General features: G+C 46.7%; 2 protein-coding genes across 10 annotated transcripts; one reads left to right on the top strand and one right to left on the bottom strand.

Moving 5' to 3' along the window:
* The first annotated feature begins 29,659 nt into the window (after nucleotides 1–29,659).
* On the top strand, nucleotides 29,660–83,827 carry TDRP (testis development related protein). 5 transcript variants are annotated; one of them, XR_013825510.1, is made up of 5 exons: nucleotides 29,660–30,000; nucleotides 75,764–75,859; nucleotides 78,128–78,231; nucleotides 79,941–82,928; nucleotides 83,420–83,827. XR_013825510.1 is itself a non-coding variant. In XM_079909224.1 (5 exons), the coding sequence occupies exons 1-4, from the start codon at nucleotides 29,869–29,871 to the stop codon at nucleotides 80,284–80,286; spliced, it is 678 nt and encodes a 225-aa protein (XP_079765350.1). In that variant the 5' UTR covers nucleotides 29,660–29,868; the 3' UTR covers nucleotides 80,287–80,317; nucleotides 80,488–83,827. The 5 variants fall into 5 exon arrangements, 4 of the variants coding, with proteins under 4 accessions (XP_079765350.1, XP_079765349.1, XP_079765351.1 ...); XM_079909224.1 differs by having other exon boundaries at nucleotides 79,941–80,317; nucleotides 80,488–83,827; XM_079909223.1 differs by having other exon boundaries at nucleotides 79,941–83,827.
* Nucleotides 83,828–83,867: 40 nt separating this feature from the next.
* Nucleotides 83,868–143,240, bottom strand: FBXO25 (F-box protein 25). 5 transcript variants are annotated; one of them, XM_079909044.1, is made up of 11 exons: nucleotides 143,141–143,240; nucleotides 136,713–136,853; nucleotides 119,366–119,469; nucleotides 118,389–118,438; nucleotides 115,715–115,807; nucleotides 102,191–102,284; nucleotides 100,759–100,943; nucleotides 99,517–99,699; nucleotides 98,141–98,284; nucleotides 94,723–94,749; nucleotides 83,868–94,127 (listed from the first exon to the last, which is right to left on the bottom strand). In XM_079909044.1, exons 2-11 carry the CDS (start codon nucleotides 136,844–136,846, stop codon nucleotides 94,038–94,040), a joined length of 1,104 nt encoding a protein of 367 aa, XP_079765170.1. In that variant the 5' UTR covers nucleotides 136,847–136,853; nucleotides 143,141–143,240; the 3' UTR covers nucleotides 83,868–94,037. The 5 variants fall into 5 exon arrangements, with proteins under 5 accessions (XP_079765170.1, XP_079765171.1, XP_079765172.1 ...); XM_079909045.1 differs by having other exon boundaries at nucleotides 99,517–99,696; XM_079909046.1 differs by lacking the exon at nucleotides 94,723–94,749.
* Nucleotides 143,241–143,665: the final 425 nt, after the last annotated feature.

Raw genomic sequence — 143,665 nt, 5'->3', positions numbered from 1 at the left:
GTGATGGCTTTCTCTAGTTGCGGCAAGCAGGGGCCACTCTTCATCGCGGTGCGCGGGCCTCTCACTGTCGCGTCCTCTTGTTGCGGAGCCCAGGCTCCAGACACGCAGGCTCAGTAGTTGGGGCGCACGGGCTTAGTTGCTGCGCGGCATGTGGGATCTTCCCAGACCAGGGCTCGAACCCGTGTCCCCTGCATTGGCAGGCAGACTCTCAACCATTGCGCCACCAGGGAAGCCCCAGCCCTATAACTATTAAGGAAATTGAATTCATAATTTTAAAGCTCCCCTAAAAGAAGTCTCCAGGCCAGATGGTTTCACTGGAGAATTCTACCAAATATTTATAAAAAAATTAACACAGATCCTACAAAATCTCTTTCCGAAAATAGAAGAGGGAATACTTCCTAATTCATTTTATGAAGCTAGTATTACCCTGATGCAAAAATCAGACAGACAGTACACAGAAAGAAAACTACAGGCCAACATCCCTCATGAATATAGATGAAAAATTCTTAACAAAATATTAGCAAATAGAAGTCAGCAGTATATTAAAAGAATTATAAACTAATGACCAAGTAAGGTTCATTTCAAGATAAACATACAAAAATCAATTGTAGGGAATTCCCTGGCGGTCTGGTGGTTAGAACTCAGCGCTTCCGCTGCTGAGGGCCTGGGTTCGATCCCTGGTCAGGGAACTAAGATCCCACAAGCCGCACGGTGCAGGAAAAAAAAAAAAATCAATTGTATTCCTGTATACTAGCAATGAACACCAAAATTAAAATACAATACCATTTATAATCATTTAAAAATTGTGTGTAAATGTAACACATCATCTATAGGACTTGTATGCTGAAAACTACACAACACTGATAAAAGAAATCAAAGAAGATCTAAATAAACAGAGATGTTATTAATGGATTGGAAGACTGAACATAGTTAAGATGTCAGTTCTCCCCAAATTGATATACAGTTTTAACAAAATTTCTATCAAAATCCCAACAAGATTTTTTTGAGATATAGACAAGATTATTCTCAAATTTATATGGAAAGGCAAACTAGAATAGCTAAGACAATTTTGAAAAGAAAAGAGAATAAAGTGAGAGGAATCATTCTATCCAGTCTCAAGAACTTATTTGGTAACTACAGTAATCAGGACTGTGTGATATTTGCTGAGGGACAGACCCATGGATCAAGGGACCAGGACAGAGAACCCAGAAATAAACCCACACAAATACACCCAGTTGATTTTTGACAAGGATGCAAAGATGGCCTTTTCAACAAAAGCTACTGGAACAACTGGACATGTACAGGCAAGAAAATGAACTTCAACCCAAGTGTCCCACCTCATTCAACAATTAACTCAAAGTGGATCATGGACTAAAATGTAAAACATGAAACTATAAAAATTTTGGGAAAAAATACAGGACAAAATCTTTGGGATCTAGGGTTAGGCAAAGAGTTCTTACACTTGACACCAAAAGTATAGAGGAAACAATTTACAAATTGGATTTCATCAACATTTTAAAACTTTTGCTCTGTGAAAGCTCTTCCTAAGAAGATGGAAAAACAAGTTGCAGAATGAGAGAAAATATTCCCAAACCATAGATCCAACAGAAGACTGATACCTAGAATATATAAAAATGCTCAAAGTTCAACAGAAAAAAAAAAAAGTCCAATTCGAAAATGAGCAAAAGATCTGAAGAGACATTTCGCCACAGAGGATCTGCAGATGTCAAGTCAGCCTGTGGGAAGATGTTCACCCTCGTTAGCCAGGAGGGAAATGCAAGGTGGAACCAGAGTGAGAAAGCGCTGCACACCCATCAGAGGAGCTAAGTGAGCAGCGACAGCCCTGCACACGTGGGCCTGGGGCCCTGGCTCACACTCATGCTGGCGGGGGTGTGACATGCTGCAGCCACTGTGGAATCATCCTGGCAGGTCCTTTAAAAACTAAACTTGTGATTACCCTAGATGCAGCGGCCACGGTCCAGGGCACTCATCCCAGAGAAATGGAGGCTGGCAACTTCACAGAGCCTGCACACAGCAGTTTATAGCAGCTTCACTCACAGGGGCCGGGCACTGGGGACAACCCAGGAGCCCCTCAGTGGCTGAAGGGCTAACCAGAGTGTGCCACATCCTTCCACGGATTCCACGGGATTCCACGCACAGCAGAGGGGACGGACGTGGTACCCACGACAACCTGGCGCGTCTCCAGGGAGTCCTGCTGTTGGAAAGCGTTAGCCCAAAGGTTAGAGACGCAGGACTCCACTACGTCATGTTCTTGAGGTGACGAAACTGTGGAAATGGACGCCGGGGCGGGGGTGAGGGCAGCGCGGAGGTCTGCCCCTCCCGGGGTGGCCGCTCCAGGTCCATCGTGGATGGAGGCCCACGTCTGGGTGGACGGTGGGCTGTGGTTTCACGATGCTCCTGCTGGAAGAAGCCTCCCTGCATTCTTATGACCACCTGTGAATGTACTATTACCTCCAAAATCAAAAATTTAATTAAAAAGATAAATTGCTAAATTCCTGTCTACGTAGCCTTCGCTCATCTAATTTTGAAAGGTATTAGATACAATGAAAATATTACATATACTTCCTCTAAAGCACGTTAAGTGTTTCTTTAATCTGGAGGTTCTAAAGTGCTCTCAAGAGTCATCTCTGGAACATCCGCCGTGGTTGCACCAGAAAAAAAAGAACTCCTTTGAGTTTCGTGGAGCCTCAGCTGTGTGTAGGAGGTCCTGTTCCCATTTCCACAGAAGCCAGGAGAGACTGGTTTGTTTTTTCTGTGGTGTCATTTTTGCTGCCGTGAATCGTAATGCATTGAAGTCTCATTAAACCCATGATGCGTGGTGGCCTAGAATTTGGTGGAAGGCAGGTCCATCTCAGAAGGGGCGTGACTGTCGCAAGTTCCTGGGGGGCTGTCACAGGAAAGAGGGGTGCCTTCCTCGAGCCTCAGAGGGCAGAGCTGGCCTGGGGGTGGCTGTCTTCTTCCCCAAACAAGGAAATTTCCTGAGGCCAGAGCAGCAGGAAGGAGGTCAGCTCACAGGACGTTTGCGATGGGCCAGCCCTGGGGCTGGAAGCTGGGGGCTCTCTGCAGCCCTGACCTCCCTCCATCCTCTGACTTGCACTGAGCCGTCGGGTCTGGAGGCTGGGCTGCGTGCCCACTGCCCACCTGGAGCTGTCACCAGAGCCGTGAAGGGGACAAGGCCCCGGCCCCCCAGCCCCACTGACATCTGAGTCGAGTTTCTCAGCTTCAGGACCCCGGTTTCCCAGTCCTCCCGCTGGGCCCTGGGTTCAAGGAATCCTGACTCCGGGGCCTGGGTGATACCTCAGGGCGGCGGGGACACTGCTCCCCTGATCCTAAGGGACACTTGTCAGAAACCACTGGTCTGTGTGCAGCCTTGAGAGGATGGGGGCGGGAGAGAGATAGGGAGACAGAGAGAGAGACAGAGGCAGAGAGACAGAGACAGACAGAGACAGAGGCAGAGAACAGTCAGCAAAAGCACTCCGGTCTCTCGTGTCCATCTGTCTCCCGTCTCCTCTCCCTCCTGCCCTCCCTGAAAGCCTCCTCTAGGATGCCCGTGACTATCTCTGAATCACTAATCATGGGTTTGACTCTGTGTGGAGCTTCCCCTCAGCAAATATTGCAGTTGCTGCCCTAGAAAAACAGGATGAACGAAGGTGCAGGGACCCCTCCGGGGCTGGGGTTCATTCCCGGGGCACAGCTGGCTGGCCAGGCCCCTTCCCAGCCCTGTGCTGCGTGTCTGAGGCCTGGACGCCTGCGTGTGCTGCTCTGGCGGGGGGACAGGACAGCAGGGGAGAGGGGAGACAGCCGGCTTAGGCCCGAGGTGGCGTCCACGTGGTTGCCCTGGAAGGAGTTCTGGGAGCTGGACGGTGTCTGCGGTCAGTGTGGGAAGGCCCAGGGCGTCTGATGATACTGGAGGGTTAGGGGCCATCAGAAGCCCCACTGGGGCCAGACTTGGGAAACGCGGGGTCCCTGTGAGGGACAACTTGGTGCCGGTTGATGCAGGCAGACCCTCCTCTCTGCCCACCCCCTTGCTCCTCCCCTGGCCCCCACCCCCACCCCTGGAACTCCCTGAGTCCCCTCCCCTCCCCATGTCCCCATGGGCTCCCTGAGTCCCCTCCCCCTCCTTTTGTCCCCAGGGGCTCCCTGAGTCCTCTCCCCTCCCCCTGTCCCCAGGGGCTCCCTGAGTCCCCTCCCCTCCCCCTGTCCCCAGGGGCTCCCTGAGTCCCCTCCCCCTCCCCATGTCCCCAGGGGCTCCCTGAGTCCCCTCCCCCTCTTGTCCCCAGGGCCTCCCTGAGTCCTCTCCCCTCCCCCTGTCCCCAGGGGCTCCCTGAGTCCCCTCCCCTCCCCCTGTCCCCAGGGCCTCCATGAGTCTGTCCATCCCCTCTGAGGCTTTGCGGGTCTTGTGCTGTGTGGTGACCTGTGTTCTGGGAAGAGTCTGGATCGGCAGAGGAGAATTCGGTGTGGGGACCCACCGTGACCACAGTTTGCTGGGGGCCCAGAATTAATCTCTTTATTTATTTATTTATTTATTTTTGGCTGCATTGGGTCTTTGTTTCTGCGCGGGCTTTCTCTAGTTGTGGCGAGCAGGGGCTGCTCTTCATTGCGGTGCGCGGGCTTCTCATCGTGGTGGCTTCTCTTGTTGCGGAGCATGGGCTCTAGGCACACGGGCTTCTGTAGTTGTGGCTCGTGGGCTCTAGAGCGCAGGCTCAGTAGTTGTGGCCCGCGGGCTTAGTTGCTCCACGGCATGTGGGATCTTCCCGGACCAGGGCTCGAAACTGTGTCCCCTGCATTGGCAGGCAGATTCTTTTCCACTGTGCCACCAGGGAAGTCCCAGAATTAATCTTTTAGATGCCCTGAGATTCAGTCTGTTGACCCACAAGGTGGACAAATGCCCATCAAGTCATCATGTGAAGATAATATTTATGACAGTACTTTGTGAACTGTGAAAAGTACAAGCTTTAAAAAATTAATATTTAAAACCTTTTTACCCGATCCTCGTGAGTCTGTAGCGTCAACACACTTTTCTAAAGCTCTTGTGTATTTGGCATCTTTTATCACGTCTGTGTTTCCACAAGTTTCTCTGCACCACTAATATGGATGCAGGAAGTACCAGGGTGAAGAGTGAGCTCCTGGGAATAACGGATTTCATGCCCTGTCCACCCGACGTCGGACGACACCCTGGCACACTTTGTGCTGGGTTTTCTGGCCGACGCTGGTTGGATGAGATGGAGGTGGTGAGCAAGCTCCCCCCTGGCAGGTCCTGAGCTGGAAGAGACACAGTAATGCTCATCTCATGAGCTGCTGCTTCACCTGAGCACCAGCTTCTCACTCTGAGCACAGAGGCTTCACTCTGGTCCTGGAGCACGGTGCTCAGAGCAGGACACAAACCACCCCTCAGCCCCCACAGCCCCTCTCTCCGCCTGATCGCACCTGTGCCCCCACTTCTTCCCCTCATCCCCGCCCCCTCCCCATTTCCCTGGATGAGCAATGGGGCCTCATTCCCTCTGCTCCCCACCCTCCTGGGGCAGCAGTCACCAGCTCAGGTTATGCCAGGTTGGGCGTTCCGTGTCCACCTGGCCGTGGTCGTGGCCGTGGTCGTGGTCCTGCAGGGCTGCATCTGCTGAGCCACAGAGAGCACCGTGGTCGCCTTCATGTGCATTCTGTTGCCCTTTGGAGCTCGTAACTGTTGCATTTTTGTTATTATTTGCTCAGATTTCTATGAAGCCACCACCACGTTAGCCACACGCTTTCTGACTTGCTGTCAAGTCGAAAGCATCGGGTGACCCAGCGGTTCTGGCCCGCCCCCCCCCACACCCGGTCTCCGCTGCGTGGCTGTCACCACCCGGTTCCACCCTTCCTTCCTTCCTTCCTTCCTTCGTCTCCTCCTTCCCTGGTGGGTATCCTGGTGTCCCAGCGCCATCTGATTACTACTCTTCTTTCCACATCAGATGTTCTGGCTCCCTAACGAAAATCCAGGTAGACAATTTTAGAGTCTGTAGATAATTTTATCTCCTCCTGCCTAATTTTTATACTGTGTTTTCTTTCTTTTATATCCAATTGCATGGACTGGTACCTCCCGTATAATGTTATACAATGGTGCTAGTACTGGGTATGTTTGCTTTTTCTTGATTTCAGTGGAAGTACTCTCCTATGAAGCATGAGAATGTATTTTATACTTGATATATTTCTTAATGGTAAGGAAACATTCATCTATTTCATTTTATTCGGGTTTTTTGTGTTTGTTTGTTTTTTGTTTTTTTGTGATACACAGGCCTCTCACCGTTGTGGCGTCTCCCATTGCGGAGCACAGGCTCTGGACGCGCAGGCTCAGCGGCCATGGCTCACGGGCCCAGCCGCTCCGTGGCATGTGGGATCTTCCCAGACCGGGGCACGAACCCGTGTCCCCTGCATCGGCAGGTAGACTCTCAACCACTGTGCCACCAGGGAAGCCCTATTCGATGTTATTTTAAAGAATGTTTTTAGAAATACTTTTTTAACAATTCTGAAGATGACCATAGAATTTCTTCTTCGGATTACTAATACAATGGATTATATGAATAGATAACTGTTATAGACCCATCGTAGCATTCCTTGATCACCTTGCGTTATTACTAATGTGCTATTAACTTTGTTTCTATATTTCATTTACATTTTTATATTGATGTTTATAGGTGGGTTGTTGAAAACCTGTATTTTCATTTGGTGCAGTCTTTAGGTTTTAATCACTAATGTTATATGCACTTTGTAGAAAACGTTGGAAGTTTACTTCCCTTCCCAGCGCTCTGGAAGCGATTTCAAGCTGTTGGAGACGGGTCTGTTCTGCCACAGCAACAGAGCCATAAAAAGACAGCTCGTCACCTGATTCCAGGATGAAAGTTCTCTATACATGTAAACTATAATCTGGGGGGAAATTTGACTGATAAGCCAAGGCTGCACCAGGTGGGAATTTATGACTTTTTGATTCCCCGAAAAGATTGAAGTAAAAATGAAAATTCTTCGTGTCCAAACGGGAGTCAAGGTTAACGATACATGGGAAACACAACTTATGACCCACAGTCATTACAAATGTGGTTCATTCTCATCCCCCTGTGGTCCCTGCGTCCACCTGTGGCAGCTGCTTCTGTTCGGGCCACCGGCCAGTGGTGCCTGTGGACTTGACAGGCTTCAAGGACCACAAGCAAGTTGTGTGTGAGCTGGGGCACACCTAGCGTGTATGGTTTACCCATCAGGTCAGTGGGTAACGTTGTGTGGACTCAGGCACCTGAGTCCATGGGCTGCGTACAGGGGTGTGTCGCCCAAGGAGGGGTTCGGGCTCCTGTGTCCTGAGATCCGGGAGGAGTGTGGTCATGGCTTGAAGCAGACACCAAGGCTGTTTGGCTGTCTGTGGGGACTGGGTCAGCCTGCAGGAGGCCGACGCACATGCACGGTCTGCCATCAGGCCTGGGAAACGCCAGCAGTGCAGGGGCGGGAACCCCTGCTCAGACACCGCCGGAGGGTGGGGTTCCCTCGGGCTCCAGGCTGTGTATTTTCTACCCTCATTTGTTCGTCTAGTCTCCGGAGCAGAGGGCTGCGCACAGCGTTTCTGCCGCTGTCCCGGCTTCTCCCTCCCATGTTTCTGGATTCGTCCCCTTCACTCGAGGCCCCTGTCCATCTCCACTCATCATGGCCCTGCCTGCTGTGGGCTTGAAATCCGCCCTCAAATGTGTGTGTGGAGTGTGAGCTCCCAGGGGTGGGGATTTCCATCTGCCCCGTCGCTGGCGTTCTGAACACACTGTGCACCCCAGGAAATGTTTGCCGAGTGGCTCTGGGGCGCTCCGTGTATGTGTTAATTTCATGGATGGCCGGAATGGTTGACACCGTTCTTCTTTGACTCCTTTTTTGTCTCCACGTTTTAAACATCTGTCCATGTGCTGTGTGAACACCTGGGTTCCCTCCAGCGCGTCCGACCTGCAGGTGATATGTGTCCTTGGACGCGTCCCCTCTTGCACCTGGGCCGGCTGCCCTTGCGTTACCGCTGATGGCTGTGCCAGAACTTCCTCCGCCCCTACTGTTGTCACCAGCATCCGACGGGGTCCAACTTTCCAAGCTTTTCAGAACCGATGGGTGTAGCATGGTGTCTGGTTGCTAGTGAGTGCTGTGTTTCTCTTACCTCCCGGGACTTAGAGGAATTCTGCCCACGGAGCATCCGTGTTCCCTCTTCTGTGCACCCGGTAGCAGTTTCCTGTGGCCGCCACGACAAGTTCCCACAGACACAGCACTCTTATTCCGCTGCAGGTCTGAGGGTGGAGCCTAAAAATGGGTTTCCCCTGGGGGTTCCGGGGAGAATCGGCTTCTCTGGCTTTTCCAGCTTCTAGAGGCGCCCACACTCCTGGACGGTGGCCCCGAGCCTCTCTGCCTGTTCTGTCCTCACGGCTCCTTTCTGACGTCCACCCCCTGTTAGAAGGACCCTCATGATTACACTGGACCCACCCAGACGATCCAGGGTGAATAACACCTGCAGCGTCCCTCTCATGTGACGACATAGTCGTAGATTCTGGGCATTGGGACCTGAACTCCTTTGAGTGGGGAGCTGTGCTCATTACGCCCACCACAATTGCCATTCCAAAGCACTTGCAAATTTTTCTGTTGAGTTTTTTGTCTTTTTCTGGATGATTTGCGGGAGCTCCTTGTATATTTTAATATAATATTATCCTGGTTGTGTGGCGTACGCATGGCATGAGTCTAGGGTAAACTTCACTGAATATAAGTTGCTGAGGTTGACAGAAGTTCTGTCTTTCTTTCGACTTTATGGGTGGTGTTTTGGGATTCTTGTTTAAAAGGCTTTCCCCACCTGTAAAGATCCTTCCTATGACTGTCCTACTTTCACTTTTCCCGTTTGAGAATTAGTCTGTCTGCAGCCTACCTTTGCATCAAGGTTGTAATGAGGCAGTAGTGCTACTCTTACCCATGCAGTCATTTTCTCCTCACACAGACTAAATGACCCACTATTCCCCACTTGCTTTGTGATGTCTCCTGGATCGTCTATCTGGGTCACTGTTTAAACTCTCCTTGTTCCATTCGTCTGTGAAAATGTTCCTGTGTCAGTACGATACTGAATTTTAAAAAAAGAGTTTCATCATTGAAAATTTAAAACAATTACTAGAGAAGAGGGCAGTACAAATACCCCCATAGTCCCTGCCCAGCTTCCACAATGATGGGTCCTTGCTACTTGTATTGTGACTTATCTTCCCTCCTTTGTCCCCTTTTAATAGAAATCACATTTACTAACAGGCATTTCTGCTTTCATATTAGTTTAGAATAAATTGTTGAGGTCAACAGAAAATCCAGCCAGAAGAGGAAAATTCATAGCTTCAGACACTTGTAATAATAAAAAAGAATGACTGAGGATAGATTAATTAAGCATGTGACTCAAAAAGCTGGGGAAAGAACAAAAAGTAATCTGAAGGGATGCAGAGGGAAGGAATTACTACAGATAAAAGCAGAGTTTAGGGCTTCCCTGGTGGCGCAGTGGTTGAGAGTCCACCCGCTGATGCAGGGGACACGGGTTCGTGCCCTGGTCCAGGAAGATCCCACATGCCGCGGAGCGGCTAGGCCCGTGAGCCATGACCACTGAGCCTGCGCCTCCGGAGCCTGTGCTCCGCAACGGGAGAGGCCACAACAGTGAGAGGCCCACGTACCACCAAAAAAAAAAAAGCAGAGTTTAATGAGAGGGAAAGGGGGTGACAAACATTCTTTGGAAAACAGAGTAGATAAATCATTAGATGGCCTCATCCAGGCAACGTGGGGAGGCACAAATACACAAATGGCAAAGGCTGCGGTGAGAGTGACAACAGGAACACGAAATGTAAAGCATCCTAACGGGTCAGGTGCTCCGTGCGGCTCAGATCTGCTTGGAACCCGCGTGGCTGCTCAGACACAGAGGCAGGGACTGGGCTTCCATTCCTGGTGAGGCCTCTTCCTGGCCCGAGGACGGCGCCTGACCTCCGCCTCTTCTTACAAGAGCACTGATCCCACCTCGGGCGCCCCCCTCCTCACTCCCACCCGGGGGTGCACTTGGGGGACATTATGTCCAGAGCACCAGGGTTCCTGCGCCCGCCATCTCCTCTCTGGGGCCCTGTCTGCGGAGGGGACGTGAGGGGCCAGCACTGCAGCCGGCAGCCCACTTGGCGACCCCAGAGCTAGGGGACCCGTGAGGGTTTCTGAGCTGCCCGCGGCCTCGGGGCAGGATGCTCCCGCACTGTGTGCAGCGAACGCCCCGTCGGGACACGCGGCACTTCTGTGATCATCTCTGGGCCAGGGGCTACAGCCCGTCCATCTCCCTGCTGACCCCGTTTTGTGGGAAAACGTCTGAGCTTGGGCCGTCTGCCCACCAGGCTGGGTGCCGAGGCCCTGCAGGGGCGGGGGCTGCGGCCCCTCAGCGTCTGTCACGGCCGGAGCCTCGCGGGGCTGGGTCCCTGCCGAGGTCGCATGCGGATAAATGCGCTGGCCTGAGGGAGGGCCCGTGTTCCAGCACTGAGGTCTGCACCACACAGCTTTCCCTCGAGAGGAGCGACAGGGAGGGGTGGAACGTTAGTAACCACAAGCCAGACAGTCGGGTTCATCAGCTTTCGGGCTGCATGCCACTGTCTTAGCTGCCTGGGGGACACAGGTCCCAGCGGTGCCTGGAGAAGCCTCCTTCTGTGCCTGGACAAAGAAACGCCGTCTGAGGAGCCCAGCAGGGACAGAGCATGGCGACAGCCACCTCCCTGTGCCCCGGGTCACCGTCTGTCCATCCGTGGGGTGTCCAGGATGGGCTCTGGGCTGGCTGGGCATTTTAGGTGACATTTGCTGCAGATTATTTTCTACAAACAAGTAAAAGGCTGTCTCTGGCTGGTCCTCAGGGGGAAGCAGGGACTGAATCAGGGCAGCGGTCTTTGACGATCCAGTCCTGGCTGCTTGGTCGACTGTCGTGGGCCTGGTGTTGGGCTTCCTGGACTGTTTGCTGGAGACGCAGCCTGACCTCAGCAGGGCCCTGGGCAGGTGAGTGCAGAGGGTGGGCTGGGCCCTGGGCAGGTGAGTGCAGAGGGCGGGCTGGGCCCTGGGCAGGTGAGTGCAGAGGGCGGGCTGGGCCCTGGGCAGGTGAGTGCAGAGGGCGGGCTGGTCTCAGGGCAGGTGAGTGCAGAGGGCAGGCTGGGCCCTGGGCAGGTGAGTGCAGAGGATGGGCTGGGCCCTGGGCAGGTGAGTGCAGAGGGCGGGCTGGGCCCTGGGCAGGTGACCACAGGTGAGGGGCTGGGTCCTGGGCAGGTGACCACAGGTGAGGGGCTGGGCCCTGGGCAGGTGAGTGCAGAGGGCGGGCTGGTTCCATGGGCTGGTTGCGGCAGGCTATGGGTCAGGGTTCCACTTTTTGCACCTGGTCTGGCCGTGTCCATGCGCACGGTCAGTCTCTCGTTCTGAAGTGACGAGGGCTCCCTGTCTCAGGCTTGGCTGGAGCACAGACCCCGGACCCACCCTCGGAGCCCAGCTTCGTTTCCGAGCGCCCTTCCTGGGTGATGCACGGGGCTTAGCCCTGCCCAGGAGTGACTGCTGGCCTTTCTGGCTGTTTTGTTCTCCTCTGAGTGACCACTTTATCCGAGGGCTTGGCGCCACCCGGCCAGCACTCCGACGTGGTCTTCATGGGGGGGGGGGGGGTGCTTCAAACCTGCAAAAGGAGGGGCGTGTGAGGAGAGGCCCTCTGGTTTCTCCCGCGAGGTTGGCCCCCATCCTCTAACCAGGGGGAACGGGCCTGAGAAGACGCCAGTGCCTTGGAGCTAAAACGCGGAAAGAGAGCAACAGTGTCCTTCCTTGAGAACACCCGCCTCCAGGCTTTGTGATAGGAGAGCAACACCCCTGCTCTTTGGGGCAAAGAGAGTCCGAAGGCTCCGCCCTACAGGGACTGCGTGGTCCTCTTCTCAGAAATGTCGGACGCTGGGTACTTACTGATGGGAATTTGTACCGAGTCCATCCTGGGGAAATGTTCAAGCCCAACGCTGGAGCGGAAGATGTTCCAGGGAAGCTTGCTGTCACCTCGTGGCAGCGCGTGGCCTGTGACAGCTGCACAGCTGGGGGGTGTGCGGGGGTATCAGGGCCCCAGGCGAGGCCCTGACGTTTCAGCCTTTGACTTCAGAGAGCTGAACGCTGGCTGTATTCCCACGTAACTACTGCACTTGGAGGAAAGTAAGAGCAAGTGGGTTTGCAGTTTACAGCTGTTATTCTAAACATTCCCTTTGTGAGTAAAAAGTCCACCCATAGGTTTGTAAAACAACGGCCGTCCTGTTACAGGGCAAACAGCCCTGCTTCCTGTAACCTGAAGGGAAAACACGCCAGGAATTCTCCTTGAGGAGCCGCCGGCGGGAAGGGCCGGGTGGGACCAGAGGGGACTCAGGGTCCCGAGCGCCTCCGCAGCGGAATGTCGCTCAGGAGTTGATGTTCTGTGTCCTCTGCCCAGAGAAACGTCTCATTCGTTTTGGTTGTAAAGCAGCCATTTGAAAACTTTTAAAAAGCACTGATGTTTCACACTAAGTCAGCAATTCAGATAATTGTTTAAAACTCTTCAAAATGATGCCCATAGATTTTACACTCACTCTGGGGATACAGAAATGTTTTCCAAGGCTCAGAGCTCACCGTGCTGTGGAGGCAGTTCACACAAGGCAACAAAAGGTCAGAGCAGCAGCAGGGGAGGCGGACGGGGCCTGGCCCGGAGGAGGGGCGCACAGGCCCTACCGGGGGCCATCCCCAACGGGTGGACAGTCCATGCAGGAGCCCGAGGGGGGGGACAGGCAGGGCAGGGCCGCAGCCGCTCTGCCCAGTGTTCCCCCAGAGTACAAGAGGCGTGGGTCCTCCAAGACCCCTCAGAGGCACGTCCTAGGGAAAAGCTGTCCAAGACACAAAATAAAGGGAAGCTTGTATGCTGCCATTACAGGGACCTTTTCACCTGCGGGCACTCACCCCTAAGAGACTCTGCCATTTCTTCAAGCTGTCACGTGTCACCGGGAGAGACGCGTGAAAGCATCGAATGACAGCAAACCTGTGACAACGCTTGAAATCTCCTGCCCTCAGAGGAGGGCAGGCAGCAGTTGGCGAGGTGATTTTGGCCCATCTATGCACAAAAGACCCCCTTCCTCATGTTTTGCTACATAATGTATAAAATATTGATTATTGCCACAGACTATCTTTTTTAAAGGAAAAGATAGCAGGTGTGTTTGTATTTGTGTGTTTAGGATTTGCAGTCTAATTAACCCTAAAATGGGTCTGTGAGTTCACACAATTAAAACAGCACACAGCAAAACCACGTGAAGCGAGCAGAGCATCAGATTCCACCCCGGGGCACCTGCCACTGCGCACGATGGTCTCCTTCTGAATTAGGTGCGGCTCTCCCCTTGGAAGCTGGGCAGGGACACCGAACGGCCGGCTTCTGGAACTGGGGCAAAGCACCTTAATTTCTGACGAAAATTATTAAAACCAAGTGTGTTTAGCTGTTTAACTCATTTACGTGAGAGGAACTGAAAGAAGGAGTTCTCAGGAAAAGGTAGAAACTTTCCACATTCACGGGATGCGCCAGGAGCTGCAGGAAGGAAGACGCCTCAGGAGCCTCCGTGTGTGACCATGACGGAGTCTGGGGCTGGAAACGGTTCATGCTGCTCCCAAGCTGGCAACGTTGGAAGCCAAGTAGAAAAACAGAGGAATTCCGAGCATTTAGAGACAAACCGGTAACTGGGGAGAGCGACAGGGACCCCAGGTGCTGGCTCTCCTGTGTCCGGGTGGGTCCTGGGTCTTCCTTCCTCAGGGAATTGGGACGATTCCATCTGGGGAAGGGGCCAGGTGGCAAGTTTCCAGTTGAAGGAAATGCAGTTATTACTAAACTCTTTGATGCCTAGAACCCCCGTCAAAATGCTCTAGAGGAAGGAGACAGAAGGAGAAGGAGAAGGAGAAGAGGAGGGAGAAGACGGTTCACTCTCTGCACACAGAGAATCTTTGCCTGGGAACAGCAACATTCCGAGAGTCCTTGTACTGAGAACCAGAGGACGGGGGTCCTCTCAGACCGTCTGTTTCCTCATCTGAGGGCAACTGGGTTCTCCTTACAGGGCTCCATCAGCTCCTACTTCCTGAATGAACACTCCTCTCAGCCCAGGCTGGGTCGCGGGGTCTGTGAAAAACAGCTGAACTCTAGCAACTTGTCTAAAGACAAGAGAGATTTAGGGAAAATTCAGATACGGCTCAGTAGGCTCAGTAACCTATTCTCTGAAGGAAAAGGGTACTTTTACAGGACAGACAGCAAAGATGAATATGTTAAAGCTTGATAGTTCGTTGCCCACGTGGTATCCCTGCGAAGACTGATTTATTTTCAAATAGGAACGTCTTCTGCATCACCCCCAGATGTTTCTCTTTTACCTCAGTAGGTAACTTTTACCTCCAAAAGGTCAAATGTTGTTTCTACTTCCTGTCCTCACGTAAAAATCAAGAACCCTTTCTAACACGTTTCTAATTATACTCCAGGCTCATCTTCCTCTAATCACGTTCAGTGTACAATTGTGACAAAAGTGACATTTTTTTCCCTTTTTCTTGGGCCAAGGATGCTGCCACAGAAAAATAATTCCTGCCTATTTTGAAGTCTGTGGCACCAATCTGAAATAATGGCTAATCACTGAGCTCATCATTTGGAACCGCTGGGTAATCCACCCAGCAGTGTGGGAGCAGGGCTACAGCTGCCCCGAGGAAGGTCCTGCAGGATGACCCAGGAAAATGGGGGCAGAAATGAGAGAGAGGGGAGAGGGAGACAGACAGAGCACAGGAGCTACTGGCTCTGATTAGAAATTGCTTTAAAATTACATATAAACGGTGACAGCCAAGTGGTCTGCCTGTTCCGTGATGTACTCTCTGAGTCAATTGACTCATTTTCTCCCAGGACATTGATAAGACTTTCTCAAGGCTTTTTTTAAATCTAGGAAATATTAAGTACCTCTTAATGCTCTTTGGAGAACAGAACCCTTTCTACCAACTTATGTCTCTATGATAGGAAGGGAAAAGTTATGTTCTCATCTTACCCACTAGAGCTGCCTATAGGTAAAGAAATCTCAGAATCTTGTCCCACTGGGGGGATGAGTATGAATATTATTTTGAAAGAAATTGTACCCAAGTTAGACCCCGTGAATATGGGATTTAAAAGTGGGAATTCGTGTGGTCCCTACTGAAACATGAAGCATGCAGGTCTGCAGCGCCATCAATTCAAAAGCCAGTTTTTAAGGGTTCTTAACACATATGATCGTCCCCCGGATCCTCGGAGAAGTGTTCCAGGACCCCCAGTGGATGCCTGAGACCGCAGAGAGTACCGGACCCTACATACACGATGTGTTTCCTGTCCACACACCGCGTGACAGAGTTGTAATTTATAAGCTAGGCACAGTGTGCCGAGTTCCCAGCATCACTCCTCCTGAGCTTTGGGGTCATTACTAAGTAAAGTAAGGGTCGCTTGAAAACACGCTGTGAACCTCGGCAGTTGATCTGATAACCAGGACGGCTACTAAGTGACTGACAAGCAGGAGGTGCTGGTCGAAGGGGTGATTCATGCCCCGGGCAGGACGGAGCAAGATTTCATCACGATGCTCAGACGGTGCACTATTTAAAATTTATGAAGTGCTTTTTACTTCTAGAATTTTCCATTTAATATTTTCAGATCACAGTTGACCACAGGTAATTGAAATTGTGGAAAGAGAAAGTGTGGATGGGTGAGGGCTACCGTATTTCAACGAACGACGGCCAGAACACAAGAAGTAGAGCCTGGCCCACACCTGCAGCAGGCAGCCCAGGGCCCAGCCCGTCCTCTGCAGTCTCGGCCCAGGGCCCAGCCTGCGGAGGTCACACTTGTAGGGGGTCCTGCAGCCAGTCCAGGAAGCCCAACAACAACCCGGTGACAGTCGACCAAGCGGCCAGGACTAGATCGTCACTGACCGCTGCCCTGAGTCTGTCCCCGCTTCCCCCGAGGACCAGCCAGAGACACCAGTCCTGAGGAAGCCCTTCTAGTTGGGCGCACTGCACCTGCCCCACCTCAGCCTCCGTGAGGGCCCCCAAATACCCTCCCTTCTCCCCCTGGACAGCTGCCCCACGGCCCTGCCTGCCTTTCAGCCTCTCCCAAAGGCTCCTGACCAAGGCCAGCCCCCCTCCCCAGCAGGCTCTGTGTGAACGGCCTCTGCCCACTCTCATCTGGGTGGTTTTCATTTATTTCCACAAGATTGATTGGATTTTCTTGGTGTCCTGACATCTGCAGTCCTTAGGCACTGGTGTAGATCTGTTTGTTTTCCCTTCTCAAAGTATCGTATATTCTTGGTATCAGTAATCTGTAACATCTACGGATGAACTGATCTGACCAGCATATACTACGTGCAGCTTTGAGGAAAGCCCCTTAATCTGTCAACCCATGGAAACACTGTCTAGCTTGTAGCATTTCCATTATTTGAGGTGCAATTTCAAATCCTGCAGCAACATGCCATCAGATTACTCTGTGGGAAAGGATGGAAGGGGTACAATTCTGCCGTTGCGTTCTCCTTAACCTCCTCCCCATGTGCTGCGTTTCAGATGGGACGTATTTTTCTCTGCTCCTAGACCCCACTCATCTTCACCGAAGACGTTCATTCCCTTTGCAGAATGAATACACGTCTTTAGGACCTGTCTTCCCTAAAGCCCTTCTTATCAGCAAAATTACTGTGTATCTGTGTCAGCCATGCCTTTCTCCTGCAAGGGAACTCCACAGGTGGCACACCCGTGAATGCCACTTCCTTGATGAGTTCCAGACCCTGGATTTTCCAGGAGAATCTCATTATTAATGAACAAGGATCCTTCAGAAAGACTTAGGCAAGTGACAGGCAGAATTGCTTTGTGGGTTGATTCATTTAAATTTATTCAATCAACCAATAGTGATTAAGTACCTATTCTGTGCGAGGCTCTGAACGCACATGAGTAGGACGGCGCGCGCTGCCCCCAGGGGTTCTCGGTCCAGCTGGGCACACGGTCACGAGGCCGCAGCCGTGGTGAGAGGTGTAATCAGGCTTTCCCAGCACAGATAAGCACTTACCTCTCTGGACATTTTATTTCTCGTGGCTCATGTACCGTATTTCATTCTTATGAAGACAGTGGAAACACTGCGCAAAGCTCACTCACTCCTATTTCTCACATCTCAGCATCTGGTACTTATGCCCAATACGTGTTTGTTGAATGAGTGAATGAAGGAATGAATGAAGGCTAGCTTGAGGAGTCCAACCGTGCCTCCAAGTCCCTCTCTGTCCCTGCGGGGCCAGGACTCAGGCCCAACAGTGGAGGCCGAGCAGACGTGGAGACTGACGACCCACCGCTTGGCGCCCCGGACGCCCCTGCGCCAGCATGTCCGCGAGATGTTATGTTTATGCCGAAGCTACCAGGGCCGACTGGCGCCTTCAGTGGAGCTACTCCCGGTCCACGGGTAACCCGACCCCGCAGAATCCTATCTGGAGATTTTTATTGTGTTTAGAGATTTGGCTGGGAACATTCCCGCAGAGATAGACAGATTCACATTCTTGAGAATTTTTAATGTCATTGGAAAATTCTTACTACATGACATTTAACGAAAAAGGATGGATGAAGAATTTGAATTGAGGGTATAATTTTTTTAAAAGGCAGAGAAAAGATTGAACGGAAAAATGCTTGCACACTTAAACAGAAATTCGAAATGGGGCTTCCCCAAATGCAGTGAATGTTTTGTGTGTGTGTCGGTTTCCTATCGCCTCTGTGACAAATTACCACAGTGTCTTACAAGGACACGGTTATCTTACCGTCTGGAGTCAGGGGTCTGGAGTGGGTCTCCCTGGCCTAAAATCAAGGCGTTCGCAGGGCTGTGTTCCTTCAGGAGGCCAGGGTGGGGTCTGTTCCTGCCTTTCCCAGCTTCCAGAGCTGCTGCCCTGCCCGGCCCCAGCCCCTCTGTCTTCAGCCTGTGCTGCCCTCTCTCTGGTTTAAGGCCCCTTGTGATCACGCTGGGCCCACCCACATTATCCAGAATAATCGTCTCATTTTAAGGTCAGCTGTTAACAAGTGCAATTTCGGGAACTTCCCTGGTGGTCCAGTGGTAAAGAATCTGCCTTACAATGCAGGGGACGCGGGTTCGATCCCTTGTCAGGGAACGTACCGCGGGGCAACTAAGCCCCACGCCATAACTACTGAGCCTGTGTGCCGTGCCGCCAACTACAGAGCCCACGTGCTCTGGAACCTGTGCGCCACAACTACAGAGCCCACGCACCCTGGAGCCTGTGCACCACAACTAGAGAGAAGTCCAAGCGCTGCAATGAAAGATCCTGCATGCCTCAGCGAAGATCCTGTGTGCCACAACTAAGAAGGAACGCAGCCAAAAGTAAATAAATTAAATAATAAATACATCTTAAAAAACAAACAAACAAAAAAAACCCCGCAATTTCAACTGCAACCTGAATTCTCCTTTGACCTAACATATCCGTAGGTTCTGGGGATCAGAATGTGGACATCTTTGTGGGCCATCGTTCTGCTGACACATGGCGACTGTTGGGACTCAATATTAGTTTTACTTTACTTTGGTTTTTCCCAGTGTTGTTTAGATTCTTCTTTTTTTTAATGAACTTATATAATTTTTAGAATAAAGATATTTGTTTTACTTTTCTTATAATTTTTGGAAAAAAATCTTTGTATGAACTGGATTTAAATGTCTGCATCACGTTTCAGTGTACAGATGTCCATTTGAGGATTTTATAAATGGTATTCAGGTAGGAAGTGTTGCTGTGCGGGGTGTGTATGTGTGTGTGGGGTGTGTGTGTGTGGTGTGTCTGTATGTGTATTTGGTGTGTATAGTGTGTGGTGTGTGTGTGGTGTGTGTGGTGTGTGTGGTGTGTGTGTATGTGTGTGGTGTATGTGTAGTGTATAGTGTGTGGTGTGTGTAGTATGGTGTGTGTGTGGTGTGTGTGTGTGTGGTGTGTGTGTGTATTTGATGTGTATAGTGTGTGGTGTGTGTAGTGTGTGTGTGTGTGTATGTGTAGTGTATAGTGTGTGGTGTGTGTAGTATGGTGTGTGTGTGGTGTGTGTGTGTGTGGTGTGTATGTGTATTTGATGTGTATAGTGTGTGGTGTGTGTAGTATGGTGTGTGTGGTGTGTGGTGTGTGGTGTGTATGTGTGTGTGGTGTGTGTGGTGTGTGTGTATGTGTGTGTGTATGTGTGTGTGGTGTGTGTATGTGTAGTGTATAGTGTGTGGTGTGTGTAGTATGGTGTGTGTGTGGTGTGTGTGTGGTGTGTATGTGTATTTGATGTGTATAGTGTGTGGTGTGTGTAGTGTGTGTGTGTGTATGTGTAGTGTATAGTGTGTGGTGTGTGTAGTATGGTGTGTGTGGTGTGTGGTGTGTGTGTGGTGTGTGTATGTGTGTGTGTGTGGTGTGTGTGTATGTGTGTGTGGTGTGTGTGTGTATGTGTAGTGTATAGTGTGTGGTGTGTGTAGTGTGTGTGTGTGGTGTGTGTGGTGTGTGTATGTGTGTGTGGTGTGTGTAGTGTATAGTGTGTGGTGTGTGTAGTATGGTGTGTGTGTGTGTGTGTGTGTGGTGTGTGTGTGTGTGTGTGTGGTGTGTGTGTGTGTGTGGTGTGTCTGTATGTGTATTCACGTGTGTAGTTCAGCCTTGTCCCTGCAGTGAAGTTCTGGAGAAGGACGTTGACGTCACTACTCAGCTCTGCACTGGCACACGAAGCAGCACAGTGGGTCACGGCCCCTTAGGGGCACCTTGTCACTTCCACACCTGCTGTTGTTACGAGGGGGAGAGGGGGTCTCGCTAAGTCCCAACTCTCAACTTTCTCATCAAGACACTGAACTGGGTGCCGTGCACCCCACAAACGTTTGGCCTCTGCCTTGGGTGGGCCCCAGGCTATGGCGCCCATCCTGGAGGGGGTCCCCGCTGGGGTTGTGACGTGGACTACATTTAGGGGCTGGGGGTGAGCACGAGCTCGCTCCCCCAGTTGTCTGGCCTCTGGACCGTCCTCAGCCTCTTCAGGCTGCCCTTCGGCCCTCGGTGAGCACGGGGCTGGGCCGCCATGTGACACGCCCTGCTTTCCGCTCACGTGCTGGTCTCTGTGGTCCCTGGGTCTCCACGAAGGGTTCAGAACACGCTCCCCCCCACCACCCCAAACACACCGCGTTGGCATCTTGATTGCTCTGGGCCAAGGCAGCTGAGAAGCAGCAGTCTGGCCTCTCTACCTGAAAGCAGGGCATGAACCTCCCCGTGAGGAAGGAGCCCCACCCTGCACCAGGGAGAGCAGAACATTCTTAGCACTGGAGAAGGGGTTCGATGCAGAAAGGGGTCTGGGCAAGCCCAGTAACATGACCCTGATCTCCTGTTGAGGCCTGTATGTTTCCTAGTCTCTGTGCCACAGTTTACCTCGTCAGAGCGCCAGGACTTATCATGTCTTTGTTTAAGAAGTGTACGAGCTCTGGATCCTGACTGCTTCTTCAGTCTTCATTTTCCTTATGAAGACTCCTCTGTGTACACAAAAATATTAAATAAAATCTGTATGTGCTTTTCTCCTGCTAATCTGTCTTATGTTGGTTTAATTCTCAGGCCCCATCACAGAGCCTAAGAGGGGGAGGGAAGTTTTTCCTCCCTACAAGACCTTGAAACCTAATGTGTGCAATGGAAGCTGTGATTGGCTTAGTTAGGGTGGGTTATCCGCCGGTCCACTGAGTAAAATCTGCCATGAGCAGGGGCCTGCGGTGACAGGGACACCCCGTCATCAGCAGTGGAGGTGGATGGAGCGTTCTCGGGGAAGGGGCTGACCCGGAGAGGCCTCCTTGAGGGTGTCTGCCTGGCCTTTGCTGGGAACCCATATACACCAGGCCCTAGGGGGCAGCTGAGTAGAAGCTGGGCCGATCCACTGTGGGTCCGTGAAAGCCTGTGATTCTGCACAGCTGGCGGCCACTGAAGGTCAGCGTGCTGGGCTCTCCCCTGCGGCGCTGGAGCCTGTGCATGTGCGTGTGTGTGTGTGTATAGGTGTGTTGTGTCATGTGTATATGTGTGTGGTGTGTGTGTGTATGTGGGGGTGAGGGGTATGTTGGGTGTGTGTGTGTATATGTGTGTGATGTGTGTGTGGTGTGTATGAATGTGTGGTGTATGCAGTGTGTATTTGTGGTATGTGTATGGTGTCTGTATGTGGTGTGTGTGTTCAATCCAGTGTGTATATGTGGTACATGTGTTGTGTAGGGTGTGTATGTGGTGTGTGTGTGTGTGGTGTGTGTCTGTATGTGTATTTCGTGTGTATAGTGTGTGGTGTGTGTAGTGTAGTGTGTGTGTGGTGTGTATGTGTGGTGTGTGTATGTGTATGTGGTGTGTATAGTGTGTGGTGTGTGTAGTATGGTGTGTGTGGTGTGTGTGTATGTGTGGTGTGTGTATGTGTGTGTGTGGTGTGCAGGGTGTGTATTGTGTGTGTATGTCTATTTGGTGTGTATAGTGTGTGGTGTGTGTAGTGTGGTGTGTGTGTGGTGTGTGTGGTGTGTGTATGTGTGTGTGTGGTGTATGTGTATGTGGTTTGTGTAGTGTGTGGTGTATGTGTGTGTGGTTTGTGTAGTGTGTGGTGTATGTAGTGTGTGGTGTGTGTGTGGTGTGCGTGTGTGTGTGGTATGTGTAGTGTGTGTAGTGTGGTGTGTGTGTGTATGTGGTGTGTATAGTGTGTGGTGTGCGTGGTGTGTGTGGTGTGTGTGTGGTTTGTGTGTGGTTTGTGTAGTGTGTGGTGTGTGTATGTGTCTGTGCGTGGTGTGTGTGGGGTGTGTGTGCTGTGTGGGGTGTGTGTGTGTGTGGTTGTGTAGTGTGTGGTGTGTGTGTAGTGTGTGTAGTGTGGTGTGTGTGGGGTGTGTGTGTGTGGTTTGTGTAATGTGTGGTGTGTTTAGTGTGTAGTGTGTGTGTGGTGTATGTATGTGTGCGTGGTGTGCATGTGTGGTGTGTACAGTGTGTGGTGTGTGTAGTGTGTGTAGTGTGTGTGTGTGGGGTGTGTGTATGTGGTGTGTATAGTGTGTGTGGTGTGTGTAGTGTGTGTGGTGTGTGTGTGTGGTGTATGCAGTGTGTGGCGCATGTGCTGAATGCAGGGCGGGGGTGGGAGGTGTATATGGACACGGGCAGACGGCTCCCCCCTCCCCCGCTCCCCCCCGCTCCCCGCCCCCCGTAAGTGCAGAGGCCGCGCATCCCGGGGTGCGGGGCACCCTGCAGGACCAAGACCCACCAAATCCCTGTACACACCCCCCACAGCGCCTCCCACACATGACCCGGATGGACAGGCTCGCCCAGGGCCTGCCCCATGCGCAGACCCCAGAGTTGGAACGAAAGTCAAATGGGGAAGCCACGGGGCTCCCCTCCCTCTGGCGGACCCCCCCATCTCCACGCTCCTGGGAAGGAGGGGCCGCCCGCAGAGAAGGCAGGCGGCGCCGCTGTGAGGCTCCTGGCTGCGGGGAGGGTCGGATGCCGAGCGGGTTCTGGCTGGGCTGGGACAAGGGGGCACCTCCGGCGCGCCGCCCGGCCCCATTTAGTCCGACCTGGCTGTCGGGTTGCCCAGCAGATCCACTGGGCTCGGGTCCCCTGACCCTCCAACTCTCGGGCAAACACCACAGGAGGGGAGGAGCGGGGGAGAAGTCACAGAGCTCGCAGCTGTAGGGGCCTGCGTCCCGGAGGGTGGGGGGCCTCAGGTCTGCTGAGCGGCCTGTGATCACGGCTTACAGGTTTTAAAAATGCACGTTTATTACTATTACATTTCTTAAGCATGTAAAATAACTATTTAAATACAGTACAACCTTTTAACATGATTATAATTTTAAAAAGAAATACACAAACTTGTATACAGAAAAGAGATAAGCTACAAGGATTTACTGTAGAGCACAGGGAATTATACCCAATGTCTTGTAATAACCTCTAGTGGAACATAATCTGCAGAAAACCGAATCACTATGATGTACACCTGCCTGAAACTAACAGTGTTGTAAATCTGCTACACTTCAATAAAAAACAAACAAAAAAAGGGAATAAATATTATGCTTGTTTATTAAGACGTTGGGAATGATTCAGACGCGACAGCAGATACAAAAGTGCTTTAAAAATAAAGGTGCTGGGGGTGGGCAGCAAGTGTATTCATTGTTCCTCTCAGTATTTTATCGTATTACTTACCCTATTATTTCCTTGGAGAAAACGGGTTTAATTAAAAGGCACAGGCCTTTGGTTTGGTGACGAAGAGGATGTCTAGTAACTGGTGACCACCAGCCCTCAGAAACTGAGCGTCCTGGATGGAGATGGCTGAGGGGGACTCCGGTGGGAGGGTTTTGATTCTTCTGTGCTTTCATCGTTTCAGAGTGTGAGGGGGACGAAGGCTGAGTCCTGATCCCTGGACGGCCACAGCACCTCTAAGAAAGGTATCGGGACAGTCGCTAAAGATGGTCCGGCTTTGCTCCAGCGGGGCTCTCCCTGGGGCGCTGCAGCTGGGCCTGGGCGGGCGGGGCTTCCAGCCCAGGAGCGGGGCGGGGTCATGATGGAAAACATCCGGGGGGGATTCTCTCTGGAGGCAGGCTACGAGGTCAGGCTCCCCTGGGTGGTCAGCACGAGCTCCGGCTAAGCCGACCCATCAGGGGTCTTGCTGAGACTGGGCGACGCAGGCCAGGTGGACCGATGCTGACGGTCAGACACTGGAGGTCGAGCCTGGTGGGGCTGAGTTTGGGCCCGGAGGGTTTGTGCGCCTCACAGAGGGCTTGTTGTGGAAGGGGGAAGGGAGCTCGGACCCAGGTCACGGAAGCAGGTGCACACACCGCGTTTATCCAGAGATGCGGTCTGGCTGTGGTCAGAAGCCATGCTGGTCCGGCTCTACAAGTGGAAGAGGAATCCCACTCAGGTTAAAGACCTGGAACACCGAGGCTCAGAGAGGGCAAGGAACTCCTGCAAAGCTTCACAGTGAACGCACATTGCGTCTTTACGCTGAAGACGAGTCCTACCATCCTCACCTCATTGTGAAGCCTTCCCATCACTAGCTGACCAGAGAATAATAGCTCAAGATGCTAAAATGACTTTCCAGAGTCACAGAGTTAGTAAGTCAAAGAGCTGAATTATTTATATTCCCCAAGGAACCTTTTTGTTTGTTTGTTTTTTGTGGTACGCGGGCCTCTCACTGCTGTGGCCTCTCCCGTTGCGGAGCACAGGCTCCGGACGCGCAGGCTCAACGGCCATGGCTCACGGGCCCAGCCGTTCCGCGGCATGTGGGATCCTCCCGGACCGGGGCACAAACCCATGTCCCCTGCATCGGCAGGCGGACTCTCAACCACTACGCCACCAGGGAAGCCCCCCAAGGAACCTTTTAATTAGAAAAATATAGAAAAGTACAAAAACAGAAAACAAAGTTCCCATAAACAGACATGTGATTGTTAGTAACATGCTGTATATTATGTTTAATTGCAGGAATGTGAGCTTTTATGTTTTCACCATCATTATGTATACATTTGGATATAGTCACTGAGGTTATCATAGGGTTTTAACATGCAAAATAAGATAAATTAGAACAAATCAATCATTTAAGTTTGTTGTAAATTCCCTATCAGTTGCAATGTGTAGATTGTTTATATTTTATAGAGTAGCAAATTTCTTAAAAATTCAAAACAGCAAATACTTTTTGATCACCATGCTTACATACTAGATACATAATATATATGACCTATACATAATTTGTTGTCTATATGTGTCAAAATTCATATATATAACTACATAAACCAAAGTGGAATTTTCTTACTCTGATTCTCAAGCTTACTTCCCACAGGTATCCAGTACTGAAGTTTGGTATAAATCCTTTCAGCCTCTATTTTTTTTTTTTAAGTAGAGCTAAAATTGTAATCCAGGTCAATGTGCTCCAAATTCTGTGTTCTTTCCATTAAGTGAGATAATGTGTGTAAAGTACCAGCAAATGCCTAGTGTGTCGTAAGCACTCAGTAAGCTGTAGTTTTGTTTCACTTCTATCAACACCGCTGAATGGAATTAGTGATCAAATCAGTGAATTCTTGGTGCAAGTTTTGTTCTCAGTACCACCACACTGGGTATAGGATGTACTTGAGAAGGTGTGAAGGGTACAGCATGTCATTTTAATAATACCTACAGGTAAGGGAGTCCAGACAGAAGCCTGGTCGGGAGGATACTAGGTAACCTGGTAACAGAGCAGGGCGTGAAGGCTGACCTTCAAGGCCACAGTGATCTTACCCTTTAATCCTCCAGGTGTCGTCAATGACAGTTCCCTCGCTTTTGATAAAAACGCATTGCAGGCATATGGCAGTTTCCACGTGGGCCTTCAATGTGGCGAATGGAACTGCAAGCAGATAGGTTGGGGGTCCCCAGAGAGAGAGAACTAGGAATGGCTTTCTTGACAGAACCCATTTTGTGATCTAAGCCTGGCCACAGTGCTTGCCCTTGAACGGGTCTCAGTCATTAATCTTAAGGGAACAAAGGAATGCAGGAACAGAGAAGAGGCAGTCAAAAGTAGTACAGTGATGGGCTTCCCTGGTGGCGCAGTGGTTGAGAGTCCGCCTGCCGATGCAGGGGACACGGGTTCATGCCCTGGTCCGGGAAGATCCCACATGCCGCGGAGCGGCTGGGCCTGTGAGCCATGGCCGCTGAGCCTGCGCGTCCAGAGCCTGTGCTCCGCAACGGGAGAGGCCACGACAGTGAGAGGCCCGCGTACCGCAAAAACAATAAAAAATAAAAAAGTAGTGCAGTGATAAGCAGAGTCCTAGCTCCTCTTCGAGGGATAGGCCTAATAATACATCCTTGAGCTCTGAGGGAACTAAGGCCCCCTCCCCAGTGGAGGTTGGAACAATGAAGGTGACCCTCCTGACTTCAATCAACTAGAGCTTGGACTCTGTCGACCTTTGCCCCAATTCTGTGCTGAGTTCTCCTCTGCTCAAGCCCCTCATGAATATGCGTGTACCCTAGCTTAAAACTTCCTCAAGAGGCGAGCCCAGTTTTTGGGTAACAAAACCACCAGCCTGTGGAGGCTCGAACTCCGTCGGATATGCCTGGCTTCATGGCCCACGTAACTGGAATAACAGGACTTCAAATCCAGCTGCCTTTGCTGCTCAGATCCGCCTCTGCACCATCCCCTCCCGGGGTGTGGACCCATCTCTGGAGGCCATCTCTGGAGTAAAATCTCACTAAGTTGAGCCTTCAAACAGGGATGGCACACTTGATCTTTGTTAACAGAGTTCCTACACCAGTGAATTTTCAGGACTCTATTAGCCAATAAGAGCAATTCAGGCTAAAATTAGTGTCTTCCTCCAAGGAGAGCTCAGTAAATGAAATGTTCTGTAACCATGTCTTTCTAGATCTAGAAATGGATTCTTATGTGTAAGCGTTGTATTTTTAAAAAATTAATTAATTTTTGGCTGCGTTAGGTCTTTGTTGCTGCGTGCGGGCTTTCTCTAGTTGCAGCGAGCAGGGCTTACTCTTCATTGAGGTGCACGGGCTTCTCATTGCAGTGGCTTCTCTTATTGCGGGGCACGGGCTCTACGCACGCGGGCTTTGGTAGTTGTGGCATGTGGGCTCAGTAGTTGTGGCGCACGGGCTTAGTTGCTCCATAGCATGTGGGATCTTCGCGGACCAGGGCTTGAACCCGTGTCCCCTGCGTTGGCAGGTGGATTCTCAACCACTGCGCCACCAGGGAAGCCCCGTAAGTGTTGTATTTTTGTGACACTGAATAGTGTCAAGCACACCTCTTACAGAACTTTAACAATAGCATGACTTAATTTTATAAAACTCATAAATGAGTAAATGAATGACTAGGGCCAAATTCCTAGAACTCCCGAGAAGTGCTCAGAATTCCAGGATGCCTGAAGCTCAGTCACCAGCCCCCTCCTGCTTGCCTCAGGCGCTGTGCTTTGGGTTGCAGGTCCTCCCTCCTGAGCTCTCCTAGAAATAATGCAAAACGTTGTTTAAACATACTGGAATTTAGCTTTTTAATTTAGTTAGCCTGGCCTTCTTATTCCAGATCGGACTGGATTTGCAGGAGGTTACAGATTAATTTATAAAGAAAAATTTCAAAGCAGAGAAATGCGGATATGCCAGACAAAGGAAGCCAGTGGTCCGGCCCAGGCCCCGTGCTCTCTTGGTGAGAATAAAGGCATCCGTGTTATTTGTTGAAGTGTTCTGAGTTAGTGTTCTGTTTTGTTTGTAGTGACCTTGAAGGGGCTGTGTTTAGATCCTGGCTTTGTTTTGTAACCTCTACTTTATTGTTTCTGATTTTTATCAATGTTTGTGCTTGCAGTATGTTTATTTTGACAGAACCCTGTGGGCCCCAGGTACAAATTCATCTTGTGTAGGTAGCACATCTTAGAACCATCACCATGTCTACGTTCAGTATTTCCATCCTGAAGTCTTTCCAGTCCAGAAGACCAAGCTTATTTGACCTGGTTTGAAAAGGTGTATAGATATATATAATTTTATCATTCTTATATATTCCCATGAAGAAGGAGTTCTTTAATTTCTACGGGGTAGATTATACTTCAGTGGGTGTTCTGGGGTTTCACATCAGTTTGTAATATTTGTGCCTGGTGGGCCCGGAGATATTTGTGTGCCTGTGTGTTTATCTCCTGACCCTTGTGACTCACTGAGAAGGGAAGGTGGGGACCACTGGGCTCTTGCCACGGCCTTGCTTTCCAGGTAGCTGGTTGGTATGTAAAATTCGGCTTTCCCCCTCCATGCCCTAACCACTAACCCTGACAGGGCCCCTGTGCCCTGGGTCTGTTCTCGGGGCTCCTGCAGGCCTCTTCCAAAGACAGACTCAGAGCCTCTTTTCATTTTAAAAATTTTGCTGCTAATCATTTCTGGAAAAACCCAACAGGTACAGTTGATTTCTTTTTTTCTTTCAGAGTAGTAAAGATACAAAGCTTAAGAAAATGTTTATAGAAGCCTGGAGTTCTGGATTCTTTTTATAAAATGTACTTTTAAATCCCGCAAGTAATACACGTTTGGTGTGAAAACATAAGCAATACTGACGTATACCGAGTAAAAAGTTTCTCTATGGATGGTAATTTGCTGGGCAGAGCGTTTGCACATTAAAATTGTGATAGATGCTAACAAATGGATGCCTTCCAAAAGCGTTGTACTGTTTACACGCCACCAGCAGCTTATTTCCCTGCACAGCTACCAGTTTCCCTAGGTGCTTCCCAACACTGGGTACAGCTTTGCAAATGTTTACCACTTTGATAGGCAGGAAAAGGGCATTTCATGTTTATTTGCATTTCCCTCATTACAATGGAGTTGAATATCTTTTTATATTTTATTGTTTGGCTCTTTTGTGAGATATGAAATCAAAGTCATCTTGTACTTGGGAATGTGTGAGGTACTTCTGCTTCTGAGTTTTGGTGAGAGGCCAGAGGACACTTCGGGCCGGTCCTCTTCTGCCCCAGGCTGCGGTTCGGGCGGGGGCCCTGCCACGTTCGCCGTGACTGTGGCTGTAACCTATCTTACCTAGAAAAAGTAACAATTTTCGGCTGTCATAATTAGCTGTCAAAGTCCCTTCAACTGCCTGTGAACTACACCAGGTGTGCCACATCTTACTTGCTCGTCAACGTCAGGCTCCCCGAATGCGAGGGACCAGCGAGCACCACGGCGGGTTCCAAGGCGGCCTGGCCAGCTCAGCTGCCCACTTTTCCCTCGGACCCTGGGCTCCTAACGTGGAGACGTTGGAAGCTCGCGTCCCTCCCCCTGCCTATGGCTGAACACGGTCCCTGCACCCGCCCCGGCCGAGCCCACCTCCTGCTGCCCATCCCGGGGCTCGGCCGCACCCTCCCCCCGGCAGGTCCACGTGCCCAGCGCCTCCGCCCTCGGGGTTCCCGGCCACCATTCGCGCAGTTTCCCACCCGAACGGCTGGGCTGCAGCGCAGCCCCGAGACCACCAGGCGCGGGGGCGGAGCGCCCTGGCGGGAACTGGAACCGCTTCCAGTCCCGCCCACCGCGCCCTCGAGCCACGGACCCAGGGGTGTGCGCATGCGCACTATGCCCGCTCCGCGTCCGGCGGCTGTCGCCATGGTGACCGGAGCCCCGGCCGCCCCGCCCCCAGCGCCGCTGCCCCGCAGACCTGGCCGCGCCCCCCCGCAGGGTGAGGGGTTAGGGGGTCAGCTCGGGTTGGGGGTGGATCCCGGGCTGAGGGGTGAGGAGGTCCGCCCGGGTTGCGGGGGCCGCGGACTGAGAGGTGAGCGGGGGCGGTCCCAGATGAGTGGGGGCCAGGTTAAGGGGGCCCGGGTGAGAGGTGATCCCTGGTGGAGGGTGAGGGGGTCGGCCGGGGGGTTCGGGGATCATCCCGAGGTGTTGAGGGGCCCGTGGTGGGGGGTGAGGTGTGAGGGGGTCAGCTTGGGGTGGGGACCCGAGGTAAGGACCTCGTGGAGTGATGTGGGGGGCGGGGACCTCGCTGAGAGGAGGAGGAGGAGCCTCGTTGGAGGTGTGGGAGGGTCGGTCGGGGTCAGGGCCTGGCCGGAGGGGCGGTGACTTGGGGTGGGGGGACCGCGAGCAGGGGAAATGGGGGCCTGGGGGGTGTGGCCCGCCTGGAGGTGGGCCCGGTCCCGGGCGTACGGTGGGTCTCGCTGGGTGCGGGGACCGGGTCCGGTCCGGGAGGGGCCGGGGCGGGGTGGGGGTGGGGAGGGCCCGGTCCTGGAGGTGGGCCCGCCCCACAGCCCGGCCCCGCCCGGCCCCACTGGCCGCGTCCGGTCCTGCAGGAGCCGCAGCCGGTGCGTCCGCGCTGCGGGCCGGCCGAGGAGGGGCGCGCACGGACGCACGGACGCACGGACGCCGGCGCCCGCCCGGGAGCATGTGGAAGCTGGGCCGGAGCCGGGTGCTCCTGGACGAGCCCCCCGAGGAGGAGGATGGCCTGCGGGCGGGGCCGCCGCCCTCCGTCGCCCCCGCCGCCGCCGCTGCCGCCGCCGCCGCTGCCGCCGCGCAGGTGAGGGGGCGCGGGTCGGGGAGGGCGCGGGTCGGGGAGGGCGCAGGTGAGGCCTGCGCTGCGCCGTTGGAGAGGCGCACAGGTGGGGTGCGCAGGTGAGGCCCGCGCCGCGCGGCCCGTTAGGATCCCGCGTGGCTCGTGGTGACCCCCCACGTTAGGAGTGACTGAACCCCATGCCCCGCCACCCTCTTCGCGCGTGTTCGGGACCGCGGGCGCAGTCCCCGGAGGTGGTAGGGCAGAGGGCGCGCACCCAGGAACCTCGGGCCGTGGCCTTGCTGCGGACGGGGACCGCGCCACGCCGGGGCGGACTCACGGGCAAGGCCTGGACCGGTGGGGGCCAAAGCAGCGCGCTAAGTGTGCTAAATACTTGTTTGTTTAAGCAACAGACCTTCACCTATGTTTAAACCTTTGGTTGGAGGAAGAAGGCAGATGTCCTTTATACAGAAAGACACTGGCCTTACAAGTTCAGAGATGTGCCTGGAATGTTTAGAATTTTTTAATTAAAAAGGATCCCAGGTGGATCCTGTCTGCGCTACAAATGCTTGCCTCCACCTCATCCCCAACGCAGCGTTCCTTTCCACGTGCAGTGAAATTCAGCTCTTTATTTTATTTTTAAAATGACGGTGGTCATACAGTTTCTTGTTTGTTAAATGTTTGGAAACTCTCCTGTTGCTGGTGGCCTGTAACGGAAGTTAATGGGGATCGGTATCTTTCTTCTCAGGACTTGTAAATAGTTCACCAGATTGTTTCTTTCCCAGTTGGTTCTAAATAACTTCCCTTGGAACTGAAGTTGTCTCGTCTTGATAAGACATTTTTTTTATAGGAGTTAAATGCCCTTGATTAAGCATTTAAATACGGTCCCTATCTGAAGTGTCTTTCAGAAATCAAGTTTTGGTGGTATTAGTGCTCGCCTTACTCTTTATTTTTTAAATCTCAAAATGTTATGGTTACTTCATTTTTATAAATTTATTTATAAATTATTTATTTTTAGCTGCGTTGGGTCTTCATTGCTGCACGCGGGCTTTCTCTAGTTGTGGCGAGCGGGGGCTATTCTTCGTTGCGGTGCGTGGGCTTCTCATCGCGGTGGCTTCTCTTGTTGCGGAGCACGGGCTCCAGGCACGCGAGCTCAGTAGTTGTGGCTCACGGGCTCTAGGGCGCAGGCTCAGTAGTTGTGGCGCACGGGCTTAGCTGCTCCGTAGCATGTGGGATCTTCCTGGACCAGGGCTGCAACCCGTGTCCCTTGCATTGGCAGGTGGATTCTTAACCACTGTGCCATCAGGGAAGCCCTTTATGGTTACTTTAAACAGCAGCTCTCTTAAATATAATGTTGAGAATTTATATGCAGTTTAAGTGTGGTTATAGAGTTATTTAATTTTGTAAATAACTATTATTGGTCAAAGATAAGAAATATTTGTTGTTTCTGAACGAACTATTAAAATTTTTAAATTGATTCTTCCTATGTTCTGCTTGTATTTCTCCTAGTGAATCCTAAAACACGTTTTTTCCTCTTAAATTAAATTACTTACAGGGAAAAGTTGGAAGGATAGGAGATTGAACACCCACATATATACTTCCTAGACTCAACCATTAGTGATACATTTATTAAAACTTTTTTCCCGATCTTCAAGTTTACAGAATTACAATCTATACCTTTTTTTCTCACTGTGTATTTGTGTGTGTGTTTTAATAGTCTTTATTTTTAGGTACCCAGCAATTGAGTGGAAAATGCAGAGTTCCCATATACCCCCTGTCCCCATACAGACACAGCCTCCCCCTGATACTAGCAAAATCCCATTTGTTACAACCGGTGAACCTCTGTGGACACATCATTATCGCCCAGAGTCCACAATTTACATTAGGGTTCCCTCTTGGTGTTGTTCGTTCTGTGGGTCTGAACAAATGTGTAATGACATGAACTCACCATTATAGTGCCATACAGAGGAGGTTCACTGCCCGAAAAACCCTGTGTGCTCTGCCTGTTCACCCCTTCCTACAGCCCCACAGCCACTGATCTTTTTAGTCTCCGTAGTTTTGTCTTCTCCAGAATGTCAGAGTTGAATCATAAAATATGCAGCTTTTATAGATTGGTTTCTCTTACTCACTGAGCAGTATATTTAAGCGTCCTCCCTGTCTTTTCACGGCTTGGTAATTCATTTCTCTTTAACGCTGAATAATATTCCATCGTCTGCATGTACCAGTTTACCTGTTCACCTACAGAAGGGCATCTTGGTTGCTTCCACGTTTTGGCAGTTGTGTATAAAGCTGCTGTAAAACATCATGTGCAGGGTTTTGTGTGGACATTAGTTTTTAACTCACTTGGATAAATACCAAGGAGTGTGATTCCTAGATCATAGGCTAAGAGTATGTTTTGTTTTGTAAGAAACCAGACTGTCTCCAAAGTGACTGTACCAATCTGCATGCCCACCAGCAATAAATGAGAGTTCCTCTTGCGTCCTGTCCTTGCATTCCAGCGTTCGTTATCAGTGTTCTGGATTTTGGTCATTCTAATAGGTGTGTAGTGGCATCTCGTTTAATTTGCATTTCCCTGATGACACGTGATGTGGACCACCTCTTTATATTGCTCATTTGCCATCTGTATGTCTTCTTCGGTGAGACGTCTGGTCAGATTTTTTTGCCCCATTTTTTGAGTTGCTTTTTCTCCTTATTGTTGAGTTTTAAGAGTTCTTTGTGTATTTTGGATAACAGTCCTTTATCAGATGTCTTTTCCAAATATTTTCTCCCAGTCTGTGGCTTGTCTTTTCATTTTCTTAACATTTATGTTTCACAGAGCAGAAGTTTTTAATTTTAATGAAGTCCAGGTTATCAGTTATTTCTTTCATAGATCATGCCTTTGGTGGTGTTTCCCCAAAGCCATCAGCACACCCAAAGTCATCTGGATTTTATCCTGTATTATCTTCTAGGAGTGAGATCTGACTGCAGCTTCTGTGTTACTTTATTAAGGGTATCTATAGTTTGATGTGTTGAAAACTTTGCTATAGAAAAGCAGACTTTTTGTGGCAAGTCAGTCATACTCTAAATTGAGTTCATTTCATCAGGTAGATTGATCTTTATCCCAAAGCCAGCCTCTCTTAGCATTAAACTTGAAAATTCATGACAAGTCTACCATAAAACTTCTGCTGGCAAAATTTTATTTTAAAGTTGAAAGAGGTAGGAATTCATATGAGAAGAATTTAATGGATCTGTTAAATTGTGTCTCATTAGAAAGACGGTCTTATCTGTTTCATTTTCAGTCTCCAGTGGCCCGCCACCACCCCTCCACCCCTGTCAGCCCGCTCATATTAAACATGTAGGCTCAGAGTACACTTTGTCTTATTCTAGAAAGGCATTTAGTTTGTATTCAAATCTGGTCTGTTCGACCTACTTGAAAATCAGGTCACATGGCTGTAATCTGTGTTGTTTTTTTAAAAAGAAAAAAATAGCTTAATGTTAGGTTCTAATAAGTTTGAAATGTGAGGCATTCAGTTATTACTTGGATTTAAGGAACACTTGACTGTACTAAAATAGCTTTAACATTATAGAAAATAAATTTCTCTGAGCATTTCTTTAGGCAATTGGCCTTTTTTGTCATGAATACACATCTATTTTGTAACACTGGGGTTTTTAAGGTGAATCATTTATTGTAATCATTTAAAAAAGAGAGACTTACAAGTTTTAATGAGTCTAATTAAAAAAAAACAAATCTGCTATGCATATGGTAGAAGATTTCTGGATATTAAATGCCGGGTCTTAACTTCTTCCTCTTTCCAGTGGGAAGTATTGTTACCTTTTTTTATATAGCTATCCATGCAACATTTATGCATATACATAAATGTGTGTTTAAAATCGTACATTTGTTTTCCCACTACAAACATTTTTCTGCACTTTGAATTGTTCCCTCGATAAATAATATGTGTAGCATGGAACACTTCCTGTCTTAGCACTGCAGCTGAAAAAAATCATCTTTAAGCCTGTGTATTATTAAATCTAATTGGGCTCCTTCTGGTGGATATGGAGTTGCTGAGTCTTCTTTAGGCCCTGCTCCGGGGTCTGTGAGCGGTGAGAAGGAAATGGGGGTCTGCGATGAGATCCGCGTGCTGAGGTTTGGGCCGGCCTTCACTTGCTTTGAGCTGCACTGCACTGGGACTTAGTTAGCTGTACTTTAATGTCCTTAGAAACAAAACTCATGGTGTTTTTGGCATATTTTCATGTTAAAATTTCAAAAGACTTAGACATATTCTGTAGGCATTCCAAAAAAAAAAAAATCAGGGAACATTTCAGGTGCTTTTTACTCTGCTCTGAAGATAGGAAGAACCAAGGGGTAGTAAGTCTTAGTTGAGATGACACCGAATCTTTCTTGCGGGGTACTGTGAGAGCTCTGTTTAAGTTTGCTTTATGGTGATGGGAAGAACGGAGTGAAGTAGATGCGTGGAGGTTTATGGGAGCGCTTTAGTTGAGAAAGTAAATGCTCTAAGGCCTCAAACTCTTTCTTGGGGCTGATATACTGGGAGGAGCATGGGCTTTGAGGATAGACTGGGCTTTAATTAACAACTTAAAGACACTTACCCCTTGCTTTTTCCACTTAGCAATACGTTTTGGATCTGATTGTTATGTGAAGGCTTCTTTATTCTTTCCAGTGTTTGTGTGTGTATCAGTGTTGTATGGTATTTCCTGGTATGGATATATAGACTTTAAATGCCAGACCTCTATTGGTGACCTTTAGGAGGTTATTTCTAGTCTCTTTCTATTACAAACATGAGTATAAATCATTTCACATATCTGACGATAGATGTCTAGAAGTGGAGCTGAGTCCAAGGGGACCTCCCTTTGTAATTTTTTTAATCAAACATTTATTAGTTTATTTTTATTTTTTTCTTATTAGTTATCTATTTTATACATATTAGTGTGTACATGTCAATCCCAATCTCCCAATTCATACCCCCCCTGCTTTCCCCCCTTGCTGTCCATGCATTTGTTCTCTACATGTATGTCTCTATTTCTGCCTTGCAAACTGGTTCATCTGTACCATTTTTCTAGATTCCACATATATGTGTTAATATACGATATTTGTTTTTCTCTTTCTGACTTATTTCACTCTTTATGACAGCCTCTAGGTCCATCCATGTCTCTAGAAATGATCCAATTTCGTTCCCTTTTATGGCTGAGTAATATTCCATTGTATATATGTACCATATCTTCTTTATCCATTCATCTGTCGATGGGCATTTCTGTTGCTTCCATGACCTGGCTGTTGTAAATAGTGCTGCAGTGAACATTGGGGTACATGTGTCTTTTTTTTTCTTTTAAAGCTTTTTTTTGTTAATTAATTAATGTTATTTTATTTATTTTTGGCTGTGTTGGGTCTTTGTTGCTGTGCGGGGGCTTTTTCTAGTTGCAGTGAGTGGAGACTACTCTTCATTGCGGCGTACAGGCTTCAGTAGTTGTGGCTTGTGGGCTCTAGAGCGCAGGCTCCATAGTTGGGGCGCACGGGCTTAGTTGCTCCGTGGCATGTGGGATCTTCCCGGACCAGGGCTTGAACCCATGTCCCTGCATTGGCAGGCAGATTCTTAACCACTGTGCCACCAGGGAAGCCCCATGTGTCTTTTTGAATTATGGTTTTCTCTGGGTATATTCCCAGTAGTGGGATTGCTGGGTCATACAGTAATTCTATTTTTAGTTTCTTAAGGAACCTCCATACTGTTCTCCATAGTGGCTGTATCAATTTACATTCCCATCAACAATGCAAGAGGGTTCCCTTTTCTCCACACCCTCTCCAGCATTTGTATGGAGACACAAAAGACCCCGAATAGCCAAAGCAGTTTTGAGAAAAAAAAAAAGGAGCTGGAAGAATCAGACTCCCTGACTTCAGACTATACTACAAAGCTACAGTAATCAAGACAATATGGTACTGGCACGAAAACAGAAATATAGATCAATGGTACAGGATAGAAAGCCCAGAGATAAACCCACACACCTATGGTCACCTAATCTATGACAAAGGAGGCAAGGATATACAATGGAGAAAAGACAGTCTCTTCACTAAGTGGTGCTGGGAAAACTGGACAGCTACATGTAAAAGAATGAAATTAGAACACTCCCTAACACCATACACAAAAATAAACTCAAAATGGGTGAAAGACCTAAATGTAAGACCAGTTATAAAACTCTTGGAGGGAAACATAGGAAAAACACTCTTTGACATAAATCACAAGATCTCTTTTGACCTACCTCCTAGAGTAATGGAAATAAAAACAAAAATAAACAAATGGGACCTAATGAAACTTAAGAGCTTTTGTACAGCAAAGGAAACTATAAACAAGACAAAAAGACAACCCTCAGAATGGGAGAAACTATTTGCAAACAAATCAACGGACAAAGGATTAATCTCCAAAATATATAAACAGCTCATACAGCTCAATATCAAAAACACAAACAACCCAATCAAAAAATGGGTGGAAGACCTAAATAGACATTTCTCCAAAGAAGACCTACAGTTGGCCAAGAGGCACGTGAAAAGCTACTCAACATCACTAATTACTAGGGAAATGCAAATCAAAACTACAATGAGGTATCACCTCACACTGGTTAGAATAGGCATCATCAGAAAATCTCCCTTTGTAATTTTGATAGATGTCTCGAAAGTGCCCTCCCAAAGAGGTTGCATGAATGTATGCGTCAACCAGCCATGTATGCAACTGGCTTTCAGGATGGGCTGGCCAGTATGATACAATGCAGTATGTCTGCAGAGTTTTAGATCTGATGGGTGAAAAGTACTACCTTAATGTGGTTTTAATTTGTGTTTCCCTCGTGGACGATATTAAATAGCTTTTCCTATGTTTATAAGCCTAAACGAAGACTTCTAAAGTCTTCCCCATCAGTCCTGTTACCATGTCACTAGATGGATTAAACTGGAGTCAAAATAACTGCATTTATGTGCAGATACAGCCTGGTGGTTCAGATGTGGACGTTGTCACTGGTGTCCGTATCCATATGCCTTGGTTGAGTCCCACCCCTGCTGCTTGTTACCAGATGCCCTTGTGCAGGCCCCCATCCAGACAAGCTTCCGGTTTGTTTTTCATCTGTGAAATTGGCATAAGGTGAAGCTACTCTACCGTGTATTATCTGTTGTCCTTAGACACTGCTAAAAGCCCTTGACTGGGTTAGTGCCACCATTTGCCAGATGTGTAAACCAGTCACAAAGCAGGAGGGTGACAGCTACTACCAGGTGGTGACAGAGACTCTCTACTTGACCAGAATGGAGTCAGGCTCCCTTGTGCCCTGTCTCGGATCAATGTCAATGAGTCTTGACCCTGAGAATCTTTGTCAGCAGCTCTGGAATCTTCTTGCTGCCCATGTGGCCCAGCCGGGGTAGGGGTGGGGAGGCTACAGATGGACAGGAGCTTTGAGGGTGGCGGTGACAGTGATCCCAGTGTCAGCCCAGCTGCACTCCTACCAGTGACAGCGACCTCCTGCATCTCACTGGTTTGATAGCATTCAGAGAGCACTTAACTGTCTTCTTAAGAGTCATCTACATTCTAGTCCAAAGGCTCCACAGAGGAGGATTCTATGCCCACTGCTGTGACCCTAATGCCAAGAAGGGGCTGGGGGTGCACCTGTCCGTGCTCGTGGAGTGAAGGGACTGGGTGCAGGATTGTCGACACCACCAGATGTGGGAACTGGGCTTGTGTGTAGAGTGCTGAGGGGGTTAAATGGGTCATCAGGGAAGCAGCCGCAGCGTCGGTCTTCTTTTCATCGGCCTGGAAGGATGAGTGGGAGTCATCTAGCCTAGAAGATCTGATTTCTTCCTGGATACAGGTTCATTTGGGACTAGGCAGATACTTCTCTGTGAGGTTAGTCTTATTGGACATTCCCGTGATAAATCTGATGTTTAGTCCGCAAAACTCCTTTCATCAAATAAAAGCAGACAGTTAGTTGAGGGAAGGGGAGGAAGAGGAGGAGAAGATAAAAGATCAGAGGTAAAATACTCCTTCCTTCTAGATTCACTTAAGGCATCTCAAAGGAGGCCTGAAGTTTCTCCTGTTTATGAGACAGAGTAGCACAGTCCAATAGAAATACAGTGCAAAAATTTTCTGGTAGCCACATTAAAAGTGTTTTTTAAAAAGGTGAAATTAATTTCAATGCAATATTCTAAATTAAATATATCCAAAATATTAATTATATCAATATGTAGCCAATATAAAAATTCGTTAAGGAGTTACTTTACTTTCACTTTTTTTCATACTAAGTCTTTGAAATCTAGTGTGTATTTTACATTTACTAGCACATCTCAATTTGTATACTCACTTTTCCTCAGAAATACGAGGTCAGTATTTAGATTTTATAAAATTTGCAGTTGAAAAAGTAGATTGTTTTATCCAAGTTGTTCTGAACATACATAAAAGTTTTCTAATAACTGAATTGAGTGTCTTTTTTTGAATTGGTACATAAATAATTGAAAATGCGTTTCCTCAGTCGTGTTAGCCCTGTTCCAGCTCCCTGGCAACTGTGTTTAGCTGCTGGTTAGGGAACTGGATGGCATAGTTCCGGACTTTTCCCCCAGATTCAGATCAGTTCATCTCAGGTTTGTGGATGCTTGTACGTGCCTGGGCCTGTGAACCTCTCTAGGCATGAGCTGGTTGAATTCCAAGGTCCCCCGCCCTGTCCTGTTAGCACAGTGGCCACTTGAGGATGGAAAGGGTTAAGGCTTGGTGTCTGTCTCAGGCCCCAGGCCCCAGCACACTACTCTGTGTAATGTTCACCTGTCAATGCTAATATTAAGCATTTAGATTGAAATTGTTATTCCTATGAGTTTAAAATCCTAGTTCATAAGGTTCACTTTTACTGATTTTAGTAGAACTTAAGGTCGTATGACTTAGAATATTCTTTAAAAATTGCTACTCATTAAAAATTGCATCACAGAAGATTGTGATGTACCTTAAGGAGAAGATGCATGTTAGATGAGCTTTGTTCAGGCGTGAGGTCAACGTTAATGGCTGTACAATACATATTAAATAAAGTGTCTTTATACAGAAACACACACAAAACAAGGTTATGTATTGAATGATTGATGAAAATGTGACAGAGGCTCACAGGAACCTGACCCTGTATTTCCTGTAAGAGCAGTGATTCAGTATTTGCTGATTCATTGTCCGTGGCAACTTTTACAGCGCAGCTGCCTTGAATAAGGAGAATCAACTCTATTTTACATTTGAGGAACTTAAGGAAGCTAAAAAACTTGTGCAGAGTTATGTAGCCACTAATAGGAATTTGAATCCGGGTTTCTCTTGAGGTTTTTTTTTTTGCTACACTCTTTCTCTTACCTTACAGGTTATCATAAATTCGTGATATTTTTCTTCACTTTCCAAACATTCATATTTTATATTCAAAAAATTCTAGGGCTTCAACAATTAGTGCTTTAAAAAGCATTGATAAAATTGTGTCTTGGCTCAAATTTCAACAAACACCCTAGGATACTTCTACTTTTTGCTATGCTTAAATATTGTAATAATGAGTGTATTTATCGAAGTCTTACTATGGGAGATAGATGGTTCTCTGGTGAATTAGCAAGTGAAAAGTACTAGAACATTGTGAGAAAAGCAGAGCTGTCACACATACACGCGCCCTTTTCTTTATTCACCTCCTTTTCAACTTAATTATTGGAGGAAGAGCAGGTAGACTTTAAGCCGGTTCTTGAGGAAAGACAGTGAGAAAGGGGGGAAATGGCGTAGCTTTGGATCCAAAAGAGGTTTGGGGGATAGAGAACAAACCAATTTAACTGGCACGGGAGGTTGGGAAGCCCCATTAAGGGTTTCAGACTTCACCTTTTAGACGAATATTGAGGGCCTTTGAGTCAGGGCTTCATGGTATTTGACAGGAAATACTTGTCTGCGGAGGAGGGATTAGAGGCAAGGTGCATTGAAACAGGATTCTGGTGTAGGAGTTGGGACGTGAAATAAGAGCCTGAATTCTAGATGGAACAGTATCAGGACAAGAGGGAAGAAGTGAGCTTGCCAAAGCCGGTGGAAGAGAGCTGTTGCCTTTTGAGGTGAAGGTCAAAGGCTGAAGGGCAGTCGCAGTGATCAGGACGAAGATGTCACCTCTGAGCAGCAGGGAAGCCCAGGGTGCTGTGGCTTTGGGAGCAGCTTAACGAGTTGACTGTGGACGTGTGACTTGGGGACGGCGTCGCACATCCTGACGGACGAGCTGCGCAGGTGTGGTGCTGGGGGGAGGAGCTGAAGGGCTCATCATTTGTGAAGAACTGCAAGGACCTGGCTCTCCATTTCAGAACTTACACTGCAGCTGATGAATGAACTGGGACCAGGGGAAAGGGAGTAGGTAGCCCGGTGTCAGCAGGCAGACCTGGGCCCACCTGTCGCTAATTGTGTGACTAGGGGCAGATGAGTCAGTTATTCCCTCTCCAGAATCCCTGTTCTCAGTGAGAGGTTTAGATCAGGAATTGGGCTGTGCGCTGTACAGTCTCCATCACAGCTGCTCCACTTTGCAGCTGTCCTGTGCAAACAGCTATGACGTGTGTAAGTGACAGGTGTGGCTGCGTTCCAATAGAACTGCTGACCCCTGGTTTAGACTAAAGGATCTTTGAAGTCTCTTCTAAATCTAAGGCAACTTGATTCATTAGAGGTTTGCAGTGTGGAATTTGTTGTGATTTCAGGTACAAGTAGGGAGTCTTAATTGCTAAACCTGGAAATAAATGGCAGGGTGCTAGAGCTCATTTATATTCTTCCTGGGCTTGCATTTTGTTAATTAACAAGTGTGCATTCGTATAGCTTTCCATGCTTTCGCATAAATTAATTGTCTAGTTTGGTCCTTTATCTCATTCCATGATGAAATGAGTCATGCTTTTATGGTCAAGGAGACGACACTAAGAACAGCATGTGATCATCCGCATCATCTTAACCCAGATGGAGCATGGAGGCTAAAGGAACCGGGAGGTGTTTTGAGACAGTAAGAACTGTGTGTGTAATGGTGTTCATCTTAGTTCTGCGGAGCCTGGGGGCCAGCAGGTGCCCTTCTGGGGAGACTGCTGACTTTCCCCCAGTAGCAAGTATTCACTGGGTGTACAGCTCCCTAACCAGAGAGCATCGTTTGCACCAGCAGGGGCTCTGTGTCCAGGTTCTGGCCTGTCATGTGAGAGGAAGCCGTGTGTGCACCTGCCTCGCTTCCTCTCTTTCCCTCGTCACATAGGTCAGTGGTGGAGGGCTGTCTTCCACCCCAGAGGTGGTGTTGTGTGGTGGTGTGCTGTGTTACAGCAGCAAATTTTATTACAACCAAGAGGCTTTATTACAAATTCCCCCCAGTGACCTACCGTATGTCACGTACCAGTTACTTCATTCTCCCTCTTCTGTATCAGTTAAACTTTAAAATAATACCTGATGTGATTTAGTGCTTCCTTGTAACTATTTATATCTCTTTTTAGATCTTCTTTGCCAGGTGTTTGGCTATAGCTAAATACTAAGCTTGTTGACTGAAGACCAATAATACTTTTTAAAAACAAAGTTTTATAGTGATGGTGTTTTAAACAATAAATGGAGACGTTTTGCCCCAACATGTAATTATAGACATTGATCGATGTGACAAGAAAGTGTGCTAAGAAATTTTACAGAGAAAAGACAGTCTGTAACTATAATTAAGACTGATCATCTCCACACCTTTCCATTTTTATCATAAGGAATATATATATCTCCATGTTGTTTTTTCCTGATACCAAGCAGTTCTCCAATTTTCTGACACCAAGTGGGTGTTCTGCAATTCATTTCCGTTCTGACACTACCTGAAGTTAGCACAGACCCCGCAAGTGAAGGGCTCCGTCCCACAGGACTGCCGCCATGTCAGAAGTCAGCCACAGATGGGGTGCCCAGGCAAGCATAAGAGGAGTGACGCCAGCAAGATGGTGGAAGGGAAGCCCCAAGCCTGTTTCCCCTCAGAGACACTGCCTTACAATATATGGGCCAAAAAAGCCTTTATGACTCCAGAAACCAGTTACGAAGTTGCAGTAAACCAGGCAGGCACAAAGCTGAGAACAGCTGCATTGAAATGGGTAAGGAGGCTGCTTCACTTCACTCACAATAGCCGTTCCCACAAGTGTCCCTTAGCACAATTGGTAGTAAACGCCAAACTCAAGACTTCTCCGTCAGGAAGGTAATAGAAGAGTGGAGCACGTGCCCTACGTTCTGGCTTTTTGAGAAGCTGCCCAGGGGACTAGCTTGTCTCACCTGACTGGCATACTTGGCACACCTGGGGCCACTGAGAACAAATGAGAGTTCAGCTGCTTGTTGCAGTGCCAGAGAACCTACAGACAGATGCCAGAGGGAAAAAGAGGTTACAAGCTCTGGAAAGAGAAACTGAGAAAACTCTCTAATTGGGAAATTACATGCACAACCTCAGAGGAGACACATCCCCAGAAAAGATTTAGAGGCTCCCAGAATCTCTAGCCAGCATGCTTGGTGAAGGTCTTTCCCTGTATGAAGCCAGTCCATAAAGACTGGGAGAGGTGGCAGTTTTTTCAGATGCCCAAATCTCAGCAAAAAATAATGAGGCATCTGAAGAAACAGGGAAATATGGCCTAGTCATAGGAACAAAATAAATATCCAGAAACTGACCCTAAAGAAGCTGAGATCTGTGAATTACCTACAAATTCAAATTAATTGTCTTAAACACAGTATGCTACGAGAGAGCATAGAGAACTAGCTGCAGTTGTGAAAATGATGCATGAACGAAATGTAAATATCAACAAAGAGGAAGTATAAAAAAGGACCAAATTGTGGAGCTGAAGAATACAATAGCTAAATTGAAAATTTCTCTAGGGGGTTCAACAACAGAATCGACCAAGTAGAAGAAAGAATCAGTGAGTTTGAAGACAAGTCACTTGAAATTACCGAGTCAGGAACAAAAAGAAAAAAGAATGACAAAGAGTGTAGAAGGCCTAAGAGACTTATGGGACACAAATAAGTGGACCAATACATGCAGTGTCAGAGAACTAGGAGAAAAGGGCAGGAAGCTTCCCAAACCTGAGGAAGGAGATAAATATCCAAATTCAGGTTGCTCAAAAGAGGCCCAAACCAAGACACATTATAATAAAACTGTCACAAGGCAAAGCCAAAGAGAGAATCTTAAAAACAGCAAGAAAAAAGCGAGTTGTCACATACAAGGGAGAGCCCATAAGATTCTCAGTGAATATCTTAGCAGTAACGTTACAGGCCAGGAGGAAGTGGGATGATATAGTCAAAGTGCTGAAAGAAAATAAAAATGCCAACCAGGAAAACTATCTGGCAAAACCGTCCTTCAAAAATGAAGGAGAAATAAGACTTTCGCAGAGAAATAAAAGCTGAGGGAGTAATTACCTTGTCACTAGACTTGCTTTAGCAGAGGAACTAAAGGGAGTTCCTTCACATTGAAATGTAACATAAAAGCACATGAAAACATAATGCTTTTTGTTAAAGGTGAATATATAGACAGGTATAAAATCTGTAATACTGTGATGGTGTTACGTAGATCACTTTTAATTTGGGTATAGAACTTAAAAGATAAAAACATAAATATAGTAACTATAAATAAATGTAAAAAGATGTAATTTGTGATATTGATAACAAGTGGAGGGGCGATATAAAGGAGTAGAGTTTCTGTATGTGATTGAAGTTATTAGTTTAAAAGATTGTTGTAACTATAAAATATATCATGTAGCCCCCACAAAAAAATACCCGTAGAATATACACAAAAGAAAATGAGAAAGGGATCGAAGCATGTCCCTACAGAAAACCAATGAAACAAAGGAAGGAAGCAAGAACAGAAAAGAGGAACAAATAAACTGTAAGACATACAAAAAACAATCAACAAAATGGAAATAGTAAGTGCTTCCCTATCAGTAATTACTTTCAGTGTAAATGTATTAAACTCCCCAATCAAAAGATACAGAGTAGCTGAATAGATTTTTAAAAATAAGTATGCAAGGGCTTCCCTGGTGGCGCAGTGGTTGAGAGTCCGCCTGCCGATGCAGGGGTCATGGGTTCATGCCCCGGTCCAGGAAGATCCCACATGCCGTGGAGCGGCTGGGCCCGTGAGCCATGGCTGCTGAGCCTGCGCGTCCAGAGCCTGTGCTCTGCAATGGGAGAGGCTGCAACAGTGAGAGGCCCGCGTACCACAAAAAAAAAAAAAAAAAGTATGCAAGTACATCAGACAAAAAAATAAGTCAAAAATTTGTCACAGGAGACAAGGAGGGTCATCATATAATTATATATGTTACATATATATTATATATGTAATACATATATATTATATATGTAATACATATATCACAGCTCCCAAATATATGAAGCAAACATTGACAGAATTAAGGACAGAAATAGACAACAACATAATAATAGTAGGAAACTTGAATACCCCACTTCCAGTAATGAGTAAAACAACATACAGAAAATCAGTAAGCAAACAGCAGATTTGAACAATACTATAGACCAAATGGACCTAAACAGACTATATAGAACATTCCGAACAACAGCGGAATACATGTTCTTCTCAGATTAACAAAGAACATTCTCCAAGGGAAATCATGTTAGGCCACAAAACAAGTCTTAATAAATTTAGTAAGATTGAAATCATACTGAGGATCTTTTGAACCACAATGGAATGAAACTAGAAATCAATAGCTAAAGGAAAACTGGAAATTCATAGGTATGTAGAAAGTAAGACACTCTTGAACAACCAGTGGGCTAAAATCACCAGAGAAATTAGAAAATATCTTGAGGCAAATGAAAACAAAAACGCAAGACACCCAAATTTATGGGATGTAGCAAAGCAGTACGAAGAAGGAGTTTATAGTGGCAGATGCTTACATTAAAAATTAGACCTCTTGGGCTTCCTTGGTGGCGCAGTGGTTGAGAGTCCGCCTGCCGATGCAGGGGACACGGGTTCTGTGAGCCATGGCATGACTGTTGAGCCTGCGCATCCAGAGCCTGTGCTCCACAGTGGGAGAGGCCACAACAGTGAGAGGCCTGTGTGCTGCAAAAAAAAAAAAAAAATAGACCTCAAGTCAGTATATTTACACTTTAAGGAACTAGAAAAAGAACAAACTAAACTGAAAGTTAGCAGAAAGAAGGAAATCATAAAGAATAGAGCAGAGAGAAATGATTAGATAGTAGAAGAACAATAGAAAAGAAGTCAGTGAAACTAAAAGTTGGTTTTTTGAAAAGATTAACAAAGTTGACAAACTCTCAGAGGAAAAAAAAAGAAAAATCAGAAATGACAGGTGGTATTAAAACTGATGTCACAGAAATAAAAAGGATTACAAGAGATTGCTATGAACAATTATACACTAACAAATTTGATAAACTGGAAGATATGAATAGATTTTTAGAAGCATACAACCGATCAAGACTGAACATGAAGAAATAAAAATCTGAACAGATATATAACTAGTAAGGAGTTTGAATCAGTAATCAAAAACCTCCCAACAAAGAAAAACTGCGGACCAGATGGCTTCACTGGAAAATTCTTTTGAACACTTAAAGAAAATTAACACCAGTCCTTCTTAAACTCTTCCCAAAAATTGAAGAGGAAGAAACATTTCCAAACTCATTTTTTGAGGCCAGCATTACTCTAATAGCAAAACCAGAAAAAGATACTACAAGCAGACTTCCCTGGCGGTCCCGTGGTTAAGACTTCATGCTCCCACTGCAGGGGGTGTGGGTTTGATCCCTGGTCAGGCAACTAAGATCCCACATGCTGCGTGGCGTGGCCAAAAAAAAAGAAAAAGATGCTACAAGAAAAGTATAGAACAGTATCTTTGATGAATATTGATACAAAAATCCTCAACAAAATACTAGCAAACCAAATTCAGCAACACATTAAAAGGATGATACACTATGACCAAGTGGGATTTATTCTTGGAACCCAAGGATGGTTCAAGATTTGAAAATCTATGTGTAACATGCCACATTAACATATTGAAGGAGAAAAACCACATAATTATCTCAATTGATACAGAAAAAGCATTTCATAAAATTCAGCACCTTATCATGACAAAGCATTTAACTGATTATAAACAGAGGGAAAATACCACAACATAATTAAGACCATATATGAAAAGCCCACAGCTAACATCCTACTCAGTGGTGAAAAATTGAAGGCTTTTACTCGAAGATCAGTAATAATGCAAGGATGCCCATTCTTGCCACTTCTGTTCCATGTAGTACTGGAAGTCCTAGCCAGAGCACATTAGGCAAGAAAAAGAAATAAAAGGCATCCAAATTGGAAAGAGAGAAGTAAAATTATCTTTTTGCAGATGACACGATCTTATACATAGAAAACTTAGAGATTCCACAAAAAAGCTTGTTATAACTAATGAGCAAATTTAGAAAAGTTGCTGGATACATAATCAGGTTTGTTTCTATACACTACAGTGAAAATTCCAAAACGGAGATTAAGAAAAAAATCCCATTTACAGTAGCATCAAAAGAATAAAAAACTTGGAATAAATTTAACCATGGGGACAAAAATGCAATGCACTGAAACTAGAAAACATTGCTGAAAGAAATTAAAGAAGACACAAATAAGTAGAAAGACATCCTATGTTCATGGAGTGGAAGACTTGATATTCTTAAAATATCCACACTACCCAAAGTGATCTATGGATTCACTGCAATCCCTACCAGATCCAGTGGCAGTTTTTGCAGAAATAGAAAAATCCATCTTAAATTCATATGGAATCCTAAAGAACTATGAATAGCCAAAATTCTTTTTGACTAGCCCGCAGTTTTTTTCTTGAGAAAGAAAAAGCTGGAGACCTCACACTTTCTGACCTCAAAACATATTACAGACTACAGTAACATAAACAGTATGGCACTAGAGAGCCCAGAAATAAACTCTCACTTATATGGTCAAATGGTCTATGACAAGGGTGACAAGAACACATGATGGGGAAAGAACAGTCTGTTCAGCCAATGAAATGTAGAAAACTGGTTATCCACATGCAAAAAAATGAAGTTGAACCCTGACATTATACCATGTACAAAAGATAACTTAGAATGAATTAAAGACCTGAACGTAAGCTCTGAAACCATAAGACTCCTAGAAGAAAACAGGCAAAAATCTTCTTCGTATTGGTCTTGGCAGTGATTTCTTGGATATGCCACCAGAACACAGCCAGTAAAACCAAAAATTGACAAGTGAGGCTACATGAAACTTAAAAACTTCTGTGCAGCGAAGGAAACAACAGTAAAAAGGGCAGCCTATGGAATGTGAGAAAATATTTGCAAACCTCATACCTGAGGTTTGGGGTTAATATGCAGAATATAGAAATGAACTACAGCTCAACACCAAAAACAAACACGGAAACAAACCTGATTTTTAAAATGGGCAAAGAACTTGAGTATACATTTTTCCAAAGAACTATGCAAATTTACTATATTCTGTTTGCATGGAAATGCAAATCAAAACCACAATATCAGCTCACACATGTTAGGATGGCCACTATCAAAAACCCCCCAGAAAATAACAAGTGTTGGTAAAGATGAAATTGAAGAAATTGCAACCCTGCGCACTGTTGGTGGGAATGTAAAATGGTGCAGCCACTATGGAAAACAGCCTGGAGTTTCCGAAAATGTTTTAAATATAGAGAAGTACCATATGATTCAGTAGTCCCACTCCTTCCTTCCATGAAGAAAATGTGGTCCGTGCGCAGAATGGAATAATGCTTAGCCTTTAAAAAGAGGGAAATCCTGTCATGCTCCAACATTGATGAACCTTGGGGATATTATGCTAAGTGAAACAAGCTCACCACGAAAAGATAAATGTGTATGATTCCACTTATATGAGGTCTTGAAATAATCAAAGTCTCAGACACAGGACATAGAATTGGAGTGCCCAGGGCTAGGGAAGGCAGAAAACAGGGAGCTACTGTTTGGTGGTTAGGAGTTTTAGTTTTGCAGGATGAAAAAAAGTCCTAGAGCTCTCTTGCACAACAGTGTGCATATAGTTAGTACTGTACTTGCTATAGACCGAATGTTTGTGTCTCCCTGCAAATTCATATGTTGAAACCTAACCCCCAAGGTGATGGTGTTAGGAGGTGGGGCCTTTGGGAGGTCATAGGTCATGAAGATGGAACCCTCATGAATGGGATTAGTGCCCTTAGAAAGGAAGCACCAGAGAGCTCCCTTCTCTCTTCCACCATCTGAGGACATAGGGGAAAAAGTGCCATTGTGAACCAGGAAATGGGCCTCAGCATACACTGAATCTGCAGGCCCCTTCATCTTGTATTTCCAGCCTCCAGAACTATAAGACATAAATTTCTGTTGTTTATAAGACACCTAGTCTGTTGTATTGTGTATGGTAATCCCAAACTGACTAAGACAGTACTATATACTTAGAAATGGTTAAAATGGTACATTTTGTGTTATGTGTTTTTTACCATAATAAAAAAGTGGGTGCCCAGGCTACCCACACTTCTCTCTAGCTGACTACAAGTCAGGGGTTCCATGATCTCCCACTGGTTTCAGTAATTAACTAGGAAAGCTTACAGAAATTCAAGAAAGCACTTTACTTAAAATTAGAGGTATATTGTAAAGGATAAAACGCAGGAACAACCAGATGGAAGAGATGCATGGAGCCAGGTGTGTGGGGAGGGGCCTCCTCGACCTCTGTGGACCTGCTGTCTTCCCAGCCTGGAGGCTCCTGAACCTGTTATCTGAAAGTTCTGTTTCCTCCTATCAGGCAGGATAGATTAAATCACTGGCATTGGTCACTGAGTCAATTTTAGCCTTTCCCAAAGGTCAAGGGAGGGGTGGTGGTGGGATGGACGGACGGACAGACGGAAAGTTCTGACTATAGGAGTTTGCTTTTCTGGTGGCCAGCCCCCATCCTGGAGTTCTCTGGCCCCCCCCACCAAGACCCCCCTGCGTCATCTTATTAGCATACAAAAGACTATAAATTCCAAGTCTTTAGGGGCTTTGTGCCAGGAAGCAGAGACAAAGACCAAATATTTATCTTTACCAAATCCCCAATATTTGATTTGTTGTAAATGTATGTGGATGTCAAACTAGACTTTTTATTAAAATACGTAAATGTTTTCTTAAAAAACGATAAAATCTCTCAGTATTTCTCTGTGTTTTTCCTCTTGCTTTTATGCTGAGAAAGGCATTTCCTTCCTTGAGATCAGATTCTCCTTAGTTCCTTTATGGCTTCATTTAAAAGGAAAAACTCTTTCATCTGTGTGGAATTTATTTTGCTGTCTGTTGTGAAAATAAGAACTTAAGTTTTTTTCTCTAAAAGTAGATAAGCAGTTGTTCTACATCTTTTTTTTTTGTTTAAATCATTGTTCTTTTACCCTCTTGGACACATCTCTCTTATTAAAATTGCTGTGTGTTATGGTTTGTTGGGTTTTTCCATTCTGTTCTCTTGAATTCTGCCTATTCTTGTTACATTTCCACAGTTTACTTGCTGAAGTTTTATAATATGTTTAATAACTGGTGGCACAAATTGCCTTTTATTAGACTTTTTAAAATGTCTTCCTTTTTGTGAATGAAAAATGTTGCCTGCCACATCTGGAAAAAAGGGTTGCTGCCGTCAAACCACTACAGCCCCTCCTGATGGTGCGCCCTGAGGGGACTCAGGCTGGAGACAGATGGGCTGACTCAGCCACTGCAGCCCTCCTCCCTACCCCCCCCCAAACTGTGCACCCTGAGGGAACTTAGGGTGGGAAAGCACAGGATGCTGGCCCCAGAGAGCTGAGGTGCATAGCAAAGGAATGATTTCAGAGTCCAGACTCTTGCATCTTGCCATGCACAGAAAAGCACTGAATTCCTTAACTTGGTTTTCTTTAATTAACAGTACTCTTTGGATGTTCCCACTACCTGGTCTTTGTTGGAAAAACTTCTGTGTATCCTAGCTCCTCCCTTACCTCTTCAGAGCAGTCCCTCAGAGCCATCTAAGAGGCTGCATCCCAGGCTTGAAGTCTGCAGAAATAAAACAATTGTCAACTTTTAGGTTGTGCTTTTTTTTTTTCCAGTCGACACTTTCCTGTTTACTTTTTGTATGTATGTGTCTTATTGAGCTAGGTTATTATCTTCTTTTTTTGTTTTTAATACGACTTTATGTTTTAGAGCAGTTTTAGGTTCACAGCAAAATTGAGGGTGGGGCACAGAGATTTCCCATGTACCCCTCCCCCCGACCCTCCCCCAGCCCACTGTCACCATCCCCACCAGATGGGAGATTCGTTACAATCCATGAACCTGCACTGATACATCATCACCATCCAGAGTCCCTGGCTTACATCAGGGCTCACTCTTGGCGTTGAACATTCTGTGGTTTGACAAATGTATAATGACAGGTATCCACCATGAGAGTGTCATAGAGAGTAGTTTCACTGCCCTAAAAATCCTCTGTGCTCCACCTGTTCCTCCCTCCCCCAAACCCTGATCTTTTTACTGTCCCCAGTTTTGCCTTTTCCAGAATGTCATAGAGTTGAATCACACAGTCTGTAGCCTTCTCAGATGGGCTTCTTTCACTCAGTTAAATGCATTTAACGTTTTGTCATGTCTTTTCATGACTTGATAGCTCATTTCTTTTTAGCTGAATAATATCCCCATTGTCTGGATGGACCAAGTTTATTTACCCATTCAACTGCTGAAGGACATCTTGGTTGCTTCCAAGATTTGGATATTATGAATGAAGCTTCTGTATAAACATCCACATGCAGGTTGATGTGTGATCATAGCTTTTTGACTCCTTTGGGTAAATACTAAGGCATGTGATTGCTGGACCTTATGGTTAGAGTATGTTTATTTGTATAAGAAACCGCCAACCTGTCCTCCAAAGTGACTTTTCCATTTTGCATTCCTGCCGGTAATGATGAGAGTTCCTGTTGCTCCACATCCTCACCGGCACTTGGTGTTGTCAGTGTTTTGCATTTTGGCCATTTTCATAGTTGCATAGTGGTATCTAACTGTTGTTTTAATTTGCAATTTCCTGATGACATATGTTGTTTGTCACCTTTTCATATGCTTAGTCACTGTCTGTCTATACATGTTTTAGTTAATGCTTAATTGTTTTCCGTGAAATAAATGTGCTGTGGACCCCCTGATATTTAATGGGTTCACTCTGGCTGGGACACCAGTTACAGCTGACATCTTTGATTATTCACTTTTGCATGTGAAAGTGGAAAACAGGTTTGTTTTTGTATGAGAAAATAGGAATTCACCTTTTTGGTTTCACCCTGTATATCTTCTTTGGTGAGGGGTATGTTCAGGTCTTTTGCCCATTTTTATATTGGGTTTTCATTTTCTTGTTGTTGAGATTTAAGAGTTCTTTGTATGTTTTGGACAATAGTCAAATACCTGATAGGTATGTCTTTTGCAAATATTTTCTTCAGGTCCATGGATTTTCTTCTCACCCTCTTGAATTTCCACCTTTTCTTGTTGTAGTCCACATTTCTGAGGACCATGATTTGAGCCGATGGGGGCAGCAGCTCACTGTCTGGAGGGACTTGGGAGAAGCAAGGGGCTTAGACCTGCATCTTCTGAGGCCCATAGGACTTAGAGTTGCCACATATTCTACCCCCATCCCAGGTAGAAATCATAACTACCAGACCAGTAATTTGAGAAGAAATTATACTTCCTAATATTTATTCTTGTCATTCAGGTAATGATTTTTTTATCTTCATTTATTCAAGTTATTTTTTAAATGTAATTTGTCAAGGTAACGTGTAACTTTTTTCTGAACATCTTAAATGTTCTTGTCTTGAGAATAGCATTTTTTCTGTTGTCTTTAACTGCAATAAACCTATTTAGTTTTATACATTTATTTTATATTTAGCCATTTCATTAGGTCTAATGGTTCTTCACTTGATGCTTTTCCATTTTCTAGTTATATGGTCTTTGCCTAAATTATAATAATTGTATTTTCCTTTCCAGTTGTTTTAACTCATTTCTGTTTTATGCCTTGTACTGATTAGAACTTATAGAATAATACTGAGTAATAATGTGGGAGGGCTGCCGTATCTTTTTTCTGACTTTATTTTGGGTTATGCAGGCTAGAATATCATTTACTTTGATAGTACTTTAAGCATGCTCATGTACACAATATTTTGAATGCCTGTATCTGTAGTTGTAATCAGAGAGGGAGATTTCATAGTTTCATAGATACAGCTTTTTTGGCTGGCCAAGAGATTAGTGAGCATTTAAAAATCATAGAAAATGTAGAGCAGAAAATATATTTAAAGTGAGGGTGGAGGAGGAACCTGTCAGATTCAGTCCCATGGCTGTCTCAGTACGCGGAGGCCAGTGTTGTCCAAATTTAATGAAGTTCAGGCTGAGTGGGCACTAGGTCATTTCCACTAGGTTGCAGATGGTAAGTGGGGACCTGACCTGACCTGCATTCCCAGTATATGTGGTATCTTTATTCAGAGATATTAGCTGAAGTGGAATAAAGTCTGAATTGGAAAACTTCCTTTTCTAGATTTTTTTTTCAGGATAAATTCCATCAATATCCAGTTCCTTCGACATACAAAATGAGAATCTTTATTTTAGGTGGCCCTTCAAGGCCAGAAGCAAGTACTCTCAACCTGTTGGTGCCAGCCTCTGGGGGCGAGGCATGGCATGTGAGAGCTGCAAATCGGCTCATTCAGCATGTGTCCCCATGGTCTTTGGGTGGGACTCCTTCCCCGGAGCTGGAAAGCTGATTTTGCCGTTTCCCAGTGTCAGTGGGGACTACCTTTCCCTGTAGCCACTTACAGAAAACAGTCCACTGTGCCGATGTGGACCTTCTGGTCACCAAGGGGCTTTGTAACCAAAGGGTTCCTTGTATTTACACGTGTGAGCTAAGGAGCAGCAGGTCGGGCCGAGGCATCCTGGACCCTGGATTGTTGCAGAGAATGTTGATCCAGAGAAGCGTGGAGGACGGCGGCCTCCCTACTCCTGTGTTGTGGTTGTGAATCCGTGGCTGTTCCCTGGCAGGTCAGCTCTGGTCCCGTTTTCTGGGGGTCATTCCTGCAGGCTCAGTGTGGGGCCCCATCCTTCAGTCTTTCAGCAGCTGGACGTGCAGCTGTATTTTTCTGTATTAAATCTCTGTATGTGAGTTAAATAGTGGCTGCTGTTAATTGTCTGTACCAAGCTCTGTAGGCCCTGGGTGTGCTGCTCCCAGGATTGGAACATGTGAAGATCAGTCATGGCAGTTGGTATCTGCGCTCAGGCATCTTTACACAGGAGTGAAAAGGGTAGTGCATACCATGCCTTTGCTATGAACTGTTTCAGCTGTAAAACTACTATTAAGAGTCTACTTTTGTGATGTGACCAGATACTTCAGGCATTTTCTTCCATTGTTGGGCCAAGGCTGGTAAGAGGTGGTAGGAATAAGCTCTCTCTGGGCTTCTGAGTGTGATCTGCGCCCCTTCCACGGTATTTTCAAATACAACCACCTGCCTTTTTCTCTTTAAACAGCTTTATTGAGACGTCATTCATATAACAGTGAATTCATTCACTTAAATGGTACAATTAAATGGTTTTTAGTGTATTCACAGATATGTGCAACTGCCGATTTTAGGACATTTTCAGGACCTCAGAAAGAAACCCTGTGCCCTGTAGCTCTCCACCCCCTGTGTTTTCCCTCCCCAAGCAGCTGCTCGTCTACTTTGTATTAGTACAGATGTCACTATTTTGGACTTTCACAGATCATGTAATGTGTGGACTTTTGTGACTGGCCGCTTTCACTGAGCATAATATTTTAAAAGGTTCACCTGTGTTATAGCATGTGTCAGTATTTTGTTACTTTTTATGGCTGAATAATATTCCATTTTATCCATTTACCACAAACGTTTGGATTGTTTCCACTTTTTGGCTATTATGAATGCTGCTATAAACAGTTGTGGCAAAGATTTTGTGTGGACCTGTTTTTCACTTCCGACGGGTATATATCTAGGAGTGGAATTTCTAGGTGCCGCAGACTGAATGTTTATGCTCCCCAAATTCATATGTTAAATCCTAACCCCCAGTGTGAATTAGGTCAGGTGCCAGAAGCCTAATGAATGGGATTAGTGCTCTTATAAAAGAGACCCCCGAAAGTTCACTGCCTCTTCCATCACGTGGGAGTGCGCTGAGCTTAGCCATCAGTGAGCCATGAAGTGGGCCCTCATCAGACACCCACTCTGCTGGCACCTTGGTCTTGAACTTCCCACCCTCCAGACTGTGAGGAATAAATTTCCATTGTTTATAAGCCACCCAGTCCGTGGTGTTCTGTTATAGCAGCTCAAATGGAGAAGACACTGGATCACATGGTTTCTCTATGTGAAATCGTTTTACAAACCTGCTGACTGTTTCCTACAAGTGACATCGTTTTTCATTCCCACCAGTAGTGTTTGAGGGTTTGATCTCTACAATTCCGCACATACACGTATTATTACCTGACTTTTTGATTCTAGCCATCCTTGTGGGAGTGAAGTAGTATTTCATTGTGGTTTTGATTTGTATCAATATTTCTCTGATGACTGATGTATTGAGCATCTTTTCGTGTACTTATTGGCTATTTGTATCACTTTCTTGATAGTGTACTTTGAAGCACAAAAGTTTTAAATTTTGATGAATTTCAGTTGCTTCATGGTTTGATAAGACATCAACTTATCAATGTCTACAAAGAAGTCAGATAGGATTACATTGCATTGAATCTGTAACCATGTTATGTATTCTGATCCATGAACATTGTATGATTTTTCCATTTATCCAGATATTTTAAAAGTTTATTTCAACAATACTTTGTGGTTTTCAGAGAAGAAATTTTGAGCTTTTGTAAAATGTATCCCTAAGTATTCTTTTTGATGTGTTTGTATGTGGCATTGTTTTCTTTATTTTTTTGATTGCTCATTGCTGGTGTATAGGAACACAACTGATTTTTGTATATTGATCATGTATTGTGTCACCACATTGAACTGGTTTATTCTGATAGGTTTTTAGGGGATTCCTTAGGATTTTCTATGTAAAATATGATGTCATCTGCAAATAGAAGTATTGTACTTTTTCCTCTCCAATCTGGATGCTTTTTATTTCTTTTTCTTGTCTAGTTGCCTTGCTGGCACCTCAACACGGTGTTGAATAGCGATAGGCATCTTTGACTCATTCCTGATCTTAGGGGGAAAGCTTTCAGTATTTTACCATTTAGTCTGATGTTAGCTGTGAGTTTTTCATAGATGCTCATTATCAGATTGAGGAAGTTCTCTTTTTTAAAAAAAAGAAATCATTGATTTTTAAAAACAGTATAACAAGCAAAACAAACATTTAAAACTTATTGCTACCATGCTTAGAACATACAGTGACAGTTCTATTATAACTATACAATATATGTAAATTATACTTGAAACCTGAATGTTGTGTCTTGACTTTAATTCATTTCAAACTATTTCTGATTTCCCTTTTGAGTGCTTGTTTGATTCATTGGTTATTTAGGCATGCTTTGTTTAATTTCCACCTTGTTGTGAGTTTTTCCTGGTATGGATTTTTAATTTCATTCCTCTGTTGTCAGAGGCTCTACTGTGATAATTTTATCTTTTTCACGTGTTGTTTATTTTCTGTCTAGTTCTATCCATTATTGATAGTGGCATACTGAAGTCTCTTTTATTGTTGGATTGTCTAGTTCTCTCTTTATTTCTCTACATTTTTGCTTCTTCTTCTTGTATTTTTTCTGTTATTATGTGCCTATATGTTTTTAATTGTTACATCTTCCTGATGGTGAGCCATTTATCATTATGAAATCATCTTTATCTTTATTAACTTTAAAATTTTTAATGTTTATTTTATTCATTAATATAGCCACTCCAGCTATTTTTGTGGTTGCTGTTTGCATGATTTATCTTTTCCCTTCCTTTTACTTTCAGTCTGTTTTTATCTTTGAATCTAAAGTATGTCTCCTGTAGGCAGCATTTAGTTGGATCACTTTTTAAAATCCAGTATGACAATCTCTGCCTTTGATTAGATTGTTTAATCAGTTTACATTTAATAGTATTATTGCTTAGTTGAATTTACATCTGCCATTTTTTGTTTTCTTCATGTCTTTTTTGTTCTGCTATTCCTCCTTTACTACTTTCTTTTGTGTTAAGTGTATACTTTGTAATGTAACATCTTAATATCTTATTATTTTACTGTCTGTAGTCATCTGCACAGTCCAGTACAGTTTTACCCGCACCTGCCTCTTTTATGCTGTTATTGGCAAATGTATTACACTTGTGTTACATAAGCCCAACATTACATTAGATACATGTTATTGTATACACTTTTTAAGTTAGTTATAAGAAGTAAAAAATAAGCATTTATACTGTGTTTTATAATTACATAATTACTTCTACCAGTGCTCTTTGTTTTTTCATGTGGATTTGAATTACCATTTGGAGTTACTTTTAGTCCGAAGACCTTCCTTTAGTGTTTCTTGTAAGACAGATCTGCTAGCAACAAATTCTTTCAGATTTGCTTATCTGGGGAAGTCTTTATTTCATCTTTATTTATGAGAGATAGCTTTGTTGGATACAGGATTTGTGTTTGTCAGTTTTTTCATGGAGTACTTTGAGTATGTTATTCCACTGCCTCTGGCCTTCATTGTTTCTTCTGAGAGCCAGCTCCTAATCTTACTTGGGGGGGGGGTGTCCCTTGGTAAGTGACAGGTTGTTTTTCCCTTCTAGTTTTCAAGACTTCCTCCTTGTCTTTGTGTGGTGTAATAAAGAAAATGTCTGGTCTTTCCCACCGCCACCCCCCCATTCCTAGCACAGGGGTTCCAAACCCTTGGGATTCCTGAGGGTCAGGAGTCATTGTTACGCTAAGACATGAACTCACAGTGTGCCCCTCCACAGCATCAGGATGGGGCTTGGTTTCCAGAAAGACCAGGCATAGGAAGAGAGGTTTGGGATCCCCCAGGGAATGGAGAGGGCTAGAGACTGAGTTCTATCACATGGTCAATGATTTAATCAATGAATCATGCCAACAGAATGAAATTCCAGTAAAGACAGTGGAGCTTCATGGTTGGTAAACACACTGTGTGTGTGTGTGTGTGTGTGTGTGTGTGTGTGTTTGAGAGAGAGAGAGAGAGAGAGAGAGAGAAGCTGGCTCTGAATCCACAGGCAGAGGGCAGGGAAGCTCTGCGTTCCCCCCAGCCTCTGAATTTATACCTGTTGATTGCCTGGGGCCACTGAAATGAGGCTGGTGTCTTCAGTGAAGACAGTCTCGAGGAGGACTGAGCCTTGAACTTGTTGAGTCTGAGAGTAGCTCCAGGTAGTTAGCCTCAGAACTGTGTTACAGTAAAACAGCTGATGTTGACTCTGACTTCGTTTAACTATGATGTATGTGTTTGTGGGTCTCTGTGTTCATCCTACTTGGAGTTTCTAGAGCTTCCTGAATGTATGGATTTTTGTTTTTCAATGAATTTGGGAAACGTTCTGTTATTTCTTTGATTTTTTTTTTTTTTTTTTTTTTTTTGCTGTACGCGGACCTCTCACTGCTGTGGCCTCTCCCGTTGTGGAGCACTGTCTCCGGACGCGCAGGCTCAGCGGCCATGGCTCACGGGCCCAGCCGCTCTGCGGCATGTGGGATCTTCCCAGACCGGGGCACGAACCCGTGTCCCCTGCATCGGCAGGCGGACTCTCAACCACTGCGCCACCAGGGAAGCCCCAGCACAGTGTTATTAGCTGTGGTCACCCTGATGGACATCACACCCACACAACGTATTATAACTGTGAGTTTGTACCTCTGACACTGTTCACCCACTCCCTCCATCCCTCCTCTGCCTTGGGCAGACACTAATCTGTCTCTGTCTCTCTGAACTGGGTTCTTTTTTGTTTTGCTTTTTTTTTTTTTTTTTTTTTTTTGCGGTACGCGGGCCTCTCACTGTTGTGGCCTCTCCCGTTGCGGAGCACAGGCTCCGGACGCGCAGGCTCAGCGGCCATGGCTCATGGGCCCAGCCGCTTCACGGCATGTGGGATCTTCCCGGACTGGGGCACGAACCCGTGTCCCCTGCATCGGCAGGTGGACTCCCAACCACTGCGCCACCAGGGAAGCCCTTGTTTTGTTTTTGACTCTACATATAAGTGAGATCATACAGTATTTGTCTTTCTTTGTCTGACTTATTTCACTGAGCATAATGTCCCCAAGGTCCATCCATGTTGTTGCAAACGGCAAGATTTCATTCTTTTTTATGGTTGAATAAGTCTGGTGTGTGTGTGTGTGTGTGTGTGTGTGTGTAGGTTGTTTCTATGTCTTAGCCATTGTGAATAGTGCTGCACTGAACATGGGGCACATATATCTTTTTGAGTTAGTGTTTTCACAGAAGTAGAATTGCTGGATCATATGGTAGTTCTATTTAATTTTTTTGTGGAATCTCTATACTGTTTTCCATAGTGGCTGCACCAATTTACATTCCCACCAACCGTGCAACACTTGTTATCGATATTTTTTGTCTTTTGGTAATAGCCATTCTCATAGGTGTGAGGTGATATCTTACTGCGGTTTTAATTTGCATTTCCCTGATGATTAGTGGTGTTGAGTATCTTTTCACATACCTGTTGGCCATCTGTATGTCTTCTTTGAAAAAGTGTTGAGATCCTCTGCCCATTTTTTAATTGGATCGTTTGTTTTTTTCTATTGAGTTGTATGAGTTTTTTATATATTTTGGATATTAGCCCTTTATCAGATATATGATTTGCGAATATTTTCACCCATTCAGTAGATTACCTTTTCGTTTTGTTGATGGTTTCCTTTGCTGTGCAGAAGCTTTTCTGTTTGATTTAGTCTGGCTTGTTTATTTTTGCTTTTGTTGTCTGTGCTTTTGGTAGAAAATCCAATAAGTCATCACTAGGACTGATGTCAAGGTGCTTACCCAGCTGTGTTTTCTTCTATGGTTTCCAGTCTCACACTCAAGTCTTTAATCCATTTTTAGTTAATTTTTGTGTACGGTGTAAGGTAGTAGTCCAGTTTCATTCTTTTGCATGTATATGCTGTCCAGTTTTCCTAACACCATTTATGGAAGAGACTGTCCTATCCCCATTGTATATTCTTGGCTCCTTTGTTGTAAATTAACTGATCATGCATGCATGGATTTATTTCTGCCTTTTCTATTCTGTTCCATTGACCCATGTGTCTGTTTTTATGTCAGTAACAGGCTGTTTTAATTACTGTAGCTTTATAACATAGTCTGAAATCAGGGAGCATGTTGCCTTCAGCTTTATTCTTCTCAAGATTGTTTTGGCTATTTGGGGTCTTCTGTGGTTCCATACAAATTTTAGGATTGTTTGTTCTATATGTAAGTAAATCTGGGCACTACCCCTCCCCCATTCCTGTTGCCAACTTCGTAACTAACTTATCTCCTCCTTGTTTCGTGTCCTGCTGGGTTATCTTTGTGAGGTCTGCCCTGTGCCCCCCAATGTTGAGTGTTGGGCTTTGCCCCTCAGGGAAGCCCTCCTCTGGGTGCACCCACATCGCCTGGGCTGCGGTGGGTTTGGCAGGCCGGCCTTCCTCTTGCCCTGACAGCATCTGGCTGTTAAACTCCACTGACTGCCAGCTGGTTACTCTTTTATTTCCAGCAATACTCGGGGGCATAAATTGCTCTGCAGATGCGTGCATTCTGACTGGCTCCTTTGAAGGAAGCATTTCTGAGGCCCCTGTTGATCATTGCTCTGACCTCAAGGGCCCCTTCTGGCTTCTCCCTGCTTCTCTCCTGCAAGCTTGCTGCTCAGCTTAGCTGCACCTCAAGTCTGCTCTTTTTTTTTTTTTTGCGGTACGCGGGCCCCTCACTGTTGTGGCCTCTCCCGTTGCGGAGCACAGGCTCCGGACGCACAGGCTCAGCAGCCATGGCTCACGGGCCCAGCCGCTCCGCGGCATGTGGGATCCTCCCGGACCGGGGCACGAACCCGTGTCCCCAGCATCGGCAGGCGGACTCTCAACCACTGCGCCACTAGGGAAGCCCTCAAGTCTTTTCTTGATTACCTTTCTCCACCTCCCCCTGCTCTTGAGAGCACCCTCCCCTGCGCTGTGTCACAAATGAAGTTGGTGCCTTTGGGAGGAGCCCTTCCATGGCTCCAAAGCTCTTGCTGGCTCACAGCATCTCGTGTCCTGCTTTCCCCTGGCAGGGTCTCTGAGCCAGGGCTCTGGAGCTGGCATGGAGACCACGACAAGCTTCTCTGAGTGGCACCCCACTCTAGGAGCTGAGCGCTAGTGGGGGTGGGGAGCAGCCTGGGGTCTCCTGGTGCGTAGTAGCTGCCACTGCGTGAGCTGGACCCGGAGACCAGGGTCCCGGGTTTCCAGTGTTCCATACCTAGGGTGAGCCTCTGTCTGCTGAGTGGGGGCTGGATGGAAGGAGGGAGCCCTCACCTCGGGAGCCTCGGGATGAGAAATGCAGAAGCCCTGAACCCTGCCTGGGGCCTGGGGGAGAGCAGGCTCAGTGCTGCCGGCTGCAACTGGGGGCCCAGGGGCCATGGTCAGGTTCAAATGCCACCGATGCTTGCTTGCCTTTTGTACATTTTCTTAATTTCTGGATTTTCAAATATTCTTCGATTTTCTTGAGTAGATATTTCTTCATTTACTCTTCACCCTAAGGAGCATTTCCAGAGGCTTTTAATGGTTGTGGTTTTGTTTGTTTACACATTTCAGTAGTTTCACTGGGGAGTGGGTCCTGGTCTCTTCAGGCCGTCGTGGTGGAGGCTGATACTTGCTTTAATTTGTAAAGCCCGCCTAAGTGGGTGTTGCTCGTGCGGGGGCAGGGGCAGCGTGACGCCCCCCTTGTGTCGTGCGGGGGCCGGGGCAGCGTGCCCCCCCCCCCCCCCCCGCGCGTGCTGGCTCCGTTTCTCGTTTTGCTCATCTCTTGGCGGAAGTCAAATCCTCCACTCTTCTTCCTTCTCATGGGAAGTGTTTGGTACAGAAGTGAATGGAGACTGGGAGTGCACGGGGTGAAAGTCCTGTGTTACTTTTGCTGTTTCTGGCGTTCGCCAGGCCTGTGCAGAGAGGACACAGCAGCCGCCACGCTTCAGCAACGTGGTGATTGCGCGCGCAGCTCTGCTCCGAGGCTGGACCCGTCGTTTACCGTCAGTTCAGGAGCCACTGTTTAAAATCAGTGTTTAGGATCAGTGCCATTTAGTGAGTTATATGTCTCAAATAATTTTCAAAAGGAATGAGGGATTGAGTTAAGATGAGAGTTTTTTTCTTTTATCTATTGATTCTTATCTCTGGCTCTTACATATACTCGTCTACCTTTAAGTTTATTTTTGCGGTAGTAACTTAGAATGCTGCCGTGACTTATAACCACTAGCTACCTTTGGTCTGATTTTTACATGTGTTTATTGGCATCTTTATGCAATTTGTAATTGCTCTGTTTTGACACTTAGAACAAGTTAGGTTCTTACTACTATTTTTAGTAGTATGACTGCAAATACCTAAAATTGTAGAATACCTGATGATTATGTGATTGTTATATGGTTAACAATGATTAGCTTCTCATCCCGCTGTGGGAGTGGAGAACTGAATCTAAATTTCTGGTAGGATTATGGGCTATTCTGTCACTTCTCCCCTGGAAACCACGCATGTAACCCACACGGGAGCCTGGGAGGAAGACGGGAACCGGGCCCTCCATCAGCCTTCCCTTCCTGCCGTGCCCACAGCTGGTGGCTCACTGGCACCCCTCTCTGGCGGTGAGAGCTGAATGGCCTCGAGGAGGTGGCCAAGCTGGCCTTTCTTAGGACAGAGGCCCGCGGTGGCAGAGCAGGAAGGGCTGGGTAGTGCTATCAGGGGCCGGAGGGAAGTGCAAATAGCCTGGTGCCCGCGTGTGAAGGTGGGGCAGCGCGGGTGAAGCGTGGGAACGGCTACCCTCCGGGCCAAGGAGACCTGGAGCTGAGACCACGTGCACTGGAGCCTGCCCCTCCTCCTGGGACCGTAGGCAGGGGGAGGGGGGCTGGCAGGAAGGCCAGCTGCAGAGGGAGCGGGAGGGCAGCATCCCCACTTGGGGCCTGGGATCGGGTTTCTAGCTCTCCTGGCCCCGCTGCTCCCTGGCGAGGCCTCCTCCTTCCAGGCCTCTTCACTGGAGGGTGTGCACACTTCCTTGCGTGATTTCTGTGCTGCTATGCAGAAGGCTGGGCTTTGTGAGTAACCATTTTTATTTCTTCTCAACCTAAGCCTCGTTGGTGTCCTGGTTATCTGATGATACTGGATGTGGGCAGCTTTTTTATTCCCATTGCTGTGAATGAAGAGGATATTCAGAGGTTGGAAGTGGGTGGGAGTAGATGGAATTTTCCTTTGGCCTCTGGCAACAGGTTAAGTTCATCCGTCTGAAATATTTCTAGCAAAAAAAATCCCCATATTTTGGATCTTGGTTGGCAAAGTGGTGGATTATGTTTCTTCACTGGGATTGCTTTTTCCAGTTTCTTTTAAGCGTCTTTGTCTTAGTGTGATCAGGCTGCTATAACTAAACACCACAGACTGGGTGGCTTAAACAACAGAAATTCGTTTCTCGCAGCTCTGGTGAGGACCCCTTCCTGGCTGTAGGCTTCTGGCTGTGGAGGAAGGGCTGAGGAAGCTCTCGGGGTCTCTTTTCTAAGGGCACTAATCCCAGCACGAGGGCTCCACCCTCAGGACCTGGTCACCTTCCCAAAGACCCCCCTCCTAACACCATCACATCAGGGTTTAGGATTCCAACATGTGAATTTTGTGGGGAAACATACATTTAGACCATGGCCTTCCATGTGCTGACGAATAGCATTTCTCCCTCCTGAAGGCCCTTCGGCCCTGGAGTCTTAGCAGAGGGCCTGCATAATGAGCCTGTTATTAAAGCCGATTAGCACTTAGCGCCTGGGGTGCGTGGATTTGTGTGGAACGGTTAACGCTCCGACTGGATTAGTCCCTCTCAGCACTTGGCAAACCTGCTGCACAGTTTGTACCAAGGAAGGTTGTAGTGGGCGGTGTGTATGGGCTTGGATTTTCCAGTTACATAAGTACTCCACACGTATTAATTAATGTTTGTTTTCATCAGGCCTACAAGATTATATGAAGGTTGTAATTTATATTGGTTACATAAATTGAGTATTTAAGTAATCATTTAAGGTTAAGTTTTATTTTGGGTAAATACTCTGTTAAAAAATTTGGTGTGGGAAGGAAAAATTCCCTTTTCCCCACTCTCTAAATCCTGCTCTAAATAAGTAACTACCACTATTAATATACAATTAGCCAGTTAGTTTTCAAATAGCTCTTTTAAAAAGGACATAAGGTGGAAGTTTTTCAGAATGGGAAATGATTAAAAATGCAGCTTAAAAGCTCTGAATGAACTTATTACGTTTGGTTCCGAAATGTGCAGAAGCCAGGAGCAGAGTTCTTTTGTCTTAACCACTGTCTGTGTTTGAATAGTTTTTGGTGTGTTAGAATTTAAACATTCCAAGATCTCTGTGTTCACTTCCTGAGATAGTAGAGCACAAAGAAGTCAGTGAACCAGGAGTGTGAACGGGGAGTGTTTGCGGGAGGGCCGAGTACTGAGCTTCTCCTCCTGAGACGCTTGGGTGATAAGAAGGTGGTGGCCAAGGGTGTGCAGATCCAGGGCAGGTGCAGAGACCCGGGCCGCCTCTGTGGGGACAGCGCCCACGGTCCTGTGCCTCCTGAAGAGATCTCATTTCGCACCTCATCTGGGGACTTATTTCTAGCTTCAGGACTTTTAATAACACTTCATGGCTGCACCCCAAGGCTAAACGAGCGAAAGAAAACTGAAGGAAAAGAAGGGCATGTTATGCAGAAGACAGCGTCTCGGGCACCAGGAAAGGCCGAGGGCTGCCGGCAGGGCGGGGTGGGGGCACAGAGCTGCTGGGAGCTGTTTAATGACAGAAGATCCGAGTCATTTCAGGCCACGAGTCCTCCCCTTCTCTCTGGCTGTAGAACAGAAGGCTCGCCTGACCGGGTCCTGTGTCTCCTGAGCTGAAGACCTGGTCACATGACCAAGCTTCTCCCATATACTCGGCCTTCCCTAGTCAGAGAAGATCCTGTTTTCTTTCGTTTTGCCCATTTTCCTACTGGGTTGTTTTGATTTTTTTTAAATTGTTTTATAAAACTCTTTATATTGAGGACTTTGGATTTTTATCATTAAAAATCCAAAAACTTTTGCAATCTTTCCTAGGAAAATAGCTTGTTTTTTTGTTTTTCAAATTCAGAAAGAACTGTACAGTTTATAATTAAATAAAAGAAGCAGTACCCATTTCTCCCCTCCCCGCCATGAGTTCTGGTCTCAGAAGTTACCCTTTTTAATGTTGAAGCTCTCTCTCAAGATACCTGCCTGCAGGTTTCCAAGCTCAGTGCTTATCCTATGTGGCAGAGAGAGATTCTGTAGAATGCGGCCTCTGTAGAGACTGGCCCCTGTGTGTATAAACTGTTTACTCTTTGCTTCTGGGTTTCAGAGGGAAGCACTTTTCAGAGCAGTCTTTTCTGCAGCATTAGGGAGACGTTTCCCACGGGCACGGGGTTGAGATGTGTTTTATTTGACCTGTTACCTACGGGGCAGAATCCCACGTGCCCTCAGTGGCCTCTGCTGTGGATCAGACGTTTTCCGACACCTGAGAATGAACTGCTGCACGTGTTCCTTTCCACAGCATCTGGGAGGCGTGGTCCCCCCAGCGGGGAGCTCTGTTCTGAACTGGGGGCTGCTGCTGTGGCCACTGCATGTCTGTCTTTGATGCTGGAAACCCCTCAGCCGTGCTCTTGCTTTTCCTTATGAAACCCATCTTAGCTGGGTCGCACCCTGACTCTGGCTGAGCTCTGCCCTGCGTCAGTTTCTATCTGGCAACTTGCCCTGTCGCACTGAGGTCTCCTCCTCCCAGAAGACTCAGTATCTGCTTGGTAACACCTCGTACTCTTTCTGTCCACCGTCTGCCTTTTAGTTTCCTGGGGCCTCTTCCCGCCTCGGCCCCCGCCAGCCAGCCCTTCAGGGATGCCCTGTTCCCTGCTCTCTCCGACTAGGACACATGGTCTGCAACTGTAGCTGTACTAAAGGGGACACGTTGAGTCAAGTGTCTGCCTGCCACCCAGTCCTCCAGTTCACAGTTTTTGCTCTTCCCTCTAGAGATCCTGTCTGCATGTAACACATCTAAACACAGAAGGACGTCAGTACACACATGCATGCCCAGATGTCCTAAGTACAAAGAGTGTGTGTGTCCCCAGATCTGTACGGGCAGCTGGTAGCACCGCTGGCATCTTGCTGGTTGGTCGGTGTTAGTCCCTGCGGCCCCTTCTGCCCCCAGGTGTGGATGCACCGCGTCTGCCTAATGAGGCCTCAGCAGACAGGCGTTCGGGTCGCCCCCCTCGGGACTCGGCAGTGTATTTTCCTGCTCATGCTTTCAGCACAAAGATGCACTTTGCTCTGAATCACGAACCTCTCTTTTCTTCCATTAGCATGAATAATTTAGTTGACTGTCAAATGATTAGGGTATTTGAAAGATTTAAACATTGTTGAACAAGTGACCAAACCAACCAAGTAACCAAAGTGACCAAACCAACCAAGTGACCAAAGTTTAATTGGTGGTTGATCAGGAACATTTTTCATATTTTAGAAACTACTACATGTGTTTGTTACTATTGGCGAACGCAGCTGTAACGTTGCACACTCCAGAACAAGTGCACGTCCCCACCAAGGAGCATTTCCACGGCAGACCGTTGTACAGAGAATGTAGTTTCCAGAGCAAGCCGCGTGAAGCCTTAGCTGTTTCTCTCCTTAGTCCCAGGAGTTTGTGTACAGCTCTTTGGTGAGTGCCATCCCGACAGATAAACTGTCAGCCGGATGGATGCAGAGCCTCCGGCTGCGGAGAGGCTGCCTCTGGTCGGGTTCAGTCTAGGGAACGGAAGGCCCTCGGCTCACCCCAGCCGTCCCTAAAGCTCAGTGCACTAGTGGAGGAACCGCTGTGTCCCTGCGTTGGGCAGAGGGAAAGCACAGGGACACGGTCCAGCCAGCAGGCCTGCCTCACTCTACCCGGGACGGGGACGGGGAGGGCGCAGGTGCCTCTGTTACCCACAGGTCCTCAGCAGGTGTCGTCCTGCCTCAGGTCTGAAGAGTGTGCCTGAAGTGTGTGTGTCATCTGAAGGGTTTTTTGAGATACAGGTGATGTACGATATTATATGAGTTACAGGTGGGCAACACAGTGATCCAGTTTTTAAAGGTTATACTCCATGTATAGTCATCATAAAATACTGGCTACATTCCCTGTGCTGCACAGTGTCTGATGGGCAGGGCTGAGGGCCGGGTGTCCCCTCGGCCTCACGCCGGCCCCCGGCCCCCTGGTCCCCCTTCACACCCGTGGCTGCTCCCACGCCCTCCCTCCCATTTCTGTCTCTGCCATCAGTGGCGGGACCGCCTTCTTCTCAGACCTCTTCACCTCATGCGTCTGTGAGCCTGTGAAGGCCCCGTAGCAGTTCTCCCGGAGCCGAGAGCTCTAGTCTGGCGACGGGGCCTTTGGTTTCACAGCTTGACCTAGAGGCCTGGATTGGGTTGTGAAATCAGTTTCCTCCAGGATTACCAGTTTCTCAATGAATTCAGTGTTTAAACATAAAGTGATTGTGAGTTCTAAAATTTAGAAGGGTTAGGAAATTAGGCTTTTTAAATTACATTTTATTCAGAACCTTGGCCGTCGCTGTCCTTTGGGACACACCAGACTGAGCCCCTTCCCGTGCGGGGTACTGAGGGCAGGGCCTCGGCCCTGGTTTGTGGCTTGGAAGTCATGCCCACAGCACCCACTGCCTCCAGAGTCCCCAGGCAGAGTTGGGGTGCTGAGGGGGGGGCTCTGGGGAGGCTCCCGCCCGGCCCCAAGCCACCCCACACTGCCCAACCTGAGTACTTTTCACTCCAAAGCAGCTTCCCGACACGGATCCGAGCCCTTCCTGGGGCAGTGATGGCCCTTAGCCCGCCGACAGGATGACTCGAGTTGGGCTCTGCCCTGACACAGCGCGTGGCCTCTGGCTTCAGGCGGCCGGCGCTATGCGTTGACCTCTTTGATCCACGCAAGGAAGCGCACTCCCGGGCGGATGACTGTGGGGTGACAGCACTGCAGTAATGTCACCTGGTGCAGACGACCATGACACTGAAGCTGAACTCCACCCATGCGGGGTGACAGCAGTGTTTTCCTGCTGAAAGAATGGGATGCCTGACCTAAGGAAGAGTAACATTTTTCTCCTGATGTTTGACCTTAAATACCTTTAAAAAATAATTGCTTTTATTAAAGCATTCATATGCCGTGGGATCTGGACTGGACCAGTACCCTCAGGTTATGTGGCCTCCACAGAACCCAGCAGGGCACTAGGTTGTGTTCTTCCTCCTCATCCCTTGCATTCGTTTCTGATTTTCAGAGATATCTTGGCATAACATTTCCTTCGCCCCCATCACTGAAATGGCGCATCTCATTTATCACCATGCAGTTTGCATGTAATTTTTCTTGCTCGGGTAAAATTTGTGTTTTGATCCTCTTTTGGACCAAGAGTTGCCCTGGCAGCCTGGGGGCAGGTAGCTAATGCTTTCTCACAGTGCACGTATAATCAGACACTTCTAATAACTCGGTTACACGCTTTGCCAGAAAAATCTGAGATGAGAAACTTGCATCTGTCACATTTGGATAATTAAAGCACTTAAAGCTTTATATTTGAGGAAAAACAAGAGTAAATGCAAATGGTACTGTATTTTGGTCTTTAACTTAGAGACATTTTGTTCTTTTTTTTTTTTTAGGTAATGAAGTTTTGTGCTTGGTTTTTTCTCGGCTTGTGTTTTGGGGAAGTCTTTTTTTTTTTTTTTTTTTTTTTTTTTTTTGCGGTCCGCGGGCCTCTCACTGCTGCGGCCTCTCCCGTTGTGGAGCACAGGCTCCGGACGCGCAGGCTCAGCGGCCATGGCCCACGGGCCCAGCCGTTCCGCGGCATGTGGGATCCTCCTGGACCGGGGCACGAACCCGTGTCCCCTGCATCGGCAGGTGGTCTCCCAACCACTGCGCCACCAGGGAAGCCCCTTGTTCAATATTTTAAGATTACAAACTGTGAGACCGAGTTGGAGGGATGGCAGCTTAGAGTGTTTAACTTGGTCAGATAAGGTTCTATTTTCCAGATCCAAAGAGACGAAGTTCACAGGTCTAGTTAGTTTGCTTTTTTCCAGTTTTAGGAGATATAACTGACACACAGCGCTGAATAACTTTCAGATGTACAGCATAGTGACGACTTATATATATTTCGAAAGGAGGACAACAATAAATTTAGCTAACATCCATGGTCTCATAGATACAAAAAAAGGAAACATTATTTTACTTGTGATGAGCTCTTAACAGCCTTCTCTTAACAGCTTTCGAATGCACATTACAACATTGCCGTCCGTGTCATCACGCACACGGCCGATACTTGTTTACCTTATAACTGTAAGTTTGTGCCATTTGACCACCTTCCCCCAATTCCACCCACTCTCCTCTGGTAACCACAAATTAATTTTTTTTCAAGATTCCATTGATAACTGAGATCATATGGCATTTGTCTTTCTCTTTCTCACTTATTTTCCATAGCATAATGTCCTCAGGTCCATCCATGCTGTCACAAAAGGCAGGATTTTATTTTATTTTTTTTATGGCTGAGTAATGTTCCATTATATATATGCTGCTTTTTTTTTTTTTTTTTTTTTTTTGCGGTACGCGGGCCTCTCACTGCTGTGGCCTCGTTGAGGAGCACAGGCTCTGGACGTGCAGGCTCAGCGGCCATGGCTCATGGGCCCAGCCGCTCCACGGCATGTGGGATCTTCCCGGACCGGGGCACGAACTCCTGTCCCCTGCATTAGCAGGCGGACTCTCAACCACTGCGCCACCAGGGAAGCCCTATATGCCACATTTTATCTGTTCATCTGCCGACGGACACTTAGGTTGTTTCCATATCTTGGCTGTTGTAAATAGTGCTGCTGTGAACATAGGGGTACATATGTCTTTTTGAGTTAGTATTTTTGTTTCCTTTAGATTAATACCCAAAAGTGGAACTGCTGGGTCATATGGTAGTTTTTATTTTTAATATTTTTGAGGAACCTCCACGCTGTTCTCCACAGTGGCTGCACCAATCTACATTCCCACCAACAGTGCACGAGGGCTCCCTTTTCTCCACACCCTCACCAACACTTGTTACTTCTTGTCTGTCTGATGATGGCCATTCTGACAGGTGTGAGGTGATATCTCCTTATGGTTCTGATTTTCATTTCCCTCATGATTAGAGACGTTGAGGACCTTTTCGTGTACCTGTTGGCGACCTGTATGTCTTCTTTTGAAAATTTTCTAGTCAGATCCTCTGCCTATTTCTACACCATATTGTTTGCTTTTTGTTGTTGTTATTGAGTCGTATGAGTTCTTCAAATATTTTGGATATTATCTGGTACATAGTTTGCAAATATTTTTTCTCATTCTGTAGGTTGTCTTTTCACTTTGTTGATGGTTTCTTTCGCTGTGCAGAAGCTTATTTGTCTGATGTCATCCCACTTGTTTATTTTTTATTTTGTTGCTTGTGCTTTAGTGGTGATTTCCCCAAAAAAATCATTGCCAAGACCTATGTCAAAGAGCTTTATTTTCTTATTTCTTTTAGGAGTTTTATGGTTTCCAGTCTTACATTTACGTCTTTAATCTGTTTTAAGTTAATTTCTGTGAATGGTGTAAGATAGGGGTCCAATTTCACTCTTCTGCATGTATGTGGCTGTCTGGCTTTCCCATGACCATTTATTGAAGAGACTGTCTTTTCTCCATTGAATATTCTTGGCTCCCTTGTCAAGTATTAGTTGACTGTATATGCATGGGTATATTTCTGGGCTCTCTGTTCCATTGATCTATGTGTCAGTTTTTATGCCAGTACCATACTGTTTTGATGACTATAGCTTTATAGTATAGCTTGAAATCAAGAAGTGTGATGCCTTTTGCTTTGTTCTTCTTTCTCAGGATTACTTTAGCTATTCAAGGTCTGTTATGGTTCCATACACATTTTAGGATTGTTTATGTTTTTTCCACTTCTGTAAAAAATGCCATTAGAATCTCAATAGGGATTGCATTGAATCTAGAGATGGCTTTGGGTAGTATGGACATTTTAACAATATTAATTCTTCCAACCCATGAACATGGGATACGTTTCCATTTATCTGTATCTTTTTCATCAATGTCTTGTAGTTTTCAGTGTAGAGATCTTTGACTTCCTTGCTTAAATTTATTCCTAAGTATTTTATGTTTTAGATGCCATTGTAAATGGTATCTTTCTTTTTCACATAATTTATTGTTAGCTTGTAGAAATGGTACCAATTTTTGAATGTTAATGTTTTAAATTTATTTATTTATTTCTATTTTGGGCTGTGTTGGGTCTTCGTTGCTGTGCGCAGGTGTTCTCTAGTTGAGGTGAGTGGGGGCTACTCTTTGCTGCGGTGTGTGGGCTTCTTATTGCAGTGGCTTCTCTTGTTGCGGAGCACGGGCTCTAGGCATGTGGGCTTCGGTAGTTGTGGCACAAGGGCTCAATAGTTATAGCTCGCGGGCTCTAGAGTGCAGGCTCAGTAGTTGTGGCGCATGGGCTTAGTTGCTCTGTGGCATGTGGAATCTTCCCGGAACAGGGCTCAAACCCGTGTCCCCTGCACTGGCAGGCGGATTATTAACCACTGCACCACCAGGGAAGTCCTGAATGTTAATTTTGTAACCTGCAGCTTTACTGACTTTATTGATTAGTTCTAACAGGTTTTTTTTGGTGGAGTCATTAGGATTTTCTGTATATAAAATCATGGATTCTGCAAATAGAAACAGTTTTCCTTCTTCCTTTCCAATTCTGATACTCTCTATTTCTCTGGCCTGACTGCTCTAGCTAGGACTTCCAGTAAGTACTGTATTGAATAGGAGTGGTGAGAGTGGACAGCCTTGTCTTGTTCCTGATCTTAGGGGAAAAGTTTTCGACCTTTCATCGAGTATGATGTTAGCTGTGGGCTTTTCATCTGTAGTCTTTATTATGCTGAGGTATGTTCCTTCCATACTTAAGAGTTTTTATCCTGAATGTTGAAAATTTTGTCAAATGCCTTTTCTGCATCTACTGAGATGGTATTTCTTTCCTTTTGTTCTATTAATGTGATGTATCACACTTATTTGATTTGTGTGTTTCAACCATCTTTGCATCCCAGGGAAATCCCACTCGATCATGGTGAATGATCCTTTTAATGTGCTGCTGAATTTGGTTTGCTAGTATTGAGAATTTTTGCATCTGTGTTCATCAGGAAAATTGGCCTGCCTATAATTTTTCTTTTCTTGCACTGTTCTTTTCTGACTTTGGTATCAGGATAATTCTGGCCTTGAAAAATGAGTTTACAAGTGTTCCTCTCCGATTTTCTGGAAGAGTTTGAGAAAAATTAATGTTAATTCTTCTTTAAATGTTTGATAAAATTCACCAGTGAAGCTCTCTGGTCCTGGACTTCTCTTCATTGGGAGATTTTTTAAATTACTGATTCAATTTCCTTACTAGTAAATGGTCTGTTCGGATTTTATATTTCTTCTTATTCAGTCTCAGTAGGTTATGTTTCTGAGAATCTTTCCATTTCATCTTGGTAGTCCAGTTTGTTGGCATGTAACTGTTCATAGTATTCTCTTATGGTTGTTTGTTTCTCTGTGATATGAGTTGTAATTTCATAGTAGCTTCTTATGATCCTTATATTTACATGGTATCAATTGTAATGTTTCTTTCATTTAGAATTTTGTTGATTTTGGTTCTGTTTTCCCTGGGGAGTCTAGATAAAGGTTTGTCAATTTTATGTTTTCAAAGAACCAACTCTTAGTTTTGTAAATCTTTCTATCATTTTCTTGTTCTCTATTTCATTTATTTCTTCTCTTTATCATTTTCTTTATTCTACTGACTTTGGGCTCAGTTCGTTCTTTTTTTCCTACTTCCCTGAAGCACAGAGTTATGTTACTTGGGATCTTTCTTGTTTCTGTGTGAACTTGTCTCTTAGAACTGCTTTCATTGCATCTGTAAGTTTTAGTATGCTGTGTTTCCATTTTTGTTTGTCTCAAGATAATAGTTTTATTTCCCCTTTAATATCTTCTTTGACCTGTGGGTTGTTCAAGAGAGCCTTGTTTAGTTTCCATGTATTCATGCAGTTTCCAGTTTTCCTCCTCTTACTGATGGTATATGTTGTGGTCAGAGAAGATACTTACCATGCTTTCAGCCTTCTTGAATTTGCTCAGACTTGTTTTGCGGCCTAACATATGGTCTGTCATAGAAAACATTCCATGTGTGCTGGAAAGAACGTGTATTTTGCTGTCATGCTATATAGAATGTTCTGCATGTGTCTGTTAGGTTCATTTCATCTATAGTGTTGTTCAGACTCACTGTTTCCATATTGAGTCTCTGGATGATGTACATCCATTGTTGAGAGTGGGGTATTAAATTCCCCAGCTATTACTGTATTGCAGTTTATTTCTCTTTTTAGCTCTGTTAGTTTTGTTTTGCTTTTTTGGCCACACTGCGTGACTTGTGGGGTCTTAGTTCCCCAACCAGGGATCAGACCCAGGCCCTTAGCAGTGAAAGAGCTGAGTCCTAACCACTGGACTGCCAGGGAATTCCCTTAGGTCTGTTAGTTTTTACTTTATACATTTATGCGCTCCAGGGTTGGGTACATAAATATTAATTGTATCTTCTTGATGGATTGACTCCTTTATCATTATATAATGGCCTTCTTTGTCCCTCTTTACCATTTGTAAAGTCTATTTTGTCTTGAAGTATCTTTTCCCATTATCCATTCACTCTCAGCCTATGTGTGTCTTTAAGGCTAAAGTGAGTCTCTTCGTAGGAAGCATATTGTTGGGTCTTGTTTTTTTTTTTGATCCATTCAGTCATTTTGTGTCTTTTGATTGGAAACTTTAGTGCATTTAAATTTAATTATTGATAGGCAAGACACTTTGTTAATTTCTTTCTGGCTATGTCATAGATCCATTGTTCCTTGCTTTTTATCCTGCTCTCTTTTATTGTGGTTTTTGTTTGTTTTTTGGCTGCCTTGGGTCTTTGTTGCTGCGTGCGGGCTTTCTCTAGTTGCGGCGAGTGGGGACTGCTCTTCGTTGTGGTGCTCGGGCTTCTCATTGCAGTGGCTTCTCTTGTTGCGGAGCATGGGCTCTAGGCACATGGGCTTCAGTAGTTGTGGCACGTAGGCCCTAAAGCATGCAGCATTCAGTAGTTGCAGCACACGGGCTTCAGCAGTTGTGGCTCGTGGGCTCTAGAGCGCAGTAGTTGTGGCACACGGGCTTAGTTGCTCCGTGCCATGTGGGATCTTCCCAGACCAGGGATCGAACCTGTGTCCCCTGCACTGGCAAGCGGTATTTAACTTCTATTTCTTCTCCCCCTCACATTTTAGGTTACTGATATTATAGTTTACATATGTTTTATGTTGTATCTCCAAGGACAGATTATTGTAGTTATGACTATTTTTAGTACTTTTTTTCTACTTTTAAACTAGAGTTGTGATTTATGCACCACCTTTACTGCCATATTACAGACTCTGACTATGAATTTACCTGTACTAGTGAGTTTTACACTACCTTCCTGTCTTTATGATGTTAATTACAGTCCTTTTATTTTGCTGATGAGCTCCCTCAGCTTTTGTTTGTTTGGCAGAGTCTTTATCTCTTCTTATTTCTGAAGGACAGTTTTGCTGGTATAGAAATCTTAGTTGACAGTTTTTTCTTTTAATATTTTATAACATTTTATAATATTGTAGGTTAATTATAATTCAATAAATAAAGTAAAAATTTTAATAATTAAAAAAATATTTTGAATATATCATCCCATCCTCTCCTGGCCTGAAAAGTTTCTCTTAGAAATCTCTCCAGTTTTATTGGGGGAGGGTAGCCGGTTCCCTTGTATGTAACTTGTCTCTTTTCTCTTGCTGCTTTCAAAATTGTTTGTCTTTGACTTTTAACAATTTAATTGTGTGTCTCAATGTAGATGTATTTGGGTTCAACCTATTTGGGGTCCTTTGGGTTTCATAGATCTGGATATCCATTTCTCTCCCCAGGCTTGAGACATTTTCAGCCATTATTGCTTTAAATATACTTTCTGTCCCTTTATCTTCTCCTGGAATTGCTGTAATGTGGATATTGTTGTTTCTGACTATGTTGCACAAGTCCCTCTGGCTTTCCTCATTCTTTCTTTTTTTTTGCTCCTCTGACTGGATAATTTCAGCTGTCCTGTCTTCCAGGTCACTAATCATTTCAATTGTTTCTCTGTATTGTGAAGGCTACTTTTGAAGCTCTCAGTTGAAATTTTTCAGCTCAGTGACTGTTTTTCAGTTCCAGGATTTCTGGTGTGTGGTTTTCTTTTTGTTTTTGATGCTGTCTGCTTCTTGTTTGAACTCCTGTTTTGTTCATGTGTTGTTTCCTAATTTCATTTAGTTGTCTGTTATTGTGGTTCACTAAACTTTGTTAATAGGGTTATTCTGAATCCTTTGATAGTTCATAGATACCACATTGCTTTTGGGTCAGTTATTGGAGCTTTCTGAGTTCCGTTTGGTGGTGTGACATCTACCTGCTGTCGTGACGCCTGACTCCTTACGTTGTCTTCTGCGCTTTTGAGTGAGTGGGTTCCTCTTCCAGGCCTTATAGGTTCTTTGCTAGAGACAGTTCTTGAGCAGCTTAGTTTGGGTTTCTGGACCTGTCAGCTGCTACCGTGCTCAGGCAGATGGGCTTGCTATGCATGTTCACTCTGGGGCAAGGCCACTATCTGAGCCCTGGGCCCTGAGGTCCTGTTGGGTCGGGGGGTTGCTGCTGGCTGACAGTGTTCAGACAGGTTGGCTGGGTTGGTTCTCTGCCCACGTTGAGCCTGTAAGAGGGACCGCAGGGGCCTGGGTTCTCTGGTTAGGCTCCACAAACAGCCAGGATGGGACGCTATCCTCAGCAGTAGAGGGGGCTGTGCATTAGCTTCTGTGCCCTGGTGGGGCAGCAGCGTGGGCCTCAGGGTCTGCCCAGCTCAATGTCTGGGATCCCAGATCTTACTGGACTGTGCCTGAATTCCCTGGCTACACGGGGCCACCGGTTCTGCTCTGCAGAAGGGAAGAACCTCGGGCTGTGCCCTCCACTCAGTTGCCACTGTAAGCAGGGCTGCTGGATAGACAGCACAGCCTCCTGTGTGCTCTGCTCAGGGCCCCTGGGCAGGCGGGCTGAAGGCTGTACTCAGCTGTGGGCGGGCCGTGGGTTAGTTGCCCCTCCCAGGGGCAGCAGATGGTCAGGCTCTTTGTGGTCTCGACTCAAGCTGACCCACGCCCCAAGTTCCCTTGTTGGATGGTGCCGCTGGTTTTGCTTTGTGGGTGATCAGCTCTGCCTGTTGGACTCTGGTTGGCAAGGCTGGGAGCTTTACTCAGCCGTGGGCAGTGCTGTGAATTCACTTTCTGCCCAGGCAGAGCGGGAGGCCCGGAGAACCCAGTCGGGCTTTGTGCTCACGCGGGGCAGTAGACGAGGTGTGACAAGACCCTCCTGCTAAACTGCTCCAACAGAACGAGTTTTGGTAAGTTATGGATGACAACTTTCTTTCTAGGATTCCATAGATTTTCCTCCCATGGGATGTGAAGTACTTTTTTTTTTAACGGAGTTATGGGCACAGGGAAAAGTAATTCTTAGTTGTTCGGAGCTGAAATTCATTTTCTCATCTCTTTTGGACAGCTTCTTGGGTACTGCTCAGTTTCATAGCGTATCATGTGTGTCTTCATTTTGGGGCCGTCCCTTTCTCCTGGCTCTCGTCTCACTTATAAAGAATTTTTTTACCCCTGGCCCTTCTGACTGCAGGACGCATTTGAGTTTGTCACCTGCCCTCTGAGGATGGAAACTTCCTCACCCCACACCGCGAACGGCACCTGCCCTCCACACAGCCCACCTTTCCAGGTGAGCTCAGGAGCGCTTCCACGTCCACGGGCACCCTTCATGTGGCGCTTGTGGAGGGCAGCCTCCCTGAGATCAGGGGCAGAGCCCTTGGGCTGGGACCTGCTGGGTGGCTGCAGTCATGTCTGTGGGTGACATCCCCGTGTCCCTCTCGGGGTGCAGTTCAGGTGTAAACGTGGGCACTGCAGGTAGAGCAGGTCTGTCAGTGAAGGAGCGGTCTGGCTTTGACACATTCTTTTGGGATCGTTAAGCCCAGCGTGACGGCCGCGCTCCTGTAGGATGTGCCTGGCCCAGGGTGGGCCTCCCTCAGGCTGCCGGCGGGCCGTTTGCCCCACACTGTACGTGAGTGCTCACCACTCAGAACTCCTACTGCTCTGTCTGTAGATGTGACATCACTTGTCACTTAGTAGTTATCTGCCAGCAGAGAGAGGTTTTCGCACCTGGTCTGATTTCTTCCAGGTGCTGTGTCAGCTGTGACCTGGGACATCTGCTTGTTGGGGACGTGGAGCCTCGCTCTTACGTCACCTGGCAGGTACTGCCAGCCCTTGAGTGGCAGTGGGAGAGGTGTCCTGAGTCCCCACAACCAGAGGCCTGGATTCACATGCCGGGGACAGATGTGGCATCCAAGGGGGTGGGGTCACCTACAGGTTCTGAGCCCGGCCAGACTAGGGGCACCAAGGCCAGCCCATGGAGGGAGAGGCGGGAAGAAGGCTGCCCTTCTTGAGGGGCAGCAAGGTGGAGGCAAGCCTGGTGGGCAGTGTCCAGTGGGAGGTGTGGGTGAGGTTAGAGCTCAGGGTCTGACACAGGCCCTTATGCTCTCCACGGAAAGGTGGTGGGTGACGACCAGAGAGCTCTTTGGCTCACATGCATCCCTGCACCTGCCCAGAGGGCGAGTGACACGTTCCTGCAGTGTGGGCCTCCCGGACTGAACGGCACAGGTGGTTTGTGTTGAGGTTTTTACTATTTTAAACATTTTTAGACGCTCCTTTCGGTGGTGGTTTTATCTCTAGTTTCCCCCAAGCTCTGGGGCCCACATCAAAGACTTACCATCTCATTTAGATCATCTCAGCGATTTGTAGTAAGTTTCTCCTGTAGGCTACAGAGTGGTTGCCCTAGAACTCTTTCCCCCCGCCCCCAGTTTTATTGAGAAACTGACACGCGTCACTGTATAAATTCCACATGTGTAGTATGATGCTGTGACTGACATACGTCAGGAAGTGATGACCACGCTAGGGTTAGTTACCACCCATCATCTCGTGTAGATACAGGAAAAAGAAGGAAATAGGTTTTTCTCCTTGGATGACAACATAGGATGTACTCTGTTAACAACCTTGCTGCACAGGCAGAGAGTGGGTTCCGTCCAGATCACTGCAATAGAGCAAGTCATGCCAAGTTTTTGATTTCCCAGCATGTATAAAAGTTGTGTTTATGCTAGATTGTAGTCTGTTAAATGTGCAGTAGTAGTATGTCTTTAAAAACGTAGACACCTTAATTAAAAAATGCTTAATTGCTAAAAAGCATGCCAACCATCATCTGAGCCCTCAGTGAGACAATCAGCCCTGGAGGGGCGAGCGCGGCAGGGTCGCAAGCTGTTTGTTTCCTGTTCTGCGGATGGTCTCACACCACTGCTCGCTTGCAGCCTCCTGGTTCAGGTTTCAGTGCTGCTGCATTTTTAACATTTCAAAGCATTTAAAGCCAGGTCTGCCCTACGGGAGATGCCCTCCTCCATCCCCTTCAAAGAAAACCAGCTGCAGTTGGTGTGATTTTGGGCTCCAGGGACATGAGAGTGGCTCACGGTAAAGGCAGTTAACACGAGACTTCTGGAGATGTCCTTCCTTTTCTCCATTCCTCCCTTATTACTGTATCTCTTTGAATCTGAGATGCCAGGCGTTAATTACATCCTGATTTCAGAAATGAAAAAGTAGAAAATCATTTGTCTTAGAATAAACAGAAATGCGTGGTTTCTTCTCAAAGTCCACCTGGAGGTTGGTGCAGCCCCGCACCTCGTGTCAGGAGCCCCACCGTCCCAACTGGCTTGGCGGCAGTGTGGTCACTGATCGTCTGTTATTAAACGTGGGTGGGTTTACCCACTGTCCTCACTGGGTAACGGAGATTACCTGCAACTGATGGGAAAAGTCGCTGTGCGGATACGGCAGGTAAGGAAATTGGTTCCAGCTTCTGTGCTGAATGCCAGCCCCGCAGTTACTGCATAACAGCTGTGACCTGTTTATTCACTATGTCAGATGTCATCTTTTTTTAACCTTTTATTAGGTTCAGGGAGCGAGTTTCCGGGGCTGGAAAGAAGTGACTTCACTGTTTAACAAGGATGACGAGCAGCACCTGCTGGAAAGATGTAAATCCCCCAAGTCCAGAGGGTGAGTAGCTGCTATCTGGACAGCAGCCGTTCCAGCGGCGGTGGGGAAGCAGGGCAGTGTGCAGGGACGCTGAGGGCTTCCTTCCCCGTGTGAGGAGACAGAAATGAGTCGTACTGATTTTGACAGTAAGCACTTAGAAAGATTATGGAAAAGTGGAAAAAAAGCTTCTCTGACCAGCTCTCAAACTTTAACAGTAAATAGAACTTATGAGCCTTAAAGCAGCTTGTAGCCATGCTTAAGGTGTGTAGTAGTTTCAGAAAATCAAGAAAAAAACCCAGTTAAAAATGCAAAGATTGACTGTAAGCTGTAAAAGATTTTAGAAAATTGGGGCTTCCCTGGTGGTGCAGTGGTTAAGAATCCGCCTGCCAAGGGTAGGGGACATGAGTTCGAGCCCTGGTCCAGGAAGATCCCACATGCTGCAGAGCAACTAAGCCTGTGCACCACAACTACTGAGCCTGTGCTCTAGAGCCCGCAAGCCACAACTACTGGGCCCATGTGCCACAACTACTGAAGCCCACGCACCTAGAGCCCGTGCTCTGCAACAAGAGAAGCCACCGTAATGAGAAGCCTGCATGCCACAAGAGAAAGCCTGTGGACAGCAACAAAAACCCAACACAGCCAAAAATAAATAAATTAAAAAAAACAGATTTTAGAAAACTGAATATATTTAAGCTGACAGTGCTGCTAATTTATTATAAATATTTTGAAAGTTTAAAAAATGTATTTAGGGAGTTCCCTGGCAGTCCACTGGTTAGGACTCTGCGCTTTCACTGCCGTGGGCCTGGATTTGATCCCTGGTTGGGGAACTAAGATCCCACAAGCCATGCGGCATGGCCAACAACAAAAAAATGTTTTTAAAGATGAAAATATAAGTTCAGTGACGACCTAGTGGAATTGCCAGTGGCAGGTGACTCCTGGTGAGTCTGACCGTAGAGAGGCTTCTCTCCCGAGGACCGGGTGCCTCGGCAGCACTCATGACCCCCCAGCACTGTCTGGCCCTCCCCTGCCTCTGACCCCGTGGTCATGACCTCATGCGCCCTCTCTGCAGGGACTGTGTAAGTCGGTCCTCTTGGATGTCAGGGTGGCAGCTGACAGGGGGCCTGAAAACACGCCTGTGTCCTGGCCCCTCGGTCCAATTAAATGAGACTCTGAAGGGGTCGGGCCTGGACGCCGGCGTTTTTACCCGTGTCCTGGGGATGCTCCCGGCCGCCAGGCTGGGGGACTGCGGCCAGAGCCCTGAGTCGTGTGTGAGCATTCGCCTCCACAGTCGGCCGTATTTTCCTCAGAGCGCACAGCGCTCTGAACATCTGAGGCTGCAGCTCTGAATAAACCTGTGGAAAACTGAACCTGTGGTAAATGGAGTAACGCCCCGTTTCTGAATCTGGACCTGGGGCTTCTTTTCTCAGGTTGGTTCAGAGACGAGCTCGGCCTTCCGTGTGGCCTTGAGACAGTCTGCTTTTTCCTCTTCTGTTTGAGAGTGACTTTGCATTTTGCCAAGTGTGGTACCTTAAATACAGCGTTCACAAGTTTCCCTAATCATGTGTAGTGACTGCTTTTTCCTTATTAATATTTCAAGTTTTACGTATAAATCTGTGTGAGCTTTCCAAACAAGACTTCTTTAAAAAAGAACCTTTTATTTTATAAAATAAACACAACTTGAGGCTCTGAGATGATTGATCACCAACACTTAACTCTTTCGTCTCCTGTAGAACTAACTTACGATTAAAAGAAGACTTGAAGACGGAGAAGAAGTCTGGATTTTGGGACAATTTGGTTTTGAAACAGAGTACACAGTCTAAGAAACCAGATGAGATCGAAGGTTGGGAGCCACCAAAACTTATTCTTGAAGACGTGGCAGCCAACTCGGGCGACCCCATGAGTGACCGTCTGTCCGGGCCGGGCTGGGAAGAGGACGCCAGGGGCTCCACCAAGTACACCAGCCTGGCCGGTGCCGGGAACAGCTCGCGCTGGAGCCTCAGGTCAGCGGGGAAGCTGGTCAGCATCCGTCGGCAGAGCAGAGGCCACCTGACGGACGACTGGGAGGAGCTGGAGTGACGGCCCCACTCCTGCGAGTTCACAAACCAAGGTCTGCCTGATTTTGCACCTTTGTATCTCATTTCATTCAGATTCCTAGAGTTTGCTGTATCACAGTGTGTTTTTAGTAGAGTATCAAGTTTGGTCTTTCCCTGATGAAAACTGCAGAGAATCTGCCCTGTGCTGTTTTATTTGGACTCTCCTCTTCAAATGCTTACTTAGGAAATTCCTCAGTGGACACGAACAGGGACCGCACATCAACTGCCTTATGTGGAAACGTCCTCCTGTCGTCCACGTGTTGCTGAGACTGGAGACGTGAGGTTTGCTGCTGTCCGGGAGGAGCGCAGTGGTAATTTGCATTTTGCCACAAAACCGTCTTCCTGTGTCCTCGGTTGCAGTTCTTTGTTCCGTGTCTTGATCCCTTTCTCTGCATGTAGCACATACGTGTAGTCTATGACACAAGAATGTAGCAGCTGCGCAGTTCTCTTCTGTTGCCAGAAACCTGCAATCCAGGTGTAAAATGAATCTTCCAAAGGTCATGTTACATTGTGTTAACTCTTCTTTTGTACTAAATTTTAAAATATGCAAGCAGAATAAACCCTGGAGAAGCAAAGGCTGTATCTGATCAGCGTGAATGCACTGTCTGCAAACGCGTCTTCATCTCCAGCCTCCTGTACGCGCATTAGATGATGACGGTGGTTCTTACCTTGAGGTTTTATTTTTATTTCTCCTGAACTTTTAAATATTGATCTTATTTTCTTCTAAAACTTTGTTCTCTGTTTTTGATTGCAGATCAAAGAATGCTATATATAAAGCATGGATCAGTTTTAGTAACTTGACAGTTAATTTTGTTTGGAAAATAATAACTCGCTTGTTAAGAGTTAAAACTGTATGTAAAATGATGAAAGTGCCTCTCTTCTCTAACACCCAGGGTTTTGTTTTTCCAAATGAGAGACTGGCTGGTTTGGGCACGTCACTGAGGCATCTCGTGTGTCTCCAGACTTGCTCTCTGCCTCCCTGATAGACTGGCCCCGTGGTCAGGTACCCGTGCACGTGTGTCCTCAGCAGGACAGCTCCGATCCACAGGAGTATGTGTCTATCTCAGGTCACGGTGGCTTCACAGAGAAGGTATTGGGGTTTTTTGGTTAAAAACAAAAACCTCCAGTTACACTGTGCATTCCTCTCTTTAAAAGCCACTGTCCTCAGTGTTCAGTTCTGTGCTGTTCGACGTAAAGGGGTGCCATTTAGCATTTCTGTGGACTCCGGGGGGTGACAGTGTCTGCCTGTCATCTGTCATTTCTCAATCAGTCATCTGTCTACACTCTGTCATCTCCAGCCATCTATGTACAATGTATACCTGTCCTCTAACCATCTCTCTCGCTCTGTCTACGTAGCGTCCATCAGTCATCTATGTCCATCTTTTTCTAAGAGACAAGAAGTTTACTTCACTGAGCCTTGAAAGGGGGACATGTAAGTGGTGGTAAAATCCAGTTTGCGTTAGAACCTTGAAATGTTCATACTGGAACTGAAAACCGTGTTTCCTCGGGGAAACGGTTCAGTCCATAGACTGTAGTCCTTCTCCCTAAAGAGACGCTTGCTGTGGCTGCAGACGAGCTCCAGGCCGTCATTTACGCGAGGATTTTAAAGCAGGAGCCGTGGGCTTGTCTTGGGCTAATCCTGTGTTGAGGTGCAGGGAGGCAGACCTCGTGTCCGAGGCTCTAGGCAGGGAGCTCAGCGCGGTGGTGGGGACAGTGTCCTCACTGTGGGGAGCCTGTGCCCGTGTGCTGCGACGCTCAGTGCCCGTGACACACCCGCCGTGGTGCACAGCTGGCAGAACAACTCTTCATACCATTGTTCCTCAAAACCAGACCGGGGTTGGAATATGCACATAAATCACACTTATCTACAAAGATAAACGTAAAAATGAATTTTTCTTCTGTTGTATCTGATTAAACAAAAATATTTGTGGGTTTTAATATAAATATTTATTGGTATGCTTTGGGGGAAAGATATTTTTTCTTGATAGAATTTACCGAAGCATCTTTGTTTTGTTCACTGGCTGATGAGAAAAGAGGTTTGTTTGAATTCTGTAAAAACATAGCTTCTCTGTGTGAAGAGTGAAGTGTCTGCTCTTTCGACTGTCGTTTTTAACAGAAAAGTGATTGGCTTCAAAGAAGGTTGAATTCTTAATGCTGAGGTTTTTTAAAATAAAACATGCTTTCTATACTCTGACTGTTAGTTTGCACGGTTACTGGAATCTGCTTCCGGTGACTCAGTCACTCAGAGCTGATGGTACCCGTCTCGACACCTTCAACCTCATTTAAGATGCCAACGAAATGTGTAGACTCATAAATAAACGACCAGCTTCAGCCTCAGCTGTCAGGATTATCGTTTGTGTATCTGAATGGACGCTGTTTGGGAACAGCAGGCGCTGCGCCTGCCCTGCCCTGGGCCCCGCTTCCGATTTTACTGCAGTGACTCCACGAGTTAGAGCCTGAAGCAAGCCCCTCCTCAGCACCCAGCTGACAGGAGGACGTTCTTTACTTAATCATCTTCATCTTGTAAAAAGGTTTCCATCTGTTTTTCTCAAACAGTGGCCTCTTCTGGAGAGAAACCCTGACCTCCCTTAGGGACTGGATGACCACGATGCCATCTCAAGCCAGGTGACACGTCCGAGTCCCACCACCTTCCTTTCCCGTGGTGTGCGTGTTTCTGCCTTTCCCTCGCTGGTCTCCTGGCCTGTCCCTGCCCTCGTCCCCTCTTCCTCCCCTCCCCCCCACCTCACCCACTCCTGCTCCCGTCCTGCTCTACACCTGCTCTGGGGGCGTGTGGTTCCGCTGGTGGTTTCAGACCCTGAACCTCAGGTGCTCACTCACAGACATACGTCACCAGATATTTTCTGACTGTTGTCACAGGCCGGGGACTTTCTCTTCTTTCTCCCCATTTACTTCTAGCCATTTATATACTTTCTAGTTTTTATGGTTCTCAGTTGATATTTGAACAAAAGAAGGGCAGAACACTATTTAATAAGCTTTAAAGAAATGAATTGGCTAAAAATTTAACTTTGTGATAAAATAGTCCAAAGGGGGGTACAGACGGTGCTGAATGACTAACCAAGGGACCTGCTGCTGCCACTGCTTTCTTTTGGCAGAAGAGCGGTTCTGGGTGATGGATGCGGGGCAGGAACGCCCTCCGAGGGGGTTTCCCAGCGCCTGTGCCCTGAGGACAGGCACCGTCACTTCCTAGTAGTTGCCGCTTCACCACAAGGGTCTGATGGGGCTGTGACCCACACGTGATGCTGTCGTGGTGAGTGCGTGTCCTCACGGCTGTGTTCTGTAGTTTGTAATCGTGGATACAGGACCTAGCCTGGTCCAGAACTGTCTGCAGGGCACCTCCTGGGTCGCAGGGTCCCTTGGGGCTCCTGGGGCAGGGGGGTGGGGTAGGGTGGTGGATGGCCACATCCTGTCCCAGCCTGGTCCACTCGGTGCTGGCCAGCTGTTAACGTTCAGCCAGCTGAATGCACCTGTTTTCAGAAAAAGCGCTACTTTGTAACCTAAATGGCTTTCGATTCATGTTGTGCAGAGTCACGTTGCAATGAAAAATTACTAATCTTCACTAATAGCAGAACAAAGTGATGAACTATTGATAGATTTTGCCCACTGTTGAAAAATGTAAAATTTCTACTGAAAGAAGCAGTCTCAGGATTTGGAAAATATTTGAGCTGTGTCCTTTAGTAACAGGGTGATGAACGCAAAGGTGACCCCCAGGGTGTGAGGTGTCACATGGGTCTAGAAGGAAAGCCCCGCATAGCTGGGTAGCACCCCGGATTTGGTGCCCCTGATGAGGTCATCGTGTTACCCTGGAAACAGTGGCCCAGCACCCGACTTTCCTCAAACTCACGGGGAGAATGACGTGGCAGACGAGACCTTTTAACGGTTGCATTCGGATGAGGGATTGCAGGTGACTTTCACCTCTATGTTTTTCACGCCTTCTGGGGTATTTTGAAAAATCAGTTAGACAAGCGTACAGACCGTATTAACAAGCAAACCAGCTCCGCTCTGGGTTTTTCTAACCATGTCGTCTCCCCGCTGTGTTCGCACAAGGACAGGTCAGGGCGCTGCGGCTGGGCCTGAGGTCGTGGGAAGGTGAGGTGTGGCCGGGCCAGCCCTGCAGGGGGCCCTGACCCGCTCGGTAGTGAAGCCATGGGGGTAATAAACCGAAAATTGGCTTCTTCCCTGTGAGGAAGAGGCCGTCTTTTCTGACCGAGTGTCTGTGTTCCAGTTCCCAAGTGGCGACTCTAGCCTTCATGCAGAAATTCTGAATTTAGAAATGGTGGCTTTAAACAGAACAGCAAGGGAGAGATGACACGTGGCTGTGGCGTGTGCATCTGCCTCGTGGGGGGAGGGCGGTGAGGAGACCTCAGACTCTGGCGTCGGGCGAGGGTCTCAGGCGCCATCCACTCCACTCTCTGGTGCCGCCCGGCCTCCTGCGGGGCACCTGGTCCATCGGGGCTCCCGGAGGCGGTGCCGCTGCGCCCGTTTCCCAGATGATCAGAGTGAGGCTCCGAGGGTGTTTGTGCCCAGGCACTCATTGGACCAGGAGCTGAGATCCAGGTGGGGAAGCCGGAGGCACCTGCTGTTCTGAGGGGTCTGACGTGTCCCCAGGACTGGTTGGGGGTGCAGGGCCTGGCTTCAGACTCACAGGGACGGGGTCTAAATGCTGGCTTAGACCTCGGGAGGCCACACAGTTTGTCCCTCGTCGCAGAAGGCGTGGCTGGACAGGGTGTGGCTGGCATGGAATGCGGTGGTGAGGGCCAGGCGAGGCTGTGGGGCGTCTGGGCAGGTGTCCCCACCTGGCGGTCCCTCCTGGATGGGTGGAGCCCCCTGCCCGTATGCACCGGGCAAACGTTTTCATGAAGCGGACGGAGCATGGGATTCAGTGGGGTGAGGAGGCCGTGTAGCTGGTGGACGGGAAGCTGAGAGGCTGGCAGAGTTTGGGAGACGTTCCTGGGGCAGCAGGGGTGCCAGGGCCTCGGAGCGGGAGGTTACTCCAGATCTGCAGGCTCTGCGAGGCTGGTTCAAGGAAAGGGGCTCCTCCTGGACTAAGCTTTTCGCACCTGTCAGCCACCCAGGGTCCCGATGGTGAGGAAGCCAGCGCCCAGCTTCCGTGCATTCACAGCTCATCCAGGAGAACCATCCCCAGTGAAACAGTCATTCTCCTTTTAACAACAGGAAAGGCCACGCTCGGCTGTGAACAAGAGTCCCCACACCTCGGTCACTCTGTGGGTCCTGAGGAATTGGGGGCCCCCGGGTCTCAGTGTGTGTGGGAGTGTTAAGAGTTGTGCTTTTTCTGTACAGCGTGTGCCACTCCTGAGCCCGGTAGCAGCAGGCATGTGCAAGGGAGGCCAGATTACACCTAAACCTCTAAGTGGTGGTTATTTTTCATAATTAACCCGTCACATTTCAATTTGGAAGTGACAGGCATTTCAGTTTTTAAAAACTGTATTATGGAAAATATCTATGCAAAGGTAAGAACAGTGCAGTGGGCAACTCAGCCACTGAGATTCCACAGTTGCTGAACGTGTCATATTTGCTTCACGTGTGTGTTTTACCTGATAAATGATTTCAAGGCTGAGATATATATTCACCACTTAAAAGTAAATTACAGACATCGTGACGTTTCGCTCCTGAATGCGTACAGCATGCATTTCTAAAAACGAAGCTATTCCCCCAGCATAACTAACTACTACGTCAATGGCACACCTCACAAAATTAACCATTCCCTAACATCATCTGATACCCATAGATACAGTCAGGTTTTCCCGATTGTCTGGAAAATGTCTTTTTAGCTGCTTTTGATTTCGTCCTCAAGACCACGGCATGGTGTGTGCATTGTGCCTGGCCTGCTGCAGGGGCTCAGCCGATACTCAGGTAGGTGTGAAATGTGGGCATGGGGATGACAGGTTCCCTCCCGCCTCGCCTGCCTGCAATTGCCTCTCTCCGCCTGCAGGAATGTGTGTCTGGGGACTTGCTTCTGTACAAATCCACCGCTTTGTGCTGGGTTCTGATACTCAAGAGTCCTTTCTCTGGGTATCGGCCAAGTTTCTGATTCTGTCCCAGGCCTCTGTCGTCTGTCTTCTGGTCGCCAGTCTCCCTCCAGGGTCTTTGGCCTCAGTGAAGTGGTGGATAAGTTTATATAATTAGAAGTTAATGTCTCAGCATGACTTTTCAGAATTGCAGAATTTAGTGATAAAGGCAGGGTAGAATTTTAGCTTTCAAGAGAGTTGAATAAATCTGGAAGGGGGTGGTGATGGGAAAAATATCATTTGCTTTGAGTTTTCTTTCTGAGAAGTATTTTTTTCTTTAGAGGCTAGGGTTTCAAAATTCTCTTCTCCCTAGAAACTTAGAACTGGCTCCGTAAGCTAGCAGGAGGATGCCAAGAATTTTTGTTCTGTAAGAAATCTCCAAAGCTCAACATGCAGAAGCACCTGGAAGACCAGTTTCCCTTGGGAACCAGTGAGCAGGACCCAGATGAGGGCATTGCTCTCCCCCAGGAGATACGCAGCTCTATTCTAGTACTTCGCTGTTTCTCTCACTTTATAATTTTGGGTGCTTACAGATCTTCAAAAGGCAATGTGAGATAAAATACTGGAAAGATATCAAAATGTAAGTAATTACCTTGAAGTAGAATTATGGGTAGCATTTTCTTTTTTTTTTGTATATTGGCTTTTTAACAAAACTTTTTACAGTGAATATACATTACTTTTGTGATAAAAAAACAGGGCGACAAATGTTGTTGAAAAAGTAACACCTCAGTTTTTAAATGGAAAATAGCAAACATATCCAAAAGAAGAAACAAAATTATATAAATCATGGGCTGGCACACTACAGCCTGGTGGACAACTGTGGCCGTCCCCCTGTACTTACTTATATGGCATACAAGTTAAGAATGTTTACATTTTCAAATGGTAGAACAACTTAAAAGAATAATATACTGTGACACATGAAATCCCACAGAGTTTAATTGGAACACTCGCTATCAATGTCCCCCACGCAGTTGAAGTCTGAGTTACGTATAGATTGTCTATGGCTGCAAGAGAGAATGTGGGCCCTGAAAAGCCAAAAATATTTAACACCTGCCTCCTCACAGAAAATCTGCTGAACCCTGGTGAAAACTCCTTCACGTACACATCCTTCCCCTCTACAGTTTTCAGCTCCTGGCCAGTCTTGTTTTATCTTTAGTCACCCCCTAGCCTCAACCAAGAGAATTAACTATGTTAAAGTAAATCCCATAATCCTGTAATTTCATCATCTTCATGTTGTTTAAATTAAAAAGTTGAGAATTTACCAAGAAGATGTAATAATCATAAACATACATGAACAAACATTAGAGCTTCTAAACATATGAAGCAAACACTGAGGAAAGAAGAGCCAGCTCTATATTATAGTAGGAGACCCCAATACCCCACTTCAAGAAGAGACAATATCCACCATTAGATCAATCAATTTAATACACGTTATTATACACAGAACAAAGGAAAAACATGATCATTTCAATTGATGCAGAAAAAGCAGTTGACAAAATTCAACACCCTTTCACGATGGAAATACTCAACTAATTCTGAATAGAAGGCAACTGCCCCAACATTATACAGCCATATAAAAAGTCCCAGCTGACACCCTCTCAATGCTGAAAGACTGAAAGCTTTTCCTCTAAGATCAGGAACAAGACAAAATGCCCACTCTCACTACTTCTGTTCCACACAGATTGGAAGTCTGCACCAGACAGAGCCATCTGGGCAAGAAAAAGAAATAAAGCATCCAAATTGGAAAGGAAGTATTAAAATTTTCTGTTTGCAGGTGGCATGATCTTACATGTAGAAAATCCTAAAGACAACAAAAAAATCAACATACAAACATCAGTTGCATTTCTATACAATAACAATGAAAAATCCAAAGAGGAAATTAAGAAAATTTCATTTTTTAATGGCAACAAAAAGAATAAAACACTTAGGAATGAACTGAGTGAAAAAGGCTGAAAGAAAAAGACACAAATAAATGGAAGCCATCCCATGTTCATGGATTGGAAAACTTCCACCCAAAGCAATCTATAGAGTCAATACAATCCCCACCCAAGTCATAACGGCATATTTGGTCAAATGATTTTCAACAAGGGTGCCAAAACCATTCAGTAGGGAAAGGACAGTCAACACACGTTGCTGGGAAAACCACATATCCACATGCAAACGAATGAAGTTGGATCCTTACCTTATTATGCTATGTGCAAAAATTAAAACTATAAAACTCTTAGAAGAAAACATAGGGAGAAAGCTTCATGACATTGGATTTGGCAATGAAATCCTGGATATGACAAAATGTGCAGGCACCAAAAAAAAGAATAGCGAAATCGGACATCAAAATTTAAAACCTCTGTGCGTCCAAGGACACAGTCAACAGAGTGAAAAGGCAACCTAGGGAATCGGAGAGAACATTTTCAAGTTGTCTAGCTGATAAGGACTTAGTGTCCAGAGTTGTAGTAGTTCTTTCTATATTCAACAACAAAGCCACATACAACTCAATTAAAAAGAGGGCAAAGGACCTGAATAGACATTTCCCCAAGAAAGACGTATAAACAGCCAACAAGCACAGGAGAAGATGCTCAACATCACTTCTCATCAGGGAAATGAAAATCAAAGCCATAATGAGATATCACCTCCCAACCATGTGGACAACTACTATAAAAAACAAACAAAACAAGCCCAACCTCACAAGATAACAAGTGTTGGTGAGGATGCAGAGAAACTGGAGCCCCTGGGCACTGTTAGAGGCTGCACCATTGTACACTCCCACCGTGGAAAATAGTATGGTGGTTCCTCAAAATATTAACTATATAATTAGCACATGATCCAGCAATTCCACTTCTGGGTATACATTCAAAAGGAAACGAAACCTTTATCTAGAAGAGAGATCTGTACACCATGTTCACAGCAGCCCAAAGGTGGAAGCAACCCAAGTGCCCATCAACAGACAGAGAAACAGAATGTGGTCCAACCACACAATGGAACACTACTCAGCTCACAAGTGAAGGAAATCCTGAGCGATGCTACAACACGGATGAAAAGACAACCACTTTATGATTCCAGTTACATGGTGTGTCTACAGCAGTCAGACCCATAGAGACAAAGTGGATGGTGGGGGCCAGAGGCTGGTGGGTGGGGAAGGGGAATTAGTGTTTAATGGGGACAATTTCTGTTTGCAGAGATAAAAAGTGTTCTGCAGACGATGGTGGTGGTGTTTGCACAACAATGTGAATGCACCTAAGGCCACGGGCCTGTACACTGAAACACGGTTAAGATGGCAAATTTTATGTGTATTTCACTGCAATTAAAATTTTTTAATGACATTTGAATTTTCTATGTAGATTAAATAGTAAAAAGCTACTTGCATTCGTCTGTGCAAATTTCTCAAATGACTGTCAAAGAAAAGTGAAAATTTTATCCAAATAATAGAAACAACATAGTTGAGGTGTCTCTCCTGTCTGACACAGAAGAACAAACACGGCGTGTGGAGAATCTCGCCATCCTGAGCGAGAGACACGTGAAAAGCCCTCTCGCATCCTCAGGTGGCTGTGCTCTGAGCACCTCTGTTCTCCATGTGGGCCTGAGTCGGTGCTGGGGGCGGGGAGGGCAGCAGAACCCCCAGGAATACGCCTGAGAGATGCATGTGCCAATGACACCCAGAAGGTGCTGGCGAGGGGGCACTGCAGTCACACCTTTGCGGTGGGAAGGAGCAGGCCACACCAGCCATGGCAGGGGTCAGGAAGGTGCACGTGGCACGTCCCTGCTGGGATTCTGGGGGGCGCCCAGGGGACACTGTTCTCCAAAAGTGAGGGTCTGCTTCCTCTGCAAAAAGGGACAGAAAGCAGAGCTCATCTGGAGTGAGGTCAGAAGACGCGACCACACCCAGATAGGAGCAGGGGGGTGCGAGCTGAGAAGCAAGTGGATGTCGGGCCTTTCAGCCGAGCAAGTGTCGGCAGCAGGAAATCACTGGGTCCCTCAGGGTTTTCCCTCCCAGGTTTGCAGATCCTTGGGTATCTCAACGGGTGGGGGTGATGCTGCATTTGGTAGGGAATACAGGAAAGGGAGAGGAGTGAAGCATATGCATTTTCTCACACCGTTAATGAAAGAAAGAAATGTCATAAGCCAAGACAGCTTCTGCCTTTTCATCTATGGTTTTCAGCACACTTCCTTCTGTAACTATGGAGGAAAGCAGCAGATGAAGTTTACAGCCCGTTTATTGCTAGGTTAGGGCCCATGATGAAGAAAATGAGCTCTAACCAAGATACGTCTCAGCTATTACATTAAAGGCAAAGGATTTTCCAAAAGGGAGGATGTCACTAAACTGAAAACAGACACTTCTCCTCAGTAACTTCAGTTTCCAAGGAATTATCCTAATGCTTAAAGGAGGACACACACCAATTCTTCACAAACCCTTCCCAGAAAATGGGAGGGAACGCTCCCAAGGCAAGCCCCTTCTAGGAGGCTGTTTTCACCCTGATACCAAAACCAGACAAAGACTCACCAGAAAAGCACAGCTAATCTCTCTTGTGAAAATGCTCAGTAAAACCAGCAAACTAAACCCACCAAATGTGTATGGAAACCACATGGGACGTGGGCCTGAAAATGCAAGGTTGGTTCAACACACAAAAGTCAACACACGACCACCGCTGTAGATGTAGAAAGAGCACTCGAAAAAATCTAACATCCTTTCATGATTAAAAAAAAAACCAAACACGTCAACAAAGCGAGGCTGGATGGGAGCACCTCACCCTGATCCAGGCGTCCACAGAGAGGCCCAGCATGCACCACACCCACAGGCGAAGGGCAGGGAGCCTCCCAGGAACATGCTAGGATGTGTGTGCACTGCCATCCACGTGCATGGGGGTCTGGCCGGAAAGCTGGGAAGGAGAGGAGAGAGGGAAGGAGGGAGGGAAGAAAGAAGGAAAGGTGAAAAGCCACCTCTATTTGCAGAGGACACGATGTATATCCACGTCCTAAGGAATCTACAAAAAATACTGCTAGGTTTAATTAGCGATTTCAGCAAAGTTACAGGATACAAAATCAGTATACAAACACCTTACATGAGCATTTTGTTTGATTCTGTATGTTTGTTAGAATCTGTACGATTCTAAAAGCAGCATTTACAGCAGAAATAACATCAAATCCTTCAATACTGTCCCTAAAGGAGACATGGTTCTCCATGGACAGCCCTGAGCAAACGCACAACAGATGCCATGAAACTCCCAGACTAGCACCTGGACCTGCTGCAGAACCTAATGTGGCTCCTCCTGGCCCATGAGTCACAACCCGGGTGAGAAAATGTACCTCAAGGCAAAGGAAGACGCCACAGACTTCCAGATGCCACTTCCTGAGGGTGGCAGTTCCCGCAGGGGCGGCTTTGGGCCCACTCCTGGCCGTGCTGAGAGGGTAGAGGGCGTGCAGATGACACATCGTGGGGAGCGACACCGTGCAGCCCGAGTCTGGTGAGCCCTCTGATGGAGCCACACTCAGAAATGACACATGAACCTGCAGCTCAGGACGATCCCTCCCTTCCTGTTCACGTCATCTGATCTTCCATAAATGAGTGATCAGGACCCAGGAACTGTGTGCCTGGAACTCTCTGCCTGCCCCCAAATGTATCCTGCTCACGCCCCCTCCCAGTGCTGCGGGCTCAGGCACACCTGCTATAGGTTTTGCCAATGCCTGTGTGCGGTTTTGGGTCCAAGCACATCTGCTGCCTCTGGAAACGGGCTAATTAATAGGGGGAACAGCTGGACTCTTCTCCCAAGACTTTTAATGTTATCTGGGGAAAAAACTCACTTCAAGAGGTTAACGTCCTCCTAAGAAGAAACTTATACAAAAAAGACTAACACCCCAAAAGTAAAACAGGCAAAGAACACAATTAGGTAATTTGCCAAAGCAAAACAAAATACAGGGCTTCCCTAGTGGCGCAGTGGTTAAGAATCCGCCTGCCAACGCAGGGGGCACGGGTTCGAGCTCTGGTCTGGGAAGATCCCACATTCCGCAGAGCAGCTAAGCCCATGAGCCACAACTACAGAGCCTGCGTGCTGCAAACACTGAAACCTACGTGCCTAGAGCCCGTGCTCTGCAACGAGAAGCCACCAAATGAGAAGCACGTGCACCACAACGAAGAGTAGCCCCCGCTCGCCTCAACTAGAGAAAGCCCGCGCACAGCAACGAAGACCCAGCTCAGACAAAAATAAATAAATTTATATGTTAAAAAAATACAGAAACTCGCCAATAAGCTTTCAGAAGACATGTCCTACCTCACAGCCTCTTCACATCCATCTTCGGGGGAGAAAGATGCCGCCTTCCATCCTCGCCAGTGCTCCGGAAACATCCTTACAAACAACTGACTCGTTTCCCTGGTTCTGCTTCTCGTTTATGGTAAGGAGATCATGAGATGCACACAGGTGCACACGTGGTGATGCTGATCACAAAGTGATCTGTTCCAGCTGTGTGGTACCAGGTCGCCAGTAAAAACCATATTTTCACAAACACTTTTGAAAAAAAGGCTGGTTATAAAATGAAAACAGTATATATGATGTTTACGGTTTTATGAAAAGCTTTCACCCAATACACACAGAGGGAAACTATCATTTGACAATTAAGCATAGTCTTGGCTGTGTCAGTTCAGCACAGAATGTAGTGAAAATACACTCTTTATTTACAAATATGCAAAACAGCAAATTTCCATGTGCTAAGAAGGAAGTAGAAATGACTTTGCTTGGGTCCTTGACCCTGTTCAGTCTCCCCTACACCTGCCGGGGCCATTCCTGCATTCCTTCTGGCAAGCACAGCTATCTCTGGGTGGCAGGGTTATATGCAAGTTTTATTCTTTTATAAACCTTTATTTTCAAAATTTTCTAAAACGTACATGCAATACTTTGAAAATAAAACAATCTTTGAAAGGTTTCAATAAATGATATCAAAATCATTGATACTACTTCCTTCAGTAAGATGCAAAACTGATGAAGTTAAAATCGGCAGATAAACATGATTTAATACTTTGCCTGCAAAAGGGGATTCAGAGCAGTACAGTGCAGGTCACACTGGGCTGGCCCCCAGGTCAGGGCCCCTGCCTGCCAGCATCGGGCCATGAGCCCAGGATCACAGCCCCAGACTCACGCCTTTGTGGGTCTCGGATGTCTGCACAATTCACAACCCAACGCTGAGCACCCAGAAGACATGCACATACTTCCCTGGGTTCCTTCTGTATCCAAGAGGATTCAAATGGACACGACCAATACAGTTAAAATACATCTCAAGAAAAATAAATATTCTGCACAATGTCCTTACAAGGATCAATGATCTATCCCCGCCCCCGATCACTACAAAATCAGGAAACTATCATTTGACAATTAAGAAGCGTATGCTTGGCTGTTAGTGTCAGTTCAGCACAGGATGCGGTGCTGAAAATACAGACTCTTTCTGAACCACATTCAACAAACATGCAAAGTTGCACATTTTAATGCGCTTAGAAGAAAAGCATTTTTTAAAGAAGGAAGTAGAAATGATTTTCCTTGGGCTCCCTGGCCCCACTTCACGGGTGGAAACAACAGATGCTCCCGCCCGCAGGTGCCAGGGCACTTTTCCACGTCCCTCCACGCCCTCCAGCCTGGGCACCAGGTCACGGCTCGGTCACGGAGGACGCGTCCTACCACGCTGCCCAGGCCACGGCGCGGTGGGGCCCTTAGAACTTGAAGAGGTCGATGAAGTGCTGCGGGGACACGGGCGTGAAGCAGCTGTCAGGGTCAGCAGCCGTGCAGGGGTGGCCCGAGTCCTGCGGGAGGAGTGGGTCGTTACCACACGGGGCGTGTTTCTGGAGGGAACGCAGCTCAGAAGCCGCCAGCTGCTTGTTTAAACGCGCCCCGGACCCCACCACAAAGGTGCGTGGACAGCAAGCGATGAGAACTACGAAAATGAAGGCAGCCACATGGCTCCCCGGGGTAGAGACTTCCCGAAGGAATTCCTGCTCCAGTGGATGGGGAGACGGGCTCTCCTGAGTTAGGGCCCCAGAGGGAGCCCTGGGCTCTGCGCCCCCGTCCTGGCCACACTCCTCCCCTCCCGCCGTGGGTTAGGGTCCACCCCGGGACCTGCTCTCGGCACCGCCCACCCCACTCACCAGAGGGCCCAGCACTGCGTCCCGCAGCAGAAACGGGGCTCAGGTCAGGAGACAGAGCAGCCTCAGGACTGGGGGCCAGTAAGGCTGGGGACCCGGTGGCCAAGTCTACACCCTCCCTCTGGTCTACAGGGCAGCTCATGGGACCCCTGGTCGTGGCGAAGCAAGCAGGCCAGTCGCACATCAGCAGAGGGTGCGGCCTGAGGGGCACCAGCCTCCTGGGGACGCGCGCAGACGCGGGCAGAGCAGGAGGTACCTCGAGTAATAAAGCAAGGCGGCAGTCCTTGGAGACGGCGGAGAAAGGGTCAGGAAGGAGTGCAGAGAAGGGAGGAAAAAAGGGAAAACAGGGTTATTAGGAAGAGCCAGACTGTACTTAGCATTTAGGCTGGATGTGTATTATTTACGCAAATGGCTAAAATCATCAGGCAGCTGAATCAGGCACCGTCCAGCACCTGAAGGGCCACCTGGGACACTGCCACAGTTTCCACTTCCTCGAGTCTCGGACTGACAACTGATGAGGCTGCAGAGCTAAATAACCGTCGGAACTGTTCACTGAAAGTGCACAGAGCGACACTGACACATACGGTTTACACTGCAAATATTTATGGCAGGTTTCTCGGAAGCTCCCTCATTCCCTCTTTGCTGTCTGAGAGTCAACTCCGTGGAATTCAGAGCACGAACCAGACTCCACGCAAGCCCAGGCACCCCAGAGCCCGGATCCCGCGTGGACCCCTGCGCATCCACGGTTTTCAGCTCGAGGTCAGCACCAACCTGCCGCTCTCGCCTCTTGCCGGCCCGGCCACCTGGCCCGCTTCCCCACCCTCGCTGGAGATGGGGGCTGGCCATCAGCGCGGGCTGGGGTCAGCAGCCTCCCTGCTCTGGCCACAGACCCACGGTGTGGACCTGGCAGTGGACACACCGAGACAAAAAAGGACACGGGGTCCTGATTCCCAGCCTTTAACTGGACTCATTCTGTCTGGCTTCCAACTCACCCAACCCCCAGTGTTGACCGAAGTTCAATGAAGTCGAGAAACTCAGCTGGAGGACGGTCAGGCGGAAGGAACACAGTGGTCTCGCGTCACTACTCAGCAACCCGGGAGGGCCGGCCCACAGAAGCCAGACAGACCCCAAGCCGGCACCTGCGCTCGCCTGAGTGACTCGGCTCAGTGACTCCAAGACCGTGGTGCACAGTTCTTAAGCCCAGTATTTCCCCTTCTTTCACTTTGGAGGAGTTCCCACAAAGGCAGGTAGAAAACTAACCCCCAGACTCCCGAGAGTGAAGCCAGAACAGACAGGACGGCTGGGGCAGCTGAGAGGTCAGAGCCCAGGCCCACGTGGGCGGAAGAGGACGAGTCTGGCAGTGTGCGGGAGCCGCACCATGGCGGGTCCCCACCAGCACCCGGCGGCACCTGATGGTGTCACGCTGCTGTCTCTCCATCAGCAGAAAGTGCTGGCGAAGGTGAGTCAAAGCGCAGGGGCCACTTCTGAGCACCAGCCCCGCGCAGGGCAGGGCACTGCTTAACCTTCACGACTCCACGCAGCAGGTCTGCCCCAACAGGAGGCTCCATGAGGCTGGGAACTAGGGTGAGGCCACAGGATGGTGTGGGATGAGGGGGTGGGGGAGAGAGTCCGGTCAGCTGGGGCAACGCAGGGGACCTTCCTCGGGAGCTGACACTGCAAGCAGTTTCCACCAGAAATTCCAGAGACTCGTCTTTTTTTTTTTTTAAATTTCCACCCACAGATTCAGAATAAAGTTGGAATGGCCTCTAGGAGAAAAAGCTACAGTGTGACCCCACGGGTGGACCAAACCAGGCCCTCAGGCCTGAGGCTGCATGGACATCGAAGTGCTCAGCTTTCAAGGCAAGACTGAACATTTCAGAGCCAAAAGACCAGCAGGAGACACTTGTTCTGAATTTTCATAAACAAAAGAATCCACAGGCCAATTCTTCTGGAAACCTAAAAAATCACATCTCAGTTTTAAAAAATCCAGAACTTCCGTGCTTCTCGATGCCTCAGCAGCACATTCTTACACCAACAGCAGGGAGACTAAGGAGGGTGCTTCTCTGTTCACTACTTCAGAGACAGGGCTCCCACACTCTCCACACTCTGCAACGGCATTCTTAGAGAAACGCCCATCACATCCGCCCCAGGAAGAAACACCACTGCTCCCAGTCTCTCTCTGGAATAAAGTGATCTGCTCAGAACAGAAAACCCTGGGGAGGAGCGTCAGTTCAGAGCAGCAACCAGACGGTCTCGTCTGCTCTGACTCAGCCGTGAAGACGCCTCCTCACGTGTTTTCCACGGGCACCTGCCCGGGTATGCGTTTCTATCCCTGTGATTGGGACCAAGGGCGCACAATAAGGGCTCCGCTCCATGTACTGTAATCCCACTGACTGATTCGCCTGCGTCCCCGCGCAACGCAGCCGGCACACCGGAGAGAATGAGCGTGAGGTGCCCCTGCCCCAGAGGAACAAGGTTCCACAGAACAGCCACTGCAGCCATGTAACACATTTCTTCTTTTTAATTGTGTGGGAAAAGCCACACTAGAATACAAAACAACCAATTACCAATGACGTGACCTCCTGTTGGTCATGAGTGGGGACAGCAGGACCTGCTCGCCTGCAGCCCAGGAGGTAAAGCTCTGTTGACACAGGGACTCTCACCCCACAACCACGGATTATAGTTAAAAAAGAGCCACATTACCACGGATATAATCTGAAATGAAAACAATTTAAAGTAGTCATTTCTCTTCCAACAGTTTAGAGTCTGCCATGTAATCCATGCAACAAATTACAGATAAATGAAGAGCAAAAGAAATACACCAACAGCCAAGGCGCTGACCAGGCGGAAGGCCTGCGGCCTTACAGCCACGCCCGAGGACACGGAGGGGCAGGCGCAGACCGCCTGCCAGTTTCGCCACTTTTCTCCCTAGTGAAATTTCACCACGTTAACAAGCAAATTCAAACTCAAGGCAAACTATGGAAATGATTTTACTGAGAGGAGGTGCATGGAAGCACCCCACTCCCCCGCCCTGGAAACTTGTTTTTATCAGAGTCTGGACAGGAGAGGAAGGGAGCCAGAGAGGGAGGGGATGGGCCCAGACAACTGTGGACATGGCTCAGTCTCCACCACGGACCAGACTTGCTAAGTGTGGCTCAAACACATGAGAAGCCTGGGCACCTTCGTGGGCCTCGCCTCTGCTCCAGGCACGGGGCTGTGAGGAGAAGCCCCCTGGAGGTGCCATCTCCAGGCCTGCCCCCTGGGGGTCCCGACAGTGGAGGCTGAGGCCGAGTGTGGAGGGCAGCTGAGGGGCCCCCTCGGCTTCCAGGAGAGGGTGGGGGATCCTGAGCCTCAACAGCAGAAAGCAGCCCCGCCCGCCAGGACTCGGGCCGAGGCGCCAGCCAGCATGCTCACCGCCCTCGGGGACAGGCCCCCCCACCTGCTACCACAGTGCAAGGGGACAGGGTGGGTGGCCCGACGTTCAGGTCCAACCGCAAGTTGTTCTACTTTTGTGAACCTGTTCCCCTGCCCCAGTCCTTGGTGATACATCATTATCTTATCACAAATACAACTTGCCTTTTTTTTTTTTTTTTTTTTACCATTACCGTTAGGTGAATAGTTTGTTTTTCCAGATTTTAATCCTCAAACTCCAAGACTACATCTGAAATTTTTACCTTCCAAAAGAGGATGCTGCAGTGCCGACAAAAGTGCAGTGTGTCTCCGTACTGTTCCTTAGTGGGGTAATGTTTCTGAAGTGCAAAATACATCAACTTCCATTCGATATGACCTTTTTCTGAAAGGATCAAGTGTCTACAAAACTAGACAGACAAAATTCTGTTCAGAATCAGATGGTTTTCATAGCATAACAATTTTTTAAAAGCAGTAAACTGCATGAAACATTCAATTATTAGAAATTAAATTTCAAATATAATTCAGTCTATACACTGGAATAGCATGCAGCTGTTAAAGAGACTTAAAGGTTCCGATCTGGAATGATGTCCACGACATACTATTAAGCTAAAAGTAAGTTACTACATCATGTATCTGCCAGGGACTTGTAACTAGAACACAAAAAGAACACAACTCAGTAACAGAAAGACAATCCAAATACAAAATGGGCAAAGGACTTGAAGAGACATACAAATGGGCAACAAGCACATGAAAAGATGCTCAGCGCCTCGGGCATCAGATCAGGGATGGGAGGAGGCAGCCCCTCACGCCCCCCGTGAGGCTGTGACCAAACACTCAGTAACAGGTGGGGATGGGGGCGTGGAGCAGTCGGGGGCTGCCCAATGGGGCGGCGACTTTGAGCAACAGCTTCTCGGTTCCTCGGAATATTAGACTCCACTCCGGGGCGCCCCCACCCCCCGCCCCGAGAAGGGGGACCATGGCGGCCCCGTGGCCTGGCCGCACCCAGCCTCACCCCCTCCAGCACGCACTGCTCAGTTTCAGGGCCCGAACCTGCTCACCTCCAGGACGCCCCTGCCCGCCATGCCCCTCAGAGTGGCCGTGTCCACCTAGGGGACGGACACGTGACCCCACACATCCCCCAAGCCCGTGTCTGAAGAGACACGTGACATCTGTCCCCTCGTCAAGGACCCCCTGGGGCAGGATCACATCCTGCCCCATCCGAGACTGTCCCCTGCCCTTCACGCTGCTGTGCGTGTCGTGGATGCCCAGCTGTCGGTGCTTCACTCCAGAAACAACACGGGGTGGGGGGCGAGGAGGGGGGCAACGATGAGGGGGACACACAGGAGTCCGCCGGTCCCCGTGGCTAGTCCCGGTCCTGGGAGGGCAGGGGTGTGGGGAGCGGGTGGCCACCCATGATCCCAGAGGTGACACACCACCCGGAGAGGGGCCTCGAGTTGCGGGAAAGATGAGGGGCACGTCCTCGACAGGAAGAACCTGCTCTTGTTCTGCTTCTCTGTTCTGGGCTGTGCTTAGAATCACAGCTCTTTCTCAACATGAAGAACAAGCTTTCCCGTAAGTGATTCTAGCCCATTCCCCGAAGTGGCCAGGCCTGGCCGCTGGGGCCGGAGCCCATGCTCACCTGCTTCTCGCCGAAGTGGTACTGGCAGAGCTTCTTCCACAGCCGCCGGTCCTCGCTAAGCGCGGACAGCGTCGGGGTCACCTGACCCAGAGTGACGATGTCCCACCCATCCGAGAACCTGTACAGGATGTTGCTGAGCATGTGCACGGGAAGGTCGCTGAGCGTCAGGCCGCTGTCCACCTGCTGGGAGGACGCGCGCGCTTACTCCAGCGAGAAGGCGCAGGAGCGCGGCACTCACACTGACGTCTGAGGCCCAGGCGACGGGAAGGCCGCCCGCCCCTCCTTCCTCCCCACTTCTCTCCAGATAGCGCCCAGCAGCGGCCCTGCCTGGACCTGCGCGACAAGCATTCCCTTCCCTGGGGATCCCGACTGCTGACACCCACACTCCCCGAGTTCGCCAGCTGACGAGGCGTCACCACGATCAGCTACTAGGGGACAGTGGCACCTGGCCACGTCTATCAAGGCCTGGATAGCAGACACGCCCCAGATGCGTGTGGCCCTCACAGCACAAGCCTCTGCCCGTGGGAACGAGGTGGGGTCTGTGCGGCACTCACACCAAGGCCGCCTGGACACTGGATGTTAGATCGTCCCTTGTAACTGCAGGGCCTTAATTAGGGAATCACTGCTCTTTGTAAATCCCACATCTAGGTAGCAAATAAATGGCCCAAAGTTACAGTGTTCCAACGCCACCTTTGAAAGCAACCAGAGATAAATAAAACACAACCTAAAACACTTACTTTAGTCAATAGGGTCAACATTTTTCTTGATGAAACTAGTTACCAGAATAAACAAAAAGCATCAGAACAACTGGAGTGATCTGCATGCTCCTTCTGAACTACAAACACATGTACACACACCATGCAGCGTACAACACATCAACCCTAGAGAAGCAACAGCAAATGAACGGAGTCACTGCTATACGATTTAGCCTTAATCCATTGAACGTTATTTTAGCCTGAAATACCTAATCTCCTATAAAGGTAAATCAATTCACCACCTCATCACCCACAGGATCAGCTCTTTTTAATAATTACCATCCCCACCGTCTTTCCAATGACACCTATAACCCATTAAAAGGTCTTCTGGTCTTAATCCATCTTAAAACAGTTTAATATTTATGAAATGTAAAGGAAAAAAACCTTTGGAAAAGCTGTAATAGTCTTTCACATACGCTTAGAAGTAACAACAGTGTTTGTAACAGAAAAACAGAGCGTACTCACTTGTAGGCCAAGAAATGCATACCTCAGTCATCTGAAGATTCTGTAGCTGCTGTTGCCAGTTGAGAATAGTTTCTAACCGGCAAACCCAAATGTTGATATTTCCCACCAGAACGGACTTCCCCACTCCTCTAATTAGAATGCAAAGGGTAGAGCTTAGGTCTTGGAGAAGATCTTTGATTAGGCGAGGGTTTTGGTGGTCATCGAGAACTGGAACAAACAAAAACAATGCACTGATACAGTCAACCCCCGCTGTTAAGAATGACCTGCTTTCACAGCCCAAGGGCCCATTAACAGATAACACAGATATACAGAGTGTGATACATACACACAATGGAATATTACTCAGCCTTAAACAGGAAGGAAATTCTGACACGTGCTACGACGTAGATGAAACTTGAAGCCCTTATGATAAGAACCAGCCACAAATGAACAAGTATTGTGTGATTCTCCTTATATGAGGCCCTTAGAATAGTCAAATTCATAGAGACAGAAAGTAGATGGTGGGCGCCAGGGGCTGGGCAGTGGGGGGAGGGTCGTGCTGGTTGGTGTTTATAGGGACAGAGCGTCAGCTCTGCAAGGTGAGCTCTGCAGATGATGGTGGCCATCGCTGCACGATGATGTGAATGTACTTAACGCCACTGAGCTGTGCACTTAAGAGTGGTTACGATGGTAAATTTTATGTATATTTAACCACAATAAAAAATTATGATCTAATTTCACTGCAACTCCAAAGTGGCATCATTTCTGAGATATCACAAGTAGGATGAGATTTTAAAACTTCAAAATATTGTCTGATAGTGTATTTTTGGTTGAGTCTACAGTTTTGCCTTTAAACCTGTCAGTCTCTGTTTTCTTTTATACTTAATCATGAGAATGGATATTTAAAATGGCATATATATGCATAAACTCAAAGTTCCGTTTATTACTGGCCACTAATCAGGACAAACATTAAATTAAAATGACAGGCTTAGCCGATGCCTAAGAACTAAGTCACAACCCTGCTAATTATAGAAACACTATACAGCTAAGGTGAGCTGTGACTAGTTACCCATGAAACAGTAAGTGTCTTTTTTAAAACTCAGGGATTAATTACCTTTCTCTGGGACTTCCCTGGTGGTCCAGCGGTTAAGACGCCGCGCTTCCACTGCAGGGGGCACGGGTCTGATCCCTAATCGGGGAACTAAGATCCCACATGCCACGCAGTGTGGCCCCAAAACAAAAAAAATTGTCTTTCTCATTACAATATGTTCTTCTGTATGCAAAAGCACCTTTTAAAGAACAACAATAACAACATCAAGAACTGAGCAGGCAACCCGAGCCCTTGCCCTTGCCCTGACACCATCACATTATTTGACACCATTAATACTGGGGGGAAATAAAAGAAAAATCCAATCTCCTTGCACCGAATTTCTAATTAAGATTTAGATTATTAAAAATATCGGTCATCACCTTACCTTTTTGAACGATTTTATCCAGAACGTTGAAGTAGTTCTTCTGGGCCACACCGCTCAGTGAGGTCAGCTGGGACTTTGCGATCAGCTGCAACAGCTGTGGGGGGGGAGGGTGGGGGGAGTTACAGGTGAGCATCACCTCTGAAGGGAAACGCCCCCAAGTGACAGGGAAGGAGAACGCAGGCCGCAGGCCGTGACACCCTCCCCACGACGGCACATCTTTGGGGGTCCACCCAGCATCCTGCTGTGCCCTTTCCTCTGAATGTCCCAGCCTCACACGAGCTGAGCCGGACCTTCCCCAACAGCCTCACATCACGTCTGTCCCTCCGGCCTCCCGCCTGACACGCATGGCACTGCCCCTCCCTCCCGCAGCTGCTGCCTGGCGTGCCTCCCAGGCTCCTGCACGCGATGCCAGCACGGCAGCTGGCAGGGAAGGCCTGGGAAGGACGGGACAGCCTTCCCGCTTCTCTACCCCAGTGCTGTCCCCTCCCCTCAGCTGCTCCGGGGAGAGCTGGTTGTCACAAACACGGCTCATCCGTATCAGTCTTCGGTGAACCCACGGCCCACCTCTGTACAAACTGGGTCTCAGGAGTCCTGTGTCAGCCGCTTCCCCGCGTCCCCTCACGTCCTGTAATTTCCGCCTCCCACGCGGGGCCTCGCCCTGGGCCACGCGTGTCTCTGGTGTGGTCCAGGGCTACCTCTGCCAAGTCCTCCCCACCTGGACACATCCATTCACTTCTTCCCATACTGTTTCTGCCCATACTGTTTCTTAGTTCTTAGGCATCTGAGCCACTGTGGGTAAGCCTTAAACAGATTTTAGAATCTGTGAATTACATCTGCCTATTTCTCTGAAAAAGGAATTTTTCATCTCTCCTTTCCAATCCTCCTAGCTGCCTCTGTGAGTTTCCAGAGGGAGAAAAGAAAATGCTAACTCACATACTTACATTGCCATGTTGACCGTGGAAGTTAAAAAAAATTACAAATATGACAATCACATGATGATTGTTGGGAAAAAAATCATTCTGCAACTTCCAGTATATTTACATAAAAGTGTCCTATGCTGCAGTGAACACAGAAACAACACTCCAGGGCCCTGGCCAGAGAACACCTGAGAAGCCCAAGGCTACAAGATCAGTCCGGCTCCTCAATCTTTTTTTTTTTTTAACATCTTTATTGGAGTATAATTGCTTTACAATGGTGCGCCAGTTTCTGCTGTATAACAAAGTGAATCAGCTATACATGTACATATGTCCCCATATCTCCTCCCTCTTGCGTCTCCCTCCCACCCTCCCTGTCCCACCCCTCTAGGTGGTCACAAAGCAAAATGTTAGCACCTCCCGTCTTCCTTGTTCGACCAGCATCACAATCAGCACCACTTTAACTGACTCAGACCCTTTCCCTGCCTGCGTTTACAACCAACTTAGAGACCTGGGGCCAGCTTCACTGCTAACTACAGCCGGAAGGGGTGGGGCTCCCAGCGCTGACCCGACAGACCGAGCCACCAGCCCTGGGCAGTGAGTAACAACCAATCTTCCCTGACAGGCTCCCTGCTCTCAAGACCCTCAGGATCTGAGAGAAACAGACCAGAATATGCAAATACATGCCTCTCCTGCTCCGCAAAGAAAAATGAGAGTGCGGAGCCCATGGGCCGCGGCCCTCAGAGAGCCGTCCAGGGACCCCCGGGACCCCAGATCTAAGCTACTTCCCTGGTACCACTGCCGCCTCACTCGTGTGCAGTGCAGGGTCCCGGTGCCCCACGAGGATGCTGCACACGCTGAATCCAGCCCTGAGAACGCACCATCTTCCACCATCGCAGACGCTGCGAAGATGGGCACAGGAGGACACAGGCACTCTTTATTTTTAAATAGAGAAATTTTTTTAAAACTTATTTTAACTTCCATATGGTAAATATTAATAGACAAAACCCACATAAGCAAATTTCTTTGGGGTCCTCAGTAGTTTCGAAGTGAGGAGGACCCCTGACACCAGGTCTTAGTCTGAGAATGGATATTCTGTCACAAAAGGAAGTAAGTATTCCAACCACCTCCTCCTATCATCAACAAAAACTACAGTTTTCTAATATCACGTAAAAAAATCCTTTAGAAAAAGGCTGAACTCACTAGCAGAAGGCGTGGGGTTGGCATGGTGGGTTAGCTAGTTATCCACAGGGCACCCACCAGAAAAACCACCACAGTGGGATGTGCAAACACAAGAGTGACCATGTTAATAGATGACAGTGAAATCTTAGGTTAAAATGGTAATTAACATAAAAGTGCAGAAGACAATTTTTTTTTTTAATTTTTTGGCTGCTTTGGGTCTTGGTTGCTGCGTGCGGGCTTTCTCTAGTTGTGGCGAGCGGGGCTTCTCATTGCGGTGGCTTCTCTTTGTTGCGGAGCATGGGTTCTAGGTGCATGGGTTTCAGTAGTTGTGGCACATGGGCTCAGTAGTTGTAGCTCACGGGCTCTAGAGCGCAGGCTCAGTAGTTGTGGCGCACAGGCTTAGTTGCTCCATGGCACGTGGGATCTTCCCAGACCAGGGCTTGAACCTGTGTCCCCTGAATTGGCAGGTGGGTTCTTAACCACTGCGCCACCAGGGAAGCCCCCAGAAGACAATTTACAAAGAAGATATAACCACACATTAGCCCCTATTCAGCTAGATATATAAGACAAAATCTGTTGGAAACCTAAAGAGAATTTGTCAAAAATACAAATATTGTGGGAGATTTTTATACGTCTTTTCAAATTTAACAATTCTAAACAAGTAAGGATGTGGAGGAATTAAATAATATAACCGCCAAACCTTGTTTAATAAATAAGCAGAAAAACTTATATCCTTCAAATAGAGAATCTGCATTTTTCTTATGTGTCAATAGAATATTTACAAAAATTAACTATGAAAATGGCCACAAAGGAAAATTTAACGCATTTCAAAAAAACAGAGATCGTACAGGCCGAACTCTCTGATGATAATATACTAAAGCTAGAATTAAATAAAAGTACGGAAAACCTCAGCTATCTGAGCTCCCAGGCACGTCTGGAATGCCCAAGTGCACGTGTTACGTGGTCAGGATGACAGCGTGGGTGTGAGGGAAGGACAGAGGGTGACGGTTTCATGTTCAGGTCGCTCTTTCGTGCAGCACAGGGCACCCTCAATGGGCAGAAGCCGGGGGCCATGCCGTCTTCACTCCTGGCTTCACACAGATTTCCACACTGACCCGTTATTACCGAGGCGCCTACCGGAAGGGCTGGACATGACTGCCTAATTCTTACAACACCCCTAGAAGACGTACTGTATTATCACGCTGCACAGCGAGAACTGAGGCCCAGAGATGAGGAAAATGACCCCAAAGTCACACAGTAACAGGGACCGGATTCAGGACTGAAACACTGCAAACTCTTGCCACCTGCGTCCCGTGCACCTCACGCGTGTCAGGACGCAGCGAACAGCTTCCACAGGCTTCAGCGATGTGCAAGTTGATTACCTGATTTTAAAAGTCTTCTCAGTTTTACTGTATTTAATGAAAAAGGAATGAGACCTAAACTCTGCAATAGCAGATTCTCACCTAGATGTTCACAAAGCCGGAGCAGTGCCAGCACGCAGGCTTATTCGCAGACTCTGCGTCCACGTTGTTGTAACTCTCCGGGAAGTGTCAGGAGCTTTCATCAGGTTCTCCCAAGGTCCGTGGCCCCGTTCCTCCCCCAGGGATGAGGGTATCTCATGCAGGGCGAACGCAGGCTGCGTCGAGAACAAGGGTCCCATCTGGGGGACCAGCTTGGGCAGACGGCCTGTGAGAAGTGACCTCTTTTCGGACTGTCCCTCTTGTCTACCCTCCGTGGGAATTAACACCTCATTTGACTCTCATCCTAGTCACTGACTTCTAATACTGGCAGAAGGAAAAACTGTTATCTTCTATGAATTGAATTGTTACACAATCTATAATTTCAGTTTTATTAAAAGAATTCTTAGTTCTTGCGTTTGGTCACATTCTACAAGTTACATTGTTGGCAGCATAAATATGCGGGAAGTTAAAGAAAAATGAAGATGGTACTGGACACTTGCAGACTCTGTGCTAGTGACATTTCAAATTTCCAGAGGACATGCCATCTAATCAGCACACTCCTGCTGGCTGCACACACATCCCATAAAACGTCAGAGCTACAGCATCTAATTTAATTCTCTTGAGGCCAAACTGTCCAGTTAGTGTCCAGTAGTGTTTCCTTTGACTGGAAGCAGGCATCCCTGGGAGGTCCCACGTGGTCTCTTCTCCTTCATGAATCTTGTTCTTAGGAGCAGTTACATATTTTGCTAGCTTACTTTAATCCAACGCTTTTTAAAGGAAAAAATTAGAGAAACTCCTGGAGTAAGTAGCCTATACCAATTCTTGAATCAACAAGAAGGACGTTTTTAAAAAAATAAAATGTAAACACATCTTTTTGTGCTAAGGAACTCAGAGGGCATTCCTTTTGTGAAGAATTTGTTTTCTAATAAGGAACTTCCTCCATTTCTAAATACCAGTTTTCTTGAAAAGAGGAGGTGCCTGTAGGTTCAGTAAAACGACTGGCAAATTAATTATTTTAGTCTCTTACGAGCCAGTTCATATTCAGGTAGAATTTGTGCAGAATGTTTACCATGGAAAAAATCACCAGAACAACTCACAGGACAACCTGCTCATCCGTCCCCTCATTGCGAGTGGAGCAGCTCCAGGTCTATTCCAGGTGCTGGGGGTATGTGTGTGGGGGGGTGCCCAGGGAGTGGGCACGTGACAGGGACCAAGCTGGGCTGTGACCCAAGACACTGCAACGTGGCACACAAAGGCTCAGGTCAGAGATTCTACGGATGGTCCCTCTCAACAGTCGCCCTGAACTCAAAAGGCCACTGTTTTAAAATGTCTCCACGCGTGTCAGGAAGTCACTGCTTTCCACGAGAGGAGAACGCTATAGTATCAAGACAAAGAAGACCTTTAATACACGCATCTCTGCTGTCAGGAGCGCCTGTGACCTGAGGCACATCTTGCCCGCTTCTCCTCCCTGAATCTGGGGACAGAGCTGGACCTGCATGGCTGCTGTCCTTCCATCTAAGCCACCCTCAAAAGGTCAGTCAAGCGTAGCAAGCGCTCCTGAGCTGAGCACGTTCAAGAGCTTGTTATGATCCCACCACGAACTCGTCAAGGCAGCCTCGGGGCAGATACAAACCCCGTTAGGTGTCATGGAAGAAGACATCCCTGGTCAGTAAACTGAGAAAACAAGACACAACCCAACACAGAGGTCCGGCCCCTCCACCCCCTGGCCCTGCTGCTGCCTCGCGGGTCCCTGGAAGCTCGTCCACGACCATGGTCTCCCCCCTCCTGTCTCCTCGTGAACTGTTCATGCCACGTGGTCCTTGGCAGAGATCAGGAAGAAGCTAAACATCTTCACATAACCAGACGGTCCAGCTGGAGACGTCCTTTCCCTTGTTTTCATGATTCCACTATCTAAAGGACCCAGGAAGCACTTGGGAAACAGGAGTTCACATCCAAAGATTGAGGAGTGTTGGGAAACAAACTCCTGGGGCCAGAGTCCCAGGACCTAAGGAGGCGTGTAAAGATGGGCAGACCAGCTCCCCAGCTCAAGGGCAGAGGTCACGTGAATACCCGAGTGGCCCCGGCCCTGCACACACTGCACCTGGTGCCCTGCGGTGAGGAGGCCCAACCTGTCCTACCTGACGGACAGGCAAGGGGCCCAAATGACACCCCACCACCACCAATCCCTTACCTCGAACAGAAGGAAAGGGTGTCACTAACACGGAGGAGGTGCATCAGGTACATTTTCACCCAGAGTCGCTATGATGGGCACCTCCTGGGGGACCTCAGTGGCAGAGGGACAGCCCTCCCCATGGAGCCTTCCGACGCGGCCTGGGTTCCGGGTGTGCGGGCCAGCGGCAAGTCTGCAGGAGACCCACGTGCGCGACAACCGTCTGCTCTGAGGCCCCCTGCTCTTTTCACCATCAGTCGGTTTCAACGATTCATCAGCAAAATGTGTTCTCATACGCACTCAGGTGGCAGCAGGGTCTCCTTCCAACCTGTGCCAGAAAACGGAAGGCCTCCCGGGTTCTGCTCTTTGTAATTTTTTCACTGACTAGTTTGCAATCATGTCGTCTAACCCACCGTTAACACAGGCTCATTTTCCACATGTTCAAAGTGAGATGGTGTGAGAATATCTGACTATCGTGTAAAGAAGTATGCTTGGTCCTTCGCAGAAGACAAAACATGAACAAGCATGACCTCTCCTCTCAAGGAGAAAAGCACACGGCACCCCAGGGGAGAAGTAACGGCCCTTCTGCATGGTTTCCGCGGCTGCCGTGAGGCAGCCCCACGCCGCGTGGGGTACGTCAGCGGCCACCACTCTCAGGGTTCTGAGGTCGCAGGTCCAGACCCCAGTGTCGGCAGGGCCCTGTTACGTTGTGGCCCAGGGAGGGGACCTCCTTGCCTCACTCAGCTCCTAGTGTTGTGGAGCCCCTGGGCCAATCTCTTCACATGGCTTCTCCCTGTGACTGTCTCTGTTCCCTCTTCTCTTAAGGACACAGTCATCGGTTTAGGGCCCTTCCCACTCCAGCAGGACATCATCCTAACTGATTACATGTGCAAAGACCCCGTTTCCAAATAAGGTCATGTTCTGAGGCTCCAGGTGGACGTAAAGCTTGGGGGACACTGTTCAGGCCCGCAGACTCGCTATTTAGAAGTAATTCCTCAAAAACATGATAATTCCTCTAATATAGGAATGTGGAACAGTGAAAAGACTTAAGCAAAACTCTACCACTAAACTTTTCACGCAGGCAACCCATGAGCAAGATGTGAACCCCTCTGTGGCTCAGGTCGTTATCCCATCGAGCTGGCAGAGGATCAGAAGTGAAGAAGCAGGGAGGGTGCTCTGTGAGCCGTCGAGTCTCCCGGTATGGCCTGTGTACGCCTGGAGCAGGGCCGGGCCCACCACTCAGCCGCCCGACTCCCTGGCCCGAGGCCGGGCCCTGTTCTGACCGCCACCTCCCGCAGTTAATCCTGACACAGGACAAAACTGGAAAGAAAGTGATGAGAGGTGTGCCATCTCGAAGGACAGCGAGAACTCAGGGTCTGTCCACTGAGATCAAGGGGCGCATCCGCACTCGGCCCCTTTGCCTCCTGTCACCAGAACTTTTCGCTGCCCCTCTTCCCGCTCACACCGACACCCTCGTCTCTGGCTCTTCCGGGTGGGATCCTGCACGTACACGTCTGTGACAAAACGCAGGCAGTCCCTGGGGGCCGGGCTGAGCTGCAGAGGGGCTGCACTCGCTGTGGCCTTTCAGAGCTCCCCTGGCGTCCATGGGGCCTCCAAGCCTGACCGTTGGTCCCTGGCGCCCTTCACTTCAAGAGCCACAGCGCAAAACCACAAAATCGGCCCTGCTGCATCCTCCTGGCCAAGTCACTCAACAATCCTTTTACTTTATTCATTTGTATAAGTTTCAGGTGCACAACACAGTGCCTGGCAATTTTAAAGCTTATACTCCATTTACAGTTATTATAAACTATTGGCTGCATTCCCTGTGCTGCACAATATATTCTTGTAGCCTGTTTATTTTATACACAGTGGTTTGTTCCTCTTAATCCCCTACCCCTACCCAACAATCCCTCTTAGAAATCCGGTTTCCACTGCCAAACTTCCTTCTAAGTCATAAAGTTGTTGAAATATCCTTTCAGAATATCATACGTGCTTCTGGAAAGTCCTACCCCTTTAGTGAAATGCTCTGAATGGAGAAATACTATTCTGTGTGATCCCACCTTGTATAAACATGAATCTTCCATGACCAACTTCTCGTAAGCACCCTAATAAGTGCATCTGTTACACCCTAAGCACACCCTGTATTTATTAATATTTCCTGATCCCCTACTGTGACTACAGGGTTAGTAGATTCTTTCTGTATGACCCCGAGTACAAGAAGGGACTTAAATACGTCACAGACGACAGGTTCACCAGCACCGCTGGAAAGGCCTGATCAATTATTAAACTTCACAGATCCTGCCCTGCCAGCCAGCAGCTATTCTCTAAACAGGCCGTGAATGCTAGCAGTGAGTATTAAGTCTGTTAAAATGTTTCTCAACAAATATTTTAATAATTAAGCTACAGAGTTCAACTCTCCTAACACTACGAATACGACGGTGCAGCACACACAGCCAGCACCCGACACCTCGCGCTGCTCCCTGGGCGACGCGCAGGATGGCCCGCCGCTGGGCGCGGCTTCCCCGAGCTCAGGGAGGAGCCTTGGGTGAGCTGGAAGGGCCGTCAAGAGGCTGAGTTACTGTCACAGATAAAACCTGATGCTCCTGTGACCAGGCTTCAAATAAAGCTCAGAGAAACCCAACTGTCAGTGAGTAACACATTCCAATTATAGGGAAGTTAATGTGAGGAAGTTAAGGTAATCAAGGTAAAAAAAAGTCACTATTTACAAGCCAAATAAAGTGAATAATGTGTCACAGATGGCAGCAAAGCTCATTGACCACAGGCAGGGAATGAAGTATAAACTCATTTTCCAAATAACCCAAATAAAGGTACATAAACGTAACGATTCTGAGAGTTTTTCCCCTAAGAGGAACCTACTTTAGGAAGCACAGCACACCCGGCATGTTTATACATTTCAACTGCTACCCTGTGCTGCTCTCAGGGAGTTTCCTGACAGCCTCTTTGGCCATCGCCCCCAGTGCCGACCCTTCCAGTGCATGCTCTCCTTGAGCCCGCCCCGTCTCTCCCAGGGGACCCGCAGCTGCTGTCCCCGCAGTGCTGGGGGGCCTCGGACTCCAGGGAGCCACCATGCATGACCTACACGCCCCACAGAGAGACACAATACAACTCTCCCCCAGGAAGGGCTGGCACTGAGGGGCTGCCCAGTTTCCGGGTGTGCACTGACACTACGGACAGACGCCACCTCTCTGCACTGCTGAAACTTCAATGTGTATCACTGACAGATGTGACGAGGTCTATGGCTGGAATGTGAATTAGAAGATTCCCTGACACTGTTAGTTTGGAAAGACAAGTCAACCTCACAGGATGGGACCGTGCATCTCTCCTAAGGGTGCTCAGCAATGTGGGCACCAACATTCTCATCCCTCCCACCTCAGACCAGGGGACACCAACTACTAGACAGGAGGTAAAGATGCTGACACTCAGCCTCCAATCATGACACGGAGCTAGAAGCCCACTTCAAAGGCCTTTTAAAATACCAACTCTGCTATAAATCTCCCTTTGCGCCGAAATAACTACATATGTGCTAATAATTCCAAGTTTTTGGTTAATTTTTCTACTTAAAATTTTCAAAATTCCACCAAATTTAAGTCTTTGATTTATCTTAATGAAAGTAAGGTCCTAAAACTGACCAAAAATGCTTTTAATTTACTTACACATTACATATAAAGGGTATGAATGAGAAGTAAGCTCAATTACGGACCAGATATTAAGAACTGTCCACTCACCAGGGCCAAATCTAAACTGCATCTTGACTGTCATTTTTTTTCCCCCAATAAGGAAGTTTCTCAGCACATATTATAAAATAATAACTGCAAATAATCAGTTAAGGAGAGAAAAATTACTAGTGAGTAAAGACCAGTTTTTATTGATTTTCTGGAAATAAGTTTAATAGTTCAATAAATTATGCTAAGGGCTTTTCAGTAGCCGGCCAAGACAACATTCTCAATCTATAAATAAGCATTTTTTGGTGAATTACAAGATAGTTTTAACAGCAGTTTAACATAATAGCCATATCGCTGACTACCAACTAGTCTGAAACTAAATATACAGCATTACATTTGTAACACAAATTCTGCTGAATGGTGGTGAAGAACACGACTGTTTACAAGCGTGCGGACGAAGCTCAGCGGCGCAGGCGGTGTGTGTGTTTACACACGTGTTAGCCCAGAGGAAGAAGTGGTGTTTGGACTTATCCGTGGCCAGATGGACAAAATGTAACGTGAATGAGGTTTAAGAACAGGCCGAATGCACGAGGAGCGTGTGAGAGACCACGCACTCATCCATCCCACCACAGTGCGGAGGGGGCAGCTCACAACCCCATGTTTACAGGTTTCCTTACGATTCCCACCAGCGCCGGCAGGCACTGCCTATGTGATTCAACAGTGACCCTAAATTAGGTGCCATGTTCTGAGGAACATGGCACATGGAATTAGTTCTCTATTCTCCTTTAAAAAGTTGAGTGAGGGGCTTCCCTGGTGGCGCAGTGGTTGAGAGTCCGCCTGCCGACGCAGGGGACGCGGGTTCGTGCCCCGGTCCAGGAGGATCCCACGTGCCGCGGAGCGGCTGGGCCCGTGGGCCGTGGCCGCTGAGCCTACGCGTCCGGAGCCTGTGCTCCGCGACGGGAGAGGCCACAGCAGTGAGAGGCCCGCGTACCACCAAAAAAAAAAAAAAAAAAAAGTTGAGTGAATGCAGCTTGGAAAAACAATGTTTATTTCTCAAAATCAGACTAAAATTTTGAAAAATTGCAAAAGTAACCTAGGTATGAAGATGTTTCAAATTTTTTTTTTTTTTTTTTTTTTTTGCGGTACACGGGCCTCTCACTGTTGTGGCCTTTCCCGTTGTGGAGCACAGGCTCCGGACGCGCAGGCTCAGCGGCCATGGCTCACGGGCCCAGCCGCTCCGCGGCATGTGGGATCTTCCCGGACCGGGGCACGAACCCACGCCCCCTACATCGGCAGGCGGACTCTCAACCACTGCGCCACCAGGGGAGCCCTCAAATATTTTTAAACAGACAACACCAAAAGTGGCTTATTTCATATACAGGATGTGCAAGAGACAATTTAATTTGGATTTGTGTAATTAGAAGACGTCAAATTTCCATGCCTGCCAAAGTATAGGAGAATAAAGACTAAACTTTCATTCCAAACTACTTATTTTTATTTTGACAACTAAAACAATTTATACTGAACACTAAACTCTAATACTAAATTTTATTCCGAAACTATGTAGTAATTATAGATTAGCCTCAGTTTAAAATGCTAATTTTAGATAAACAAAGGGACTTCATATAAAATATTAATACTAATTTTTTTCATATAAATTCTTAGAGGAAATATTACTGCATGCCATCCGAAATGTAAGGAAACTCTTCCATCAGTCATTTCAAAACCACTGCGTGTACATCTACAGCTCTTCTAATATTAAGGAGTGGCCATCTGGACAACACAGCACAAGTTATGGGAAATTGTCTTGTTGAGAAGAACTGCAAGAGATCCTCACTGTCCTGGTAAGTGTGGTGTAAACATGAAAGCAGCAGAGAGGTGCCAAGGACACCACTCCAGCCACTGAGGCCAACTACAATTCAGTGCGATTCAGGGGTACTGACTGCACAATGATGCACTAACAGACCCGCAAAGCAGTGTTTCCACCCCAGTGGCAGGGTGCTGAGCAAGAGGGGATCCCACCCACTCCCACAGACAAGGTGGCAGCAAGTGCAGGGGGACATGTCACCCAGAGGTGAGGCACAGAGCACGATCAAAAGAAAGCAAGTGGGGGCATCAGGCCTGCTGGGGAGGCAACAGGAGGAAAGGGAAGGGAGAAGAGACAGTACAGCATGTGGACCCGATCACAGAGAGTCACTAGGGCAGGGGACAGCGCGCCATGGCCACGGCACGTGGACCCGATCACACAGAGTCACTAGGGCAGGGGACAGCACACCATGGCCACGGCACATGGATCCGATCACAGAGTCACTGACAGCTGGCTTCATTTGTCTTTGTCTTTCGGAGAAGGCAGACATAAGCAGATCAGTTTGGGAAGGTAACCGGCCTCGGGAAGGGTTTGAAGGAGCAGGAAGCAGGGGCAGGAGGAGGCTGAGGAGGCAAGGACCCCTGATGGGGAGGCCCCACCTGGCGGGAGCGCTCGGCCATCACGGAAGTGCCACAGAGAGAGGCCAGCCGTGTGGGAGGGCCCAGTGGTGCTGGCGGGCCTCGCATAGCAGCCTCAGCGGCTGCCAAAGCCACCAGCCCCGGCGGCCGCTTCTAGAGGCGATGCAGGGAAACGCCACCTCACGCGTTAGCATGTGGACACACCACACATTTTACTTTTTAGTTACGTATTTTTTTACACATACTACAAAAGAACCAGCAGAGAAAGTCTACGATCTGCCAGGTACTACTGTCTAGGATGAGGACAACGTCTGAAGAAAGGCTCCTCAGTGAAAAAGAGATCAGCATGTGGACAAAACAAAGATCCCAAGGCTGTTCAGCTGACCAGGTTCAGTAGGACACAGAGCACAGAATGCTCAGACCTTCTCTGGTCAGCAAACCAAGGGCCTGGACCAGCAAGATGAGCAGAAAGCCCGGCACTGAAACCAGGAGGCTCGGTCCTCCCTCCCACGTCTCCCTCTTCCCTCCCGCGTCTCCGTCCTCCCTCTCGCGTCTCCGTCCTCCCTCTCGCGTCTCCGTCCTGCCCCAGAGTCTCTCTCACGCCCCCACGAGTAAAATCCCTTGTGTGGGTCGCGGTCCAGAGTGGCTGGTATTAGACAACTAAGCATGATCTGAACTATCAAAAAGCACGTGGGTAAACGCTTACTGTGTAACAGACCTCTCTGCTGACACACGTTTTCCTGGATACTCAAATCTTGGCATTTCTACAAAGTGGAGTCAAATTCCAGTTCGGTCGCCTGGAGGGGAGAGGTAGCTGGTGGAGGCCCCTGTCTGGTGCGCAGGCACCTGGGAGAACTCAAACCCTCGGAGGGACTACGGCCTCCACACAGCCCCCACCTGGTGACGCTGCAGGGAGCACGTGGCTAGGAACCCCAGGTGCTGGTCACATGGATGCCCGGCAAACTCTGACGGGAACCAAACCAAACACTCGGGCTTAAAATCATTTAACCACCCAGTTTTCTGTCCTTCCGGTAGCACTTCCAAATGCCTAGCAGGCATTACAAGGAATATCTTTCCAGAGTCTCACAGCACCATTAAAAATCCAAAATCAACAGCTTCATGACCCATCACTTACTCTTTGCCTATAATAGTAAGAAGGTGAATAAGTTTGTTAGGCAAATAAAAGCAGACAGTAAATGGAATATATGGCAAGATCCTTTCTTTTCTGAATGTAGGCCAAGACAAAAATTTCCTCTAAAAACATGTTATTAACACAATAAGGCTTCTGTGGAGTTCCATTCGGTATAAATTTCCTTCTTTCTGTTAGCCCACTGTCCCTCTATTAAGCAGGGATCATACTCCGTGAAAAACACAAAGTAGAAAATGCATGTGAAACCACCAGGTAAGGATTCCCAGGATACCTTCTGCCTCCTCTTTGCATCTCCGACAGCGCGACGGGCGGGGAGTGTGCCCCTGCCCCTGCGGGAGCCTGCAGAAGCCCTAGGGCCAGCCCGGAGCCTCGCCCGACTGCCCGCCCCCGGGGGTTCTCTACCAGCGAACAAGCACAACTGTACGCAGCTGTCAAAAGCATCTTAAATATTTCACATGATAATCCTCAAAATGCAGTCGCTCCAAAGTGTCATCAAGTGACTCTGAAATAAAATACTCACTCTGGCCACGTAAGTGAACCTCCGGGCATCCTGGACCGCACTGAAGAAGTCTAAGCGGTTAAAAGCTTCTCCCAAAGTGCAGTAGCCGTGTCTCTGGAAAAACAGACACAAGTGAAAATCTGTCAAATGAGTCATGAGTCAAAATGAGCTAACAGTTAACGTGAATTAGTCTGCGCAATTTCTTTTTTAATTTTGGCAAAGGATATTCGTTTTTATTATGATCTATTCCATATTTAGCTGAAAACAGAGTAAAATTAAAACAGTGCTAAATTTAAGTCCTTTATGTATAATCAAGACACTACGCACTGACATTTCTACACCACTTAATGACAAGGATAAATATTGATTAAATATTTGTCAATTTCCTTTGTTGGCATGCATTTGGGGGAGGACAAAATTAAGCCTAAAATCATAAAATAACTGGATGTATTCTAGGCTGTGCAACTACAAATACATAAATCATGCTTGGCCACTATGAAGAAGCATCTGCTATAAACTACACGTTGGAATTCGATTCCTCTGCGGGGAGTCCTGTGTGCCTGCAGGCCTGGACGTACGCCCAGCCGCTCAGGATCAAGGCCGAGAGGCACCTGAGTGGGGTGGGGTTCTGAATACCAGCGTGTGGGTGCAAAGGGCTAGAGGTGATGGGACGTGACCGTGGGCAGTGATATGCCCTATATTCCATACTGGTTTGTACAGATCTCTACCCCAGGTTTCAGAAGACATTTTAAACTCAATCTTCTGTATTGGAATACTTAGAACATAAAGAGATCTTCAATGCAGAGTTGTGGGTATAGATAAAGTGGGGAATAATCACAGAAAACATGAGGTGACAAACACGCCTCACATTTCAAACAGAGGACAGGAGAGGGGCCAGAGGGGGAGCTGGAGGGGAAATCCTTAGTCTCTGACAGAAGACGCACCGTGAGGGCTGATTTGGTTTTACACCCAAATCCCAACAACACTCTCAATGTGTGCACAAGCCAACAAGATACACTTATTTAAAACATTCATTATGTATTTTTACTGAATATCCACTAAGTACAAAATATTTTCCTGGGAGCTGTGGAGGAAGCCAAGATTAACTGGATATCAATCACAACCTGAAATCAATCACAGCCAGTAACTATTCTCTTTCTCAGTGAACAGAATTCCAAACACTGGTGTTCCTTCCAGGCAGTCACCCATCTCACAACAGCCTCTTCTTTGGGGGGAAATAAAATCACACGTTTGAAGCACCCAAGCAGCAAACACCTGGCGGGCCCCAGGTGAGAAGACCAAAGGCGTGATGTGATGCGGAGAGAGATGGGACCAGCTCCGAGTCCTGGCCCTTTCCTGTGCCTGCCTGTGCCGGTTCCCAGGACCCATGCAACACTCCGCAGACTCACCGCAAGTACCCCCTCTGCCGCGTGTGCAGCCGAAGCTGGACCTCTGTTCTGTAATCAGTGTGGTGACACCCAGCAAATGAAATGTCTAACAGTCTTTCTTTCTTTTTTTTAAAAATAAATTTATTTATTTATTTATTTTTGGCTGCATTGGGTCTTCATTGCTGCGTGCGGGCTCTCTCTAGTTGCAGCGAGCAGGGGCTACTCTTTGTTGCAGTGCAAGGGCTTCTCATTGCAGTGGCTTCTCTTAATGCAGAGCACAGGCTCTAGGAGCACAGGCTTCAGTAGTTGTGGCACACAGGCTCAGCAGTTGTGGCTCACGGTCTAGAGTACAGGCTCAGTAGTTGTAGTGCACAGGCTTAGTTGCTCCGTGGCATGTGGGATTTTCCCGGACCAGGGCTAGAACCTGTGTCCCCTGCATTGGCAGGTGGATTCTTAACCACTGCACCACCAGGGAAGTCCAAATGTCTAACAGTCTTTCATAAGCTCAAACTAGGTCAGATTTGCCAAACACCTTCCAATGGTGTACTGGAGTGTATGTTATGGGTTAGAGTGGTTTCATACCCATTAACAATGTTAACCATCGCCAAATAGGTCAGATAAATTTTATATCTCAGAATCTAATCCTTAAGCTTCTAGGAAGCTGGGCTGGTTTCAGAACACCCACTATTAACACTTCTGGAACCCTTAACTTACGCTAACATAATACATGCTAAACAACCGCTCCCTGAATATTTTCCCCCATTGTTGCAAAATAAGGCCAATGCAGAGTTTCTTAGACAACAGATGGAAGCAAGCTTCTCCAGATACCAAGAGAAAAAGGAAACATGCAGAGCTGAGGCGAACAGACCTTTTGCAAAAGAAAGGCGGGCAGGGCTCAACTGCTCTTCGCAGATTCCAGCTTAACCACCATCACCTTAGCTACCACTCTACAAAATAAATGAGGGGTTTACAAACTGTTCTCACCAACCCAAAACACAGGAGAGCCAAGACACAGCCCTACTAGTACCAGAGGCTCACTATGAACAGCTTTGGGGGAGGGCAGGGGAGGAAATATCAAAGTACCTGGGGGTCCATACTTCTTCTGAAACAGCCCTCCACTGATTCAGATTCGTACGGGGCACTGACATACACCACACACACGAAACACTGTCTCAAGACCCTCTTATGCTTTCACCTCTTAGAATGTGGACACAGGTGTGATATTGCAAAAGAAACAATTTAATGTAACATCACATATTCAACAGTAACAATACAAAACATACTCTTATTTATAATAGAATACTTACTTCTCTTGTGCTTTCTTTATGGACATAGATCCATTTTTCACGATAAAAACCTAGAATAAAGATTAACTTTGTTTTTAAAAGCTGGTGAATCATTACAAAATGAAGATTTTAAGGAACTTCAACAGTGGCACATGCTAACAAAATTACCTGACATCATATAGATAAGAGATGCTTTGACTTGGCTAAATGCAACGAGAATTGCTTCGTTTCCTAATATCAGTTTAAGAGGTACTGAAACATCTTTACGTGAAAGATGATTTATGACAGTACCACGTCTAGGTAACTTGGAAGAAAATAGTGTCACCAAGTGACTGCAGTCATATCCAAACACAAATGGTTATAAAAGTACATTTGGTATACACCCTAATAAAAGTTCTCTTCCTCTTTCATGGCCCCGTATGGTGTTCCATTTAAATACACTTTCCAAGTAACTCACATCCCAGAGCTTTGAGGATCACGAGTACATTGTCCACGGCGGCCTCCAGAGGGCGCACGACTGAATTCACTAACAGGGTCTCAGGGACTCAAGTCTGGGCATCTGCACAGGGGCCCTTTCAGAGCCTCCCCATCCCCGTCCCGCCTGCATGGCTCCAGTTTTGACCATGTCTACCTTCTGCTCCGAACCAGCAGCGTCTCCTGCACCAAAGCCCAATGTCAAGGTCCCTAAGGTTCAGCCTCACTGCTTGGGAGTGAATGGAACTGAATTCAGGACTGCTATTCAACATTCAGACACAGAGGCTGTTTTGTAGGTTTTCCTGTCTTTGGTTTCATTGTAGCAAATCTTACTAATGACTTACTCAACTAAATGGCTGAGCTGCAAATATCTGACCACTAAGTCAGTGGGCAACTGTGGATACAGTGCTGCTACGTATATAACTGTATCAGCATTTACATCATAAGACAGCACTGTCAATGCAATTCAATTTATCAACATATTCAACAAGTAAATATGAAATTATTAATGAAAATGTTCTTACACTGAGTATTTTTGTCATTTCTAAAATGGTCCTTTTTCCTTTTTTTGGATGCATATTCATGCTCTTCATTATTGAATATTTCTTCATCTTCACTATTTAAGATACTGAAATAAAGATACATTTTATTAAAATATTTTTACAGGGGTTTCTTCATCTGGATTTTCTTTTGTTAAAAAGAAAAAAGAAATATTTCGTTTGCAATTCAGGAGCCCAGAATAAAAATCATGTTAAATTCTGAAAGCAATCCTTAATTTTCAAAGCAACAAATCACAGGTTTGAAATTACAAGGCTAATGTCTACGTTTTTTTGTTTGTTTGTTTGTTTGTATTTTGCGATACGCGGGCTTCTCACTGTTGTGGCCTCTCCCGTTGCGGAGCACAGGATCCGGACGCGCTGGCTCAGCGGCCATGGCTCACGGGCCCAGCCGCTCTGCGGCATGTGGGATCTTCCCAGACCGGGGCACGAACCCATGTCCCCTGCATCGGCAGGCGGACTCTCAACCACTGCGCCACCAGGGAAGCCCCATGTCTACGTTTTTTGCTTGTTTTGAGAAACCTGAGATTTATCCTGGTTCTTATCAGAATCCTGTATCAGGAAGTGATGCACAAGTTTTAGAATCGCATAAGGATTTTGAAATGCTCAACCAAGGTAGTTTCAGACTTTAAAACTTATAGTTTTATAGTTTATACTCTGCAAAAAGTTAATGTGACAATATGATACCTAATACTAATGATTTGCTATATCCCTGACCCAGTGCTGAGTAAACTCAACACCTCTCTTTGTCCCCATACTTCCAAAGACTTAACTGGAACTACTACTGTATTTCCTTACTAAAGCATCAACCAACTAATGCTACCTGTTAAGGTGCTTAACTGAAGCCAGATGAAGTAAAACATTTCTTTTTTCCACTTAAAAACATCTAATTCAAAGCTTTCCCATTTTTTTCTTTTGGATAAAATAAAATCATAAGGTGATAACTCAACAACTTGAACACATTTTTTTTAAAAAATTTCTTCCTTGTAGTAAAAAATAAATAAGACTATGCAAAAAGCAGTCCACCCCCTCAAAACTGAAGATGCACACAATTTTTATTTTCAGCACACTCACAGCTGGATTGTTTTCAGTCTGACAGCAAGCAGGGGCTCTGTGGAGACGAGCTGGCTAGCGGAGGGCCAGGGACTGATACTCAAAGCCGAGGGAGTAACCCTGCTGGCTGCCTCGTCGCCACTCTTTGACAAGAAAATTGTACACAAGCTCCTTCCACTAACCTGTATTCACTTTTAATCAAAACAGCTGATTTTCCCAAATGAATCCATTTATCACCATCAGAATAGACTTAAAGAACACTGGCAATAGTCGTAAATCATTAAGACAAGCAAAAGTGCATTTAGAAAAAACAAACAACTTCACATTCAGTGGCAGGCGTTAAATAATACCAATTCATAGAAATGGGTTGATCCTGGCTGTATCTCACATTGGTTTGTTGTCATTGATTCAAACACTGAAGGTAGAAGATTTCAAATGTAAACAGCTTTTCCAACTACAATCACAAAGGCATCAAGGGAAAGCAGAAGTACACTGCTCTCCAGAAACAGCATCACAGAAAGGAAACCAGGCACCAGGAGAGGAGGGAGCTGCCTGGTATCTCCTGGGAGAGGGAGCTGTGTCCGGCTAGGCCCAGGCAAGCGAGGGGCACTGGGCAAGCGCCCACGTGTGCTCTGCCCTGGCTCTGCCCTGGGAGGGCTGGGCCGTCTGAAGGGAGGCAACAGGCCCAGGGACAGACGTACAGGAAGGAAGCACAGACATCTATACATTTCAACCGTGTTGACTTACGAAGGCGACACTCTCAGCCCTCCACGCCCACCGCTTGGCACTCCACCAGCACCCCGTCACCCTCTCTCTCAGGAATGTTTTTCTGATAAACTCACCAAAGGTGCATGGCTTCCCCACACCCCACGTCCATTTCCAACCAAGACAAGGATACGTATGGAGAAGAACCATCAAAAACATCTCCTGACATACAGGTAAACAGCAAGGACCTACTGTATAGCATAGGGAACTGTATTCACTATCTTGTAATAACATATAGTGGAAAATAGTTAGAAAAAGGATACGTACGGATATATGTGTAACTGAATCAGTCTGCTGTACACCTGAAGCTAACACAATATTGTAAATCAACTATACTTCAATTAAAAAAAAAATCTCCTGACAGAAATAACCAAGGGCCAAGAAAAGAAGTTACTCTCTTCTCCTAACTCACGCCTTGAAGTCAGCCTGCGGCTTTTAACACTGTCCAAGGGTGACCTCACCTTTTCCCACCTGAGGATCCTCACCCTAGGGATGACCCATTAGACAACTGGTGACATTTTTCTCAAGAGTCACATAACATGGTCTTAAGCTTCATCCCCAGACCTTTCTCGGGTCAGCACAATACTCTGTGATGGGCTATCACCTTCCAATCATTTCCACCCAATTCTAGGAAATAAGACAAGGGAGGGTAAACCTCCGGGTTTGAAAATGGTTAATCGGCAGTTCGTAACTGTAATGTTGTAAGACAAGTCACAGAAGTTTTGTAATTAGTAAGAAAAATTACCAACATTTGTGAATGATTTACATTCTAATATTTATAAAGGTAATTTGTGCTAATAAAAAAAAACAAAACCAAGTATAAAATGAAAAGTCTCCCTTGCCAATCTCACGCCTGAGAACTGGGTAAATTTTCATTATTTCTATCTTCACTTGTTCTGGTTGCTAATTTTATAATTCAAACCAAACCAAAACAAAAAACCCAGGCACATAGCTCTGTTTTGAGCTGCCTGTAAGAGACAAGGAATTAACCTCATTACTACCCTCCCCTCCATTCTGGGTGGCAATTCATCATTCAACGATCATCAACTCATGACCCATCTAAACTCATCTCTCTCTCCACCCATTTTTTGGCCGGGGACTCACTTCAATTATTTTGACATAAATCCCAGACCGGCTATCATTTCAGGTGTAAATGTCTCAGGATGATACTTAGTCCTGCTGTGATCTGTGTAATTAGTGTTTCTTCATGGATGAGTTCTCCGGGGCGTTCCCATCAGCATCCAATGTCTCTTAAAGGTGCCCAGAGGGCAGGGACTCCTGCTGGACTAACCCCCAGCTGGGGGATGGGCAGGCACTGCTGCCTGGGTGCCCCTGCCTGGCCCTCAGGGAGAGATGGGGAATAGGTGGGCTGTGCTGTTGGCCCGTGTGTATCCCAGGTCTGGAACTGCGGGCACCCCGGCCACCTATGGTGCTGCCCTGACCACATCACTGCTCGGTGCTGGCGTCAGATAACTCCACGGCCTGTGGGAGGCAGGGATGCCCAGCACGTGTTCTGTCGGTCGCTCCTACTGCATTTCTCAAGTAAATACCCCGCCGCTGTCCCTGGGAGGAGCCCCCTGCTGCAGCCACCTCCTTGGCAATACCATCCCACACTATCCCCACCCCACACTCTCCCACCGGGAAGCCCTCCGGCTACAGACCATGCAAGCGTGTCTCACAGACTCCTTACCCTTTCGGGTGCACCAAGACACTGAGAGTTGCGCCCCCCATTTTCTCTCAAGTACAATGTATATTTACAGTATTTAAGATAATATATACCTTTTTTTAATCATTTCTAGGATTTTGCATAGGAGGGGAAACTGCAGCAGCCACCCCCACCCAGTTGCTTGAAATCAGAATCTTAAAAACTGTACTAAACCAGAAATATTTATTACTGCCTTGGGTTAAATAGTGGCCCCTCAAATATGTCTAAGTCCTAACCCCTGGAACTTGTGAATATGAAAGTCTTTGCAGATATAATTACACGAAGGATCTCAAGACAAAATCATCCTGGATTAACCAGATGGGCCCTAAACCTTATATGGGGAGAGGCCACACAGGAGAGACACGGGGGGATGGCGGGTGACAGCAGCCAAGGGACAACAGCCGAGTGACAGCAGAGGCAGAGACTGGAGCTGAAGGACAGCGAGCATTGCTGGCAACCCCAGAAGCTAGAAATTCTCCCAAAGAGCCTCCAGAAGGGACCACCCCTGCTGACACCTGCATTTCGGACTTCTGGCCTCCACACTGCAAGGACAAAATTTCTGTTGTCTTATACCACTGGGTTTTCAGTATGGCAACCCTAGAAAACTAATACAATTCTCTATCTTCTTAAATTACTTCAGTTGGTATCGCTCTTGAAAGCACATATGGGCTATCAATTCTACCATACAAATAGAGGAGACTCTGGGAAGAAAAACTCAGCGAAATGAAATATTTAACATGCCAAAGTAAACATTACAAACAAAATGTGATCATTTTACCAAAAAACAAAACAGAGGAACCCCTCAGACACAGTCACCAGTAACTGACTGCCAAGCTGACTTCCACGGGCGTTTCTCTCAGTGAAAGAAACTTCTCTCCCAGCAGGGCCACAGTCTCTGCTCTAACAGTCCCAGGTTACTGTTTTCAGTTGTATGTCGGTCACCTATTAAACTTAGCTTTTTATCCTCACATTACCCACAAAGGGTCAGGGTTATATTACTTTCTCCTGCTGGCCAAATGTTCACGTTTGTTTTCCTGATATAAAGTCACTTTTGCATCAGTGTATTATTAGTCTCTCTCGCAAAAAAGATATTAAAAAAAAGGTCCAATTTTTTTAAGTTAAAAAAAAATGCAAAACCCGTCTGGTTTTAGCATTAGCACTTCTGTCCTAACATCTCATGTGACATGCTTAAGGAATCTGATGCAGACATGATGCATGAAGGGAGCAGCAGGCAGATGGCAGGATGGGATACTGAAGACCAAGGTGGACAGCGGCCCCGGCAGCCCCACAGCTCTGCCAGCGGGAGAAGCAGTGGACACCCCCATGCAACTTGATGAGGGGAACACCGTCTTCCAGAGGTTCCAGAGGGAGCTCTCTTGGAGAAGGGCCACGTAAGAAGTCCAACCAAGCAGCTGCATACTCCATGAGAGAGAGCCGGGAAGGCACAAGGGCATAGCGGCCACCCTCTGCATTCCACCGACGCCCCGCAGGCGTGCTCTGACGGCTTGCCTCCAACCTGCTGCCTTGCCTGAATGACACACCCACCGAGCACCTCATGACGGTCACGCTCCCGCTTACTCTAAGAGTGCACGTCCATAACGTGAGAAAGACACAAAGACCTGACAGCAGTTCTGTAGGAGGAATCACAGGCCAGGAATGGAATGGGTTCAGGTGACATAGTTAACATACTCAAGTGAGTCAAGGATTTATCATTTAGATAAACCCAGTCTTAAAGGTAAAGGTCGCAACAAATGTTATGAATGTGCATGAACAGAGAAGTACGGCAACCAGGAAATTAGTGGAGAATCCACTACAGAATGAGCTCAGGAGGCCACCAGGACTAGAGAGGCAAAGGCAAGAAGGCTGGTGTTAAACAAGTAACATGTACGTACTTGTAGAATTACATGTTTCTACACGTACACGAAGGGTCCATGATGACAGAAAAGACACAGCAAGTGATGGCTATAAGACACATAGCAGAGAACAATGACTAACAAGGTAGGGGAGGGCAGGGGAGACAGGTCAGCAGCTAACTGCAATATTACACACTGTACGGAGCCAACAGTCAGTGTTCAAAAAGAAGAAACCAAGGATACTACACACAGGTATTAGCATAAAGGTGAAAATAAGAGGTAAAAAACTTCCTAAATATCAAAAGAGTAAAAGCAAATAAAACACAAGGGGCCAGACTCTCTGTTGTGTGTATGAGAGAAGTGAACATAAATAAAGACAGACAGATACAGATGCAAACGTGTACTGTACATCTAAAACATTAATTTCAGGGAACTGAGGCCAAACGGAGCAGTAAGCGTGAAGGGGGTTGGCTCACTTTTAAAGGAAAAGTGTTTGGGGTTGGCTCACAAAGCAAAACAAACACCCTACCGAATACGCATACATATAAAAGGATGGGGAAGTACACATCAGCATGTACAGGACCCAGGAAAGACAAGTGTGACAGGAAACTTTACAGCATTAAATACATATATCAATAAAAAGGTAAATAATATAAACATACAACTTGAAAGCTAGAAAAAGAGTAAGTGAACAAAAAGACAGAATTGTTAAAGATAAAAACAGGTGGGGCCTTCCCTTGTGGTCCAGTGTCTAAGGCTCCATGCTCCCAGTGCAGGGGGCCCGGGTTCAATCTCTGCTCAGGGAACTAGATCCCACATGCCGTAACTGAAAGATCCTGTGTGCCGTAACTAAAAGATCCTGTGTGCCGTCACTAAAAGATCCTGTATGCTGCAACTAAGACCCAGCGCAGCCAAATAAATTTAAAAAAAAAAGATAAAACAGGTATTAATAAATAGTAAAAGAATAGAACTGAAAAATAAGCCCCAAAGCTGGTTCACTGGACAAAACAAACCAGCAAGATAAACCACTAGATATCTTATCAGACAAAACAGAGAAAGTACACTATATAAAATTAATGACAAGAAGAAAATTACAAACACAGACAGGAAATTTTAAAAATTGTAAAAGGCTATTTTGTAAAACTCTTTGTAAATAAATGGGAAGAAATGAAACAAGTTTTTTAAAAATATAAATTTAACCAATAAAAAAATATCAGATTTTTCCCTTAGAGCTAGTTAAATACAAAGTTCATTTAAGAAGAAAGCGAGGAAGAATTAGGAGACAATTCAGAACAAGAACAGCAGTGGGAGAAGTCTAGTCCTACCTGATATTAAAACAAATTATAAAGCCTCATGAAAACTGCCTCTGGTCCAGTTCAAGATGGTGACAAAGAAGGACCCCAAACTCACCTCCTCGCAGACACACGGAATTGACAGCTACATATGGAACAATTTTCCCTGGGGAAAACCCCCAAACCAGCAGAGCACCCCTACACATCAGCTGAACAAGAAAACAACACATTTAAGTGGGTAGGAGAGGCCCTGACACATCTCACCACAAACCTCAGCCCCGAGGGGCTGCCCAGAGTCGGGAGGGAACTCCCAGCCTGGAGCTTCTCTCTGAGGAGTGAAGGACGTGAACCCACATCAGCACCCCAACTTTTAAGACCTGCACCTGAGAGACAAGCCCCCAGACATCCAGTGAGAGCTCTCCACCAGCTGCCTCCAGAACACAGTACAGAGACCTCAGCCCCAAATGCACCAGCCTCCCTGTGAAAGAGGCCTGTCAGTTTACCTTCAGCTATGGCCGGAGGGGCAGGGTGCTAATGAAATACTCATCTGGGGGCTGACTGCAACCCTCTCTAGAGACAGGAGCCTGGCAAGTGCCGCATTCATATTCTCTCCCTGCCCCACTGTGGGTCATCAGCATCTCTGAGTGAGGAACAATGCACACATCTGGTACGCGGACTGTCATGGCTGCTGCCCAGAGAACCCAACCCTTGATAGCCTGGCTCTGGTTGCCAGTGGCGCTGTGTTCATGGGTTCAACAGGGCAATAGCAGAGAAGGAAACCATTCTTAACTGGCTACCCCAGGGCTCAACTCAGAGGAAACTGACAGAAAAGCCCACCTCCCAGTCTTCCCCTGAGAGGTATATGTGCATACTTCAAGAGCTGCTGCCTCAGGGTCTGGCTTCCAATCCAGCTTGAATCTAGGTAACAACTGATATACTCCCCTTTGCGACACTGACAGGTCTTGGCACACCCTCAACTACTGAGAGAGATTAAAAATAAAGTAGGCTGATTGGACAATCACAGAGGTTTGAGAGACAACCAAGAGCTGGGGCAGGGTTGAACAGTAAGGTTCATCTCCTACACCAGGCCACTCCTTCAAGACTGGAGGAGGTGGCTGTTTTATCTAATGCACAGAAACCAACACAGAGAGTCAAGGAAAATGAAGAAACAGAGGACTGTGTTCCAAATGAAAGAACGAGATAAAACCTCAGGGAAAAAAACCTTAATAAAATGGAAATAAGTAATTTACCTGACAAAGGGTTCAAAATAATGGTCATGAAGATGCTCACTGAGCTCTGGAGAAGGATAAATGATGAACAAAATAAGAATTTCAACAAAGAGAAAATATGAGTACCTAATAGATGTCACAAAGCAGAAGAATACAATAACTGAACTGAAAAATACAACAGAGGGGTTTCAAAGCAGACTAAATGAAGCAGAAGAAAATATCAGTGACTCAAAGACAGGGAGTGGAACTCACCCAATCAGAGCAGCCAAAAGAAAAAAGAATGAAGATACCTTAAGGCATTCTGGGACAACATCAAGCAGACCAACATTCACATTACAGGGGTCCCAGAGGAGAAGAGAGAAAGAGGCAGAAAACTTACTTGAAGAAATAATGGCTGAAAACTTCCCTAACCTGAAGAAAGAAACACACATTCAGATCCAGGAAGCTCAGAAAGTTCCATATAAGATGAACCCAAAGAAAGCCACACCAAGATACATTATAATTAAAGTGTCAAAAGTTAAAAACAAGAGCAGAGTCTTAAAAGCAGCAAGAGAAAAACAATTCCTTACATACAAGGGAATCTCCATAAGAATATCAGCAGATTTTTCAGTAGCAACTCTGTAGGCCAGAAGGGAGTGGAACAATATAGTCAAAGTGCTGAAAAAAAAAACAAAAACAAAAAACTACCAACCAAGAATACTCTACTCAGTAAACTGTCCTTCAGAATTGAGAAGAAATAAAGAATTTTCCAGAGAAGCAAAAGTTAAAGGAGTTCATCATGACTAGAACAGCCCTACAAGAAATATTAAAGGGATGCCTTTAAGCCGAAATGAAAGGGTGCTAAATACAAAGAGGGAAACATGAAAGTACAAATCTCACTTGTAAAGGTAAAAATATAGTAAAATTAAGAATAATCTAATGTAAAGACAGTGGGTTAATCACTCATAAAGGAAGTATGCAGGTTAAAAAACAAAAATATTAGTAGTAAAAATAACTATGACTACAATAATTTGTTAATGGATACACAACATAGAAAGATGTAAATCGACACCAAAAATATAAAACGTGGAGGGAGAGTAAAAATGTAGCTTTAGAATGCATTCAAAACATAAGATGTTATCAACTTAAAACAGACTATTACAAATACAAGTTGTTTTATGTAAGGCTTGTGGTAACCACGAAGCAAAAATCTATAGTAGATACACAAAAGATAAAGACACAGGGAACTAAGCATACCACTAAAGAAAGTCATCAAACCACAAAGGAAGTAAACAAGAGAAGAAGAAAGGAACAAAGGAAATACAAAACAGCCAGAAATTAACAAAATGGCAATAAGTACATACCAATCAATATTTACATTAAATGTAAATGGACTAAATTCTCCAATTGAAAGACACAGAGTGGCTGCATGGATTAAAAAAACAAGACCAATATATATGCTGCCTACAAGACACTCACTTCAGATGCAAGGACACACTAAGACTGAAAGTGAAGGAGTGGAAAAAGATAGTCCAGGCAAATGAAAACCAAAAGAAAACTGGGGTAGCTAAACTTACATCAGAAATAGACAAAATAGACTTTAAGACAAAGACTCTAATAAGAGACAAAGGAGGTCATTATATAATGATAAGCAGATCAACCCAACAAGAGGATATAACATTTGTAAACAGAGGAGCACCTAAATAAATAAAGCAAATATTAACAGACCTAAAAGGAGAAATAGACAGCAATACAACAATAGGAGGTGACTTAAATGACATATTAGACCACATGGACTTAACAGACATATATAGAACATTCCATCCAAAAACAAGAGAATACACATTCTTCTCAAGAGCACAGGAAACATTCTCCAGGATGGATCATATTATAAGGCCACAAAACAAGTCTCAATAAATTTAAAAAAGACTGAAATCATATCAAGCACATTTCTGACCCTGATGATATGAAACAAGAAAGCAATTACAAGACAAAGACTGGAAAATGCACAAATATGTGTAGATTAAACACATGTTAATGAACAACCAATGGGCCAAAGAAGAATTCAAAGGAGAAATCAAAAAAATACCTTGAGACAAATGAAAATGGAAATACAACATACCAAAACTTAGGGTATACAGCAAAAGCAATTCTCAGAGGAAAGTTCATAGTGATAAGTGCCTACACCAAGAAACAAGAGAAATCTTAAATAATGTTAACTTTATATTTCAAGGAACTAGAAAAGAAGAACAAAGCCTAAAAACAATGGAAAAGGGCTTCCCTAGTGGCACAGTGGTTGAGAGTCCGCCTGCCGATGCAGGGGACACGGGTTCATGCCCCAGTCCAGGAAGATCCCACATGCCACGGAGCGGCTGGGCCCGTGAGCCATGGCTGCTGAGCCTGCGCGTCTGGAGCCTGTGCTCTGCAACAGGAGAGGCCACAACAGTGAGAGGCCCAGGTACCGCAAAAAAAACAAAAAAAACAAAAAAAAAAAACACCACAATGGAAAAAATAGTAGGAAGACAATGGAAAAGATCAATGAAACTAAGAGCTGGTTCTCTGAAAAGATAAACAAAATTGACAAACATTTAGCAAGACTCACCAAGGAGAAAAGAGAGAGGACTCAGAGTCAGAAATGAAAGAGGAGACATCACAGCTCACACCACTGAAATAAAGGATCTTAAGCGACTACTATGAACAATTATATGCCAACACATTGGACAACCCTGAAGAAATGGTTAAGTTCCCAGAAACTCACAACCTACCAAGACTAAATAATGAGGAAAGAGAAAATCTGAACAGACTGATTAAGAGTAAGGAGATTGAATCAGTAACCAAAAACCTCCCAACAAACAAAAGTCCAGGACCAGAGAGCTTCACTAGTGAATTCTAACAAACATTTAAAGAATAATTAATACCAATCCTTTTCAAAGTCTTCCAAAAAAATCAAAGAGGAGGGAACACTTCCCAAAGTCATTTTGTGAGGCCAGCATTACCCTGATACTGAAACCACACAAGCAAACCACAAGAAAATTACAGGCCAATATCAATGATGAACACAGATGCAAAAATCCTCAACAAAAGACTAGCAAACTGAATTCAACAATACATTAAAAGGGTCATATACCATAACCAAGTGAGATTTATTCTAGGGATGCAAGGACAGTTCAACATCTGCAAATTAAACAATGTAAGACACCACATTAACAAAATGAAGTAAAAAAAAATCATATGATCGCTCAATAGAAGCAAAAACAGCATTTGTCAAAATTCAACATCCATTTACAATAAAACTCTCAATAAAGAGGGTATAGAGGGAACGTACCTTACCATAATAAAGGCCATATATGATAAGCCCACAGCTATCATCATGCTCAGTGGTGAAAAGCTGAAAAGGGGAGTTCCGTTTGCTCCACATCTGCATCACCATTTATTGTCAGCCTTTTTAATTTCAGCTATTCTGGTGGGTGGATAGTTCTACCTCACTGTGGCTTTTTTAAAAGCCTTTATTTTTTAGAGCGGTTTTAGGTTTACAACAAAACCAAGAAGAAGGTGCACATCACTGGGGTTTTAATTTAGTTTCCTTGATAACTAAAGATTTGAACTTTTATCTTACTGGCCATTTGCATGTTTGTCCAACTCATTCTCCCAGCTGCTAATTGAGTTGCTTGTCTCTTTACTAAGTTGCCAAAATCCTGGAAGAAAAGCTGTCAGTGTAACAGCTGAGTTCAATCAGGACACAGAAGCCACATCAATTATTTTAACTGAGAAACTTAAAATGAAAATGTACAAATATATACAAAGCATTGTTAACTAGGTAACCTAAAAGCCGAAAAGAACACTGAAGCATTCCAGAGGTAGTGACTGCAAACAGCTGTCACCACACTGCACTGGGAGAGCGAAGGGCACAGGCTGGAAGCAGCAGGAGGAAGCACTGTTGGCTGGTGCTGGAGTCTGAGCTCAGATGAGAAGCCTCGAGGGCCTGGGATCCACCTGCGGGGTGGGGTGGGGGCACCAGCATCTGGTGTTGAAGGGACACGATAAGCCAGGTCTGCAAATGTCAGAAAAGCTGGGAGGGACAGTCCAGTGCTGCCGACCTGGGGGGACAGGTACAGAAAGGCCCCGGCAGCAGCTGCCCCAGTCCCACCCCACAGGCCCCGTGGCACCCTCCCCAGGCAGGGCCTAGCAGGGCCCACCGGCTGCAGCGTCACAGGGAGGTGTGAGCAGGTAGAACGGGGCCCAGAAAACAGCTTAGTGACAGCTGACAAAACACGATACTTTCTCCCGGTCACTGGCTTGACTGTTGATGTTCTCAATGGTGACTTTTCAAAGCAACTTTCAAAGATCGGTTTAGACTTCAAGAAGAGTTGCAGCAATAGTACAAAGTCCCCTCCCCCAGCTTCCCCACCATCTCACATGAATGCAGGACGGCAACCAAAGCCAGGAGTGGATGCTGGCACAGTACCGCTGACTCGCCCACAGACCTGTGTCTCGCCAGCCTCCCGCTGGTGCCCTTCGCTGTTCCAGGACCCCATCCGGACCTATGCGATCAGGGTACACGCTGCCCCTGTGTCTTGCTCCTGGTCACGTCACCTGGATCACCCGGTTAAGGTGGGATCTGCCAGGTTCTCAACTGTAAAGCTACTGTTTTCCCTTTGTGAATTCATAGATATTTTGGAGGATGCTTTGCAAATATTGTTCTTCCTTGACATCTCACCCACTAATCTCAGCATCTATCAGTGGACTCTGCCTGCAGCCATCATTACTGTGGTGTCCTAATGGTGACACTCTACTTCCCTATTCCTTCCACATTCACTAACTGGAATTATTCTGTCAGGAAGAGCTGTCCCTTCTTCCCCACTTATTCATGTGTTATATCCCCATAAACTCAGGGGTATTTATCTTCTCCTTTGAGTTATAATCCAATACCACCATTATTTGCTTTTTGCTCAAATGGCTCCAGCTTTGGCCACTGGACTGCTTTCAGGTTGGCCTCTGCCCTTTTGACATCTGACATATTCCCATCCGCACCCCCCCCTTTTTTTTTTAAGTATTTCCTTACTTTTGGACACCACAAGATGCTCTAGGCTCAGCTTATATTTCCGTACCCCAGCTCTGGAATCAACCACTTCCCCAGGAACCCTTCAAAACAAAGATCCTGGTGTTCAGTCTGCTCATTGCTACTGGGGCACCACCGCTCTTGGCCTCCCAGAAGACAGAACTGGGGAACATGTTATATTAATTCACCCACACACTGATCCCTATCTACCCACCCACCCACAAGAGCAACAACCGCTTGAGTAACACTGACACCACCACCACCAATCCAGCACCACAAGGTACAGTCTAGCATGATTTTGTGACTTCCTTCTCCAAAGTGAGAGATCTGGCTGTCATTATCTGCATTTATTTACTCACTCTGCTTAACCCTAGTATACATGATAAAGTAGTTTCAGAATTGCTAACCCACACCCTGGGGCATGAGAAGCACAATTCCCACCTAGAGTGTCTGTCTATAGCCTGACAATATCCTGTCAACATGGTTTTCCCAAGTTCCCAGGTCAGCTCCTTTCTTCCACACCCACCTCAGTGTGGTTACGGGGTTCGTCTGTAACACAATCACATCCATCTGTCACAGTTTACATCATTTGGGTGAGCAGCTCCCCGTCACACACATCCTGGTTGGTTTTTTTTTTTTTTAAGATTTACAGAGAGCAAAATTTGCTTTTCATGCTGCACAACTCTATGGGTTTTGACAAATGCAGAGTCGTAAAGGGACTGGCGCCTTCCCTACAGGGCAGCTCTACCACTCCCCAAAAAGCCTCCTGCCATCTGTGTAATCAACTCCTTCCCCTACCTCTAGACCCCTCGCATCCACTGGTCTGTTTTTCACCTCTCTTTCCAGAAGGCCATATAAATGGACTCACACAATATGAAGCCTCTTGGGTTTAGTTTTTCTCACTAAGCAAGATGAAACTAAGATTCATCACGTTGTGTCAATCAATGGTTCGTTCCTTTCGCTCCTGAGTGGCCCTCCCCTGGAGAGCTGAAGAGCATGGGTGATGTCCAAGCTTTGGCAATTACTGGAAAAAAGCTGCTATTAATGTTCACATACAGGTACTGTGTAAACATAAACTTCCATTTTCCTTGGGTAAATACCTAGGACTGAGATGCTGGGTCATACGGCAGCTATATGTTTAACTTAATAAGAAAGTACCAAACTAGTCAGCAAAGTGGCTGTGCCATTCTACACTCCCATCAAGCTTACGAGAGGACATTCTTGCCAGCACTCGGCACTGCCCTCACCAGCACCTGTAACTTTCTGTTGTTTTTTAACTGTAGCCACTGTGGCAGGTGTGTCATGGCACCTTATCTGGAAGGTGAACACTTTCTCCACACTTCTGTCTAGGCCACGTCGGCTGTCTCACTCCCCTGGAACTTCCGGTACGTTTCTAGCTGGTCTGCTGCTGACCCCTCATTGCACTGTGATCTCAGGCACACCGCGACGTGTGTCTTCCCAGATTGCCTGCACTTCCCTGCTGACTAATGACGTTGAGCTTATTCTTCTCTGCCCAGATTTACTTCCAAGAAATAAAAAATGGGAAAAAAGGATGAGCAGTGTGGTCAGATGAACATGCACTGACAGCAGGAGCAGAAATAGATACCACCTCATCGGAAAATGGAAGGTGGGCCTGCCCGTGACCCAGCAGCTCCACTCCCAGGCACGAGCCCTGAGGATCTCGCGCATGCATAGGAAGGTACATGGTCAGACTCCACTGTCATCAGACGAACGGCCACCCTCCCAGCCGCACAGGCTGAACACCTGCCTGCCTTTGCTGACGCCCCCCTCACTGCCCACCCACTCCACCTCTCAGCAACCTACCAGCTCCACTTGCAAAACATCTGAATCTGAGTACTTCTCATCACCCGCTACCTCCATCCTCTCTGAGCCAGTCATTTCTCACTTGGGTCATTACACAGGCTCTTAGGAATGAGTCTATCTGCTCTGCCTCACGTCTCTGCAGCCCATTTCCAACGAAAAAGCCAGAAGGAGCCTGTTAAAACACAAACCTGAACAAAAGCCCCCTCTCTGCTCCAAACCACTGACCCGTCTAGCTCGGAGAAAACCCATCTGGCCCTTCATGACCAGCCATGGCCACGCTGGCATCTGGTCCCCTGCTGCCCCTCATCCCACCCACCTTGCTGTCCCCGCTGCTCCCGAGTTCATGACACCTGCCTCAGGGTCTCTGCTCTCCCTTCCCCACCTGGGCCGCCCTCTCGGTGCCCAAGGTGTCATTCAGCTGACCCTTCTCAGAGAGGCCCCCCCCGCGACACTTCCATGTACCACCCCCACCCCAACGGTCTTCCCTCCCACCCCAGGTTTTTTCCTTCACAGCACTTAAGACATGGAACAGACCACACGGAGCTCCTTTTGTCCTTTGTCTGACTGTCCCACTAGAATGCAAGCTCCTCCAGGCATGGGTTTTGCCTCTTTCTGTTTACTGCTGGATCCCAGCACTGGGAATACACAGTAAATGCCTGACATACGGTATAGACTGAGCACACACAACAGCATGTGTAATCACAAAACCAGAGGCATCTCAGGTCTGGCTCATGGAGGGATTTATCTACACACCAAAGGAGCACAGGCAGGACTCAGGCTCCTTCTGTTTCCAAGGAGCCCCCTCTGGAGAGGAGGGGACAGCCACATCCTTTCTGTGGACAAGCAAAGCAAAGTCACCTTCTCCTGGTCCCTCACTGTGAAGGGTCTGGAGTAAGCACTGTGCTGGGAAGACCAACACTCTCTCCGTTCACAGAAGGTAATTAACAAAAACATCTCTGATCCACACATCTTTGTGTGTTCTGGATGAAGCTGATAAAGATTCAGGATGAACTTAATAAAGATGAAAACTGAAAGTCCAACTGCAAGGGTCTGAGAACAATTCATTTACAACGGTCCCATTACGTTTCCTGGCAGGGAGTGAGTGAGTTGCCCATGGTCCCATCCTGTTTGTAAAGTTTATGTAAGGTTGGTAATTACATATACCATTTGTATAAAGAGAAGGCACCCAGACTTGCGAGGCACCTGGATGGGAGCAAGGTGTCTTCACTCCACCTGTGGAGAGTCCACGGCTGCTGTGACACAGCCTCTGTCCCTGTGAGGACACCCACACAGAGAGGCCTCTGCCAGCACCACTTACATTTCAAAGGATTTTCAAATAAGTGTGAATAGGAGTGGGTGAGTGGGAGTGTCTGTGGGGAAGGGGGGAAGGGAGACAGGAGAACATGGAGTTTATCATGCAAAGAAAACAGGTCTTGATTGTATTTCTCTAATTCTATGAATATACGAGAAAAAAGTATTCTTCGATATTCACAACATGTTTGGAATGAGGGGAAATAAAGAATACATGAGGAAAAAAACACATGCAAATTCCTTAGTGTAGAAGTAGCAGTAACATTCTATTTCATGCATTACAGCTTTTTTTAAACTGACATTTTAGAATTCAGAATGGCAGAGAAATGCCACAATATAAATTCAACAAACACTGTGTGTTATCCTTCCTATAATCTTAAATATAAAATTAATTTCTGCTTTAAATACCGCAAACCCCAATCTCCAGTCTAAAGGTACCAAATTCCTAACAGAAAAACAGATGACCTGTCAGTTCGAAATACACAATTGATAGTTATGCAAATGTGAGATAAACACATGCAGTAAAATGGATGACTAGACCCGTGACACTTTGGAGGAAGAGGTCTGCAGACCTCCCCAGTCCTCCAAATGCTCAAATACACTTGTGACGGGGATCGCGGGTGAGCACACCACGGCCACGCGGGCCGGCTCCTGCATCCATGCAATCTCTCACTGTCATCTGGAGAAAGACCACAACCCCCAGCCTGCCCTGCAGCTCCCACTCCAGCCGGTGAGGTTTGGTACAGGTACCCTCTTCCTCTACCTTGCCAAGCACAATGCAGAGGTGGGGGCAGAACTCCACCCTGAACCCCGCCGACGAGGCTACCCTCTGGGGATGGCAGAGCTAAAGGCCACCTCACCAACTCAGGCCTCTGACAGAGAAGACTATACTCCTGTCTCGCGCAAGCCACTGTCACCATGGGCCTCTGACGCAGGCCGCCAAAACTACATCTTTTAATTCCTTCAGGTTCCTCAGCTGTAATGGGAGGTTAATAAGAATAATACCTATCTCTCAGACTACTGTAAGGGTTAAACGTCTCAAATGAAAAAGAAGACGGCAGCATCTGTGCATAGGCACTAGGCGATCTACCAGGCTCAGACTTTGGCTAGTAACTTGTTTCCTTACACCAGCCTTGTGCAGGTGCGGGGGGGGACTCCCAGCCAAGCAGTAAGTCATGGGCTCCAACAGGTGAAGCCGTAAGAGTCAGGCGGGGACGGTGTGGCTCTGCTGAGCTGCGACTCACGTGCCGTGGCTGGCGCCACACCGGTCATTCTCTCCTTCAAGTCCCTCACTCCAGGGTTCACATCTTTTCCAGCCGTCTTCTGTTTTAATCCAGCTCCATCCAGGAGATCTCCAGTCCTGGCCCAAAAATGGCATAGCTCTCCTATAATTTAGGTTAAAAATGTATGTGTAATTGATGTAAGTTTCTTTTCATTTAGAACATTTATTCGTTAACTTTAATGAATACAATTCTTAATATTTAAATGTCCGCACGTGCCTTACATGCCAGCTAGACACTGAGGTGAAACACTGAAGGTAACACAGGACTTCAGTTGTACTAAAATAAGATGGATGGGGACTGGTGGATTTATTAGCCCAGCCCTGCACGTGTCATGAAAGGTTTCCCAGAGGTGGCATCTCAGCTCATGCCTGAAGAACAAGCAGTCAGGGAGTGAGGAAGAAAAGGAATATGACACCGAACAGAAAACTCATGCCAGAAATTAGAAGCAACAGAACATGAAACACTGATGCTCAGCCCTGTACACAGTCCAGTCTGCCTGAGGCTGACCATGTAAGGGGGAGTGGGGAGTGGCTGGAAGTGAGAATGGAGAGGCCACTGGGGGCAAACAAAGTCAAAGGAGCGGGACTGCACTCTGAGGACACCAAGCGGCCGAGAAAGGAAGCTCCACTCCGCAGGGAGACAGTTCAACCAGACCTGAGCTTCACAAAGACCTCAGGGCTACTCGGTCTCTGCCAGCGCCTAGTGCCTTCCTAGTAATAAATGCTGTCTGAAATTACTTACATGGCTACAGTCTGCCTTCCTCAAGAAAACGCGATGTCTTGTTCAACTCTGTATCCCAACACTTGGAACGATGCCCGGCGCACAAGGGTAGCTCAACAATCACTGAATGAATGGCTCAGAGGGGAGGGTAAGGCTGGAGAGCAAGGCAGGAAAACCGCCAGCATCCAGACTGTACAGACAGAGACCAGACGGCGTGGGGACAGAAGAAAGCCAAGGGGCCAGCTTCAAGGGTCGCTGACATTGAAGGGACAAGCAGGTGAAGACGAGCCGCGAGAAAGGACACCGAACAGGAAGAGCCACGGACGTAGGGGAAGTGGGAAGGCAAGAGAAGAATGGGTTTAAGAAAGAAATGATCAACAGAGAGGACAGTGTTATAAAGAAGCCAGTTTGGTAAGAATTTAAAAGTATACATCGTGTTTAGCTACAAAAAGGTAGTTGATGACTCAACAAAAAGTTTCCATAGAGTAATGTGTTATATTAATCTCATGTCCGACGACGTAGATTTGGGATATTTCACTAATGTGGAAGTATCATATCACATCATATCACAGAGTACACAAGAGATGAAAGTGTTCAAATACCATCTCCCAAATATATTTAATGTAACTAACAAAAAATAGGCCATTAAATAGGCATTTATACTGGCTTAGAAGAGACAAAAAAATTTCAGAGGAAAATTATAACTCTTCAACAATATTCCTGTGTCAACTACAAGTGCTCAACATGAAACGTATGAAGTAATTTTCCTTTGTACCAAGAGGATCTCAAAACCTTGCTAAACTAAGTAATAATCAGAACACATCTTTTTCAGTCATATATTGTTTAACTGAAATTCTTTCTTTAGAAGATAATTAAAAATAATTCCTTAAATTTCAAAACTATTTTGATAAGCCTCATCTCCCACTCTTGTTTCACAACTACTGATCACCCTAAAATGCAAAAGCCACCACCCATGTCTAGTCCATCCAGATTATTTAAGGTTGTCTCCAATAGCAGGTGTCTGATACTTTTTCATGAAGCTTCAGACAGAAGCCAGAGAATACTTTTACGAAAGAAGGCAAGTACCATGATGTAGTAGATGATGCTTAAACGACAAATTTAGTCTCATAAAACACAAACAAGAGAAGAATGTCTTTGAGGACCACCTCTGACAATTGCCAAAGTATCTCTCAATATCATATTTAAACTGCGTTTAAAAAAAATCAAGTGGCAACTGTGCAGAATATTGCTAATAGGTCAAATACAGTATTACTTCAATGACAAACATATAAACACAGACTAAATGTGTCATTATCTTATGTGTCCCTTCCCGAAGGGTATACCAGTAAACCCTTGAGGAACTAAAAAAACAAATGAAAACCCCCTCCACACACAATATATGTAAGTATATTTAAAATATATTAAAATATATGCATATGTGCAGTCAAAATGTACAAACCAACAGTCATAAAATAAATAAGCACTAAGGATGTAATGTACAACACGATAATTAACACTGCTGCACATTATATTTGAAAGTTATTAAAACAGTAAATCTTAAGAGTTCGCATCATGAGGAAAAATATTTTTTCTTTTTCTTTAATGTTGTATCTATAGGAGATGATAGATGTTCACTAAACCTATTGTGGTAATCATTTCATGATGTATGCAAGTCAAATCATCAAGTTGTACACCTTAAACTTACATAGTGCTATATGTCAGTTATATCTCAATAAAACTGGGGCAGGGGGGATGTTACGTAGAAAACTGTCCCTTGAAGAATTCTCTGTAACAGGAACAAACTGTAACAACTATAAAATATCTAAAAGAGGTTTTGTTATATATATTTTTTATTACACTGGGATTGTAAATGGCTATTAACAATAATTGTGCAAATATATGTTAACATGAAAAGATATTCACAGTATATTAAGTGAAAGCAAAGCAAGTTTTAGGAAAATATATGTGATACTTCTGTGTATTTCTACATGCAGGCACAAATTTATACATGTGTGTACAGAAAAAAATCTGAAAGCAGATATAGCAAAATGTAAACAGTGAATATCTCTGCATGTTTGAATTTCAAGTGATTTTACATTACTTTTTGAGGCATTTTTATTTTTAATATTTCTTTTATTAGATGAAAATGTATTACCCACGTGACAATTTTTACAGAACACGACTTGCTGATCTGAAAGGCAGAAATGGTGACATTGTTAACCTATATTATTTGATTCCTGATGCAGTTGAAGAATTGTCCCCAGTATGTTTCCTTTTTTCTTTTGTGATCTGTATGCTCACAGATTTTACAAATTTATTATTTTAGTTTTTTCCTTTCTTGTAGAATTTAGAAGTCTTCATATATTTAAATTAATAAAATTGGTTTCTCATTAAATATATACATATGTATATAAATGTGCATACATGCAATCTTGTAATATGAGTACTAAATGAGTGGTAAAGAGAGAATAACTAAAAGAAACTCAGAGTAAAAAGCAAACCACCTGGGAAACCTCTGAAGAGAAACTAGGACATGAGCTTGGCCTTAAAGCACGGTTAGATCTTAAGTGAATGAAGAAAGGAAAAAAATACCAATCACAGAAATGGTGGGTGAAAAAAATGAAGACAGGAATACATGTGACATGTTTGAGAATAAGCGGAATAGGCTGGCTGAAATAGAGAACAGATTGGAAAGGGGACTAGGAGAACGCAGAATATCAAAATTGTTTGGACTTTATTCTCTAAATAATTTAGTTTTTGAGCAATCCAGCAATGTGAGCAGTGCTATTTTCACAATAATTTGCCAGGGTGTGAAGGACAGACTGAAGGGGAGAACAGAGGCAGAAAGAACAACTACTTAACAGAAACTTCTTACCAACACCTCAGATAACAAGATATTTTAAGACTTGATGACACACACTGTACTTGCCTATTTAGACACCATGCCCACTCACCACTTAATGCACTTATATTCAGGCCTCACAAGCAATCCCTGTAACATTTACACTAAGTTTCTGCAGTAAAGTTAAGAGTCAGCTAGGGGTTTCCTGTAAGATAATTGATTCCTTTACAACTACCAAAACCCTACAGATCATTCATATTGACTTTAACAACTCTGTGAGAAACAAACATAGTTAGCCTGAATTTTTCAGCTGCTAAGTGTTTATATTTCCATGGCTTGGAAGGAGTGAAATGCAGCTAAATGGACCACGGAAATAAAAATAGTACATTTCCAAGAGTTTTATTTTCAACACAGAGGAAAAGATTTGTTTCAAAATAAATGTGTGTATTCCATTCCATATAGGTGTATAATCTTTATACTTATGCTTTACACTTGCATATAACTTTTTTTTAAATTGAAGTATAGTTGATTTACAATGTTGTGTGAGCTTCAGGTATACAGCAAAGTGATTCAATTATGTACATTTTTTTTCATATTCTTTCCCATCATAGGTTATTATAATATATAACCTTATATAGTACTTATATGTAATCTTTATACTTTATGCTTTAGTTCATGAACTAAAGCAGAGATTCTGGAAGCACAGATATTACAAACAATAACAAAAAAGCCATCAGGGAAAAGAAAAAAAACAGAAAGAAAAAACACACGAGTTGCAATGTGAAAGGCTTGGGTCTCAAATTTTCAAAAATAGTCCCAGTCTGAAGCCTCTAACAAGTCTGCAAATTGAAAAATACTGTTAAACTTTTGGAATGATGACAACCCATCATTTTTTATGGAAATGTATTTATTTATCTGTTCTGCTAAAAGATCTGAATTGCTATCATGTTATAAATTTAATTAAAATCACCTTTGTTTTGATAATTTCCAAATACAAAAATAAGAACTAGAAATTACTCCTGAAAATTATTAAATGTGTAAGAGCAACTACTCAAAAGTGGCTACTCTCGTAAAATAGCTGGTACAATCTGCAATTTTGTGCACATTTCATGCCAACTAATGTCAGAGAGCATATGGGGCCATCTGCTGTAGATCTTCCCTCAATCTCTATTTTATATGGCAGGACATGGGGGTGAAGCACTGCAGGAGAACAGGGCTTCATGAAGTTCATGTGCCAGTGGAAACTCCTGCACAAGACAAGAAATGTCTTTCCTTCAACAAGTACACTTTCCGTTAACTAATGATAACAGCAGCAAATATTTTCTAGATCTCAGTATGGGTTAGGCATCACCCTAGGCAGTTTACCTCTATTACCTCATTGAGTCCTCACACTACCGTATAAGGTAGGAAATGTTGCAATCCGCATTTAAAAGTTTTAAATCTCTATTTTATAGATGAAGAAACTGAGGCAAAAAGTTTGGTGGAGCTGGGATTGACAGTCATGGAATCTCAATTCACAATCCATGCTCTACCACTATATTTTTAAAACAGCAATTCCTGAACACCCTATTAGAAACAGATGTCATAAAACTGCAGGGGTTTTTTTCTTACATTTTTTAGCTTATATGTCATACATCACCAGATATGATCTAAAGTAATGATTGATCTAAATATAAAAACACTAAGACAAGGAAAACATGACAGGAAACAGCTCTAAAAATCTGAAAAGGTTACATGTATAACAGTACTTACTCTCCTCAATTACTAAACTGATTTTCAGAACAATAAAGCCTATACCTGTAGAGCAAGAGCTATGGCTATACACATTACAAACAGATAAGAAACAAACAAGTTACAGTGAAAATAAAAGGCACTTTCATATTCAGAGAAAAAAGCTGGCAAAGGAGTTTCTCTTCCAGTATTTCTTATACTGGAAATTTCATCATAAATTTTGAGAAAATAATTTGCATTGTTCTGAGATAAGAATGACTGATTCTCAATTTGATAAGCATTTGGCTTTTTCTATTGCTTTCTCTTCCTTACAAGATTTCCAAATAATTGAGGGTCAAACATGAATAAGGCTTATAAATGTGGAAGAATCTGATCCAGAAAGACCATCAAGAAATGGTAAACCGAGGGTTGAGAATCAGAAATGGGGTTTACTGCAAGAAGGCCTGAGAGATAATCACAGATGCCTCACGGAAATGCAAAACCTTCCCGTAAGAGGGGAAAGTGGAACACGAAAGAATAAGGTAAAACGTGTCTTCTGTGATTAGGGCTGGAGGTAAGGATTTGGAAGACGTAAGAAAGGAGGGCTCCGCAGGAAAAGGCACATTTCCCCACACTCTTTCAAGATGAGTCCGAGCAGGGCCAGGGCTGGGAGAAGGGTCCAAACGGAGCTTACCGCGAAGAGAAGGACGCAAAATTGAAACGCGTCCGCTCAAGAAAAATAAGAAAGGCAACCGAAGAGGGGCCGGAGCCGGAGCAGAACGGGGGCAGAGGACAGACGCCGGGAGGACTAGGGCAGGCCCGGGCAGGTGCCCGCGCGGGAGGGGCTGGGGAGGACGAGGCCGGAGGGCAGACGCCGGAGACGCCGGGCCGGGGAAGGGTGGTCCGGGAGGCCCCGGGCCGGGGGAGGAGGGGGCCGACCCGGTGGGAGCGGGTTTAGGCGGGGGCGGCAGGGGAGCTGGGCTGCGGGACGCGGAGGGTGGGCGTGGGGTTGAGGACGGGTGGGCCGCGCCGTGTGGCAGGCAGACTGCCTCCGTGCCCACCTGATGCGCGGACGCCCATAGTCCCCACCTAGCGCGCGCGGCGTCCCAGTCCTTACCTGGCGCGCCGACAGTCCGGGCCCCACCTGGCGCACTGACAACCCCCAGCCGGCACCTGACGGCGGCCCGTCGGGATTTATTGCCGGAAATCGCCCACCGCCTACCCGGGAGCGCCGCGGGGAAGCCCCGCCCCCAGCCGCGCTGATTGGCCAGCGCGGCTCCGCGCGGCCGTGTTGCTACCCTGATCCCCGAGTCGGCGGCGCGCGCGTGCGCAGTGGGCGTCGCTCCTGGGCCCCCCCCGTGCCGCTGCCCGCGCGTGCGCAGTGGGTGCGGCCCGTGGGGCTCGTGGGGGAGGCGGGGGCGTCGTCCGGGCGCTGAGAAGCCCCAGGTGCTGAGGGAGCAGAGAAGGCGTAGGTCACCTAGGTCGTGACTGCTGGGCCGACTGCAGACAGACACTCGAATCCGCTCAACCCAGGCTGCTCAGCTTTCCAACTCAACCTGAATTTCGGGAATGCAGCTTCGATTTGCCCCCAATCCCCCTGTGCACCTCATTACCTTGTATACTGAGTTTTAAGGCCCAAGTA

Source organism: Stenella coeruleoalba, assembly GCF_951394435.1.
Source record: "Stenella coeruleoalba genome assembly, chromosome: 21".
Classification (NCBI taxonomy): Eukaryota; Metazoa; Chordata; class Mammalia; order Artiodactyla; family Delphinidae; genus Stenella; species Stenella coeruleoalba.
Note: the sequence above shows the minus strand (reverse complement) of the source record. Positions and strands in the feature narration are given on the sequence as shown.

Excerpts from the sequence above, each read along its gene's own strand:
- TDRP (XM_079909224.1), top strand. The coding sequence starts at position 29,869 with ATGTGGAAGCTGGGCCGGAGCCGGGTGCTCCTGGACGAGCCCCCCGAG. Across the intron at positions 30,001-75,763 it reads CCGCCGCTGCCGCCGCGCAG|GACGCATTTGAGTTTGTCAC; the intron begins GTGAGGGGGCGC and ends TTCTGACTGCAG. Across the intron at positions 78,232-79,940 it reads AAATCCCCCAAGTCCAGAGG|AACTAACTTACGATTAAAAG; the intron begins GTGAGTAGCTGC and ends CGTCTCCTGTAG.
- FBXO25 (XM_079909042.1), bottom strand. The coding sequence starts at position 136,846 with ATGCCATTTTTGGGCCAGGACTGGAGATCTCCTGGATGGAGCTGGATT. Across the intron at positions 102,285-115,714 it reads GGTTCACTTACGTGGCCAGA|CTGTTGCAGCTGATCGCAAA; the intron begins GTGAGTATTTTA and ends CCCCCCCCACAG. Across the intron at positions 97,182-98,140 it reads GCAGCATCCTCTTTTGGAAG|ATTATATCCGTGGTAATGTG; the intron begins GTAAAAATTTCA and ends TTTTCATTTCAG.